We start from the raw sequence: 131,011 nt of genomic DNA, 5'->3' as shown, positions 1-131,011 counted from the left end.
CAGATTTATTCCTTTCTGCGCTGCTGCAGAGTGGCAGTGGCTGCTGTCCTGGCTGGGAGGGAGAAGCTCCCTTTGTGCCTCCCAGAGACACAAGGCTGGCTGGTTTTGGCCCTGGCAGGTGAGCAGCAGGTCAGGGCACAGGCTGCAGCCCTTGCCAGGGAGGGATCAATACCCAGCCAGCCGTGCTCCCGCTCGGAACGGGCACAAACACGGGCAGGCACGTGCCGGGGGAGGCAAGAGGCATCCTCTGCCTCTCCTCAGGCTCCTTCCCTCTCCCAGCTGAAATTGGAAAGAAATGGATCGATCTTTGACTCTTTTCGGGGTGAGGGGAAATTGCAGAATGAAGATGACTTGAAAGAATGAGATGGATGGGAATAACTGGAGCTCATCCTCCCCGGGAGAGGAAAATGCAGCACAAATGATGATGTTAGCCATCCATCCCTCGGCCAGGGCCTTTACTCTGAGGTCCATCTGGGGCCTCTGTGCTGTGCCCTGCTGGGCTCCCAGGCTCCTGGGCAGGAGAGGATGTCCATATCAGGCTGTGGGGAGAGGCTGGGAGCCACCTGGGCCAGGGGAAGGTGGCCGTGGCTTAAGGCGCTGCATAGGCTTTCAGACCCCTTCCAAATCAAACCATCCTGGGATTCTCTGGTTTCCCGTGCCTGGGAATCCTCCTCCACACCAGAGGAAAAGCCCCAGGGCGTCACCAGGCCCAGAGGTGAGGCAAAAGCTGCCTCCTTTTGCCCATCAGAGACAGGTCTGTATTCCCAGCAGAAGCATTGCCAGCCGTGCCACAGACAGTGTCCCCATCGCCGTGTCACTCTGCAGACCCTGAGCCCCTCGAGGGTGCTGGGGGATCCCTGGGGGAGCAAACCCCCGTTCCTGGCCCAGGCCAGCTCCCCCAGCTCCCGCCCGAGGGAGGGATGAGCTCTCCTGGCACAGCAGTTATAAATTCCCAGCATAGCAGCTTCCAGGCTGATTGCCTTTCCTGACGGAGTCTCTCTGTAAATGAGGCTTTTCACAGATGACAGATAGAGCTGCTCCCGCGGAGCATAAATCCTGGCAGCCCGGAGTGCCGCCGCAGCCTGTTTAACAGCCTGCTTCCCCCGGCCCCGGGTGCAGCTCCTGGGGATGACACAGCGCTCCGCCGGCGATTCCTCATCAATCAGCCCTGCCGGCACCGCTGGGCCGCTCGGCCGGGCCGGGCACTGACCCTGCTCCGAGGATGGCCTCCCTGCATTGCTGCCGTTCCCTTGTCTGCCGGCTCCTCCGGGACATCCTCCTCCCCTCGTGCTGTCTCTCCCTGCAGGCTCTCCCGTGAGCCGTTTATCCTGTTCCTGACCTCTGGAGCAGATGGCACTGCGGGGTCACCGAGCTGCCCGGGCTGTGCTGCGGGCTGAGCTGGAAATCCCGACAGGGCGCCCATGGCAGGAGCACAGGGATGTCCCAAGGCAGGAACTGGCACAGGGCTGCTCTGCACAGGCACACAGGGATGTCCCAGTGCAGGAACTGGCACAGGGATGCTCATCACAGGCACACAGGGATGTCCCAGTGCAGGAACTGGCACAGGGATGTTCATCACAGGGATGCTCAGGTGCAGGAATTGGCACAGGGATGCTCAGCACAGGGATGTTCAGCACAGGCACACAGGGATGCTCAGGTGCAGGAATTGGGACAGGGATGCTCACACAGGGATGTTCAGCACAGGGATGCCCCAGTGCAGGAATTGGCACAGGGATGCTCACACAGGGATGTTCAGGTGCACGAATTGGCACAGGGATGTCCTTAGTGCAGGAATTGGCACAGGGATGCCCCAGTGCAGGAAGTGGCACAAGGATGCTCACACAGGGATGCTCAGCACAGGGATGTCCTAGTGCAGGAATTGGCACAGGGATGCTCACACAGGGATGCTCACACAGGGATGCTCAGGTGCAGGAATTGGCACAGGGATGTTCAGCACAGGGATGCTCAAGTGCAGGAACTGGCACAGGGATGCTCACACAGGGATGCTCAGCACAGGGCTGCTCAGCACAGGGATGCCCCAGTGCAGGAGTGCTCCATGCAGTGCCCTGTGCCAGACTGGCAGCAGGGAGCACCAGCAGTGCCAGGGAAGGACCCAGGGCCCATCCATGGTGCTCCAAAGGTCTGTCCCTTCCTGAGCTGGACACAGCCGGGCTGCTTTACCCTGGATGAGCTCCCTGCAGCCTCTCTCCTTAACCACAGATCCCAGCCCAGCTGGAGCCCCTGGCACGCCGATGCTGAGGCATCATGTGGAGGAATCAATTTTGCCAGCCACCCAGGGTACTTTTTCCTGGAGAAACTCGAAGTTTGTGAAGGAACACAAACATTTAGGCGATCCTGCCCCTTTCCCAAGGCAGCTGGCTCCTGCTGGAGCCATCGGCATTCCGGCCGAGGCGGGAGCAGCCCGGCTGTGCTCATTACTCTGCTCCCAGATGAACAGTAAGTCTCTGGAACAGTACTTACAGCCTGTAATAATATTACTGCTCGCTCTGCTACATGGTCCCTCAGTCATTTTTTCAATTAAAAAAGGCCCAATGCTCTATTAACCTTTTGCCTGCTCCTCCATCCTTCATCTGCCGGCGGCCAGGATCGCAGCCGTGTGTTAAAGAAGGCATAGATTACTGTAAAGCAGCGCCGAGCCCTCTGTCATGGCCACGATGAAGTGTCATTTGTTCATTTAAAAATATGAGCCAGTTGATCAAATTCCCCACCTCTGAACCGGCGCTGCAATCTCTTTGTTACCCGTGCAGGAGGCAGCGCAGCGAGGCCAGCCGGGCACACTGCCGGGGCTGGCAGGGCTCCTGATGCCCCTTCTGCCCTGGCCAGGTGTGCTGTGCCCCCAGGCCTTCAGCAGCAAGGGCTGGCAGCTCGAGTGGGTGCTGTAAAGCAGCACACCCATTCCCATGGCCTGGCCGCGTGTCCATCCCACCCTGCACCTCTGCTCCTGGGAAACCTCATCCCATTCAGCTGCCTTGGGCCTTTCCTGGCAGGGTGTACACACCCACCCGGGGAAGGTGCACCCGGTGTCCCTCCGTTCATTTTATTCCCATTTATTTCTGATTTGCTGCTTTTATTCCTCTCTCAAGGCACCGGCTACTGGCTCTAGCTACAGGGACTTGTTAGACAAGAGCCCCGGATGCTCCAGTTTGATTTCCAGGATCCACAAATAACAGTGTACAACACATTATTTGCTAGAAATTACCTGAAGCTCAGCCCTCCGGAGCTCAGTGTGCTGTGCAGAAAAGAGACCCTGTTCCAATCAATATCCTTTCCACGGTCTCTGCCTGTCCACTGGCCATTATTTCACTGGCTTTATTTTGCTTACAGTCCCAGCTGCATCAATATAAGAGCTCCAAGTGGTTTAGGAGGTGGGTTTGGAGCGCTAACCCTCTCCCTGGCAAGGTTACATGTCCTGGAAAAAGATGATATCCATAAAAACTGCTTCAGAGAAGTCCGGCAAAAATGTCTGTGTCTGTCCCAGCAGTGCAGAGAGCAAAAGAACAGAGCATTTGCAGCATCACCTCCATTTTAGGCAGTGTCCACATCCATCCCCTTCCCTTCCCAGTGGTGTGTGAAACGGCTGGGATCAGCTGGGAGCCAAACCAGCCAGGCAAAATGGGGCTAACTCCATATGAATGTTGCTGTTGAGCTTTATCCTACAGTGCCACACTGAATGCATAGACTGCTCATTTACCAAGGGCCTGGAATTTCACTGCCTAATCCTCCTTGCGCCCAAGAGCCGTGCCTGTGTCAGTGGGGAAGGGCTTGCACAGCTTCCCCCAGCTCCAACCTGGGGGCTCTTTCCTTGTGGAGCAGCCTCAGGTTAAAGGTGCCTTGTTATCCCATCATTTTTCCTGCACAAGTTCCCATATCCTGCTATCAGGGCATTTTCCCCTCTTTCCTTGATGAGCTGAACACGTCAGGCTCTTTCAGCTGGTTGCCGTGCAGTGTCCCTCTGGCTGCAGGTAATTTTTATGGCTATTTTCTGTTCTCTCCCCGGTTTGCAGCATCCTCTCGAGCGCTGAGTACCACAACAGGCTGTAGCACTGCAATATCTGGCTACAAGTGCCCCATGCTGGGAGGCAGGAGCAGCTCCCTCCGCCTCACCCGCATTTACCCAGGCCTTCCATTAGCCCATTTTCCCTCGGCAGCTTTTTGGGTATCATGCTCCATTATTTATTTGAGGACAAACACCTAAAAGCTGGGTGTTTTTCAGAGCATGGCAGGCGACCCTGGATCTCCGGCTGCAGCTTTTCCTGGTGCCCCCCAGCTCCTCCAGGCTGCCCTGCTCCTCTCTCTGCCTGCTGCTCCCTGCAATTGTTGGGGATGGGGCTTGGAGCAACCTGCCCCAGTGGAAGGTGTCCCTGCCCAGGATTGTCTGTAAATCCCTCCCAACCCAAACCAGCCCTCCCAGCCCTGGCTCCTCTCCTGGCTTGGTCCCATCGCGCTGGTAATCTCTGTCTCTCCGAGAGTTTATGTGGATTAGCAGGTCCCGTTGTGTTATCCGTAAACCTCGCTGATCCGCCAGGGACGGCTCTAATGGGATTGTGCCACCTTTTCCAGGCTGGATGTGCCTCCTGCCCTGCTCCCTGTGCCCGCGGGCTCTCCCTCTCCCAGCCGTGCCGAGCTCCCTCCGTTCCCTTCTTGGCCCCCAGATTTATTATTCCACAGTGATTGTGTTGAATCGCATTTGAAATCAATTAGCACAGGTACTCAGAGATGAATGTTCATGCTCTGAAAAAAGGTGATGAAAACATACCATTTAAATAGAAATCAATTTCCCTTTCATGTATATCTTCCTAGCTGCTGCCCGAAATTAATAGTTTTTAGATATTTGTGTGCGAGAGGAGAGGCTCCCCTCGTAAAGCGCTTCCCTCTCCTCCTCCTCCTCCTCGGCGGCCGCGGGGCTCTCCCACGCCGCTTCCCCCTCCGGCGGAGGGGCTGCTGTGTGTGCCGAGCGGGAGCTGCATTGCCTCCTCCCCGCTCATCCTCCCGGGCCGTCATTAGCCGCTGCTCCATGGGAAACTCTTGAACTGCGGCGCGGATAAGCAGCGGGGCCGCAGCGCAGGGAGCGCAGGCAGCGCCGGGCCTTCATGTCAGCCCGAGCGCCAATTACCGTCCCGGGGAGAGCGGGGCGGGATGGGCCCTGCGGAGAGCGGGGCCGGGATCACGGAGGGATGCCCAGAACTGCGGCACAGGGAGCCCCAGCAGCCCCCGGCACCCCCGAACGGGCCGGGGTGCGTCAGCTCCGGTGCCGCTCGGGCTCCAGGCCGGGGAAAATGCCCAGAAACAACAGCACCTCTTTGTTCAGGGCAGCTCTGAGTGTGGAGCCGGCCGAGCTGAGGGTGCCCCTGCCACTGCAGCCTGGCCTTGGTGGCTGTGCTCATCCTTGCCCTCCCAGCCGCCCCAGTAAGAATTCCACCCTGGAACTCTGTCCCGCTGAAATGCCATGATTTTCCCAAAGCCCGAATAAGTGCATCAGCCAGCTAAAAAGAAAAAAAGAAACAGCATTTTTTGGCTAAACTTTCCTGGAAAATTGTGACCACAGGATCCTTGTCCCGTGCTCCATAGATGCCCTGAAGGAGGAATTTCCCGTGGGCTAAGGCAGCTCTCAGCAGTCAGGAGATGACCTTTGGTAGGGTGCCCTAAAACGGACCCGTCCCCTCATCCCTGGCTCTTAATGCCAAGGGTCTTCCCAGCCTGCTTGTCCGCAGGGACCAGCCCTTTAATGCCATAATCATTTCATTTATTATCTTCTTTAGGCTACAAAATCTAATCCCCAAATTTAGGCAAGCATCTGTCCCCCTCATTTCCCACAAGGCACCAAATTATCGCTCAGCCCCTCTGCCTCGCCCTGATCCCTTCGATCCGGTTTTCTATCAGTGCTATTATTAATCTCCTCCTCCAATCATTTTCCTCACCATCTGTTTTCCAGCAGGCCTGCCGTGCTCAGGGGAGGACCCTGAGCCCTGGGACTCAGGGCAGTGAGGCCATGGCCATCCCAAGCAAGCTGCTCCCGTGACCTCCTTGTGTCCGGGGTGGAAGTGGGCCAGCAGGAGAGCCGAGGTGCTGCGCTGCTGCTGGGCTCTCACGGGGAAACGCAGTGCTAGGGCCAATTAGGTCAATGTTTTTAGGAAATGGGGGCAGTTCTCCCAGCGGGGAGGCGGTGAAGTGTCCTGGAGAGGCTGTGGATCCCGGGCTGGAGCTCTGGGCCTGCTGTAGGGTGGGAGTGGGGCTGGTACAGGTGCTCAGGAGGAGCCCCGCGCTGGGATTATTGTCTGTGGGAGGATGCATGTCCAGCTCTGAGCTCCTCCCTGCTCACTCTGTTCTCACTATGGATGAGCTGCAGAATGGATGTTTGCCATCCGCCCTGGATGCCCAGGACCCCTTCCCTCACCCTCAGGGCAGCAGGCAGTCACTGTCTGGGGACAGAGGCACATCCCTGGCCCCTGAGCTGGGCTGTGACACCCCAGGGCCCCCATCCAGCCCCTGGCAGCAGCTCGGGAGTGCTAAAGGCACAGGGACACCTTGCAGTCAATGCCCTCGTTTACATGGTTCATTTTTAGTCCTTTCTGAACTATGCCTGTGAATTGTCTAAGAGAAATCAGGTTTCCAGCTCAGCCCCTGGCAGCACAGGTCAGGAATAAAACCTGTTCACATCCTCAGTGTTTCTGGTCTCCGGGTATTGATCGCCGTCTCCATTTTCCCCACTCTCGGCTTGATTCCTGCCACTGCCTATTTTTGGTTGATGCTTCCTGCCAGCAGATCCTTCTGGAGCTTTTCTCAGGCTCCTGCCTTGCCTCCCACCGGCCCTGCAGCATCTCCAGCCCCCCAGGCCCTCCCAGCTGGCTCCCAGCCCTGCTGCTGCCCTGTGCCCATGCAGGGCCTTTGGGAGCCTGGCCTGGGCTTTGTAGTTACAGCACATGTTCGTATTGTAATGCAGAGATTTCATTCACCTCCCAGCCAACCCCTCTGCGTTGCTAGGATTTGTATCTCCCTCTTATTTTTAGATCTAGATATTTGCTAAAAGTATAGATTTTCACCCTTCTCTCGGGCTGGCAATCACTCTGTGTGGGTAGGACTGCAAATCTGAGTTATTAAATCTTTACATACCCAGGACACCACGCTAAAGGCTTATTTGGGGTTCTGTTTGCTTGCAGGGTGTAAATGGAGTCTGAGCTATCCAAATCCCTGTCCTGCCCCCATCCATTTGTTTTGCCGTGACTGTGATCTCTTTGATTTCCCAATTTTTCCCTCCCTGTGTTATTTGTTACCCGCTCAGACGAATGCAGGCTGGCAGGCTCAGAAATCAATTCAGCAGCGGAGTTTCAGTCTCAGAAGAGCTGTGTGGGGATGGCTGCCACCTTCCCGGGATGGTTGGTGACAGAAGATAAATCGCCGTGGATTTTTTGCCAACGTGCCATATTTCAAACTCATAATCAGTCCAGCATCACCCTGGGCTTCCTTCAGCAGCTCCTTCCAGCGCAGGTGATTTATGGCCCCGGGTAGCGACACCAATTGTACATTTCTAATCCTCTCTTGTATAATTTCTCTGTGCTGCATTTCCTTAATTACCCTCTTTCTGACCTTCCTTTTCCTTCCTTACCCCTGCTTCCAGCTTGCTCCTGGCCTTCCTTGCCCTGGCTTGACTCCTTCATTTCATTCACGGTGTGAACGCGGTTGATGAGCCCCCTCAGCCCTGGTGACCTTGGGGTTTTGGGGTGGCGTGTTCCTGAGGTTCCTGAGGTGGGAGCAGCCCCTTGCCAGGCTGGGTTTGCCACCACATCCCCAAAGCTGTAAATCAGGGACGGGGATGCCACTTGGGCAGTGCTGGCTGGGCTGGGCCTGAGGGCACAGGGAAAGCACCACAGTTAACTTTAAGCAATCGCTGGAACATCTTCTTCATAATTAATAAATGGGAGATGTTACTGCAGCTAATCAATAAAGTTGTTAGAGGGAATTGATCGCAGGGGGAACTCTTTTTGTGGGTACAATTTTTCACCTCTGCGGAACAAAGGGCTCCCCGGGGTGCTCTCACTGCGATGGGCACGGGGAGCCTGACCCAAACAGCCAACGAGGGAGACACGATTAATTGATTGATTAATTAATTAATTAATTAACACCCTGAGAGCCGGCGGAAGGGCAGCGACTGTTGGCTGTGGACATGCCACTCCTGGGGTGACCTGGGGCACCCTCAGGCTGTGCCACTCGTGCCAGCGCTGAGCAGGCAGTGCCCGTGCAATGCTCGTGGCAGGATGTTTGCCCAGGTCCCTCTTGGCTGCCTCAGCTTTTCCATGACAAACCCCAGTGCCAGGCAGGAAACATGCCTCTAGCAGGGGCTTTACAGGGTGATAATGAGCACAAAAACCTGGGACTGACGCTTGAAGTTAAAGGTTTTGCCTTTGCCCTGTGTCCCTGTGTGCACCCTGCATGCCCTGGGTCCCTGTCCTGCCTCCCGTTCCTCCTGGCCTGGAGCACTTCCAGGGTCCCTTTCCTGTTCCTCCTGGCTTCCAGCACTTCCAGGGTCCCTTTCCTGCTCCTCCTGGCCTGGAGCACTTCCAGGGTCCCTTTCCTGCTCCTCCTGGCCTGGAGCACTTCCAGGGTCCCTTTCCTGTTCCTCCTGGCCTCCAGCACTTCCAGGGTCCCTTTCCTGCTCCTCCTGGCCTGGAGCACTTCCAGGACAGGCCATTGCTCAAACCAAGTGAATATCCTTGGCTTTACTGCCCCAGGTAGTTGTCCCAAGCAGGCACTGTCCAGGCAGCCAGCACAGCCAGTTATTGCCTGTAATTAACTCCAGCCAGCAAATCTCCTCTAAATCAATCACAGCCTGACTAATAAATAAATCTTGGCTCAATCACTACCTGTAGAACGTGCAGACAAGGGTGAGTGTCTCTGGTTTCCCGCTTGCTTGTGCTGGGCTGGGGAATCACGGGCTGATGGCAGGAGGGACACGGGGATCCGAGCGCGATGCATTATTTAAAACTTCAGAGATAATAAAATTCTGGAGGAGACTAGCCCATTAGCTCAGCGTCCCCACTGACATTTCTCCCACTGTATTAGGCGCTGTGTTAATGATTTTATATTCCCTTCTGACTCCCCACTCATTTTTCTTTGTCATTTTGGGGGGCACCGGGACAGGTCCCGCAGTGAGCCCCCCGGCCCCTCAGAGCAGAGCCCTCACCGCTGGTTTGGCTGAGCTCCCGCTGTCCCAGCTCAGCACCACGCGTGCCTTTGCTAATTCCAGGGCCGTGTACCTTAATCTAATGGCTAATTCCAGGAATCTGTCACTCCGTAATGGGCTGTGCCCCCCGGGATGCGCCAGGATCTGCGGCTGAGACGCTGAGCAGGGAGCATCCCGTGGGGTCTCGCATGAGAGGGAAGCTGGCTAGAATCCCCTCATTAGCTCATTAACTCACTAATTGTGGGGTATTTGTAAAACCCAGAAAACGTCCTGGAAATGGAGACTGGGTGGGAGGTGGCGCTGGACCCAGAGCCGAGGATGTGCTGTCAGTGCCGGGAGGCGTTTCCTGGGGACAGGAGCTGTGTGAACCGGCCCGTGGTGGCAAACCCGCTGCGTTCTGCCAGCCAGGGAATAATGCCACGGCTCGGGCAGGAGCCGCTGGAAGGCACCGGTACCCCTCACACAATGCAGCCTGGACTCGTATATTTTTCATCGCAGCCGAGGGTACAGTGTCAGCCGATGACCTTTGTCACACCCCAGTGCTTTCTGCGATGTAAATTAGGGCCTTTTTTCCCCCCATCTGGACAGATAAGACGGACTCTGACTCGCCCGTCTCGGAAGCCGATATTTATTGTGAGCCCACCGCTCCTCTCAGCAGGTGGACAAAGATAATACTGTCATTATGTGCTCAGAGAATGCTTTGTAAAATTTGGTAAAGTCCGCGAGATAACATCTGCCTCGAGGAGCGCTCCGCTGTAAACAGGGCTTGGAAAAATAGCACCCACTGCTTCTCCCCGGGAATATCGATTTTTGGTGTTGGAAAGGGTCAAATTCAAATCGGCGGCACAAAGAGCGGCTGCAGCTCCCGCTTTTCACAAAGAACAAAGTGCTGCGGCGGCGGCGGGAGCGGCGCGGGCCGGCGCGGCGCCTTTCCCACGGGAGCGGGCAGCTGCTGCCCGCGGGGACCGGCCTGTCCTGCGGGGAGCCGGGGGCTCACAGGGGGCTCACAGGGGGCTCAGGGGGCTCACAGGGGCCGACAACCGAGCCGGCCGGCCCCGCCTGCTCCGCAGCGCCGCCCGGGAGCGAGGAGCGCTGCTGCGCAGCCCTGGGGACAGCGACTTCCGCTGCCTGGCCTGCCGCTCCTGCACCCCCCTGGGACAGTGACATTCCGGGCTGCCCTGCCGCTCCTGCACCCCCTGGGGACAGCGACATTCCGGGCTGCCCTGGCCGCTCCTGCACCCCCCTGGGGACAGTGACATTCCGCCGAGGGCTGTCCCTGTCCTCCCGGGGCTTCAGAGCCGTGTGGTGTGCCCCCCATCCCCTTGCACCTTGCTGGGCACCTCTGCTGTGTCCCAGCAGGGAACAACCCCCAGGCACGCTCCCCCATTTCCCAAACCCCTGCTTGCTGCTGTAAATCCAGCCCGCAGCAGAGGGTCCTGGAGCGCTGACAGCTCCGTGCCAGCCCTGGAAATTCAGCAGCCGAGCTCTCGTCCCTCAGGAGTGCCTTGGACACAGCTCCTGCTCTAACGGGAAGCAAAAGCCTCGGCAGCAGAAAAGAAAATGCAGGAGTGGCACAGGCTGTTGGAAAGGGAAGGGTTTTACCCCAGCAGCACGTGGCAGCTCCAAATCCCCTCCATCCCCAGGGCATCATTTATTCATATTGCCGTGTACAGACCGGGGGCTGGGGCAGACACAATCGATGGAGAGCACAAAAAGGGAACCTGGGATGGGAGGGGATCTTGCACAGCAGGCCCTGAAAGCAGGATGGGCTGTCCAGGGAGGGGCAGGGCAGGGCAGGGCATCCCCCATGGCACGGCTGGGGTGTGGGACAGCAGGGGACAGGCAGGACAGCGGCACCATGGCACTCCCATGGCACGGCTGGGGTGTGGGACAGCAGGGGACATGCAGGACATGGCACCAGGGCCCTCGAGGCTGCAGGTGTGCTGTGGGCCTCCGTGGGAATGGCTGGCTCTGCCTGCAGACAGGGCAATAGCTGGGTTCACACCAGGGAGCTGCAGAAGGGAAAAATGTGCTCCACTCAATGAATGGACTGGAGGCTTGGAAACGCAGGGGACATCCATTGGGGTTGGGATGGCTTGACTCCAGCAGCTCCCAGGGCAGGTGTGGGCAGCAGGGAGGGGCAGGGCAGGGCAGGGCATCCCCCATGGCACTGGGGTGTGGGACAGCAGGGGACATGCAGGACAGTGGCACCATGGCACTCCCATGGCACGGCTGGGGTGTGGGACAGCAGGGGACAGGCAGGACATGGCACTCCCAGGGGCCCTCGGAGGCTGCCAGGGATGTGCCCTGTTTGGGCCTCCCCTCCTGGTGGGAAGTGGGCTGGGCTCTGCCTGCAGGACGGGGAGGTGATGCTCTGTGGTTACACACACGAGGGAGCTGGCATCTTGTAAGGGAAAAATAAACGTGCTTCCCACTCAATGAAATGGAACTGGAGGCTTTGGAAACGCCAGTGGGCTCCATTTGTGGGTTGGGATGGCCTTGAGAGCCAGATTGTGCTGGGAGCCCATTTCATCCCTCGCTCCCTGGATGGATGTGGGAACAGCAGCTCCCAGAGATGCTCCATCTTTCACCTCCAAATCCCCAGCACTGCTGCCACAGAGCTTTAAGCTGCTTCAAAATCCATCTCCCAGCTCATTATTATGCCGGGCAATTTTTCATTCATCGGGAATCTACGGCAGCATTTTAATGTGAGAAGCTCCCTGCTCTGTTTCTCTTCCCCCGAAGAAAAATAGCTTAATTTCTGCAGTTTGATAGATTTTCCTGAGCCTTCAAAAGGTAGAGAAAGACTCTTGAAAATCGGTCGTTGAACTATCCACAGGCATTTTATAATGGCCGTAAATAGGCCTGGACTGAATAGCTCTCCAGGCATCAGCTTGAATGGTGTCCTTGACACTGTTATTATTATCCCCACGGAGAAAAAAGGGAAAAAAGAAAGGGAAAGAAAGTCTGGGAGCCTCTCCACACTGCAGTTGGTGTGTCTCTAGGCTGGAAGAGCTAAATCCCCCCTGCTGGATCTACACTCTCAGAGATGGGCTGCTTTTCACCTCCCAGAATTGTCATCATTTTCATGGAATTTCCTGCATCAAAAAAATAACCAATGAACTTGAGAAATTTTGCAAACTCTGGAGCAAATGAAGTACAAGAAGTTTAGGGGAATTTATTTTTTGCCTTTTTGCCCACCTAAATCTGTGGTTGCTTTCCATCAGGGAATTACTTCTGTAACTTCCAGGCTGTTGTGTCGCACTGCTCTGTGCTGAGGAGCAGCCTCTGAGCCCCAGTTTTGGGGGGTTACTTTTCGGGGTGACCACTTTCAGCACCCCAACACATCCCCATGGAGCAGCTCGAGAGGTTTCCAAACCCCATTTGGGCCCTTTTACCCGCTGCACATGCCAGCAGCTCCACCACACCTGTCCTCCTCACCTCAGAGCCTGTGGGATTGTGTCACCAGAGACACTGTGCAAAAGCTCGAGGTTAATCAGCAACAACAATTTTCTCAGCTGAAATAGGGTGCTTTCATTTCTTGAAAGCCACTCTGATGTTTCCAGCCCCCTCACGAGGCAAAAATAGCGTGTCCTAGAAATGTCACGGGCGTATGGATCCCTCCATATGGAAAAGGAGCTCGGTGATGGGCCGTGTCCCTCCTGGAGCAGCCTCCCCTGTGGGCTGTGCTGCCAGTCACAGAATGCCGGGCTGGGAAGGAGCTCAGAGCCCATGCAGTGCCAGCTCTGCCATGGCAGGGACACCTCCCGCTGCCCAGCCTGGCCTGGGGCACTGCCACAGCTGCTCTGGGCACCGGTGCCAGGGCCTGCCCGCCCTCCCAGCCAGCAATGTGCTCCTGATTCCGTCCCCTTCCTCCGGGGGCTAAACCAGAATAAACACATCTGCGTTTTACCCCTTGGCCCGTGCTCAGACAGGGCAAACAGCTCAGCCTGGGGCTGGACTCGGTCTCTGCTGCGGGAACAGGGGAGAGCACGGTCCTGCTGCTCTGCCGGTGCTGCTTCATCCATGGCTGCTTCCTCGGGGTGCCCTGGGTCCCTGCGTGTGCCCTGGGTCCCTGTGTGTGTGCCCTGTGTCCCTGTGTGTGCCCTGGGTCCCTGTGTGTGTGCCCTGGGTCCCTCGGAGTGCCCTGGGTCCCTGTGTGTGCCCTGTGTCCCTGTGAGTGCCCTGTGTCCCTGTGTGTGCCCTATGTCCCTGTGAGTGCCCTGCATGCCCTGGGTCCCTCTGCATGCCCTGGGTCCCTGTGTGTGCCCTGGGTTCCTCTGAGTGCTCTGTGTCCCTGTGAGTGCCCTGCGTGCCCTGGGTCCCTGTGTGTGCCCTGGGTCCCTGTGTGTGTGCCCTGGGTCCCTCGGAGTGCTCTGTGTCCCTGTGAGTGCCCGGCATGCCCTGTGGGTGCCCTGGGTCCCTGTGTGTGCCCTGTGTGTGCCCTGTGTGTGCCCTGTGTCCCTGTGAGTGCCCTGCATGCCCTGGGTCCCTCTGCATGCCCTGGGTCTCTCTGCGTGCCCCGTGTCCCTGTGTGCACCCTGCATGCCCTGGGTCTCTCTGCGTGCCCCGTGTCCCTGTGTGCGCCCCGCGTGCCCTGGGGTCCCGGCGTGTCCCCGGCGTGTCCCCGGGGCTGGCAGTGCGTCCCCGCCCGGCACGGCAGGGCTGGCAGCGCCGCCGCCCTTCCCGGCAGAGCCGCGCTAATGGCTCGGCTCCGTTCGGCAGCCACAGCCGCGCTCCCTGCGCGCCGCTTCCCCGGGGGCTCCTCCGCCGCCTTTCCTGGAAGTGTTTCCCCCTCGGGCCCCGCAGTTCCGCCTCCATCCATTACTGATGCCAGCGAGGGAGCTGGGTTCGGTACCGCATCCTGCGGGATCCCACCCACGAGCGGGCCGCGGGACACGGGTGGGGCCGGTGTGGATGGATGGAAACCTGCCCTCCGTGAGCTCGATGTCGGGGATGAGCTTCGGGCGAGCTGTGTGAGTGCTGCCCCCAGCGCTGGAGCCTCGCTGCCTTCCCGAATCCGCCGCTGTCCCAGGGAGGCGGCTCGGGACGGATTTTCAGCCCTGCCAATGTCCTGGCCTGCCGACCCTGACCCAAACTCAGTATTTAATGCCCCAGCCCACCCAGTGGTTACACAATTCCCAGCTCCGGGCTCGGGGCAGCAACGAGCACCCGGAGTTTGTAATTGTCTCCCTCCTCCCCGGCAGTGCAGGAGAACAGACAGAGCAGGCACGAAACGAATCCCACAAAACCACAGCTGACAGGTTTAAAAATCTATTTTCCTGCAAGGATCTACGGCAAGGACGGGTGATTAATGAAGACTATGAAGAAAAGGTTTTATCCAGCAGATTAATTCCAACGGGTGTTTAAATCCTTTAGCAGAGTTGGACAAGATGCTCCGAGGAGCAGCTGGGGGGGGGCTCCCTGGGCACCTTCCCAGCAGGGCACGGCATTCCAGCCATTCCAGCCTGCCAGGGCTCCCTGGGCACCTTCCCAGCAGGGCACGGCATTCCAGCCATTCCAGCCATTCCAGCCTGCCAGGGCTCCCTGTGCCCACAGCAGCGGCTCCCTGGGTGCCACTGGTGTAGATGGAGGGTGACCATTTCCAGCTCCCATGTTCAGGAGCAGTTAACTATCCAAACCTCCAGTTTGGGAGAAAAAAGTGTTTTATCTCTTTATGGTTTTATTCCTCTGAGCTGGAACCCACATGCCACAGGACAGGCCCCAGGCACAGAGGATTCCCTGTATCCCAGAAGTGCAGTGTGTGGTTCTGAGTCCATGAGTCCCATTTATCCTCCTTCCCAGTGTGCCCAGCGTGTGTCTGACAGAATTCCTTTAGGGAGCTGCTGTCCTGAGCTGTGGCCCTGCCGTGGCAGGGCTGGAGCTGGCTGAGCTTTCAGGGCCCTTCCAGCCCAAACCACTCCAGGACTCCAGCGTTCTGTACCCCCCTCCCACAGCACAGCCAGGAGCAGGTGATGGCTCTGGACAACTGAAGCCACAGAAAATTGACTCTGAAAGGAGCAATCACAGCAGAGGCGGCTGCAGCTCTTCCCATTTCCCCCGGCAGCGCTTCCCCCGGGACCGTGTGCGCCTGACCCTAACCCTTCCCCATTTTCCAAGCCAGTGCACTTGATGGGAGCTCATCTCTGCTGTCCCCACGGCTGCCTGGCAGCGGGGCTGGGACACGGCGCTTTCGGCTCGGCTGCATCCCTGGCTGCAGGCACACACTGCACGGGGGCTCTGCCTCCGTTTCAGCCGGCATCCTCACCGGCTTCCAAGCTGGAAGCATCGGTCTCCTTTCACTGTGTTGTAAGCTGTGAGTAGCTCTGCAGGAGTGAGTAAATGCCTGTTTAAGGTTATTTACATCAATAAATAAATATTTACCCCTTTTTAGGCATCTCCAGTCCTCGCAAACAGGTTTCCAATTTACAAAAATCAATTAAAATCTGATATTAGAATGCGCCAGCCCACGGTGATGTTCCCGGAGATGTCACTCAGCCTCCATTCCAAGCCCCACATCAGCATTCCAAAAGCTCTGCTGCTGAAAGAGCAGAAAGTTTCACCTTTTAATTTTTCATAGCGGATTAATTTTTAATTTTCAGACATCAGAGAGAGGGGGAAGTTCCCCAGGAGCCTCTCCCGCTTCAAAGCGCGCTCCAGGCAACCGCTGGACCGAGTGTCAATTTATCACACCGGAGGCTCCCCTCCAGATTTTTTGTTGTTGTTCTTCAGACAAAAGTATTAATGCTGGTGAAGTTTCCTACAGCATTTCTTAATATCCTCCCAACCCAAACCATTGCAGAGCAGGATCCTGCTCTCACTCCCTCCAAAGGAAATGGGGGAAATTGAGATTCCTGATGCACCATCAGCAGGAGATCACTGACAGCCAGGCAAGCCAACACGTTTCAATCGGGTTTTATTCCACGAGCATATTTCCACCGGGAATGTCAACGCACGGAGGGCAGGGAGGGTGGAGAAGCAGACACTGGGGCCGCCCCAGGGCTCTCCATCCCCCCATGCAGGGACAGCTGCACGCACACAGGGACCAAGCAGCGCCAAGGACACGCGAAGCTGGCAGCGGGGACGGGCACAGCCCTGGCACAGCAGCTGGGCTTAGCCCTGCTCCGCTCCGAGCACACAGATATGGAGCTGCAAATCCCACACCGACCACCCGAGGCGGAATAAAACGCATTCGCTTCCTCTTTGGGAGCCATGTGACAAATGAATTCCTGCATTTTTTGGAACAAGTACCATGTTTAGCTTAGCAGGTAGTGCCAGCCTCAGGTGCGAGCTCTGCAGCCAAGGAAAAGCTGCACAAACAGAGATACTGAAATAAAAGGATTACAGAGATATCTTCTCTTTCCCATGAGCAGTAAACAGAAAATTTCACACAAAATATTCCACAGAATCAGATATGTAAGAAGGAAACACAGTCACAGCGAGTGTCACACAGGAATATTCCTACTGAAGGAAATATTTCAGTACATCCAGTCAATAATTCATTTTTTCCATAATTTTGATAATTTTTCCATTCAAAATGGCCCCCTTTGTCCTTTATTTAAATAAATACCTGCACTGGTGGCAAAAACCACCTTTCTATATAAATACTGCTTTTTTTCCAAGCCTGCCATTGAACAGGATTTTACAATTATTTATTTACACGTGGACTACCATTTTTCCTCCGGCCTGGGCACAGCAGCACTTGCAATCCCCTGAGGAAGGAGCCTTGGGATCAGCACATCGCAGCCCCGTTGCCGGCAGGTGCCTGGCTCTGGGGCAGCACGTCCATGTAAACACGAGCCTTTGCGGTAAACACTGACATTCTGCGCGGCTCCGCGGGGAAACGGGGTCGGGTGACATCCAGCGCCGCGGGGCCGGGCCCAGCCGCCTTCGGGAGGAGCTGCTCCTCATCCCGATCCCGATCCCGATCCGCCCCCGCGCCCTCCTCCTGCTGGGGGCACCGAAAGGCTGTCAGTGCCACCGGCCGGCCGGCACGGGTGGGCTCAGCCCCTCAGATCTGGGCAGGGATCCCTCAGACCAGGGCAGGGATCCCTCAGGTCTGGGGCAGGCCTCCCTCAGGTCTGGGCAAGGATCCCTCAGGTCTGGGCAGGGATCCCTCAGATCCTGGGCAAGATTGCCTCAGATCCTGGCTGAGCCCCTCAGATCCTGGGCAGGCCTCCCTCATATCTGGGCAGGCCTCCCTCAGATCTGGGCAGGGATCCCTCAGATCTGGGGAGGAATCCCTCAGATATGGGCAGGGATCCCTCAGATCTGGGCAGGGATCCCTCAGATCTGGGCAGGGATCCCTCAGATCTGGGCAGGGATCCCTCAGATCTGGGCAGGGATCCCTCAGATCCGGGCAGGGATCCCTCAGATCTGGGCAGGGATCCCTCAGATCTGGGCAGGCCTCCCTCAGATCCTGGGCAGGATTCCCTCAGATCCCGGCTGAGCCCCTCAGATCTGGGCAGGGATCCCTCAGATGTGGCAGGCCTCCCTCAGATCTGGGGCAGGATTGCCTCAGATCGTGGGCAGGATTGCCTCAGATCTGGGCAGGGATCCCTCAGATCTGGGCAGGATTCCCTCAGATCTGGGCAGGAATCCCTCAGATCTGGGCAGGGCTCCCTCAGATCCCGGCTTATCCCCTCATATCCCGGCTGAGCCCCTCACTCACTCCCCGGCTGATCCCCTCAGACCCTGGCAAGCCCTTCCCAGGTGCCGGTGCTCCCTGGCACAGCTCTGGCACGGCTCCCGGTGCCCAGGCAGGCTGACTCAGAGCGTTCAGCCGTGCCCTGTGCCCACGCTCACCTAGACCATGAAGCGGTGCTCCCTGCCGTCGTGGGCCATGAGGATGATGTTGCGGTTGGAGGTCCAGATGAGGCGGGCCAGGCGCAGCGCGGTGTGCGAGCCGGGCGAGGCCGGCTGCACCGGCGGCACCTGGTACGTCTTGACGCAGCGCAGCTGGGGCGCCGAGTTCAGCATGCCGATGCTGCCCAGCAGGGACGTGTTCATCTGGGGACACAGCCCGGCTCAGCTCCCCTCTGAGGGCAGCGATGCCCACGGCACAGAGGGCACCAGCGCCGGGCTGTGGCACTGGGCCTCAGGGGCTGCCTTGGAGGGAAGGCACCTCAGAGCCCACCCTGCCATCCCCACTCGGCTCTCCAAGCCCTGCCTAACCTTGGACACCTCCAGGGATCTGCTGGGTTTGCACTGCTGGTGCCAGCTCCAAACTCTCCGTGCCCCCACAAGCATGGCAGCATTTCTGTGCCCCGCAAAGCCCGGGGTGTTTCACTGCCCTGAACCCCCAGCAGTGCCCTGTCCCAGCCACCCGTGTCAGGGTGTAAATCACGGCATCCCGGCCGGCAGCGGGCGAGCCCCGCGTGTGACACTTTCACAATTTAAATCATCCTGAGTAATAACCCTTTTAGGATGACTAATGTGCCTGATTTTCCTGCATTAATAATCGTGCCAAACAGGACACGGAAGGGAAAAATCACCGGCGCACGAGGTCACACTTGAGAACGGCACAGAGGCTGTTTAACCCCTTGTGTGTGGGCTGGGAGGGATTTCAAGGACCAGCTCATCCTTCCAGCAGCCCAGGCTGCTCCAAGCCCAGCCCCGCCGTGCCCTCCCTCCCTCCCCGGGCATGTTTGCCCTGCTGGGAACGCCCGCACAGCAGGGACAGCCCCAGGTGTGCTCACCTGCCAGAAGCAGAGGTGGCTGTCCGAGTTGGAGTAGGTGGCCAGGTAGCGGCCGTCGGGGGCGAAGGCCACAGCAGTGATGGGTCCCTTGTGGCCGTGGATGGTCTGGGAACAGGGCACAGCGTGGCAATGAGGGGCAGCCACGAGCTGGCAACAACAGCCCCCCACGGAAATGCTCCCCAGAGCTCCTCTCCCACAGCAGTAACCCCAAACAGCATCCAACAGCCCAAGTGTGCATCAAATCCAAGGTGATATCCACATGATATTCTCCTGGAACACCCCCTTCCCTCCTGGATCAGCACTAGCAAACCCCATTAGCAGGGCTCCTGTGCCCAGGCCCGGGTTATTAAAAGCCCTGCTCGGGGTGTGCACCTGGAATGAGCCTGATAAATTAACAATCCATTAAGATATTCATTTATTCCTGGTGGAAAAGGGGAGTGAACCCCAGATCTCTCTCTTTAATGGGATCCCCACAGTTAATTAGTTGAGCCCCATCCCACTCTTTAGCACTTAACAAGCACGGAGCACTTGTCAATAAAATATGTTTTGGTGAGACAAAGGTAGAAATCAATAGGAGCAGCACACTTGTTGCTCTTTTTACTCCTGGAACTCGTTCCAAGAAGTACAAATCCTCCAGGGAATGCAGCTGCTTTGTTATTTAAAGGAAGTGCTTCTCTAATTGATGCTAATCCTTCCCAGGCAGGATTTTTGTGCTCTCGGCTCGTGTTTTCCACCAGGAAGTGAAGCAGCTGCTTCCAGCTTCCCTCTGCAGGGTGTGAATGGGAAGGGAACGCTCCTGGGAGCCTCCTGCACCCCCTGCAGCCATCCCAGAAACCCAGCTCCAAATCCAGAGCTCGGGACAGTCTCCACTGAACCGCTCTGTGCCACTGAAGTGATGTAAAAACCCACGCTGATCCATTTACAGTCATACATGCAAAATGGCCCCACCAAGCCTTGCAAAAGAAATCCCTGTTTTTGAACCGGTGTAAGGGAAATCTCTATGAACCCACACCGGTTTCAGCACCTTTATTAATTTGATTTCATAAATAAATCAATGAAAGTCCCTTCCTCTGTTGTTTCTATGTTTAGAAAAGGCCTTTATCCAATTGAGGTTACACTCAGGAATTCCCTTTTCTCTGAAATTTCAGGAGGTGCTTTCCATGACCTGGTTTGCCTGGAGATGCAGCACAAACACCTTTAAAGCACTGTTTTCAAGAACAGCATCTTTTACCCTGTAATTAATTAAGCCAAGCCACAATTCATTCCAAATGGAATATTAAATCCTTTTCTGCCTTCCACATAAATCAAACTTTGCCAAGGCATCCAGGACTGAAATAAAATCAGCCCTGCACAATCCAATTAATGCTCGGATTGCTGGGGTTTTAATTCTGGAAGGACCCAGGACCAAACAGTATTGATTCCAGCCCAGGCTTAAAAGTAGTTTTTGCTTTGAAATAAACCCAAAATAACTTATGTTTCTCTTTAATCTTCCGGTGCAAATGACCCAGGTTTTAGGTACAAAAATTACATGTATTTCTGAAATGCAGCTCTAAATATTTATGATGAATCCCAAGATTTAATCGATAAAAATGGAATATTTCAGAGGTCTCTCCTTATAGACCCAAATACGGTCGTAAAGGAAAAGAAGATAATTAAAGAACTTGTACTGAGGAATTAATTGGGGGATTTTGGGCCAGACTCTGGTACTCAGCAAGAATTTGTCTGGGAAAATATGAATATTTTCCCATCATCCCAAAAGCAACTATCAGGTTTCCTAAAATTCAGTTACCTGCAATCTCTCTCTCCAGCCTCATTTTAGTGTTTAATTTGATATAAAATAGTACTTATGGCATCAGTATTTCCTGTGTTACTGCACCTTTAAGTGCAGGATTTTTGGCTGTGCGTTAATAATTAGGAATCTTATACAAAATATTAATAATTTGGTTGGAATTTAGTATTTTTTTAGTGTTTAAGTGGGCAAACAGAGCTTGTACTCAACGATACCTTAATCCTGCTGCCTAATCCTTTTAGTACTGTTGTAGATGCATTATAGCTGTAATTATTAATCCAAGGGGTTTATTTTGGGATAGAATTTGCCATTGGTGTTTAATCCCGTGTGCTGTGGCCGTGGGGTTCCGAGCTGGGCAAACAAAGGGCACATTTCCAGGTGGAGCTGCTGCTCTCGGCACTGCTTTCCAATTCCCTGTGCAGCATCAATTATCTTTATCAAATCCCAGATCTCATCTCAGCCTGACCTCCCCTCTGTGCAGGCATTTCAGGAGCTCAAAGAACCTGCCACAAACCCACTGCTGCTCTCGCTGGGAAAGCATGGAGTCCACAGCAAATACTGCTGCTGCTTACTCCCAAAATTAACATGGAGTTCGTCTGGGGGGAATCTGGAGCTTCAGAACGGGATCCCTGAAATCTCTGTGGGGGAATGTGGGAGGAGGAACATGGAGGAGGAATGACTGAGGGGGAATATGGAGCGGGATTGTGTGAGGGGGAATATGGAGCAGGAATATGTGAGGGGAATATGGAGTGGGATTGTGTGAGGGGGAATATGGAGGGGGGATATGTGAGGGGGAATATGGAGGGGGAATGTGTGAGGGGGAATATGAAGGGGGAATATGTGAGGGGCAATATGGAGGGGAATATGTGAGGGGGGAATATGTGAGGGGGATTGTGTGAGGGGGAATATGGAGTGGGATTGTGTGAGGGGGAATATGTGAGGGGGAATGTGTGAGGGGGAATATGGAGGGGGAATATGTGAGGGGGAATATGTGAGGGGGAATGTGTGAGGGGGGAATATGAAGGGGGAATATGTGAGGGGGAATATGGAGGGGGAATATGGAGCAGGAATATGTGAGGGGGAATGTGTGAGGGGGAATGTGTGAGGGGGAATATGGAGCAGGAACATGGAGGAGGAATGAGTGAGGGGGAATATGGAGGGGGAATATGTGAGGGGGAATGTGTGAGGGGGAATATTGAGCAGGAATGTGTGAGGGGGAATATGGAGGGGGAATGTGTGAGGGGGAATATGGAGCAGGAATGTGTGAGGGGGAATGTGTGAGGGGGAATATGAAGGGGAATGTGTGAGGGGGAATATGAAGGGGAATATGTGAGGGGGAATGTGTGAGGGGGAATATGGAGGAGGAATGTGTGAGGGGGAAAATGGAGGAGGAATATGTGAGGGGGAAGACGGAGGGGGAATGTGTGAGGGGAAATATGAGGGGGAATATGAGGAGGAATATAGAGGGGGAATATGTGAGGCTGCTGCTGCTGCTGTGTGGGACAGCACCTGAGTGCAGGGCATGGATCCTCCATGATACCCTGGCTGAGGACAGGCTGGCTCCCAGAGGGAAATGCCCTGCTGAGGACAGGCTGGCTCCCAGAGGGAAATGCCCTGGCTGAGGCTCCCAGAGGGAAATGCCCTGCTGAGGATGGGCTGGCTCCCAGAGGGAGAAGCTGGCTGAGGCTCCCAGGAGCTCCCAGGCAGTTTATCAGGAGCCCCACGGAGATGGGTGAGAGAGCAGAGCCATCGCAGCGAGCGGCTCTGGGTCAATACCCTGCGAGCTGCTGTGGGAATGAATAATCAACAGCCAGCCCTGGGAGCTCTGGGAGCTGCCAGCAGCTGAAGGGCAGATCAATGGCCATGGGAAGGGCACTGCCAGCCCCAAACACCCCCAGCCAGCAGCAGCACCCTGGGAGGGGTCACAAACTCATTTCACTGGGGGAGGAGGAGAAAGAACCTGCTTGGATATGGAGTTATGGAAAAATAGACTCAGTGTTTGCATTTGGAACAGTCATAATACAGTCTACTAACACAGTAAATTTTACTGAGGGGAAACCCCATCCTAGATAAATACTGGTTTATTTTTTGTTAATAAGGGGGGTTTTTGGTATCCATCATCCTATTGATCATTCCAAGTAATTTCTCAGTCAGTTCCTACAACCACCTTTCTCAAAAAATTAAAATTACCTGGAGGGGGAAAAAAAACCAAACCCAAAATGCTTTTCAGGATCCCAAAAACCCTCACAGGAATGGAAATTAAACCCCTGAGCTTTTCTCCACTGGCACAGCTGTTTCAAGTTTTTCCATGTTTTTGAGCAGCCAGAAAAGTGTGCAGTTGTGAGAAACTATGTATAAAATCAGATTTGGGAAGCAGGAATGTGTATCCAGCAGATGGTGCTACCCCACAGTAATCCATCTGGCCATATTTTGTACCTCATGAACAGTAACTAACCCTGAAAAGGACCCGTCCTGGTTACCCCAGCCGCTCTCACCTGGCACTTGCCCGTGCGGATGTCGTAGAGCGCCACGGAGCCGTGACGGGCGCCCACGGCGATGCGGTGGCTGCGCTCGTAGTAACTCACCATGTAGAACCTGGGGGGACAATGGCACAGGGAGCTGGGGCTGGCACACTCATCTGGTGCCACTGGGCTGGGGCTGGCACCTCACACTCATCTGGTGCCACTGGGGTGGGCTGGCACCTCACACTCATCTGGTGCCACTGCGCTGGGGCTGGCACGTCACACTCATCTGGTGCCACTGGGCTGGGGCTGGCACACCACACTCATTGGGTGCCACTGGGCTGGGGCTGGCACCTCACACTCATCTGGTGCCACTGCGCTGGGGCTGGCACCTCACACTCATCTGGTGCCACTGGGCTGGGGCTGGCATGTCACACTCATCTGGTGCCACTGCGCTGGGGCTGGCACCTCACACTCATCTGGTGCCACTGGGGTGGGACTGGCATGTCACACTCATCTGGGACTCACTAATGGCTGGAACTGAGAGATTATTTAAAGATCCACTCGCTGCCAGTGGAACACCTGGCATTGCACAAAACCAGCTGATGTTACCATGGAACCTGACCAGATTTATCCATCAGATTGATTTGTTTATTTGGGAATAATCTATGGGATAACCACCAGCTCCCTGATGGCCATGGGTGTACCCACACAGTGTAACCCTGTGTGACTGAGGGCATTTCCCATCAAAGTCACACAGAAAGGAAGGCAAGTGGAAGTGGAAATAAGCAAACTCATCCGTTTCTGATGGGCATAAAGGAAAAGGACTCCAGTGACACCCTTGGGGTAAAGGCTGCAATAGTCCTGAACACCCAGTGTGACCACGGGGCATTTATTGGAATTCCAGCAGCTGCAAAATCCAAGGAATTTCACCACTTGGAAACCCAAGAGACACTAAATCCTAATTGCAAATCCAAATCCTTGGGGATATCACTGTGCCTTATCACAGGAGAGCAGACCTGTGGAAGTGCCAGCTGCATCCCGAATTATGCTGCAATTTTGCAGCTAAATTTCCCTCTACCAAAATGCACCAGAAATACCTGAAATCAGTCTCAAAAATGGTATTAAGCATATTTAGGGCTTCCAACAAGCCACCTTTCAGACCCCTCTGCTGGTTCCTGGGGATTCCCAGTGCCATAGCAACTGCTATGTGTGAGAGGATGGCAGCTGGCAAGGAAGGCAGGATGAAACACGGGGGAAATCAAGAAAGAACAGAAGAGAAGGCAGAGAATCCCTGGTTTTTGTGCAGGGAAAACTGTGCTTCCCTGGAATCTCTGCAGAGATCCCCCCACCTGCTGTGGCCTGCAGCAATTTCCCTCCATCGCTGGGTGCTGCATCATTTTTACACTGGCTATAACCAGGAAATATTAGCAGAGAATTTAAAATACTGGGTGGCTATAAATATGCACAGCAATAGGGAGATTGGGCACTCGTTCCCATTTATCCTTCCCTTCATGTTTTAAGGAAAGCCACTTAAAGCATCAGGAAGGAGGAAGATCATTCCATCAGGATCCAGCCTGGCAATGGGATAATTGTTCTTTCTGTGAAAGTATTCCATATTTTAATAGGTTATTAAATTAAAATGTAACGGATGACAGGTGATTATTAGAATTTATGGGCTGGACCAGTTTAAGAGGATGACTGGGATATTTATTCATCTTTAAAGATACTGGAAATGCTCCCATTTTATAAATCACCTTTTACTCTTTGTTGTGTCACCTAAAAGACCGTTCCACTCTTAATTAGAAATATATCCAGCTGGTGATCCTATAATTTATTTCATAGTATTCCCGTAGGAAGGGCTCACCTGCAGATGGCTGGGAAACATTCCTGTAGACCCTTCTTCTTAACCAAAGACCCCTCCAGGCAGTACATGATGATGTCCATCACCTTGCAAACAAAAATTACCATCAGCTGAGATCTCAGGGTCATCCCCCCCAAGCTGTGTCCGGCCTGGCTTTGAGCTGCTTTAGCTTGGGATATTTTCCCCAGCAATGTAAAATTTGTGAAACACAGACCAGATCCTTTCTAGTCCCGAAGCGCACAGCCGGGGCCTCACCTCCACCAGCAGGTCCACCACGTCGGAGGGCATCTTGTCGATGAGGATCTCGATGACGCGCAGGATCTCGCCCTTGGCGCGGGCCAGCGTGCTGGTGTGGATGTTCTGCTGCGACTGCGTGTTGGCCGCCAGCGCCGTGTGCCGGTGCACCTGGGCACCAGGGACACCGCTGGCACCGGGCACCGGCTCCGTGTGCCCCCCAAACCCTGTGTGCGTCCCTGACCGCAGCCTGGTGCCAGGTGCACATTGAGCTGCCAGCCCTGTCCTGCCCACGGTGCCCATCCTGGGAGAGCCCCAGCCCCGTCCTGCCCACGGTGCCCATCCCAGCAGAGCCCCCAGCCCCATCCCACGGTGCCCACCCCAGCCCCAGCCCCGCTCACCTCCTTGGCGATGGTGGTGATGAAGGCGGGCGGGCGGGCGGTGGCGATCAGCGACAGCGCGTGGCGAGCCGAGCGCGCCGAGTCGGCCGCGGGGCTCAGGGGCAGCCCCATTGTGATGCTAAGCGGCAGCAGCCGCACAAAGGCAGGCACAAAGGGAAGAAATATAGAGTGGAAAGATTAGAACCAGCTTATAATGTCAGTTCAAGGTCACCGGGAGCACTCCGGCAGTTCCAGTATAATGGACTCCCAACAAAGAGCGGTGATTAGGAGTCAGGGTGTTCCAGCATCAACCCCAAATCGAATAATTAACCATGAAGATTGAAAACAGTAAGTGCATCTGTCCAAAGTGGGCAAAAGGCCTTGTTAACAAATTATCTGTATGTGCTGAATACATATCACCCCACGGAGGCCCACGGCGTCTTCCCGAGGATTTATGGTTTGGTCTTTTACAGTATTTTAAACACAGCCTGAAAAATCCCCTGGCCAGAGTAATTCTCCTTAATTCAAGGCTTTTACTGGCTGTGACAAGATAAAAGCAAAAAGCAATAAGGTGCTAAGTACCCAGTAACTGCCAAAATAAAATTTCTATGCGCCCTGCACATTATCCAAAAATTCCCCAAAATGTAGGGACATGGAATCACAGCCAGTTTGGGTTGGAAAGGGGTTTTAAGGATCACCTATTCCACTACCCCAGGGTGCTCCAAGCCATGTCCATCCCAGCCTTGAACACTTCCAGGCATGGGGCAGCCACTTATTTTCCTGGATAACCTGTGGAAGGGGCTCCTCCTTCTTCCCTGTGCTCTCTGGCTGGTTTTTTTGGGGGAGAGAATAGCAGGAATTTATAATCCCAACCAGTTTATTCTCATTTCCTAATGTGCAGATTAGAATTCCCAAATGTGAAACTAAAAGGTGATGTCCCCATTGGCCTTTCCTTGGGAAACCACAAGTGAATGTAACTTCCAAACGGCTGTCCATGAGGTGTCCCATGACAGAGGGATAAGCCAGGGAAGGATTATCCCAGTTAACTTGTGGAGGGGCTGCCAAAGGCAAAGCCAGCAAACCTTTGGCTTTGGCAAGCCAGCAAATCTGGCTGCTCCCACCAGAGAACAGCCCAGGGAACCTGCAATGGTCCCGGGCCAGGCTGGCTGGGACTGGAGCAACCTGGACAAGCGGGATGTGTGTGAAACACAGCTTAACCCAGAAAGCACAAACAAATGGCTCCTGTCATCATCCCAGAGGCCCAGAACGCTGGGAGAACACTCTCTATCCCCAGAGCTGAGCAGTTTCCCTGGCACAGCGTCACCTCCGCGAGCCAGGGCGAGCTGGGCAGGGCGAGGGAGTTCCGAGCACCTGAGTTTTGCCTAACAGCTCGGATACTCCCTCGATTCAGCAGGGAAAAAAGAACCCCACTCGTTTCGCTGGTCAATAAATGTGATTCCTTCTTTTCTATCTAAAAGCAGAAGCTTGACATGAAAGCTCTTTAATAAAACCTCCGGGAGAGGCGGCGGCAGCTGCGCGCCGTTATTGTGTCCGCGGCAAATCCGGCACAAAGCGGGAGCTCAGCGGGGCTCCGCCAGGGTGAGCTCCACACTTAACCCCGGCACACATTGTTGCTCCATTTCTTTCCATCTCCCTCCATCCTGGGTCTGTCAGCAACGGAACAGGCCATTTTCAATCTAAATCTTGTTATGGATTAATAAGCAAACGCTTTCGCGCTTATTATGCAATTTATCATGAGGAAAATTGCGGCGGGCTCCTCAAGGCTCCACGCTGATCCCTTCATTTATTCCCTGCTCTTTGGAGGGAGAGCCAGACTAATCTTCCTGACAGCTAAGGGTGGAATCACAGCAGCACAAGGACTCGCTCCAGAGCTGAGGGCACTGGGATCCTGGAGCTGGGATTTACATGAAATGGGGCTTTGGGAAGGGACAAGGTGCTGGTGCCTCCTGTCACACGACACGGCATCGCTGGAATTCACACAAAAAACAACGGTAATCCAATTTGTCCATATTCCTCCTGCCAACACAGGACAAGGATCTGTTCATTGTATGCTGAGGAAATCCAAACTTACATAAAACGGGCTTAGAACAGTGTCAGAACCCTCAAGACTGAGGGATGTGGAAACACATTTCTGGGATTGGTACAGCCTTGCAGGTGCCATTTCAATTCTGTGTTTGTCAACAAACATTTCACAGAACCTGGGGCATGATCTGGGTTGAAAGGAACCTTAGGGATGCAACCTGGCTTTGGACACTTCAGGGACATCCATGGCTCCTCCCCACCAACCCCTCTCCAACGTGCCCCCGGGGTTGGCACGGTACCCACTTGGCCAGCTGCTTCTCGGCGTCGGCGCAGAGCTCGAGCAGCCCCATGAGCACGGCCGACACGTCCATGTAGGGCTCCCAGACGGTGAAGCCGCGGCCGATGAGGTCGATGGCGGTGCGGCGGATGGTGCTGTGCGCCGGGAGCCGCGCGCTGGCCGGCTGCAGCAGCAGGAACGTCAGCGCCTTGCCTGCGGGCGATGCATGCCAGGGGCTGTGGGGGGCTGTGGAGGGCTGTGGGGGGCTGGACCCGCCGTGGGCACGGTGCCCGCACCCTGCCCCAACCCACCCATGGGCAGCCGTGCCACCCTCAAACACTGCATGCAAATGCACTTGGAGCACTGTCACTACCTAAGAAATAACAGGAAATGCATTTTGAGGGGAAAACCAGAAATGGAATCCTGAATCTTGATCCGGGTCCTGCACACTTTGGAAATATTCATACTTCATTTAACATCCCCGCTTTTACTTACACATAAATGGAGGAGGGCAGTGCTGGCTGATAATTTAGCATTATCTCTCCATCATTATTTATTACCCTTCAATAGTGCTTCTTGTGGTAAAGATAATTGCTGATTTTATCAGGCTTTGCTTGGACTGTCCTCAACAAGTTGCTTGGTTTGTTTATTAAACAAGCCTCCTGGTTTTAGGACCGGGAAACACCAACAGAGCTTCTGTGGTTAACTCACACCAACCAACCCTGATCCATGTGAAACAGCCTCAAAATTCCTTCTTTTCATACCACCAGGTTGCTTTCCTGCCTCCAAACCAGAACCTTATTCAAAAGGTGCCTCCTGCACCAAACCCTGCCCTGTCCCCTCAGCACCCAGCAGCAGCCCTGAGCCAAAGGTGGTGCCAGGCAGGACATCTTTGTTTAAAGCTCTGCCCAGCCTGAGCCAAGGAATGAATATTGACAAAAGCATCCCGGCGCTAATGAGTTGTTCGTTAGGGCAATAAACGTGTCACATTAGAGTCGGGCGGACGAGGTAATTAGCCCTGGAACAGCTCAGCACCCGTGGTGTGCATCCCCAGTGCCCACTCACCAAAGCACAGCTGGGCACAATTGCCAGGGCATGCCATTCCCACTCACAGCGCTGCCAAAACACAGTTTATTCCAGGTGCTTCATCTGCACCGGCACATTCGCTCCTCACGTCACTTTATTAACCCACATGTGCCCAAATGCTCCAATTTATCACCTTGTGCCAGTGCACAGCAGCCCCAAAATGTCCTTCCTTGCCCTGGAATCTCCGTGAGCACACGGCTGCAGGCAGCCTTGTTATCCCCAGTTTGCCAATGGATTTTAAAAAATGAAATTATTTGCTGGGGAAAATCAATAGCCCAGGCAGGAATGAGCCACTGAGAACTCTGATCAAGATCCAACTAAACCCAAATGATGGACTCCAAGAATAGGATTTAACTTGATTGTGACCCTTTCTAGATGATTCTTTTCCCCTGATCATTCACAGAGAGACAGAAATTTGGAGAGCTGGGTTAAGATTCCATATCCCTTCCTCCCTTTCTGCTCAGTGGAGTTTTAGTCTTTTATTTTTACTCCACATCTTGTCTCGGGTATCAAATCAAGATAAACTGAAAATCACTTGGGTTTTTTTTGTATCATGATGATCAGATATTTGGTTTTTTCCCAGTTGCAATCACTCCCATCTGGAATTGCTCCAGGACACCCTGGGCTGGTGGGAGCTGTCCTTGCCCATGGGATGGATGGGGCAGCCACAGCTGTGCCAGGGCCTCTGGAAAGGGCTGTGATGAACCCAGGGGTTAATGCAGGTGCCAGGCAAGGGCACAGCTGGAATTCCTAGAGAATTCCACCCTCTCCAAAAGGCACACAATCCCAAACACCCTGCAGCTGATGGATTTAACCTTGCCCAGAGGAGCTGTGGATTCCCCACCCCTGGGCTGGGAGCATCCTGGGCCACTGAAAGGTGACAAATAACCAAGAACAAACCAGATAAATGCAGTCATTCTGCACTCCCTAATCCCACCCTTCTCCAGGCAAACTGACCGATCCCATCCCCATGGGATGCTGTGGGCATTCCCAGCCCGTTCCCACTCCCCAATCCCGCCCTTCTCCAGGCAAACTGAACGATCCCATCCCCATAGGATGCTGTGGGCATTCCCAGCCCGTTCCCACTCCATAATCTCACACTTTTCCAGGCAAACTGAACAAACCCATCCCCAGGACATGCTGTGGGCATTCCCAGCCCATTCCCACTCCCCAGTCCCACCCTTCTCCAGGCAAACTGAACAAATCCATCCCCATAGGATGCTGTGGGCATTCCCAGCCCGTTCCCACTCCCCAGTCCTGCAGCTCTCCAGGCAAACTGACCGATCCCATCCCCAGGGGATGCTGTGGGCACTCCCAGCCCATTCCCACTCCCCAATCCCACCCTTCTCCAGGCAAACAGAACAAATCCATCCCCATGGGATGCTGTGGGCACTCCCAGCCCGTTCCCACTCCCCAATCCCACCCTTCTCCAGGCAAACTGAACGATCCCATCCCCATGGGATGCTGTGGGCATTCCCAGCCCATTCCCACTCCCCAATCCCACCCTTCTCCAGGCAAACTGAACAAACCCATCCCCATGGGATGCTGTGGGCGCTCCCAGCCCGTTCCCACTCCCCAATCCCACCCTTCTCCAGGCAAACTGACCAACCCCATCCCCATAGGATGCCGGGGGCACTCACAGGTGTGCCTGGCCAGGGAGTAGTTGGCGCCGGCGCTGGTGAGGCCGAAGCCCTCGGGGATCTGGCTGGAGCTGCGGGGCCGCGTCAGCAGCTTGGGCGGCTCGATCTCGGCGCCGAACTCGGCGCCGATGACGCCCAGCAGCACGATGGCCGTGGCCTGCTTGCGCCGCTCCTCGTACGACGAGGACACCTTCTTGGGCTGGGGCAGCCCGGCCAGGCAGCCTGCAGGGACACACAGGGCTGGGCAGTCGGTGCTAAAAACACAAATTAAATATCCAATTTATTTGGTGGCAGCGGCACCGCGGCATCGACGCGTCCCTGCCAACGCCGGCAGTTTCGTACCTCCATTCACCTCCGTTCACCTCGAGAAAACTCCAAAAAATCAAAATATCCCTTCAAAAGCAGCCAAGAACTCACGGGGAAACAAAGCCACCAGCAATTTCCAGCTTGGTTTGCTCAGTGATAGAAGAATTCTATGTTCACCTAGTGATTTCTGCTTCTTGCTCACTTTGAATTGACAGGTTGCAACTTTAATTGGTTGATTTTTCATGATAAGTTCTTGTATGGTATATATATATATATAAAAGCATCTTTTTGATATAGGATCCATCACCACATCCAGCTTCCTATTAAGTGTCAGGATATTTCAATTTTAGGATAACAGCACACACCATTAAACCAAAGGGATATTTTCATACAGCAAAACGGCACCTATGGAATTACAAAACCACAATCGTGAACGGGACATAAAAGTGCAATATTTGTTATTAGTTTAACACAGTCCAGGGATTCTGAATGCCAAAAGCAGAGGAGGTTTTTTTATTTGGAGTAAAATCCCCAAAATCTGGGAAGAAATTATTGCAATGAACCTGCAGTCACTTATTCTGACAAATCAAGCCCACTCTCACCTAGATGTTCATTTCCAGCATCCTGGGCAATTCCCTACCATTTGTAGGGAATAAATGGGAATTCCCTACCATTTGTAGGGAATAAATATAGGAAGTTTTAATCCTTCCCAAGAGCTGTTTGCTGAGGAGTTGGGAGGCAGCACCTGGATTAATGAGGCACAGGGAATGTCTCTGTTAATGACATCCACGGGGCTCCGGAGGAAAACAAGGAATTCACCGAAATTTAGGAGCTGTGCTCAAGCCAAAAGGGAGAGAAAACCAAGGGAAACCTTAACAATGGGAAGGGAGGGGAAAAAAAGGGAAAAAATCGATAGCAACTGCCTTTGGAGGAAGAAGGATGCAAGGGGCTGGAACAAAGCAGGGCAGGAACAGCTGGAGGTGCCCAGGAGCCGTTTGTGCCGGTCCCACACCCCGTTAACCCTTTCTGCACACCACGGAATGCTTTGGGGTGAGGGATTTGGGGATCACCCCATCCCTCCGTGAGCCCAGAGTCCTCCAGGCACTATCCAGCCTGGCTTTGGACGCTTCAGGGATGGGCAATTCTGGGCCACAGAATCTGTATCAACCTGGAATGGTCAAAATAAAAATCCCACTGGGAATCCAGGAGCTCCCCTGTGCCAAGATATCCCTCCTTGTTCACCCCACAGGAAATTCCACCCAGGACAGGCTGGGAAAGATCCACATTAGCAATCTGGAATGTGACAGCTTGATCCTCTGCCTCAAACCCCTAAAATCCCCCAAATCCAAGAAATTCCAGCCTGGCCAAGCCAAGCCTCAGGCCCAGCAGCATCCCCTCTGGGAGCACACCTGGGAGGGGGGATTTCATCTGGCTGTGCCCGTTTGGTGTTGTGTCCCCACGCTGCGTGCCCCGTTAATCACAGCCCGGGCTGACACGCAGATCCATTTTCCTGACAGGGCCCTTGATCACCTATCACAGGCACAAAATTAATAACCTCCATGGCCCCGCCAGGAAAACACGAGGACAAAAACCACTGGGAGTGCAGCTGGAAAAATCCCAGTTCAGCCTGATGGAACCACAGGATATATCCCCATCTCAATATCCCAGCGCAAGCCCCAGAGCCCAGGGTGATGGAAGCAGGGGGGAAGTGCCCAAACCCCCCTGGTTTGCTGCAGTTAACACCCAGCAGCACGTGGCTCCCCAGCTCCCCTTAATTGGCTTTGCACACTTCTTGGGGAAATTAATTCCAGCCCAGCTTACAATAACAGGATTAAAGGCCCAGGAGATTCTCTCCGGGGTGAGCTGCACAGGGATCCCCGGGTGTGGGTGAAGGAGAGGGGCACTGCAGAGCCAGGAACCCACCCCAAAACCCAGCCTGGGCCCACAGCCCTGCCCTGAGCAGCCCTGAACCCCCGGGGCAGCCCCTACTCCGGGGTGTAGCTACACCAGGCTCAGCACTCACACACAGAAACACTGGGAACAGACATTTCACACGGATAATCATTGGCTCAGCACACACACAGAGCTGTGAGGGCTCTCTCCCAATAACCAGGAGTGAAAACATTGTTCAGGAATGCCGGTGACAAGGGAAATGCAGGAACAGGAGGAGATTTTACAAACCCTGGGCCATTCCTGGGTGCGCAGCTCCCTCTGCTGGTGCCGCAGAGAACGGCAGCCGGGCAGGGAGAATTTGGGAATTTCTCCCTCCCAGCCCATCTCTGTTATCTCTGCCATCATAACTCACTGCCCATTCCTCATCTCTAATACAACAACCAGTGCTCTGGAATATCTGAAATTCGAAATTGGGAATCATTGAATGGCAGAGCTCTTGAGGCGCTGGGAGTTGTCATGCATTAGAAATTACAGCTCAATTCCTTTAATTGCAGGTAGAAGGTGTGCTTTTCCACCCTTTATAAATGAGTATTTGTGCAGCCATTGCAGTTCAGTGGGATGGAATGGAGACATTCCTTTTCTGAGGGAACGTTTCCCTGTGCAGCTGCTGCAGCATCTGGGCACACGAAATGAAAGCACCGGGCCCATCCATCAGAACCTCCCTCATTTAAGGGATGTTATAATATGTCCAATTATATACAATATAATTATACCCAATATATATTATATATATTAACATATATAATATATAATTGGCATATATTACATATAATATAAGCCAATTCACCAAATTCTCAAATTCTGGTCACTGGAGCCAGGAGAATTTATGCTCAACTGGGAAAAAATGCTGCTGGCCATGTGTGAATTATTTAAACAAACATTTGGTCTGTTTTTAGTTACCCAAAAAAGCCTTTCAGGCATTAAAAGGAGATTTGAGGAGAGCCCAGAGTTTCTAAGTAAAACCCACTGGAGTGTATTAAGGATTTTCAGCTAAAATGTTTCACTCTCCCTAAGTTCTGAGGTGCAAATCCTTTTAAGAAATGACCTTGATAAGTGGAAGCTTTTGGGGAATCCCAAGTTGGAAAAGATCCTGTTGAGGGAAAAATAAGAATTTTTTCTGCAGTCCCAATACAAAGCTCAGTGTATCCCCTGAACCCAAAACGCAGCCCCCTTGGATCAGATCCCCCCTGGAACAGATGATTTGGGGAGCAGTTATTTCTGAAGGGCTGCCGCTGGCTGTGGGCAGTGCATTAACGAAGCGCATTAATTATCCCGGTGACATTAATGATGTGAGGGCTCACCTGCAGCGATGTCATCGTCGGCCAGGTCGTGCTCCTCCTCCTGGGCCTTGGCCTCAGCCCCTGTGGGCTCTGCGGCGGCGGCTGCGCCCTGCAGGGCCTCTGTGGGCACGCCAGCTGTAGGGATGGGGACACGGGGACACCGATGGAAGGGCATTTCCAGGGAAACAGCTCCTGGAAATGCTCTGGGTGCAGGGGGAATCTCAGCCCAGGATGGATGGCTGGGAATGTGGGGTCCCCTCGTGGATAATTGGGAATGTAACGTTCCTAGGATGGATAACTGGGAATGTGGGGTTCCCTCATGGATAACTGGGAATGTGGGGTTCCTGCATGGATAACTGGGAATGTGGGGTTCCTAGGATGGATAACTGGGAATGTGGGGTTCCCTCATGGATAACTGGGAATGTGGGGTTCCCTCATGGATAACTGGGAATGTGGGGTTCCCATGTCCCTGTCCCTGGATGGATGGCTGTCCCTAAGGGGTCCCCATGTCCCTGGATGGATGGCTGTCCCTAAGGGTGCCCATGTCCCTGGATGGATGGCTGTCCCTAAGGGTCCCCATGTCCCTGGATGGATGGCTGTCCCTAAGGGGTCCCCATGTCCCTGGATGGATGGCTGTCCCTAAGGGTCCCCATGTCCCTCAATGGATGGCTGTCCCTAAGGGTCCCCATGTCCCTCAATGGATGGCTGTCCCTAAGGGTCCCCATGTCCCTCAATGGATGGCTGTCCCTAAGGGGTTCCATGTCCCTGTCCTTCAATGGATGGCTGTCCCTAAGGGTGCCCATGTCCCTGGATGGATGGCTGTCCCTAAGGGTGCCCATGTCCCTCAATGGATAACTGTCCCTAAGGGTGCCCATGTCCCTGGATGGATGGCTGTCCCTAAGGGTGCCCATGTCCCCGTTGCCCAGGCGAGGCAGTGCCAGGGCTCTCACGGGAGATGACGCTGTCCATGTACTGGGGCAGGTACGGCGCCCAGGTGTCGATGGTCTCCTTGCGGCCCGCCTGCTCGATCCTGCGCAGCTCGGCCAGCAGCAGCGCCTGCGCCGCCTCCCGCACCTGAGGGGACACAACAGCACAAACACAGGGTCACCAACCACACTGACACTGAGCCTTAGTGCCATTCCTGGGAGTTAAACTGGGATTAACTGGGAACTGTCCCAGCAGCAGCGCCTGCGCCGCCTCCCGCACCTGCGGGGACACAATAAACACAAACACAGCTCCAGAGGGGCTGGCACCGAGCTCTAGTGCCATTCCTGAGAGTTAAACTGGGATTAACTGGGAACTGTCCCAGCAGCAGCGCCTGCGCCGCCTCCCGCACCTGCGGGGACACAACAAACACAAACACAGGGGCACCAACCACACTGACACTGAGCCTTAGTGCCATTCCCGAGAGTTAAACCGGGATTAACTGGGAACTGTCCCAGCAGCAGCGCCTGCAGCACAAGCACAGTTCTGATGCCTTCAGAACCACGTTCTGCACTGCATTGGTGTGTAACTCTGAATTTCATAGAAAGTGCTGGCAAGTTCTCCTCACACTTTAGTCACACTAAACAATCCTTTTCCAGAACCAGCACTGACAGTGTTGCAGCTTCAGTACCATAAAGCACAAACAACAGAGAATTGAGGAGAGCAATCTAGGAGAATGGGACCTCATCACCTGGAGATGGAACTGGACAATGAACCCCAGCATGGAAATGGAGCAAAACTTATAAAAGTGTGAAAATGGGTGACAGCCCTTGCACTGCCCAAGGCGCATCCTTTAAAGGCCTTTTATTTAGGGACAAGGACGTTGGAAAACATTTCACTTTAAACTTGTGCAGCACGATATTTAAAAGACAAAAAAGACTAAAAAGGACTCTCATATTAACAAGTACCTATGCTTTGTTGGACTCAAACCCTCCTTCTTTCTTGCAGCAGGAATAGTGATGAGCAACAGTAAATAATAGCAATAATGATATAATGATAATAGCGATAATGATAAGAAGCAGAGGGCTGGCCTCACCTCCAGGCAGCGATCCTGCCACCTCCGCGCCAGCATCTCCAGCAGGGGCGGCCGGAACTTCTCGAGCCCCAGCAGGTCGGGCAGCATCACGCAGTGCATGGCAGCCAGCTGGCTCCAGCCTGGGGAGCACACACATGAAATGAACCCCCAAAATCACCCAGAACGGGCCCTGAGCATCATCCGGCCCAGCCGCGTCCACCTCGGCTCACAATGCACAAACCCATCCTCGGTTAAACTTGTGCAAGCGGATCCGAGCACAGCTCATCCTCATCAGCACACTGCTGTCCTGATTTTCCACCTGAATTCTTTATTTCAGCACACTTAATCCAGGTGCATTCCTGCTACAGATCCGTGCAGGTAAAACCAGGAGAGAAATCCAGAGCTCAAATCAAAATGTCCCATATTCTATTCAATATATGTCCGATATTCAATTCAAATCTCCATCAGCACCAAAACTCAGATTTAAGGCTTCCCCAACAGGGAAACCTACCCCGGGTACCCTTGGGAGAATTCCCTCAGAAATCAAATAAATGATTTTAGAAATCAAAGAACAATGAGGAGGGGTTTTGGCTGAAGTAAAGGCCAAGGAGAAAAGTGAGGAAGGAAATACCTTCGTTGACTAAGAAACAGGAATGGAAAGCAGAGGTGTCAGAGTGCCCAGATTCCGTGCTGGAAGCAGCAGCAGGAGCAACTTGCAGAGGAAAGAAGAAGAAATAAAAAGAGAGAGAGAGAAAAAAAAAAAGAGGGAAGTGAGGAGAGCAGCAGCAGAAAAACGGGTTAGTATCACTGCAGAATGGAAAACAAGGGGATGGTCTTCAACTGAAACATTCAACTTAAAAATAAAACTCGGCTTCAAAATAACATCCAACTCAAAATAATATTGAACTAAATGAGAATTCCAGGTTTTCCAAGAAGGAAGAGGCAGACAAGCAGCTGCAGAGGAACATGGAGACAGTGACAGAAACTGGGATGTTTTGAAAAGACCCAAATACATCTAAATCAAGTGATTTTAAATATGTTTTTGGGCAGGTGGCTTTGGTTTGGCTTCCTGCTTGACTGTAAGTTAGAAACCCAGGAATTTTGCTGCTTCTTCTTGTGCTTTTCCCACACTTGCCCAGATTTGGAAGCTGTGCACCAAAGGGCAGAAAATAAACCTCAATCAGCCCGAGCTGCCCCATCCGTCACTCCAGGGTGTCCAGGATGAATTCCCAAGGGCTGCCTGGAATTTAACTTCATTCTAAATGGGCCTCTAGGCAAAAATGCAACTACAGAAATGCCAAAAAGCCTGAAGGAGAAGGACACAAAACCCTTTTCTCCAGGCCTTCCACCCCAGAGTGGCTGCAGTACCTCCCTTCCCAGCCCACTTGCATCAAATGTAGGGAAAGCAGAAATGACAGCTGCACAAAGGCACCCAGGCTGAAACTAAAGAGGTTTCTGCCTGGTTCTGCTCACTCTGCTCCAACGTGAGGAGCTCCAGCCAGCCAAGCACCGAGCTGGGATCACTGCCACAGGAACACTTTGGGATGGGCCTGCAGAGCCTGCAGCTCCAGGCTTCAGAGCCTCCTCAGAACGTGTGGGAGCACTTGAAACAGGAATGATGATGTCAAGGAGAATCAGCAGCTTGTACTGGCTCCTAAACCAGTGCTAATCCCCAGTAATTTCACGGAGGTTAACACTGCATTACTGTGTCTCCCATGCAGTAATTTCTTGGTAACAAGGTGTTAAACTCAGCTGCAATAACAGCATCAAGGGCAGCAAAAACAGCGGTTTTACCTTGTTTGATTTGCCCCTGCGCCGCATGGCTGGCCACGGGAGGGGGCGCCTTCACCTTGCCCATCTCGGGGGTGCCCGGCCGCGGTGGCCTAGATGGACAGAGACACACACCAATGGAGCCACCCATGCACCAACCAAAGCACAGCCAACCCTGCACCCCAGAGGGCCCTGCCAGGCCCCGGCAGCGCCGCCCCACCTGCTGGGCCCTTTCTTCATGTGCTCGCCGATGAAGGTGGCGTTGGTCATGCTCATGAGCGTGTTGGCCAGCGAGATGACGGAGAGCAGGTGCTGCGTGGTGACGGCCCGCGACACGCCGTAGGTGCCCTTGCCCAGGCCCTCTGTCACCGACACCCTCCTGCCCAGCTCCTGCGGCGCCGCCCTGCCCACGGGCTGGTTGTAGCCGGGCAGCATCAGGGACATGTGGCCGCCCCGCGACAGCAGGCCGAAGGACACGGAGCAGTGCGGCTTCAGCATGCCCAGGCGCTCCAGGCACAGCTCGTCCAGCACCGAGTTGAGCCCCCAGGCGTGCAGGCACGACATGAAGAGCTTGGCCGTGTCCATGGTCAGGTTGTACTCCAGCAGAGTCAGCGGCTTGGACTTGCTGGAGCGATACTCCGGGTCGCCGTCCTCCCTCCTCTGCCTCGCCGCCTCCTCGTCCTCGTCCTCGTCGTCCAGCAGGTGCTCCTTGATGTTCTCCTTGATGGTCTCCTTGACCTGCTGGAAGAGCACGGCGGCGCGCTTGCCGGCCAGGAAGGAGCCGCCCTTGTCGGCGGCGCCGGGCGCTCCGCGCGCGCTCTCCGGGGACGCGGCGCCCGCGCTGGGCCGCGCCGCCTCCTCCGTCAGCAGCTGGATGATCAGCGCCTCCACGTCGAAGAACAGCACGTGCACGTCGGGGTCCGTCACGTTGGTCTTGATGGCCTGCACCATCAGCGAGTTGTGCGAGTACTTGGGCAAGTTCCCCTGCAAGGGCAGGGCAAAGGGAATTCACCGCACAGGCAGGTCTGAAACACGGCCACTGCCCACAGACACCCCACTGCCAGCTACAAACAGCGCTCCCCAGGTGAGGCACGAGCTCACACCTCCTTCTCCTGAACCCCGGGACAGTGCAGTTATGCTCCAAGCAACAGCAAGATTGTTATGAAGCTTAAAACACATTCAATATTTGGAGGGTGAACTGTGGAATCAGTACATGGCACTGGGAAAGCAGCTGCTCAGCGTCACCCAGACCTGCAATTGCTGCACCCCTTGGGCACTCCCCTTCAGCCCGCCTTCTCCCTCCCAAGGGGAAAGAAGGCAGGAGGCAGGGAATGAAGGGAAAAAGCTGAAGGATGTCAGGAAGGAGACTGGAAACCAGAACGTGAACATCAGCTTTGAAGCATTATTGTCCCTAATCCCTTCATTCCCAACTGCATGAGGAGCCCACACACAAAACCCTGCAGGAACCAATGCAACATTCCCAGTTGTGCCTGGATCCAGCAGGAGCAGACATTTTTTAATGGAAACATGCTGGTGGTGCTCTAAGGAATGCTCCCACCACATCACTCGCAGATTTCTCTCCCAACAGAAGGCACAGAAAGGGATGTGTGGAGAAGCTGGGAACACCATGTTTGTGTTGCTCTGGCTGAGAACCTTTTGGTTAAAACGACAGAAATTTCCCGAATTTCAGCTCCTTTTATGAACGCAGCCCACGCACCTTGTCGGAGGCCTCGGAGGCCAGCAGGTTGGTGGCCAGGGTCTGCAGCTTCTGGTGGGCCACGTTCTTGAGGGCGGCCAGGCTGCGGCGGGTCATGGCCTGCTTCAGGTTGACGGCGGGGTGGCTGAGCGCGTCCACGGCCGCCGGCACGGCCTCGTCGCACGCGCTCAGGATCTCCACGGCCGTGATCCCCATCACACAGCGGTCCAGCGCCCCTGCGGGGGACAGGGACAGCTCAGCGCCCACCTGGCACACCTGGGGGGGGATAGGGAACCTCTGTGCTTCAGCTGGGCTCTGAAAGGATGGAATTCCCTGCTCCCATCAGGGTCACAAACCCCCAGGGGGAAGCTCCTCATGGAAATGTGCCCAAGGGTTTGAATTCTCCCTCTGTTGGGGAAGGTGGAACAGGAAAGCCTTACAGACAGGATTGGCTGGCAAAAGGTTGTGAGAATATGGGAACTATAAGGGAGATTGAGATGAAAGCCAGGTTTGAGATCCTTCAGTTACTGAACAACTGGAAAACAATGGCCTGGCCAGCTAAAGGTAATCCTCTTTTGATGGAACAACACCCTCTGCTTGCAGACAGGCCCAAGGGTCAGAGCAGACCCCACAGCTTGGCAGAAGGGCCCAAAGGGGAGTTTTTAGGGTTTAAAATGTAACACAGCGTGGTAATGGAATGATTCTTATAGGCTGTATGCACATGCTGTAGGATTTGTGTATTGTACTAGATTGGTTAGTGAGAATGAGAATATTCAACACAGAGGAAGATTTATGGTATTGTAAGGGGAACCTTGCTCTCTCATCCTCTTTACCCCTCTCTTTACTTCTGTTTGCTGCTCTGAGCTGTGCTGGCACACACAAAATAAAGGATATTATTTTTTTTTTTTACAATAAACCCCAATTTCCACAGCCTGGCTGCAGAGATGTCTCATCTCCATCCTACCCCCATCTCTCCTACATCCCTCAGTTAGCTCTAAGAGCAGATCTGTATTTCTGCATTTCAGATCCATGAGAAAGGGACCAGGCAGTCTGAGCTCACCGGTGTCCATCTGCCAGACGTACACGGAGCCGTCGGAGCAGCCCACCACCAGGTAGTCATCAGCTGGCCTCCACTTGATCACCTGGATGGGGAACAGGTGCCGGGACGCCAGCATGATGCACTTCTTCTCCCTGAGGCTCAGCAGCCCCACCGAGTGATCGCTGGCCACGGAGCACACGCAGTGCTGCACTCGGGCCTGGGGGGAAACACAAACAGATTAATCATCGTGCAGGGCTGCTGTTGAAACCTTTCCCCCGCTGGGCAAAGCAGGGTGACCAAACTCAGGCACCCACACCAGTGCTCAAACTCACTGGGAACAGAATTCCCTGACCAGAGATTCCCATCATGAAGAGAAAATGGGTACTGAACCCCATTTTGCTAAGCAAACTCCAGAGTTTTCAGCCAATGTCACTTTGTTCATTAAATTCTATTTATTAAGTTTCAAGAGGAAATATTGTCTCTAAACCCTATTTTAGGAGGTTTAATAAAGCCCCTATTTTCAACCCTTTACAGAATTAAAACATGGTGGAAGAAACCATAAATAACAGAATAACCAAGCTGCTCTTTGTGACTCTCTTGCAGAGCTGGGTCAGTGATGCACCCCCAGCATTCCACGTTGCATTCCCACCCTCCAGGAGCACTGAGGGTTATCTGGAGCACTGAGGGTTATCTGGAGCACTCACGCTGCAGTTTTCTGGTGGGACCAGCAGCTGGGTGATCTCCCCGCCGTGCACACAGAAGATATGCTTCATCTCTCCCGAGAAGATGTCCCAGATGATGACGGAGAAGTCCACCCCTCCCGAGATGAGGTACCTCTGGTCGTAGCGGGAGGACACCTGGTGAGGGTACAGCAGGCACGTCACCTTGTTCCGGTGGCCTCGCAGCGTCCTGTGAGGGGGCCAGCCTGCCAGGGCACAAGGGCACAGCAAAGAGAGGGAAATAGAGGTTCAACAGACACCTGCATCTCTATTTCAAGTGTTTGTTCTGCGCTCACACCCCAAACTATGGAGGTAATGTCACACGGAACCCACACACCCAAGCACAGCACAGGGATCCCACCAGGAACCCTGGCAGGTTTGCCCTCTGAGATTCCTACTGGAACATCAGCACCCTGGAACAACCCTGGACAGCACAAGATTGTGCTGCAGGAGGTTTTGAGATGCAGCAGCAGAGATGCTCTCTCACCTTATCTCTGCTCCTGCACCTCAAAAAACACCCAAACTGACCCCTCCTGGCTGGGCAGCTGCAGGGACTGCCAGCACAGAGGGCACAGCAGGTTTGGGGGTTCATGCTGCTCCCCCTGCAGCAGCTGCACGATGGCAGCAGGTTTGTGGGGCTGGTGCATTCCCACCCCTGCATGGCCGTACCTCGGCGCAGCATGTGCTCGCCCTGCAGCAGCTGCACGATGGCAGCAGGTTTGTGGGTGCATTCGCAGCCGTGCATGGCCGTACCTCGGCGCAGCATGTGCTCGCCCTGCAGCAGCTGCACGATGGCAGCAGGTTTGTGGGGCTGGTGCATTCCCAGCCCTGCATGGCCGTACCTCGGCGCAGCATGTGCTCGCCCTGCAGCAGCTGCACGATGGCAGCAGGTTTGTGGGGCTGGTGCATTCCCAGCCGTGCATGGCCGTACCTCGGCGCAGCATGTGCTCGCCCTGCAGCAGCTGCACGATGGCGGTCTGCGTGGCGGGCACGATGACGATGCTGCCGTCCTCGCGGCCGCACACCAGGCGCCCGTGGGCCGGCATGTAGACGCTGGCGGTGACGCGCAGGGGCTCGCTGGCGTTGGCCACCATGCTCAGCTGGTCGATGATGCCGGCGGGCCGCGGGCTCAGCTGGTCAAAGGCCTCCTGCAGGGACCTGGACGTGGCTGCCGGCAGGCCTGGGACAGGAGGGGAATACAGGGATGGAGCTGGGAGATGCAATGGGATGGTGAAGGTCTCCCCTGCCCACTGGGGGATTCTCTGCTGGGAATGGAGTCACTACAGCAATGCTCATTAAGATCTGGAGCATATCTGGTAAGGTGAAGTTACAACTCCTGCAAGGAGGTAACAATGAAACCCCAACTTTGTGCACAGCACAGCTTTACCCAGCACAAACACACAGAAAGCACAAGGACCTGGCTATGGCTGAGGCACCTTTTGCACCTCATCCAGCACAAACACACAGAAAGCACCAAGCTCTGGCTATGGCTGAGGCACCTTTTGCACCTCATCCAGCACACACAGAAAGCACCAAGCTCTGGCTATGGCTGAGGCACCTTTTGCCCCCTCATCCAGCACACACAGAAAGCACAAGGACCTGGCTATGACTGAGGCACCTTTTGCACCCTCCTGCTGCTCCAGGCTGTCGGGCACGCTCCAAATGCACAGCCTCCCCGAGGAGTCCCCTTGGATCAGGAGCCTGCAGGAGAACTCCCGCTGGCCACAGAAGAAGCGAGTCACTGGAGGGCAGATCAGGAGCTGTTGGAAAGATAAGGAACCAGCTCAGAGCAGGCACGAAGCACGTGCCCAGCTCCAGGCTTCCCTCCCTTCAAAGCAGGGCAAAGCCAACACAGCCCCTAAAGGGATGTACCTGTTTCTCTGCTCTGTCCAACACGCTGTACAGCAGCGGTGGGATCAGGTTCTCCACTGCCTTCCCCACATCCCTGCGGAACGAATCGCTGGCTGGGAGGCAGCTGGGAACACAGAAAGGACATAACACATTTATATTAATAACACTCCTTGCATTTAAAGAGTGATTGCCACAGCTGGACATCATGGGTGATGCTCCCATCCTCGTGCTCTGATCACACGAGGGCAAGGAAGGAGCTCCCACATGGTTCATGTGGGATATTCAAGATAAAACACTATCACTACCAGAACACATGAAGATATCAGAAAGAAAGTATTTGATTTTATTCCTGTAATTTTTAATTGCTTTGATGCCAAATTTTGAATTAATTTTATAGCTTTATATTGACATGGCCGATATTTCAGCAGTTCTTCAAATCAATCACAGATTAAATAAAGGGGGGTATTCTTCTGTTGAGTACCTGGCTGGGAGTTTATAGATGAAACTCTGTCCATCCTCTGTCCATACAATCACTTTATCAGCTGCCACAAAGTCCCCACCAGTCCAGGTCTGCTCGTTTTCACTGGGCACTGAACATAAGAGGGAATAATCTCCAGCATCAAAGACCTGAGAGGAAACAAAGTCTGCGGTTATGAACCCATGAATTAAATATTAAAACGCCCAGGCAGCAGCTGGTTTTGGGTTCAGTATCACAGAATCATGGAATGGTTTGGGTTGTTAAAGCCATTTAGGGCCATCTTGTTCCACACCTCGCCACGGGCAGAGATTTGGGTTCAACATCTAGGAATACATTAAACAGATGCATATTTACACTGAATATTTGTGTATTTCAGTGAAGGGGCACACTGAAGAGACCTGGATTAAGCCATGGATGCCCCATGAGGTTTATGGGGGTTCCTGAGGGAGGGGGCCGTGCCTTACCCGCCAGTACTTGGAGCACACGACGAGCAGCGAGCGCTGCGTGAAGGCGCAGAAGGAGATGCTCTGGCAGTTCTCGCAGTAGATGGGCTTGGACTCCTCCTCAAACACGGGCGTGGTGTCCTGGGGCACACACACACACACACACACACACACACAGAGCCAGCCCTCAGCGCTCCTGCAGTGCCAGGGGACACCCAAACCCTGCGCAGGTTTTACCCCACAGCCCCTCCTAAGCAGATCTGCAGAGCACGTGGTGTCCCCCTGCCTTAATCCCCAGGTTCCCCAGATTAGTGCTGCTGACCTTGCAGCCGGGGAAGCACATCCCACTCCCTGTCACTGGGATTCTCCCTCAGCTGATCAATGTATTCTCCATGAAAAAAACTTTGATTTGCCCCTGAGATCTGGGGCAAATCTCCTTTAAGACTTTTATTCATTAGTACCCAGGAAATGGCAAATAACAGGGAGCTGGAGATAATGCCATAGAATGAATATTCCTAAAAATTGTATGGTCTGCTCAGCAAAATATTAACCCAAATTACTACATGGTACAAATAAAAAACAGAGCTGGGAAAATTGGACATAATCCTACACTTCATTTGGAAATCGGTTCTCTGAGAAGTATTAGGAATACTGGAAACCAGTAAGGGCAAATTCAGTCAGTAATTTTCCACGGGAATAGGAAAAAGGCCATCAGCAGCAGAATAGGAGGGACAGAAGCCTCCATGCCACCAGAAGTGCCTGTGCCTACCTGCATGCGACTGACCTCCGAGGTGATGATCCAGACCTTGAGGATGCCAGTCACGGACACGGCCACCACAGTGTCCTCTGGGAAACACACAGTGAGCCTGGGGCACAGACAGCTCCCCCCTGGCTTCCCAGGGAACCTGGGGCTGCCCCTGCACCCCTGGCAGCGTCACCTTGTGTCCTGTTGGAGCGGATGATGCTCATGGAGCTGATCCAGTCAGGAGAGATCTTGGATATCAGCGAGTAGAGAACCTCCAGGCTGGTTGCATCCACCACCAGGATTTCAGGATAGTGTCCATGGCACAGGAGCCTGCCTTCCCGCTGCGTGCCGACTGTGAACTGATAGAACTGCAGAGATGGCAGCAAACAGGGGTTAGAATCCATGCAGGGCAGGATTAACCCATCCTGGCCTGAGGGGTGCCCCCAGACCCACCGTGCTGCCTGCAGAGCTCACCTGGATGCCCGTGTGCGCACAGGCCAGCTTGGTGAACTCGATGCACCTCCCGTCGTTCACATCCCACAGGCACATCTCCCTGGAACACAGGGAAAACACCACGTGGAAAACGAGCACTTCGAACCCTTCGCGCTGCGGGGACTTCACTGGAACCATTTATCAGGGATTAGGTCAGTTGTATTTAGAGAAACTCAAAATCAACTGGATTTTCCAGTCCTCCTAAATCCACACAACCTCCTGCTCCCTGTGAGGATAAATTACAGAACCTGAGCAGCTACCTGCTTCTACCATTCAACTGCTGCTCTCTGATTAATACATACAACCAATCAAAAAGTAAATGTATTTGCTGAGGAATTTGATCTCAAGGATAAAATTCAAACACAGCATTGAATATATGGATAAACTGGGCACAAGTTCCCATTATTGCACATAATAAACACTGAGAAACTCACCCACTCTCTGATGCACTCACTATATATTGCTTTTCACTGGAAGCTGAGGCCTTGGATAAACAAGTAACTGAGGCTGTATGACCAAAGAGCAGAGCTCTGGGATTGATCTGGGAGCAGGGAAAGAAAACAGGCAGTCAAAATCACACAAATGGCCACAACATCCATACCCCAGCTTCCTACTTCATGTCTTATATATGCATTCATATGTGCACACACGTTTAATTAACACATCATCGAATGGATCATCTTGGAAAACTTTTGGCTCCACACAGGAATAAGAATTTGGGGGGAAAAAGCATTTTGCAAACTCCTCTCACTATTTACAAATCAAGAGCTGAATTTGGCTCAATTCAATTTAAATTGAGTTTGGCCAAATATAAAAGACTGTGCTGCACATTAAGAGTTTTCCCCATAAATCCATAAGTAAGGGGAGACCTCAGAGCCCCTTGCAGTGCCAAAAGGGGCTCCAAGAGAGCTAGAGAGGGGCTTGGGACAGGGAATAGAGCGCCAGGAAAAGGAGGAATGGGATATCGAGAAGGGACTCCTTTCCACAACACCATATTGAACAGCCCAATTAGAAGGCAACTGGTTTAGAGCAGCTCCAAGAAATTGGAATGAGTTAAACAAGGTGCTGCTCCTGTAGGAAGCCCAAGAGGCAAAGCCCCTCTTTGTAACCCGTGAAAGCGCTGCGGGCAGGGCAGAGCGGCTGCCGGAGCATGGGGACAGGGAGCACAGGCCGAGGGAAGGGCAGCGCAGAGCGGCTGCCCGAGCACGGGGACAGGGAGCACAGGCAGAGGGAAGGGCAGCGCAGAGCGGCTGCCGGAGCATGGGGACAGGGAGCACAGACCGAGGGAAGGGCAGGGCAGAGCGGCTGCCCGAGCACGGGGACAGTGAGCACAGGCAGAGGGAAGGGCGCTCCGTCACCTGCAGGTCAGGAGCCAGGTCCCAGAGGCAGATCTGCCCGTCGTGGCAGCCGGTGACGATGACGGAGCCATCGACGAGCAGCAGCGAGGACACGCAGTGCGTGGGGGCGCGCCGGCCCCACAGCACGATGGGCAGCACCAGGCTGTTCCCGGCCATGGCCACGGCGCGCCTGCAACCCAACAGCGCCACAGCATCAGCAAGGGCTGCTCCCTGCCCTCAGGGGTCTGCCAGCTTTTCAGCTCACGTTTTTCTGTCTTTACCCCTCATGTTTGTGCCATCTTTTCCCCTCATGTTTCTACTATCCTGTCCCTTCCTGTCTCTGCTGTTCTGTCCCCTCATAGTTCGGGCCCTTTTCCCCTCACGTTCCCTGCTCTTTTTCCCCTCATGTTTCCTGCTCTTTTCCCCTCATGTTTCCTGCTCTTTTCCCCTCATGTTTTTGCCATCTTTTCCCCTCATGTTTCCTGCTCTTTTTCCTTCATGTTCCCTGCTCTTTCCCTCTCATGTTTTTGCCATCTTTCCCCCTCATGTTTCCTGATCTTTTCACCTCACATTCCCTGCTCTCTTTCCCTCATGTTTTTGCCATCTTTCCCCCTCACGTTCCCTGCTCTTTTTCCCTCATGTTTTTGCTATCTTTTCCCCTCACATTTCCTACTCTTTTTCCCTCATGTTCCCTGCTCTTTTTCCCTCATGTTTTTGCCATCTTTCCCCCTCACATTTCCTACTCTTTTTCCCTCATGTTCCCTGCTCTTTTTCCCTCATGTTTTTGCCATCTTTCCCCCTCAGGTTTCCTGCTCTTTTTCCCTCATGTTTTTGCCATCTTTCCCCCTCAGGTTTCCTCTTATTTTCCCCTCGTGTTTTTGCCATCTTTTTCTCTCATGTTTCCTGCTCTTTTCTCCTCACATTCCGTGCTCTTTTCCCCTCATGTTTCTATTCTTTTTTACTTCATGTTGTCCCTTTCATGTTTCATCTTGTCCCCTCCTGTTTCTGCCATTCTGTCCCCTCATATTTCCCACCCTTTCCCCTTCATGTTTCCTGCTCTTTTTCCCTCATGTTTTTGGCATCTTTTCCCCTCACGTTTTCTGCTCTTTTCCCCTCATGTTTTTGCCATCTTTTCCCCTCATGTTTCTGCCGTCTTGTCCCCTCCCATCTCTGCCATTCTGTCCCCTCATGTTTGCCACCATTTTCCCCTCACATTTGGGAGGCCCCAGGATGCAGCAGATGGGGAGCAGCAGAAGGACAGACAGACATGACCCCCCAGGTAGGAGGCAATTTTGCTGTTTATTTACTTTATGAGGGTGTGTGTGTGTGTGGGGGGGAAGGCTGCAGTCTGGCCAAAATCCAAAATATTATCCTTTAAACCAACAGGGAAAGGAGTAAAAATTGGGGGCCAAACAGCACATCCCTGTGCACACAAGGACTTTTGCCCAAATCCCTCTTTCTAGAGTAATTTTGAAGTCACAAATGTTTTAAACCCTGAGGCTGAAGCAGTTTTTGTACCCCTGATGTTGTTATGTCCCTGCTACACAGACATTCATGTTGGAATATGGAATATCCTGCCTTAGGTGAAATCAACCTTGTATAATCCACTGGATGCTGGCCATTCTCCAGCAGGAAATGGGTCCAGCACTATCTTTACAGCAACATTTCAGATATTCTGAACATATTGACACAAAAAACACAGTGGAATTTCAGTTGTCCCTGGGCCAAAACGATCTCAATGACTGGGAATAGCAACTCGAGTTGTGGCAATAAAACCCACTTGAGTTTGCACAAGATTTAAACCCCACAACAACCCTCTGTTTGTGGTAGCAACATTCCCAGCCTGCCCATGCTGTTAGAACGGAGGTTTTCTTATCGGTGAAAAGGTCCTGTTAAATTAATAACCAAACACTCTTTGTGGATTATCTTGTGGAGGTTTATGCTCTGAGCTCACCCCGGCTCAAAGCAGAGCTCTGATTTAGAGGAGGATGAAATATGTGGGTTTTTGTGGGGTTTTTATAGCTATATATACGTGGAGTTTTCACGGGTCTGTAAACCTGTTTCACAGCACTTCAGAGGGGATCAATCTGAGTTATGACAGCAAAACTGGGCTCACTCTGAGCTGCACAAGCTGATCCATTCCAGCAGGAATGCCTGTCATTTCTCACGCGTGTAAAAGCACAGGAGCTGTGACTCGGTGTGATGGGCGCTGCCACCCTGCGCAGGCAGGGAGCTGGAATGTGACTGTGTCCGTGGAAAAAAGGGGGAAGGGAGCGAGCCAGGGCAGGGCAATGAATGGCTAAGGATTACACGTGGCTCCCGGGAGGCTCCTGGCAAGGCAGGGATCAACTCTGGCGTTTCCACAAAATCACCAAATCACTGAGATCACATCAAATCACCCTTCCCAGGCAGGCAGCTCATTTCGGGCAGCCCACTGGCCCCTCTTCGTCAAAAGCTATTAAATTAAAGCTCGGTTGTAATGGTCAGGATCAATAAAGAGCAAAAATCCAGGCTTTCTGCACACTGCAAACCACACCTGGCCCTGCAGAGTTAATTGTTATGCAATGCTGGATCAATTGCTCTGTCTGGACCATCACAACACAGCAAGAGAAATTAATGCAGCATTTTAAACAACATTTTAAACTAACCAAGAGCTACAATTAAAGCAGGCTCATTTGCAGGGAAATCATCATAAAAACGGCATAAAAGCAGGAATAAAGTGTCCAGATGCAACAGACCAAAATGCAAATATCAACAACAAGAACAAAACCGCCCACACAAACATGAATACCCACTCAATTTTTGTGAGGAAACAAACCAGAAACGACTAAAGCAGAGCTGAAAAACACAAAAATCCCTTCCCACCGCTCCCAGTTCAGGGAACAAGTCCCAGTGTTCCTGTGTCACAGGGCTGTCCAAAACAGCTGCATTTTTCAATAAATACAGAAAGACCCCTGCTAGGGGCCAGCATTGCTGCTTGAGATCATGTATTTAACAATTCTGCATTTAGAACCACTTCTGAGCACTTCCTACCCACCCCACTCTGAATAAAGGGAATTTTCAGAAGGAACATACAGGAGGGTATCACAACACACAAGAGCACTAGCACACAACAAACCCTAATGGATTTGGGATGTTCCATGCAGAAACCACATTATCAACCCCCTGACAGTCCCATTTCAAGCCCAGGTCTCAGAGGATTTCACAGCAAGGCTCTGGGAGAGAGAGGGAAAAACAAAAACTACCTCTTTCCTTCTAGTTTGGGACCGTGGCAGCGCAAGGCCTTCATAAAAAACTTCCTTTTCAGGAAAAGCCACATCCTGATTGCCCAGGAATTTGGGTTCCAGAGCTCAGCCCCAGCACACACCAAGCGCAGCCCCTGGCAGCACCAAAATGCCTTTTTGTCGGAAAACAATCAATAATTCCATTTTTTGACATCAGTGATGACAAAGTGCAGGAGCAAATCAGCACTGTCCCAAAAGCAAAAAAAAAAAAAGGGAACTTGGAAACACAAAATGGAGATGCCACGAGTACAATTCCTCCTGTGTCTCCATGGGGTAAATTGGTGTCTATCCATAAGCACCAAAATCCTGGTTTTCCTCCCAGAACACAATGGAGCAGATTATTGTTATTCCACGTACACAGGGATATACCCACATCATCCTTGTATTTATTTCCTCCCCCTGAAATTTTCTCACATAAAACCTTGCATGTAATAATAAATAAATAATATAGAAATAATTGTACTCTTAGACATACAGCAAACGCAGGGATGTGGGAAAGACATAACAATATTGTACAATTAACAGAACAAATGCAGGGTACAAAACCCTCCCAAAAATAGGATTTTTAAATTATTTTAACAGAAAGCAATTATTTAAATGAGGAAATGAACAAAAAAGAATGTTAACTAATGTGTGACTCTTTGAACTGCTCTGCTTGAAGGTGGGACTTAGGCCCATTTAATCCCGGATCAGTTCCTATTTCAGTAAAGCCACTAAACTGATTTTTCAAGTACAAGGAGTGAAACACTGAATCCAAGACTCCAACCCTTTCCAAGCTGTCTACCCAGAAATCCACACTGTGGATTTTTACAGAAAAGCCCCCAAACAAAACAAACCCATGGGAGGAAGAGGTAAAGCAAAAGTAACCCTGCCTCTGTTACACCAGAGCAGCTCTTCCCAAACATTGGCATTTCCACCGAGGAAAGAATTAATCACAGGATTTGTGTGCAATAATCTGCCCCCAAAACACGAATAAATAGCACTGAACAGTGTTAAATAGTATAACATAGCTATGAATGGGCTATTTAGGCATTTTGGGAAAATCTAATGATTTTAAATCTAATGACGGGTTAGACTTTCTAATTGTTACTTAGGGATGGAGAGGGAGAATACAATGAGAACACCTTCCCTGGGTATGCAGGAGCTTCCAAACCCAGAGAGAGAACAAAACACTAATTTGGGGCACGAGAGTGGAGTTAATTAACACCTTGGGAAGCCACTTGCAGGTTTTCCCGGTGCTTAATTTGATGGCACACTGAAGCCACTGTAATTTTTCCTGTTTCGAACTGTCACCAAGGACAGTTATCCAAAGCAGCTGGAGCACCCCAAATCCCATCCCTGGGTGCCAAGAGCACCGCGTCTGGCACGGGAAAGGGAAATAAACCCGGGCAAGGCTGCGAGGTAGCAAAAAATGGGCATTAAAAGGCATTTAACCCTCCCAGAGAATCCATTCCTGCCAGGAGCCTCTCCGTTAGCAGCGATGGAAACCTCCATCCATCCATTAATAACCCGGTGCTCGCTTTGAGGTGAGCCCTGACGGAATCCCAAAGCCCATCGTGCTCCGTTACCGCTGTCCCGGGATCCCTGGCTCCCTGGGCTCCGGCCCAGCCGGGTGTCGGTCCCGGACCGCCCGGCTCCCCGCGCCTGCCGCTGCCGCAGCCTGCTCAGCGCTCCCGGCGCAGGGGATGCTGCGGGGCCTGCGCTCGCCCCGCGCTCCCGCCGGCAGCGAGCCGCTCTCCCGCCCCGGTCCCTGCCGCACCTGCTCGGTGCCGGTGCCGGTGCCGGTGGCGGGCGCTGTCCCGGCCCGCGGGTGTCCCGGGCGCCGCGGCCCCGCCGCGCTCGGTGCGGCAGCGGCCGGACGACAGCGCGTCACGTGACACTGGCGCAAAGCCCCGGCCGGCGCGCTTGACGGCAAAGCGCCGCCGCCGTGGAAACCGCCGGGTGACGCTGAGGGAGCGCGGGGAAGCCGCCGGTGATTACTTGCTTTAAAAATTAATTCGTTGGTTAGCGATTGCTGCGAGGCTTTTGAATTACAGCAGGCGAGGGTAGAGTGCTGGGGATATTCCTGGTGTTTAGCAGGAAAAACGGAATTATGAGAGATCTTGAAGTGACATTATGAAGTGGCCCTCAGGGATGTTCTGAGGGGCGGGGAGCCTGCGGGATGTTCTGAGGGGCGGGTGTGCTGCTCATGGTTCTAAAGTATGTTGGGAACTTGTCAGAAATGACGCTGCGAATTGGGTCGGAGAAAGTCCTGGATTGAATTTTGGTTTTATTTTGTGGTTATTACAAGCACTTATATCTTATTTCCCCTCTGTTGGCTTCGGTGTTTATTTCACAATTCTTTTCCGTATCGCGACGGCGCGACTTTATTAAAAAGCATAATTTCAGTAAGGTGACAAAAATTTACATCAGTCATCCCCATAACGTCACCAAAAAACGAGTTGATGACGAAACTAGTACTGAAGTTTTATTTTGATATTTAAAATCGCGTCTCTCCCCTCACAAAATTCCCGCGCTTGCGCTTTCCCAAAATGGCCGCCAGGGGGCGCCCTCACGGCCTGCCCGTTCTCAAAATGGCGGCCGGCGACCTCGCTGCCCGTTCCCAAAATGGCGGCCGGTGACGTCACCGCATCCGCACTGCCCTACCCCAAGATGGCGGCCGGGCGGGAGCGGAGCGGGGCGGCCGCGCCTGCGCCCGTGCCAGCGGTGCATGCCGGGCGTCCTGCCCGCCGTGACGCTGCACATCGCACCCGGCACCGCCACCGGGGCCCGCGGCCATGGCGGGCGTGAAGGTGATCGCCAACGACACCGAGTTCCAGCCCGAGCTGAGCGCAGCCGGCTCCCGCTTGGCCGTGGTGAAGTTCACCATGAGGGGGTGAGTGAGGGCGGGGGGCGGCTCCTGCGCGCCCGTTCCGCCTCAGGCTCCGGGAAAGGCTCCGCTGTTGCCGTGTTTTTATTCGGGCTTCCCCGGCGCGGGTTGCAGCGTGAGGGGCGCTCCGGAACGCGTCAGTGCAGTCGCAGCATCAGCGCCTTTCTAAGTTCCGTGATTTTTAACACAATGTTCCGAGATCCTGGGATAAATTCCCGTTTTTCCCGCCGAACCCACTGCGCGCGGACCCGCCATCCCTCAGGCGCTCTGAGGGAGCAGGGGCTGCGCTGCTTTAAAGCCCCGTTAAAGGGCAGCAAAGTGATGGGAACAAGGCACGGACAGCACTAAAAACAACTTAAAACTTGCAAAAACATCATTTGCCCCATAAAACTTGCCTTGATCCGCACCCCATTTGCCCGGGACAAGTAGATTATCCCTTTTCCCCTCCTCAGCAGGGAGGTGCGACTGTGATGAAATCGAGATGAATTTGTCACCAAATAAACCTGGATATCTGAATTATCCCCGTTCATTTGTGAAATTAGGGAGAATAGTGATAATCTCGGGTCTTTGGGGGTTCATAGGGCACCTCATTATTTTGTGGCTGCTGCCTCTTAGTTATGGGTGGTTTTTTGCCAATTTTCTGCGTCGGGGTTTTTTCATTCCACTTTTCGTTTCTCTTTCTCAGTGAGAAACTCCCTTTACAGGAATTGCTGCAGCTGAGCACTTCCTACACTTTTGGTGACGCAGAATAAATAAAAAATACACATTTTCATCCAAGGCAATGCAATTAAATCAAAAGAAACCAACTCTGTCCTCCCAGGGCCAAATAAATATGGGAATAACTGGTTAGAGCTGTAAATGAGATTTGTTGTGGGAACAATTTGATACGTGTTGACCATTAAATATTTAAGTTGTGTGTAAATATAATTTTTTCCCTGGATGGGCTAAAGACATGAGTTTTTTGTTAGTAGTATTTTCCCTTTGTAACACTTTCTTGAGCAGGACTGTGGTAAAAATGCTGCGAATAAAGACAATAAATTGCAGGTTCCCAAATGTCACAGTTCATTGTATCGGCAGCGGGCAGCCAGGTAGAGAGGCTGCTTTTCCAGCAGGATATCAGGGAGAGCAGGAACATTCTGATTCCATGTGGGGCAGGCAATGACAAAGAATCCAGGCACGGGATTCATGGAAGTGTCGCTTTTCCCGCAGGTGCGGCCCTTGCCTGCGGATCGCGCCCGCCTTCAACGCCCTGAGCAACAAATACCCGCAGGCGACATTCCTGGAGGTGGACGTGCACCAGTGCCAGGTGTGTGCTCCAGAACCTTCCTGCTGCCCGGCCATGGGCACAGCGAGGGCACAGCAGCCCTGGCAGTGACTGCTCCCAACCTGGAGATCAAATCCCTGCCAGGGAGAAATATCCCTGCTGTGCTGCCCTGCCTTGGAGCAGTGGGAAAGCACAGAAATTCACTGATCCTCACCCCACAGCACTAGGGTGAATTAAATAAATATTAAAAATTGAACTAAATGGGTTTATTGGTGGCACTGGGTAGCTCCCAGAGACTGCCTGAAGCACTAATGGGGACTCCCATCTGCTCCCAGGGCACGGCTGCCACCAACAACATCTCAGCAACGCCCACGTTCCTGTTCTTCCGGAACAAGGTGCGCATCGACCAGTACCAGGGAGCAGATGCCGTGGGCCTGGAGGACAAAATCAAACAGCACCTGGAGAACGATCCTGGCAACAGCGAGGACACTGACATCCCCAAAGGATATGTGAGTAGCTGCCCACAGCTTTGTTGTGTAGCTCAAGTGTTAAAACAAATGTGCTTGAAGGCAAATAGCTGGGTTTTAGGCAGAGCTGCCTGAGAAAATGTAAATATTGACATATACGCATTTCCTAAGAATAAAGGATGTCCCTAGTCATTAAAATGCAGTTTGTGTGCCGTGCTGTGGCTGTCCCAGCTGTGAGCAGCTGTGCTCTCTGTCCCCAGATGGATCTGCTGCCCTTCATCAACAAGGCTGGCTGCGAGTGCCTCAACGAGAGCGACGAGCACGGCTTCGAGAACTGCCTGCGCAAGGACTCCTCCTACCTGGAGTCCGACTGCGACGAGCAGGTGTGTGCTGCACGTGGGCCAGGGCTGCACGTGGGGCAGGGCTGCACATTGGATCCAAGGGGCTGCACGTGGGGCAGGGCTGCACGTGGGACAGGGGCTGCAGGAAAGGATGTGCTGCCCATGGATCCAGGATGTTCTCCTGCAGCAGCCCTGGGCTCCCAGGGAGTGCTGCCCACAGCTCCAGTGGCTGCTGCACACCTGGAATGTTCTGCAGGCTCCCAAGGTTTCCACCCTGAGAATGCCCAGGCACAGGGCAGTAAAGGCCCAGGATGGGTGGAACAGGGGAAGTGAGCCCAGCATTTTATTCCACAGCTGCCCTATTCCTGTCTCCTGTGCTGGGTTGGTTCCAAGTGCACAAACCAGGGTGTAATTTTGGTTTTTTCCCTCTTGGTTGTTTTCCACTTGGTTCCAAGTGCACAAACCAGTGTGTAATTCTGGTTTTTTCCCTCCACAGCTGCTCATCACTGTAGCTTTTAGTCAGCCTGTCAAGCTTTACTCTATGAAACTGCAGGGGCCAGACAATGGTGAGTGACACACGTGGAATTATTTGTTGTTGATTGATGGGCAAAGATCAGAGTTTGACACACAAATCAGTTTATTATAGATAGATGCACAAAGTGTTTCCTACAGTTTGGTACACAAAGAGAAGTGATGCACAAATCAAAATGTTTATTATAGATTCATACACAAAGTATTTCCTATAGTTTGATACACAAAGAGAAGTATTTCTATTGATACAAGTATTAATTATAGACTGATACACAAATAGAAATATTTATTATAGATTGATACGCACAGAAGTATTTTTATAGATTGATACACATTTGCAAGTATTTATTATATATTGATGTGCACATACAAATGTTTATTATAGATTGATACACAAATTATTTATTGTAGTTTGATACACAAATCAAAGTATTATAGATTGATACACATTTGCAAGTATTTATTACAGATACACAAATAGAAATATTTATTACAGATCGATGCACACATAGAAGTATTTTTTGTAGATTGATACATAAATAAAGTATTTATTATAGGTGGATACACACATAGAAGTATTTCTTGTAGATTGATACACAAATAGCAATATTTGTTATAGATAGATACACAAATTATTAATTGTAGTTTGTTACACAAATAGAAATACTTATTATAGGTGGATGCACACATAGAAGTATTTATTATAAATTGATAAATAAAGTATTTCTTAGAGTTTGATGCATACGTAGATTTATTATTGATTGATACACAAATAGAAATATTTATTACAAATTGATACACAAATAAAGTATTGAAGTTTGATACACAAATAGCAATATTTATTATAGGTGGATGCATACATAGAAGTATTTATTATAAATTGATACACAATTCATTGTAGTTAGATACACCAACTAGAGATATTTGTTATAGGTTGATGCACAAAGTATTATACATTGATACACAACAAGAAATATTTATTATAGATTGTTACACAAATATTTACTATAGTTTGATACAAAAATAGAAATATTTCTTATAGGTTGATACACACATAGAAGTGTTTATTATAGATTAATACACAAATTATTTATTGCAGTTTGATACACACAGAAATATTTATTATAGGTTAATACACAAATACTTACTATAGTTTGATATGCAAATAAAAGTATTTATTATAGATTGATAAACACATCCAAGTATTTACTACAGTTTCATACACAGATAGAAGTGTTTACTGCAGTTTGAGACACAAATAGAAATATTTATTATAGATTGATACACAATTTATTTATTGCAGTTTGATACACAAATAGAAATATTTGTTCTAGGTTGATACACAAATAAAGTATTTGGTGTAGTTTGATACACAAATCAAAGTTTTTATGATAGACCGATACACAAATAGAATTATTTCTTATAGATTGATACACAAATTATTTATTGCAGTTTGATACACAAATAGAAGTATTTCTTATAGATAAAAATAGCTATTATAGCTTGATACACAAAATGAAGTATTTACTATACATTGATACACAAATACCATATTTGCTATAGTTTGATACACAGGTAGAAGTGTTTATAATAGATTGACACACAAAGTATTTACTGTAGATTGATAAACGAATATTTCCTATAGTTTGATACACAAATACAATCTTTATTGTGGTTTGGTACACAAATAGAAGTGTTCATAGTTTGGTAGCCTGGAGAGAGACCTGGATTCAATTCCAGGCCAGAGTGAGATCCATGGAAATGTTCCCAGCATTTTATAATAACCAAGCTCCCACTGTGCAGCGTGTGCAATCTCCTGGCTGGGTCCTGCCATTTCTGGGGCTGTAATTCCCATTGCCAGTGTGTCCATGGCCCAAATCCATCCCAGGGACTGTAATTCCCATTGCCTGTGTGTGTCCATGCCCCAAATCCATCCCAGGGACTGTAATTCCCATTGCCTGTGTGTGTCCATGCCCCAAATCCATCCCAGGGACTGTAATTCCCATTCATTCCCTGTGTGTGTCCATGCCCCAAATCCATCCCAGGGACTGTAATTCCCATTGCCTGTGTGTGTCCATGGCCCAAATCCATCCCTGGGACTGTAATTCCCATTGCCTGTGTGTGTCCATGCCCCAAATCCATCCCAGGGACTGTAATTCCCATTGCCTGTGTGTCCAGGCCCCAAATCCATCCCAGGGACTGTAATTCCCATTGCCTGTGTGTGTCCATGCCCCAAATCCATCCCTGGGACTGTAATTCCCATTGCCTGTGTGTGTCCATGGCCCAAATCCATCCCTGGGACTGTAATTCCCATTCCCTGTGTGTGTCCATGGCCCCAAATCCATCCCAGGGACTGTAATTCCCATTGCCTGTGTGTGTCCATGCCCCAAATCCATCCCAGGGACTGTAATTCCCATTCATTCCCTGTGTGTGTCCATGGCCCAAATCCATCCCTGGGACTGTAATTCCCATTGCCTGTGTGTGTCCATGCCCCAAATCCATCCCAGGGACTGTAATTCCCATTGCCTGTGTGTGTCCATGCCCCAAATCCATCCCAGGACTGTAATTCCCATTGCCTGTGTGTCCAGAGTCCCAAATCCATCCCTGGGACTGTAATTCCCATTCATTCCCTGTGTGTGTCCATGCCCCAAATCCATCCCTGGGACTGTAATTCCCATTGCCTGTGTGTGTCCATGGCCCCAAATCCATCCCTGGGACTGTAATTCCCATTCATTGCCTGTGTGTGTCCATGCCCCAAATCCATCCCAGGGACTGTAATTCCCATTCCCTGTGTGTGTCCATGCCCCAAATCCATCCCAGGGACTGTAATTCCCATTGCCTGTGTGTGTCCATGGCCCAAATCCATCCCAGGGACTGTAATTCCCATTCATTCCCTGTGTGTGTCCATGCCCCAAATCCATCCCAGGGACTGTAATTCCCATTCCCTGTGTGTGTCCATGGCCCCAAATCCATCCCAGGGACTGTAATTCCCATTGCCTGTGTGTCCCAGGGACTGTAATTCCCATTCCCTGTGTGTCCCAGGGCAGGGCCCCAAGTCCATCAAGATTTTCATCAACCTGCCGCGCTCCATGGACTTTGAGGAGGCCGAGCGCAGCGAGCCCACGCAGGCGCTGCAGCTGGGCCCCGAGGACATCCGCGAGGACGGCATCGTGCAGCTGCGCTACGTCAAGTTCCAGAACGTCAACAGTGTCACTGTGAGTGCCACCGGCTGGGCAGTGGCTGTTTGTCACTTTGGGTCACAGCCCGGCCAGCCTGGGGCTGTGGGCAATCCCTGCTGGGGGTACAGGCTGCTCCATGAATCGGTGTTAAATAACAGAGAGAGATGGGGTGTGCACACAAGGGGAGATGTCAGAAGCCAGCACTTCCCTCTGGCCAAGGGCTCAGAGAGCCTTGCACAGAGCCCAGAACACCTCTGGCTTTGAAAGTTACCAACCTCAGGTGAAGGTCTGCAAGTCAGGACACATTAAACAGAATAATAGTGGGGTGGAAAAGTGGATTTTATGGCAAGATGGAGGGAACTGAACTTTCTCCCTCTCCTGCTGTGATGGTGGCACTTCTGCATTGGTCCAGAGCAGAAGCTCCCTGTCTAACACAGGGGATAGGTACTGGTACATAATTGTACATAGTGTACACATCATTAAAAATCACATCATAAAATACACACATCATATTCAAAACATAAGTTTTTAATATAAAGACATAACACAGAGTGCCTGGCACTGTCCTGCTGGACAAGAAAAAAGAAATTTTCTAGATAAGATCCAATAAACAACCTTGAGAGCCCTGACTCCTTCTTCAAGGTGGGAAAAAAGACTTTGGAACTTTTCTCCAAGTCACTCTGACAAATAGAGATCCCCACAGCAAAGCTCTGACTCCATGGTTCTGAAGGCTGATTTATTATTTTATGATAGATACATTATTAAAACTATAGTAAAATAATAAAGGATTTCATCAGATGCTAGCAAGGAATAGAAAAGAATGATAATTAAATCTTGTGATTGTCCATTAATTAAAAACAACCCCATCACACCAATCACAGATACACCCTGTTGCATTGCACAGCAGCAGGTAATTATTCTCAGAAAAAATCCTGGCAAAAGGATTGTTCTGAAATGAAAATGTACAAATGAAAATCTGAAATTTCACAAGTGCTTCTTTTGGCTTTTCCCCGTGGCAGTTGTTTGTGCAGTCCAATCATGGCGACGAAGAGACGACGAGAATCACATATTTCACATTCATTGGCACTCCAGTGCAGGCCACCAACATGAACGACTTCAAACGAGTGAGCCCCTTGCTTTTATTCTTTCTTTTTCAATAAAGCAGTTGATTTTATTTCTTTTTCATTTAAAATAAACTGCTTCAGTATTTATGGTACACATTTCAGCAGGTTCAAAGCACTGACACCAACATGACACCTACATGAACTGCTTAGTTCTCACAGCAAAACCAAAATTTAATTTCTTTTTTAAACTAAAACTTCATTTCTCTGCTGCTAATAATAAAGGAGTTTTACAGCTTTTCCTGCCTTTCACTGCCACTGAAAATCATTCAGAAATCATTCTGCTGCTCTAAAATAAATGCAGATTTTAGACCTCCCTCATTCTCCCAGACTGAAGCACTGGCTGCCAGTGTTTCTTCTTTTCCCTTTTTTTTTTTGCCATTTTCCCATCTTTTCCCTTTTTTCTCCTCTTTTTTTCTACTTTCCCCCTTTTTTTGCCTATTTATTCCCATTTTTCCTCCAAAATCCCCATTTCCCTCCATTTTTTCTCCTTTCTCCTAATTCTTCTGCCTTTTTTCTCCTTTGTTTTTCATTTTCCTCTACATAACCACTTTCCCTCTGTAACACGCTTCATTTTTTCCCCCAAATTACCATTTTTTTCCTTATAAAATTCCTATTTAACCCCAAAATCCCAAAAACATGGGTATTTTGATGGGAAAAATGGGCATTTTGATGGGAAAAATGGGAATTTTGATGGGCGAAAAAGGGAGTTTTGGGGACAAGGAAAGGAAGCTTTGCGGGGCAGGGAAATTGAGCATTCTGGGGGGGAAATGGGGATTTTTGGGGGGGAAAAAAAGGGAATTTTTGGCAAAGAAGGTTGACTGTGCTGTTTCCTCCTGCAGGTAGTGGGCAAGAAGGGAGAGAGCCACTAGGAAGCCAGCCTGGTTTCCTTTGTCCATTCCTAAGTGCTGCCGTAAGCAGGGACTGTCCCTTTGATTTGCTGCCATTCCCAATAAATCATTGCTTTAGCTGGAGCATCTTCCTCGCCTCCTCCTCCTCCTCCTCCTCCTCCTCCTCCTGTTCCTCCTGCTGCTGCTGGAGTTGTAAATAAAAGCGCTGACTTTTGCCCAGGTGCATTTTTGGTTTTGCAGGAAGGGCCTGAGGCTGCTGCAGCTGCTGAGAGTTCCAGGGCACCTGCCAGTGAGCTCAGTGTGTTCTCCCACACAGCCCCTCAAAAAGCAGTGTGGGATTATTGTGGTGATTTATTTATTTATTTGTGACATTTTAGGGTGCATTCCCCCACATTCCTGCACAGCTGGAGCCCCACGGGTTCACCCCCTACAAACCAGGGCACAGGAGATGTAGAATTATTCAATTGATTTATCTCATTCAGGAACTTGATTTGTATGCATTTATCTGTTCTGGCACACAAAGAAGAATTAAGGTAGGTGGATACAAAAGATTTATTCTAGATTGATGCACAAATGGAAATATTGATTCTAGATTGATACACAAATAAAGTTTATTGCAGGTTGATAGACAAATAGAAATATTGATTCTAGATTGATACACAAATAAAGTTTATTGCAGTTTGATAGACAAATAGAAATATTCTAGATTGATACACAAATAAAGTATTTATTATAGATTGATAACCTATACACAAATATATATTAAGTATTTATAATAGATTTATGTACAGGTATAAGTATTACAGATTGACACACAAATTATTGATTATAGATTGATACACAAATAGAAATTTATAGATTGAAACACAAATATTTATTGCAGTTTGATACACACATAGAAATATTTATTCTAGATTGACACACAAATAAAGTATTTATTATAGATTGATAACATACACAAATATATATTAAGTATTTATAACATATTTATGTACAGATATAAGTGTTTATTATAGATTGACACACAAATTATTGATTATAGATTGATACACAAATAGAAATATTTATTATAGATTGACACACAAATTATTGGTTATAGATTGATACACAAATAGAAATATTTATTCTAGATTGACACACAAATATTTATTGCAGTTTGATACACACATAGAAATATTTATCATAGGTTGATACACAAATAAAGTATTTATTACAGAGCACAGGAAACAGATTGTAGAATTATTCAGATTATTTATTTTATTCATGACCTTGATTTGTATGCATTTATCTGTTCTGGCACACAAAGAAGAATTAAGGTAGGTGGACACAAAATATTTATTATAGATTGATGCACAAATAGAAATATTGATTCTAGATTGATACACAAATAAAGTTTATTGCAGGTTGATAGACAAATGGAAATATTCTAGATTGACACACAAATAAAGTATTTATTGTAGATTGATAACCTATACACAAATATATATTAAGTATTTATAACAGATTTATGTACAGATATGTGTTTATGATAGATTGACACACAAATTATTGATTATAGATTGATACACAAATAGAAATATTTATTATAGATTGAAACACAAATATTATAGATTGATACACAAATAGAAATATTATGGATTGACACACAAATACTTATTGCAGTTTGATACACACATAGAAATATTTACATAGGTTGATACACAAATAAAGTATTTATTATAGAGCACAGGAAACAGATTGTAGAATTATTCAGATTATTTGTTTTATTCACGACCTTTATTTGTATGCATTTATTTGTTCTGGCACACAAAGAAGAATTAAGGTAGGTGGATACAAAAGATTTATTCTAGATTGATACACAAATAGAAATATTGATTCTAGATTGATACACAAATAAAGTTTATTGCAGTTTGATAGACAAATAGAAATATTCTAGATTGATGCACAAATAAAGTATTTATTATAGATTGATAACATACACAAATATATATTATGTATTTATAACATATTTATGTACAGATTTGTGTTTATGATAGATTGACACACAAATTATTGATTATAGATTGATACACAAATAGAAGCATTTATTATAGATTGAAACACAAATATTATAGATTAATACACAAATAGAAATATTTGTTATAGGTGGATACACAAATAAAGCTTTTATTATACGTTGATAGACAAATAGAAATATTCTAGATTAACACACAAAGTATTTATTATAGATTGATAACATACACAAATATATATTAAGTATTTATAACATATTTATGTACAGATATAAGTGTTTATTATAGATTGACACACAAATTATTGATTATAGATTGATACACAAATAGAAGCATTTATTATAGATTGAAACACAAATATTATAGATTGATACACAAATAGAAATATTATGGATTGACACACAAATACTTATTGCAGTTTGATACACACATAGAAATATTTATCATAGGTTGATACACAAATAAAGTATTTATTATAGAGCACAGGAAACAGATTGTAGAATTATTCAGATTATTTATTTGTATGCATTTATTTGTTCTGGCACACAAAGAAGAATTAAGGTAGGTGGACACAAAATATTTATTATAGATTGATGCACAAATAGAAATATTTATTGTAGATTGATACACAATAAGTTTATTGCAGTTTGATAGACAAATAGAAATATTGATTCTAGATTGATACACAAATAAAGTTTATTGCAGTTAGATAGACAAATAGAAATATTGATTCTAGATTGATACACAAATAAAGTTTATTGCAGTTTGATAGACAAATAGAAATATTCTAGATTAACACACAAAGTATTTATTATAGATTGATAACATACACAAATATATATTAAGTATTTATAACAGATTTATGTACAGATATGTGTTTATTATAGATTGACACACAAATTATTGATTATAGATTGATACACAAATAGAAATTTATAGATTGAAACACAAATATTTATTGCAGTTTGGTACACACATAGAAATATTTATCATAGGTTGATACACAAATATTTATCATTGAGCACAGGAAACAGATTGTAGAATTATTCAGATTATTTATTTTATTCATGAACTTTATTTGGATTGTAGAACTTGATTTGGATTTTATGAATTGTATTGTGGAAGTTTATTTTATTCCTGGCAGTTTTAGGGTTCATTTCTCTCTGGTTTTAGGAGGAAATGTTGATTTTCCAGCCAGGTAAGAATTGGTGGGGTCATTTCTCAGGAATTGCCAGGCAATTAAAAATAAACAATTAAAAATAAAATTTCAATCCCCAAATAATAACAAGAATTAAAAAAATAAAATCCAGACCCTAAAACCCAGCCAAAATAAAAATAGCAATACAAAATCAAACACTAAACCTCCCAATAATAATAATAATAATAATAATATTAATAATAAAAATTAATAAAATTAATAAAAAATTAATAAAAGTAATAATAATATTAATAATAATTGAGAAAATTAAAACCAGCCTCCCAAACATTTCAAGATAATTTAAAAATAGATAAAAGCCACAAAAAATTTAAAAACCCCACAAAAATAAAATGAAAAACCAAAATAAAAAAATTAAAAGCAAAACCCCCACAATAATAAAAAATAAAAATAGAAAAACCCACAAAGAAATAGGAAAAAACACTAAAAAGACCCCAATTAAAAATAACAAAAAATAAAAGAAAATAAAAACCAGCCCCACAAAATATTTTAAAATAATTTAAGAAGAAAAATAGATAAAATACACAAAAAATAATAAAAAACAAACCTCTCCCCAAAATAAAATAAAAATAAAAATAAAGAATAAAATAAAACAAAACCCCCAAAATAATAAAAAGTGAAGGAAAATAAAAAACCACATAAAAATAAACACCACCAAATTAATAATAATTCAAAAATAAAATAAAATACAAAAATTCCAAATAAAAATAAAGAAAAATAGGACAACACACAAACCCCTCCCACCAAATAAAATAGCAATAACTTAAATATAAAATAAAAAACCAAAATAAAATACAAAAATAAAATAAAAAACCTCCCCCAGAATTTTAAAATCATTAAAAATAGAAAAAAAAACCACATAAAGAAAAACACATAAAAATAAAAATAAAATTACAACCAACCCCTCCCAATATTAAAAATATTAAAAATAGAAAGAGATCCCACAAATAAAACCAAAATAATAAAAAAATAAAAATGGAAAATTTAAAACCCTATAAAAATAAAAACCCACAAAAATAAAAAAACTTTAAAAAATAATTAAATAGAAAGAAAAATATAAAAAACCCCACAAAGAATAATAAAATACCCTTTAAGAGCTTGAAAAATAATTAAAAAATAAACTTCATATGCCAAAATAAAAGAATGACCAAAAGCCTCCCCAAAAATATTAAAAATAATTTAAAATAACCAAAACAGGAAAAGCTCCCTAGAAATAAATATTAAATATCTTCCAGAACTCCCCCAAAAATTAATAAAAATAGAAAATAAAAATAACCCAAAACAAGATAAAAAATATAAAAATATTTGTAAAAATTTAAAAGGAACAACAAAAACCACAAAAGACTTTTTAAAACCAATTAAAAAATCTCCCACAAATGATGAGTAAAATTAAGAAATAAAATAAAATTATGAAAAAAAAAATCAAAAATTATAAAAAAAAATCATGATAAAATTAGGAATAAAAAAGAAAAAAAAAATCACCCCAACACAAAAGAGAAATATACCGAGAATAAAATGAAATAAAAAGAAAAGAAATTAAAAATATGAATTAAAAAGAATAGTTAAGAAATAAAATGAAAATTAGGAAAAATAAGATATAATAGAAATTAAATAAAATAGTGTAACATAAAATAAAATAAAATTAAATAAAAAATCTTTAAAGGAAATAAAAAATAAATAAAAGTAAAAATGAAATATAATATAAAAATTAAAACAAAATTTTAAAAAAACCCTAAAAAATTAAAAATAAAATTTATAAAATGTATTGACTACATAGTGTGTATAGTGCAGATATGGTTATTAGTGAGCATGCTGGACAGAGAGCACACTGTATGTACTGTACATAGTGTATATAGTGTACATAGTGTACTCACTGTATGTACTGTACATGGGGTATAGACTGTACATAGTGTACACACTGTATGTACTGTACATGGGGTATATAGTGCACATAGTGTACATAGTGTAACACTGTATGTACTGTACATAGGGTATAGACTGTACATAGTGTACATAGTGTACACAGTGTATGTACTGTACATAGTGTGTATAGTGCACATAATGTACATAGTGTACTCACTGTATGTACTGACATAGCGTATATAGTGCACACAATGTACATAGTGTACTCACTATGTACTGTACATAGTGTGTATAGTGCACATAATGTACACAGTGTACACACTGTATGTACTGTACATAGTGTGTATAGTGCACACAATGTACATAGTGTACACACTGTATGTACTGTACATAGTGTATATAGTGCACACAATGTACATAGTGTACTCACTATGTACTGTACATAGTGTGTATAGTGCACACAATGTACATAGTGTACTCACTGTATGTACTGTACATAGTGTGTATAGTGCACATAATGTACATAGTGTGTGTAGTGCACACAATGTACACAGTGTACACTGTATGTACTGTACATAGTGTGTGTAGTGCACATAATGTACATAGTGTACTCACTGTATGTACTGTACATAGTGTGTATAGTGCACATAATGTACATAGTGTAACACTGTATGTACTGTACATAGGGTATAGACTGTACATAGTGTACATAGTGTACACACTGTATGTACTGTACATAGTGTGTATAGTGCACATAATGTACATAGTGTACACACTGTATGTACTGTACATAGTGTGTATAGTGCACATAATGTACATAGTGTACACACTGTATGTACTGTACATAGTGTGTGTAGTGCACACAATGTACATAGTGTACTCACGGTATGTACTGTACATAGGGTATAGACTGTACATAGTGTACACACTGTATGTACTGTACATAGTGTATATAGTGCACATAATGTACACAGTGTACTCACTGTATGTACTGTACATAGTGTGTATAGTGCACACAATGTACATAGTGTACTCACTGTATGTACTGTACAGTGTATATAGTGCACATAATGTACAGTGTACACTGTATGTACTGTACATAGTGTGTATAGTGCACATAGTGTACATACTGTATGTACTGTACATAGGGTATAGACTGTACATAGTGTACTCACTGTATGTAGTGTACATAGCGTATATAGAGCACACAACGTACATAGTGTACATAGTTTACACACTGTATGTACTGTACATAGTGTGTATAGTGCACATAATGTACATAGTGTACACAGTGTACACACTGTATGTACTGTACATAGTGTGTATAGTGCACATAATGTACATAGTGTACTCACTGTATGTAGTGTACAGTGTATATAGTGCACATAATGTACAGTGTACACTGTATGTACTGTACATACTGTGTATAGTGCACACAATGTACATAATGTACATAGTGTACTCACTGTATGTACTGTACATGGGGTATAGACAGTAATAGTGTACATAGTGTACTCACTGTATGTACTGTACATAGTGTGTATAGTGCACATAATGTACATAGTGTACACACTGTATGTACTGTACATAGGGTATAGACTGTACATAGTGTACATAGTGTACACACTGTATGTACTGTACATAGTGTGTATAGTGCACATAATGTACATAGTGTACTCACTATATGTACTGTACATAGTGTATATAGTGAATGTATGGTTATTAGTGAACATGCTGGACAGAGTGCGCACACTGTACACACTGTACATAGCGTATATAGTGCACATAATGTACATAGTGTACACAGTGTACACACTGTATGTACTGTACATAGTGTGTATAGTGCACATAATGTACATAGTGTACACACTGTATGTACTGTACATAGTGTGTATAGTGCACATAATGTACATAGTGTACACACTGTATGTACTGTACATAGTGTATAGACTGTACATAGTGTTCACAGTGTACTCACTGTATGTACTGTACATAGTGTATATAGTGCACACAATGTACATAGTGTACTCACTGTATGTACTGTACATAGTGTATATAGTGCACACAATGTACATAGTGTACACACTGTATGTACTGTACATAGTGTGTATAGTGCACATAATGTACATAGTGTACTCACTGTATGTACTGTACATAGTGTGTATAGTGAATGTATGGTTATTAGTGAGCATGCTGGACAGAGAGCACACACTGTACACACTGTATGTACTGTACATAGGGTATATAGTGCACACAATGTACATAGTGTACACACTGTATGTACTGTACATAGTGTATATAGTGCACATAGTGTACATAGTGTACACACTGTATGTACTGTACATAGTGTGTATAGTGCACATAATGTACACAGTGTACACACTGTATGTACTGTACATAGTGTATATAGTGCACACAATGTACATAGTGTACACACTGTTGTACTGTACATAGTGTGTATAGTGCACATAATGTACATAGTGTACACACTGTATGTACTGTACATACTGTGTATAGTGCACACAATGCACATAGTGTACACAGTGTATGTACTGTACATAGTGTATAGACTGCACATAGTGTGCATAGTGTACTCACTGTATGTACTGTACATAGGGTATATAGTGCACACAATGTACATAGTGTACTCACTGTATGTACTGTACATAGCGTATATAGTGCACACAATGTACATAGTGTACTCACTGTATGTACTGTACATAGGGTATATAGTGCACACAATGTACATAGTGTACTCACTGTATGTACTGTACATAGCGTATATAGTGCACACAATGTACATAGTGTACATAGTGTACACACTGTATGTACTGTACATAGTGTGTATAGTGCACATAATGTACATAGTGTACTCACTGTATGTACTGTACATAGGGTATAGACTGTACATAGTGTACATAGTGTATGTACTGTACATAGTGTGTATAGTGCACATAATGTACATAGTGTACACTGTATGTACTGTACATAGGGTATATAGTGCACACAATGTACATAGTGTACTCACTGTATGTACTGTACATAGCGTATATAGTGCACACAATGTACATAGTGTACATACTGTATGTACTGTACATAGTGTGTATAGTGCACATAATGTACATAGTGTACTCACTGTATGTAGTGTACAGTGTATATAGTGCACATAATGTACATAGTGTACACTGTATGTACTGTACATAGTGTGTATAGTGCACATAATGTACAGTGTACTCACTGTATGTACTGTACATAGGGTATAGACTGTACATAGTGTACAAAGTGTACACACTGTACTGTACATAGGGTATATAGTGCACATAGTGTACATAGTGTACACAGTGTATGTACTGTACATAGTGTGTATAGTGCACACAGTGTACATAGTGTACCACTGTATGTACTGTACATAGGGTATAGACTGTACATAGTGTACTCACTATGTACTGTACATAGTGTGTATAGTGCACATAATGTACACAGTGTACACACTGTACTGTACATAGGGTATATAGTGCACACAATGTACATAGTGTACACAGTGTACTCACTGTATGAACTGTACATGGGGTATAGACTGTACATAGTGTACACACTGTATGTACTGTACATAGTGTATATAGTGCACACAATGTACATAGTGTACACACTGTATGTACTGTACATAGTGTGTATAGTGCACATAATGTACATAGTGTACACACTGTATGTACTGTACATAGGGTATAGACTGTACATAGTGTACTCACGGTATGTACTGTACATAGTGTATATAGTGCACATAATGTACAGTGTACACTGTATGTACTGTACATACTGTGTATAGTGCACACAATGTACATAATGTACATAGTGTACTCACTGTATGTACTGTACATGGGGTATAGACAGTAATAGTGTACATAGTGTACTCACTGTATGTATACTGTAGCATATGTTAGTGTAGTAGTCGACATATGTATGATGTAGTGTACACATTGTTGATGTACTGTACATAGTGTATAGACTGTAACATATGTACACAGTGTACCACTGTATGTACTGTACATAGTGTATATAGTGCACACAATGTACATAGTGTAACTCACTATTGTACTGTACATAGTGTGTATTAGTGCACACAATGTCCCCTAGTGTACACACTTATGTACTGTACATAGGTATATAGTGAAATGTATGGTTACTAGTGACGTATGACTGACAAGTGTGTGCACATCATCTACACACTGTTGTACTGTACATAGTGTATAGTGCACATAATGTACATAGTGTACACATTGTCACACTTGTACTGTACATAGTGTATATAGTGCACAAATGTACATAGTGTACACACTGTTGTACTGTACATAGGTGTATAGGCACATAATGTACATAGTGTACCACATTGTATGTACTGTACATAGTGTGATATAGTGCACAAATGTACATAGTGTACCATTGTATGTACTGTACATGGGTATAGACAGTAATAGTGTACATAGTGTACTCACTGTATGTACTGTACATAGTGTGTATAGTGCACATAATGTACATAGTGTACACTGTATGTACTGTACATAGTGTATATAGCTGTACATATGTACACAGTGTACTACACTGTATGTACTGTACATAGTGTATATAGTGCACACAATGTACATAGTGTACCGTGTATGTACTGTAATTATGTATATAGTGCATAATGTACATAGTGTACACACTGTATGTACTGTACATAGCGTATATAGATGCACATAATGTACATAGTGTACACAGTTACACACTGTATGTACTGTACATAGGGTATAGACTATAATAAGTGTACACGCTGTATGTATGTACATACGTATATATAGTGCACACGTACATAGTTGTACATAGTTTACACATGTAATGTACTGTATCATATGTAGTGTATAGTGCACATAATGTACAGTGTACACACTTTACACACTGTATGTACTTTACAGATGTAATATTAAAGTGGACATGTACTACGTATGTACTGTACATAGTGTGTAATATGTGCACATAATGTACAGTGTACATAGTGTACTACTGTAGTATGTACATGTGTACATATGTACATTGTGTGCACTATATACACTATGTACAGTACATACAGTGTGTACACTATGTACATTATGTGCACTATATACCCTATGTACAGTACATACAGTGTGTACACTATGTACACTATGTACAGTCTATACCCCATGTACAGTTCATACAGTAGTACACTTGTACACTATGTACATGTGCACATATACCCTATGTACAGTACATGTGAACACTATGTACATTGTGTGCACTATACACACTATGTACAGTACATACAGTGTGTACACTGTGTGACATTATGTGCACTATACACACTATGTACAGTACATACAGTATGTACACTATGTACACTATGTCAAATCTATACCTAATTACAGTGATACCTAGTATACACTAGTACATTGTGTGCACTACACACACTATGTACAGTACATACAGTGTGTACATTATGTGCACTATGTACATTGTGTGCTATATATACACTATGTACAGTACATACAGTGAGTACACTATGTACATTATGTGCACTATATACGCTATGTACAGTACATACAGTGAGTACACTATGTACATTATGTACACTGTACATTGTGTGCACTATATACACTATGTACAGTACATACAGTGTGTACACTATGTACAGTCTATACCCCATGTACAGTACACATGGTACAGTATAGTGCACACAATGTACATAGTGTACACACTGTGTACTGTACATAGTGTGTATAGTGCACATAATGTACAGTGTACATAATGTACATAGTGTACACACTGTATGTACTGTACGTAGGGTATATAGTGCACATAATGTACATAGTGTACATACTGTATGTACTGTACATAGTGTATATAGTGCACATAGTGTACATAGTGTACACACTGTATGTACTGTACGTAGGGTATATAGTGCACATAATGTACATAGTGTACATACTGTATGTACTGTACATAGTGTATATAGTGCACATAGTGTATATAGTGAATGTATGGTTATTAGTGAACATGCTGGACAGAGTGCGCACACTGTACGCACTGTATGTACTGTACATAGCGTATATAGTGCACATAATGTACATAGTGTATATAGTGCATATGCTGTTATTGGTGTATGTGCGGTATGTAGTGCGCACACTGTACACACTGGATAGACTGTACACAGTGTATATAGTGCAGATATGGGTATCAGTGTACATGCTGGACAGAGTGCACACTATGTACTGTACACGGGGTCTGTAGTGTACATACTGATATATGGTGTGCATATAGTGTATAGTGTAGACCTCAAACACACTGGACATAACTGTCCATAATTGGACATAACTGTACACACTGGACATAAATGGAAATAACTGGACATAACTGCACAGGACTGGACATAACTGTACACATGTACAGACTGGACATAATAGTACGTAACTGGACACACTGTATGCAGTGAACAGGACTGGACATAACTGGACATAGGTGTACACACTGTACAGGACTGGGACATAACTGTACACATGTACAAGACTGAACATGACTGGACAGAGTGTACAGGACTGGACAGAACGGGAAATAACTGTACACACTGCAGAGGACTGGACATAACTCTACACATTGTACAGACAGGACAAAAACTAACTGGACATAACTGTACAAGCTGTACATAACTGGACAGAGTGTAAAGGACTGGACAGAACTGCGCACATGTACTGGACTGGACAAAACTGGACATAACAGTAAACATGTACAGGACTGGACATAACTGGACATAACTGTATACATTGAACAGACTGGACATAACTGTACAGACCTGGACATAACTGGACACACTGTACAGGACTGGACATAACTGGACATACACTGTGTCCAGTTATGTCCAGTCCTGTACTTTGTGTCCAGTTATGTCCAGTCCTGTACAGTGTGTACACTTATGTCCAGTTATGTCCAGTCCTGTACATGTGTCCAGTTATGTCCAGTCCTGTACATGTGTCCAGTTATGTCCAGTCCTGTACAGTGTGTACACTCATGTCCAGTTATGTCCAGTCCTGTACATGTGTCCAGTTATGTCCAGTCCTGTACATGTGTCCAGTTATGTCCAGTCCTGTACAGTTATGTCCAGTCCGGCACAGTGTGTCCAGTTATGTCCAGTCCTGTACAGTGTCCAGTTATGTCCAGTCCTGTACAGTGTCCAGTTATGTCCAGTGTGTCCAGTTATGTCCAGTCCTGTACATGTGTCCAGTTATGTCCAGTCCTGTACATGTGTACAGTTATGTCCAGTCCTGTACATGTGTCCAGTTATGTCCAGTCCTGTACAGTGTGTCCAGTTATGTCCAGTCCTGTACATGTGTCCAGTTATGTCCAGTCCTGTACAGTGTCCAGTTATGTCCAGTCCTGTACATGTGTCCAGTTATGTCCAGTGTGTCCAGTTATGTCCAGTCCTGTACAGTGTCCAGTTATGTCCAGTCCTGTACATGTGTCCAGTTATGTCCAGTCCTGTACAGTGTCCAGTTATGTCCAGTCCTGTACAGTGTCCAGTTATGTCCAGTCCTGTACAGTGTGTCCAGTTATGTCCAGTCCTGTACAGTGTCCAGTTATGTCCAGTCCGGTACATGTGTCCAATTATGTCCAGTTATGTCCAGTCCTGTACATGTGTCCAGTTATGTCCAGTTGTCCAGTTGTCCAGCTTCAGTGTCCAGTTATGTCCAGTCCTGTACATTGTCCATATGTCAGTTATGTCCAGTTATGTCCATCCTGTACAGTGTCACTATGTTTATGTCCATCCTGTACATGTGTCAGTAGTTATGTCCAGTCCTGTACATGTGTCCAGTTATGTCCAGTCCTGTACATGTGTCCAGTTATGTCCAGTGTGTCCAGTTATGTCCAGTCCTGTACATGTGTCCAGTTATGTCCAGTCCTGTACAGTTATGTCCAGTCCTGTACAGTGTCCAGTTATGTCCAGTCCTGTACAGTGTCCAGTTATGTCCAGTCCTGTACATGTGTCCAGTTATGTCCAGTCCTGTACAGTGTGTCCAGTCCTGTACATGTGTCCAGTTATGTCCAGTCCTGCAGTGTCGTATGTCCAGTCCTACAGTGTGTCCCGTTATGTCCAGTCCTGTACAGTGTCCAGTTATGTCCAGTCCTGTACATGTGTCCATATGTCCAGTCCTGTACATGTGTCAGTTATGTCCAGTCCTGTACATGTCCAGTTTATGTCCAGTTATGTCCAGTCCTGACATGTGTCAGTTAGTTTGTCCAGTCCTGTACAGTGTCAGTTATGTCCAGTCCGTACAGTGTCCAGTTATGTCCAGTCCTGTACAGTGTCCAGTTATGTCCAGTCCTGTACATGTTCTTTGTCCAGTTATGTCCAGTCCTGACATGTGTCAGTTATGTCCATTGTACATGTGTCCAGTTATGTCCAGTCTGTACAGTGTCAGTTATGTCCAGTCCTGTACATGTGTACATTATGTCAGTCCTTACAGTGTCCTTATGTCCAGTCTGTACATGTGTCCATTATGTCCAGTCCTGTACATGTGTCCAGTTATCGTCCAGTGTGTCCAGTTATGTCCAGTCCTGTACATGTGTCCAGTTATGTCCAGTCTGTACATGTGTCCAGTTATGTCCAGTCCTGTACAGTGCAGTTAGTCCAGTCTGTACAGTGTCAGTTATGTCCAGTGTGTCCAGTTTATGTCCAGTCTGTACAGTTATCCATTATGTCCAGTTATGTCCAGTCCTGTACATGTGTCCATTATGTCCAGTCCGTACATGTGTCCAGTTATGTCCAGTCCTGTACAGTGTCCAGTTATGTCCAGTCCTGTTCCAGTTGTCCAGTTATGTCCAGTCCTGTACAGTGTCCAGTTATGTCCAGCTCAGTGTCCAGTTATGTCCAGTCCTGTACATGTGTCCAGTTATGTCCAGTCCTGTACATGTGTCCAGTTATGTCCAGTCGTCATCCGTTATCAGTGTCCAGTTATGTCCAGTCCTGTACAGTGTCCAGTTATGTCCAGTTATGTCCAGTCCTGTACATGTGTCCAGTTATGTCCAGTCCTGTACATGTGTCCAGTTATGTCCAGTGTGTCCAGTTATGTCCAGTCCTGTACAGTGTCCAGTTATGTCCAGTGTGTCCAGTCCTGTACAGTGTCCAGTTATGTCCAGTGTGTCCAGTTATGTCCAGTCCTGTACAGTGTCCAGTTATGTCCAGTCCTGTACAGTGTCAGTTATGTCCAGTCCTGTACATGTGTCCATTATGTCCAGTCCTGTACATGTCAGTTATGTCCATCCTGTACATGTGTCCAGTTATGTCCAGTCCTGTACATGTGTCCATATGTCCGTCTGTACAGTGTCCATTATGTCCAGTCCTGTACATGTGTCAGTTATGTCCAGTCCTGTACAGTGTTGTCAAGTCCAGTCCTGTACAGTGTCCAGTTATGTCCAGTCCTGTACATGTGTCCATTATGTCCAGCCTGTACGTCCAGTTATGTCCAGTCCTGTACATGTGTCCAGTTATGTCCAGTCCTGTACAGTTCCGTATGTCATATGTCCAGTCCTGTACAGTGTCCAGTTATGTCCAGTCCTGTACAGTGTGTCCAGTTATGTCCAGTCCTGTACATGTGTCCAGTTATGTCCAGTGTGTCCAGTTATGTCCAGTCCTGTACATGTGTCCAGTTATGTCCAGTCCTGTACATGTGTCCAGTTATGTCCAGTCCTGTACATGTGTCCAGTTATGTCCAGTCCTGTACATGTGTCCAGTTATGTCCAGTCCTGCACATGTGTCCAGTTATGTCCAGTTATGTCCAGTCCTGCACAGTGTGTACAGTTCTGTCCAGTCCTGTACATGTGTCCATTTATGTCCAGTTATGTCCAGTTATGTCCAGTCCTGTACATGTGTCCAGTTATGTCCAGTGTGTCCAGTTATGTCCAGTCCTGTACAGTGTGTCCAGTTATGTCCAGTCCTGTACATGTGTCCAGTTATGTCCAGTGTGTCCAGTCCTGTACAGTGTCCAGTTATGTCCAGTCCTGTACAGTGTGTCCAGTTATGTCCAGTCCTGTACATGTGTCCAGTTATGTCCAGTGTGTCCAGTTATGTCCAGTCTGTATGTCCAGTTATGTCCAGTCTGTACAGTGTCCAGTTATTCCAGTCGTACAGTTCAGTTATGTCCATCCTGTACATGTGTCCAGTTATGTCCAGTCCTGTACATGTGTCCAATTATGTCCAGTCCTGACATGTGTCCAGTTATGTCCAGCCTGTACAGTGTCCAGTTATGTCCAGTCCTGTACATATGTCCAGTTATGTCCAGTCCTGTACATGTCAGTTATGTCCAGTCCGTACATGTTGTTATGTCCAGTCCTGTACGTGTCCATTATGTCCAGTCCGTTATGTCCAGATCCTGTACATGTGTCAGTTATGTCCAGTCCTGTACATGTGTCCATTATGTCCATTCCGTACATATGTCAGTTGTGTCCAGTTATGTCCAGTCCTGTACTGTTCCAGTTATGTCCATCCTGTACATGTGTCCATTTATGTCCATAGTCCTGCACATGTGTCCAGTTATGTCCAGTCCTGTACAGTGTGTCCAATTATGTCCAGTCCTGTACAGTGTCCAGTTATGTCCAGTCCTGTACATGTGTCCAGTTATGTCCAGTCCTGTACAGTGTGTCCAGTTATGTCCAGTCCTGTACATGTGTACAGTTATGTCCAGTCCTGTACAGTGTCCAGTTATGTCCAGTCCGGTACAGTTATGTCCAGTCCTGTACATGTGTACAGTTTGTCCAGTCCTGTACAGTGTGTCCAATTATGTCCCTCAGTGTCCTGTACATGTGTCAGTTATGTCCAGTCCTGTACAGTGTCCAGTTATGTCCAGTCCTGTACAGTGTTATCCAGTTCTGTCCAAGTCCGTCCTGCACAGTGTGTACAGTTCTGTCCAGTCCTGTACATGTGTCCATTTATGTCCAGTCCTGTACATGTGTGTCCAGTTATGTCCAGTCCTGTACATGTGTACAGTTATGTCCAGTCCTGTACAGTGTGTCCAGTTATGTCCAGTCTGTACATGTGTCCAGTTATGTCCAGTCCTGTCAGTGTTCCAGTTAGTCCATTTGTACAGTTATGTCCAGTCCTGTACATGTGTCAGTTATGGTCCAGTCCGGTACAGTGTATTCCAGTCTGTACATGTGTACATTTATGTCCAGTCCTGTACATGTGTCCAGTTATGTCCAGTCCGGTGCAGTGTGTCCAATTATGTCCAGTTATGTCCAGTCCTCCAAAATGTGTCCAATTATGTCCAGTTATGTCCAGTCCTGCAAAATGTGTCCAATTATGTCCAGTTATGTCCCGCGTGTGAGTACTTACCTGTAAATACCATTAATCATTATTAATTAATAAGTATTTATTAGTAGTCTAATTTATTATTAATTGTCCTTTAATTACATAATTTAATAATAAACAGTAAATAACTAATAATCATCCCACTAATGGTAAATTAATAAATAATTTAAGAAAAAAATGCCATTTACCAATTAATTAATGGAACAATTAATGACCAAGTATTGTAGTCTGGAAATTTGCAATATGTAATTATGTTTAATTAAATAGTTATTACATATATAGCTCTCTAATCACCTACGTAATCAAACACCTACTTAAATAATGAGAAATTTTTAATTATTGACTGATTCATTATTAATTAGGGAAACAGAAATTCCTTTTTAATCTGCTAATAATAACCTACTGAAGGATTAGTTACCTAGCTAATTATTAATTCCCTAATAAATAATTAATTAGGTAATGATAATGGATCAATTATTAGCTAATTACCAATTAATAATTCTAGAATTAAGCGATTGTTATTCATTAGCTAAATAATAATAGAAATCAAATTATTATATAAGCATATATTTATTAATTACCCATAGTTAACAGTAATGATTGTTGCATACGTAATTACTCATTACAACGGCTGCCTGGCTTTGAAGTTTTGTTTTATGCTTTAATTCTTTTCCTTGTTTATTTATTGAGCTCCTTTAATTCTGTTTTATTTGACCTTGTTCTATTAATTGAATTGCATTGAATTGAATGGAAATCCTGCGTTCCGCGCTGTACCTTGGCTCCCGGTGCAGTTCGCGTTTACATCCACCAGGTGGCGCCACAGCCCGCGGAACAGCGCTGGCACTCACCTGCGGCTGGGACACGGGACACCCGTGTGTGTCACCTGCCCTGGGACACCCGTGTGTGTCACCTGCCCTGGGACACACTTGGGGACATGGGACACCCGTGTGTGTCACCTCCCCGGGACACCGTGTGTGTCACCTGCCCTGGGACACGCTTGGGGACACGGGACACCCGTGTGTGTCACCTGCCCGGGACACCCGTGTGTGTCACCTCCCCTGGGACACCTGTGTGTGTCACCTGCCCTGGGACACGCTTGGGGACACGGGACACCCGTGTGTGTCACCTCCCCTGGGACACCTGTGTGTGTCACCTGCCCTGGGACATGCTTGGGGACACGGGACACCCGTGTGTGTCACCTCCCCTGGGACACCCGTGTGTGTCACCTCCCCTGGGACACACTTGGGGACACGGGACACCCGTGTGTGTCACCCCTGGGACACGCTTGGGGACATGGGACACCCGTGTGTGTCACCTGCCCTGGGACACCCATGTTTGTCACCTCCCCTGGGACACGCTTGGGGACATGGGACACCCGTTTGGGTCACCTACCCTGGGGACACGGGACACAGGTTTGTGTCACCTGCCCTGGGACACATTTGGGGACATGGGACACCCATTTGTGTCACCTCCCTGGGACACGGTCAGGGACATGGGACACAGGTTTGTGTCACCCCCAGGGACATATTTGGGGACACGGGACATTCCTTTGTGTCACCTCCCAGGACACTCCTTTGTGTCCCCTCCCTGGGACAAGCTTGGGGACACAAGGCACACGTTTGTGTCACCTCCCTGGGACACTTGTTTGTGTCACCCCCTGGGACACGCTCAGGGACATGGGACACTCCTTTGTGTCCCCTCCCTGTGACACATTTGGGGACACAGGACACTTGTTTGTGTCGCCCCCATGGACACACTCGGGGACAGGGACATACAGTTGTCACCTCCCCAGGACATGGACACACAGTTGTGTCACCCCAGGGACACACTTGGTGACACAGGACACTCATCTGTGTCACCAAATGCCCCAAAGTCTCCATCCCAACCCTTGGTGGGTTTGGTATTTTGGATTTATTATTTTTTGGATTTATTATTTTTATTTTTATTATTTTTGGTTTTTTATTTTTATTCTTTTTGGTTTTATTCATACCAAGATGAGCTCGACGAATAACTCACACAGACAAGGGAAAGGGAAAGAAGGGAAAGAAGGGAAAGGGAAAATGGAAGGGAAAAGGGAAAGGAGGGTTGAGGTGGTTTCTCAGTTTATTTCATTTTAATGCCAGGGGGAAAAAAGGAAGATCAACGAGAATTCAGTGACATTGCCCCATTTCTGACCCCCACAATTCAAAGTTTTTACCTTTCCCGGGGGGAATAAAGGTGCAGGGGATGACTCCATTGCTCATTCGCTCTCCCAGGCTGGTTTTGGCTGTTTGGAGGAATTCATTATTATTTCAGGGGGGCAATCCGGATCAAACCCGCTGGGAAGGGACAGGGACACAATGGCAGGACACGATCCTCGGGGGGGAATCCATCAAACCCGCTGGGAAGGGACAGGGACACAATGGCAGGACACGATCCCCGGGAGGGACACCGGGCCCGGGCTGCGGATCAGCCCCGCCTGGAGCTGCAGATCCCCGGGATGCCCGGCCCGAAAGGATGGAGAGGAGGCCACGCTTAGCAGCAATTCCCATCCTCTGGAAGGAAGGGGGTCTCTCTGCCATCTCCCCGAATCGCACGGAGCCCCGGGAAGGGAAGCCGGAGCCGGCATGTGCCGCACTGCCGAGGCTGGCAGGGCACGGTTACTCTGCAATCCCCACATCTGCCGCAATTGGAAGCAAACACCTTTTCCAGCAGGAATAAAAGCGCGCCCATAAAAGAGGTGTTTTATGGGCGCAGCTGCGGCCAGAGCCGTTCCACCAACATCTGTTAATCAGGCAGCAATTGTGCCGCTCTGGAGCAGGGCCCTGCCCGCTGCTCACGCCCCGATACCGAGGGCAGACCCCCCCGGTGTCGGCAGGGCCGTGCCTCAGTTTCCCCGCGGTGACCCCGCGCCCTGGGCGCACCCCGCGGCGGTGCCAGCTGGGCGCTGGCACGGCTCGGCGCCGCGGGAGATGCTGCCAGCCTGCCCGCGCTGCCATCGCTAGGCAACGGCTGCACGGCGCTCTGCGGGCCCGCGCTTGGCACCTCCCCGCCCGCCTCCCACCGTGTTCCCGCCGCTTCTATCTTTGGCTGCCGGTGCGCGGCGGAGGCACCGGGTGACACGGGGACCCCGCGCCTGGAGCTCCTCGGCCGAGCCAGGGCCAAAAAAGTAAAAAGTTGGGAGGGTTTTTTTTTGGTTTTTTTTTTTTTTTCTTTTTGTCACATCCCAACTGGGAGGCGCTGAAAGAAACAAACACTTTTAATGGAGCATATGCGGGCGCCGGAGAAGGAGAAGCCTCACAATGCATCTGCTGCGGGACCAGAAGGCTCCGCCGAGGTGTGAAGTGGGAGGAGAAAAATTGCGAGTGGATGATGCCAGGGAAGATCGCAGAAATATTAAGCAGAAGGAACGTAAACACGTGGAGCTGGGAGGGCTGGCACAAAGAGCCATCGGGCTGGGGACGGTTCTGGGTGTCCCTGCCACGCACGGGTGGCACAGCGCGGTCCCGCAGCCCCTCACACGCTGAGCGCTGGCTCTCAGCTCCGGCATCCCAACCGAGCTCCATTCCCACAGGGAGCAGCGGCTCTGCCGCACCGCCAACACAACACCCGATAACGGCAGGGCTCCCTATCAGCTCAGTACCATCGCCTCAGCAGCCCTGCTCCGAGCCAGGAGCTGCAGGGCTTCTCTGCGCCAGCTCTGCTCCCCAGAACCCCAACACAGCCCTGCAGGAGCCCCATCGCCACCACCACCTTCCCATGCAGGCTGAGCACTGCGAGCTCAAAGCAGGACCTGGCGCCCTCAATTCTCCTGAATAAAGGAATATTTCCATTCCCAGAGCAATGGGCTCAGAGCTCAAAGCAGGACCTGGAGCCCTCAATTCTCCCAAACCAAGGAGTATTTCCATTCCCAGAGGTGCCTCTGTGCCCCAGCAGCACCCGGCAGGCCCGCGGCATCTGCCGAGGTGGCCGGGGGACACTGTAATGAATTCTCTGACCTTTGCTGCAGCTGCCAGGGGCCCGAGGGGACCCTGCTCTGCCCGGGACCTGCGGCTCCCCAATCCCTGACCAAGCACGGGAAGGAAGCAGCAGCTTCTGGAATGTTCCATGGCCAACACGGGATAGTGCCAGAGCCCCCTGGTAACTGGGATGAACTGGGACACAGCTCTGTAGGTACAGTCCCTGCACGCTCTCACACTGAACTCTGTGCAAAGTGCACATTAAATGGCTCCACCGTATGTATTATGATGGATTGATTAGTAGTGCTGTATGAACATTTAAATCACATGATAAACGTAATTAAAAGGTAACTTTAGTGGGATTATTTTAAGAAAGGAATGAGGCACTTGCAGCAGATAGCAGCCCCTGAACCTTTCACAGAAAAAGAATTTATTGCCCGTTAGCAGAAGAAATGAACTTCTTCCTGTTAGGATTCAGAGGAAGAAGCTGACACTGACCCGACAGAATCCTGTGTTTGAATGGAATTTATGGATCATGCATGAAGTGGATGAATATGCAACAGGTTATTGTTTTTAAGGGTTAATCCTCTGTTAACGTGGGTCCTTTTTTGGGCTCGGGTACCAGAAAAGGTACCCGGACATCTCTATTGTTTCATGTTGTCCTAATTCAAATTATCCAAATTATTATTACTCAAATTACATTCCTATTTTTCTAACCATTTGATTACTAATAAACTTTTATCATTTTAAAACCCAGTGATTGGCGTTTCGCACAGACAGGGTAAGGAAAGATGGCACACCCATGGGCAGGATGCTGTGGAATCTGTTTGCACAGCCATGAATGTGGCTGGCACGGCGCGGGCACACCCCGGTGCCCCGGTTATCCCGGCTGTGGGTGCCAGCACATCCCGGTGCCCGGGCTATCCCGGCTGTGGGTGCGGGCACATCCCGGTGCCCGGGCCATGCCGGCTGAGGGTGCCACCCCCAGCAGCAGCCCCGCAGCACTAACGAGCCCGAGCTGTTTGTCCCGCTAAATGAGGCTCATTAGAGCGCGCTCGCAGGCAGCAGCAGCCAGCGGCGCCCCAATTCCTCTAATGCCCATCGAGGGCGGCTCCGCAGCACCTGCGGCAGCCCCAGCCCGGGCAGGAGGAGCGATGGATGCATCGGGAGCGGGCAATGACGATTCCCATCCCCACATCCCGCTCATTGCGGGCGGAGGTTGGCACTCCCACTGCTCCGGGAGGATGGAGCATCTCTCACATTTCATCCCTAAAGCAATTAGTTTGCCATCCTCTAAATGCCTCCGTTATCCTGAGCACATTATCCTTTGGTGGGAATCGTTATTGGAGCTGGAATGCTGGGGATGGTGGGGAAAGCACAAACCGAGGGGGCACTGCCAGCCCTGGATCCATGGGATCTGCTCGGGGGGCACTGCCAGCCCTGGATCCATGGGATCTGCTCCAAGGGGCACTGCCAGCCCTGGATCCATGGGATCTGCTCAGGGGGCACTGCCAGCCCTGGATCCATGGGATCTGCTCAGTGGGCACTGCCAGCCCTGGATCCATGGGATCTGCTCCAGGGGGCACTGCCAGCCCTGGATCCCAACTTTATATAACTCTATACGTCTATAACATTAGATATAATGCTATATAAATAGATCACTTTATATAATTTCTCTAACTTTATACAATCTATAACATTAGCTGTAATAGAGACACCTTATTACCCCTATATATCCACCGCAACTTTATCAATTCCAAATATTTGTTTGAGCTGCTGCTCTCCCAGAGATCTCCATTTGGAACAACTCCAGGCACCGAGGGCCCTTTGGAAAATCCCACCCTGTCCCACAGCTGACAAATCCATATTTCAAAGGGCCACTGATGATTTTGGGGGCTCAAAGGCTCCCAAACACCTCCTGCACTTTCCAAATCATCTCCTGGTGTTAGAGAAATCCCCTTGGGAAATCTGATTTTAGACGCACATGTACAAATATTTTACCGTTCTACTGTTTCCCTTAGTGACACAAACGGACACCTGGAAGGTGCCAGCCCCAGCCATGAGGTGCAAACAACCCCAGGTTGTTGCAGCACTGTGAGGAGCTGCGAGGCCGCCCCGGCTCAGGACATTCCCGAGCGCTGCCCCCTTTGCGGGGCTCTGTGTGCCCCGGTGCCAGCCGGCCGGGCAGGGACAGCGCTGCGAAGGGGCTGCCGTGTTCCCGCAGCCGGTGCCGCGGCCCCTCGGTGTCCCAGCAGCTGTTTCCCATCTCCGCCCCGCAGGTACGGGCGGCATTAGTGCAGCTTGGCCTGCTCGGCGCACAAGGAGCGGCTGTGTAATTGCATTAGCCGCGCTCCAGCTCGCCGCGGTGCCGCTGCCTCCATCCTCCCTCCATCCTCCCTCCTTCCCTCCCTCCCTCCCGTGGCCCCGATCCCGGTAGGAAGCCGCACACCTGGCAGCACCTTCAGCTCTCTCCGAGGGAGCTGCTGCGTTCCCAGCCCATCTGGGACCGCTTCCAGGACACAGCGCAGCCCTGCGAGACGCTCGCTGCACACCTCGGGGGGCTGTGGTGCCTGAAAACTGTGGAATTTCTGCTGGAATTCCTGGGAATGGGTGAGGCACACCCATTCGGTCACCCCCAAAATGCACAAACTGGCCCCCACATTCCTGACTGATTCTCCGTGATTAAACCAGCTCTGTTTCACAGCTCCATCCCAGCAAACCCGCGCTTCGCCTCCATCAATGAAACAAACAAACAAACAGACAAGCACTGTGTGGGTTTCTCGAGGGATGATGCTCCAAGCACAGCTCTGGTTTGGGGATCCCACAGACTGAGAGACCCTCGCCCACAGCAACGCCACGCTTGCCCATGAGGCCGGGCAGATGCCGGCTCTGGGGCTGGGCAGCCCCCCTGGCTGGCACAGAGCCCCCTTGCCCAGCCTGGCAGCAGCAAAGAGCTGCAGGGCCCCAGGGCAGCTCCCGGCTGAGCCCCAGCCACGGCGGCTTAAGCGAGGCCTTGGATCTCCCTCTGGAGCGGGATTAGAGGCTGTTTGTCCTCCAGATCCGCACCGCGAGGAGCCAACTTTAATCTCCTGCAGGGCCTTGTTATCCTCTTTTCTGAGACTCATCCCATCGGACGTGCAGCCTCTGCAGAGCCCCCTCAGCTGCCCGAGGTGGGGCAGGGAAATGCCCCTGCCTGTGCCTGGTTATGTCCCATATGTATATATAACCAGCAAAAGCTCTCCACAGCCTGGATCTGCTTCCACAGGAGCCGCACCAATTAACAACTCCCCAGCAGCCACATTCCCCGGAGCACTTTCAAAACATCAGCACAGCTGCCTGTGACAAAAAGGTGCTTCCTTCACCCCTCATTAATTTTTCCAGTGATCTGGCACTTGCTATGGCTAATGGACAAGGGGAATGATTAATCCCCATCTTTTTGCTGGAGATCAGGATAGAGTGAGGAAGGAAGGGAAGCTATAATGAGACATTCCCACGTAGTTATGTTTGAAGAACCTCAGAGTACGGTTCTTCCACTCTCTGCAAAGGCATGGAAGATTTCAAAAGGACACATCGCAGTTTTCACCCCTCATTCCAGCATTCCCCAATGAGAAATTCCAATGGCAATAAAGCAGGGAACTCGCTGTGCCAGTGGCAGCCTTTGAACGGATGGCTTGGCGAGGGAGAGGAGGGAAGGAAGCACTCAAAGCTCTCATCAGATGCTCCGAAAATTATTTCAGCTGCTAAAAATGCTAAACAAATTTGGATTTCAAAGGCCATGTTCCAAACCCTTCCCCTTTGATAATTGCTTTTTTCATTTTTTGAAGCCATCTGTCATAGATTTCATTCCAGCCTCAGAGGGCCGACGTTCCCCTCACGGAGCGCCCGGGATGGGGAATGTGGCAGCTCCCCGGTGAGGCCTCAGGACCCCTTCCAGTGTTCCAGGGGCTCCGGGAGAGCTGCACAGGGACTTTGGACTAGGAACAGGATGCCAGGACAAGGGGAGAGGCTTCCCTTTGACACACGGGACATCGGGAGGGAGTTCCCACCCGTGAGGGGACATCGGGAGGCGGCTCCCGCCCGTGAGGGGGCTGAGCCCCGACCCAGCCCGCCCACAGCAGCTGTGGCTGCCCCATCCCTGGAAATGCCTCAGGGGGCTCCAGGAGAGCTTGAAGAGGGACTTTGGACTAGGAACGGGATGCCAGGACAAGGGGAGAGGCTTCCCTTTCACACACGGGACATTGGGAGGCGGCTCCTGCCCGTGAGGGGACATCGGGAGGCGGCTCCCGCCCGTGAGGGGGCTGAGCCCCGACCCAGCCCGCCCACAGCAGCTGCGGCTGCCCCATCCCTGGAATTGTTCCAGGAGGCTCCAGGAGAGCTTGAAGAGGAACTTTGGACAAAGCACAGAGTGCCACGACAAGGGGAGAGGCTTCCCTTTGACAGACGGGCCTAGACGGGACATTGGGAGGCGGCTCCTGCCCGTGAGGGGACATTGGGAGGCCGTTTCTGCCCGTGAGGGGGCTGAGCCCCGGCCCGGCGCGCCCACAGCAGCTGCGGCTGCCCCATCCCTGGAATTGTTCCAGGACAATTTGGAATTACCTGGGCCGTAGCAGGTGCAGGTGTGGCACCGGGTGGTCCCCGAAGCAGCCTCCGTGCCGAGCCGCCGGTGTTTCCGCGCTCGCTCCGCGCTGCCGGGGCCGCTCCGCTCCGTGAGGGGAAACCCGGGGCAGCAGCGCCCCCTGGCGGCGCGAGCGCTGAGGGAGCGCGAGCGCTGAGGGAGCGCGAGCGCTGAGGGAGCGCGAGCGCTGAGGGAGCGCGAGCGCTGAGGGAGCGCGAGCGCTGAGGGAGCGCGAGCGCTGAGGGAGCGCGAGCGCTGAGGGAGCGCGAGCGCTGAGGGAGCGCGAGCGCGAGAAAAGGGCGGGAAAACGGCGGGGACGGCTCCGCTGTGAGGGGACAGCGCTGCCATGGCAGGGACAGCTCCTCAGGGCAGTGCCACCTCCTCAGGGCAGTGCCACCTCCCCCTGGCAGTGCCACCTCCCCATGGCAGTGACAAAGCTGCTGTCCCAGGCTGCTCCCAGCCCTGTCCAGCCCAGCCTTGGGCACTGCCAGGGATCCAGACACAGCCACAGCTGCTCTGTGCCCCCCGTGCCAGCGCCTGCCCACCCTGCCACGGAACAATTCCCTCCCCAAATGCCACCTAAAGTCCCCAGCTGAAGGCCACCAGCCCAGCTGTCCCTCACAGGTTGTTTTATTCCCCAAACAACGTGCTGGGAAGGTTTCACATGTGCAAAACACTTTCCATGGGGGGATGTTTCCATCCAGGAGCCCCATGCCAGGTGCCCACACCCCGCAGCATCCACAGGAGCCATTTTGGTGCTGTGCCTCAGCTCAGCTCTTTTTCTACATGCTGAGCTCCTTGGATTTTATTTATTTTTTTTTTCAGTCCTGCCTGTGAAATCTGAGGGTCCTGAGGGTCTCTTTTGACATTATAGCACCATTTTCGCTGGGTTTGTAAATGCACCAGAGAGAGGCCAAGCCTGGTGTGCTGGTGCAGTGCCCATGGAAGCCCCGGCGTGCCCGGGCACTCTCCGGTGCCAGCCCGGCCCCGGCTGCCGAGCGGGGCGGGCGGAGGAGCGGGGGCAGCCCGGGGGTGGTGGCGGCAGCCGGGAAGGCGCCCAGGGAACGGAACGGAACGGAACGGAACGGAGCGATTGGATTAGGAAAGGCCACAGGGCGAGCAGATGTTGTGGGCAGCAGCTGCGGGGGGGCGGCATCGGGGCCGGGCGGGAGCGCTGGAGGCGGCCGGGGAGGGATGGATGGAGGGATGGATGGATGGATGGATGGATGGAAGCAGTCTCCTGCACTATTGCTGCAGCTACAGGGACAAATGGCAGCTTTCTGACGCTGCTCTCTTCCTGCAGACGCCGCAGGGATGGCAAAGCAGCACAAACCCCGCAGCTGCAGCTGCCAGCCCAGCCCAGCCCCTGTGCAGCTCCTCCTTCCTCCTCCTCCTCTGCCCAAATCCACCGGAGTTCTGCCACTGCCATTGCCATTGCCATTGCCACTGCCATTGCCATTGCCACTCCCACTGCCATTGTCACTGCCATTCCATTCCATTGCCATTGCCATTGTCCCTTGTCACTGCCATTCCATTCCATTGCCATTGCCATTCCCACTGCCATTGTCACTGCCACTGCCATTCCATTCCATTGTCATTGCCATTCCCATTCCATTCCATTCCATTCCATTCCATTCCATTCCATTTCCATTGCCATTTTACATGCCATCCCATCCCATTGCCATTCCATGCCATTTCACTCCCATCCACTGCCATTCATTGCATTGCCATTGCCATCCCCTTCCATTCCATTCCATCCCATTCCATCCATCCATCCATCCATCCATCCCATCCCATCCCATCCCATTCCATTCCATTCCATTCCATTCCATTCCATTCCATTCCATTCCATTCCATTCCATTCCACTCCCAATTAAAGAAATGAATCCGTGCTCAAAAATGCAAATAGGAGGAAATTCCCGTTCCCTTCCCTGGGCTGGGGGGCAGGAACATTATCCATCAATCCTGTAATCCAATCCAGCCCTTCCTACAACATTTCACAGCACGCCGGCATTTTATTTTTAAGGATATTTTCCATTTTCATCCCGTGATCCCGTGTAATACACAGTCTTGGCATTTCTTATCACTCCCAACCATGCCTTTCGCCTTTTTTTTCATGTTTGTTCCAAATTTCAGGGCTGTGCATCCTTTTTGCCTCAGACCAAAAGCCTATCGGCCGCTTTCATCATTTGAATTAAATTAATTAAATTAAATTTGCTCTAAATTCCCATTGAGAATTTTCACCAATTTCCCATTGGGAATTTTCTCCAATTTCCCATTGGGAATTTTCTCCAATTTCCCATTGGGAATTTCCTCCAATTTCCCATTGGGAATTTGCTCTAAATTCCCATTGGGAATTTCCTCCAATTTCCCATTGGGAATTTTCTCCAATTTCCCATTGAGAATTTTCTCCAATTTCCCATTGGGAATTTTCTCCAATTTCCCATTGGGAATTTCCTCCAATTTCCCATTGGCTTTGGGAATTTTCTCCAATTTCCCATTGGCTTTGGGAATTTTCTCCAATTTCCCAATGGCTTTGGGAATTTTCTCCAATTTGGAATTTTCTCCAATTTCCCATTGGCTTTGGGAATTTTCTCCAATTTCCCATTGGCATTGAGAATTTTCTCCAATTTCCCATTGGCTTTGGGAATTTTCTCCAATTTGGAATTTCCTCCAATTTCCCTTTGGCTTTGGGAATTTTCTCCAATTTCCCATTGGCTTTGGGAATTTTCTCCAATTTCCCAATGGCTTTGGGAATTTTCTCCAATTTGGAATTTGCTCCTTCCCAAGTGGATGTGAGTTATTTATTGGGAACGCGTTTTCCCAGGAAATAAATCGGAGGGATTTTGCAATTTGGATGTAATGTTCCCCAAAAGCCATTCAGGCAAAATCTCTTTTTAACTGTGCCTAATTAGGGATCCGCACCAAAAACCGGAATGTTGATTATTTCTCTCGCAAAGGGGGAAAAATCATCAATTCTTTCTAATGGGATCTTTAATAATAAAAAAGAACAATAATCATTACTAGCAGAGACTGATGGCTTCCATGGGGCCGCCTCGCCGGCGCTCGGCTGATTCCAGCGCGCAGCATTAATTACTGGAGACTAATTAGGCCAAATGGCAAAGGAAACCCTAATGAGAGAGGGGCTCTGGAATTCGGGAATTCTGGAGCCCCTTCCTGCCATCCCAAGGTTGGGATTCGGGAATTCTGGAGCCTCTTGTTGGAATTGTACAATTCTTAATCCCCTTCCTGCCATTCCCAAGATTGGAATTGTGGAATTCTGGAGCCCCTTGTTGGAAATGTGGAACCCCTTCCTGCCATGCCAAGGCTGGAATTCTGGAATTGTGCAATTCTGGATCCCCTTCCTGCCATGCCAAGGCTGGAATTCTGGAGCCCCTTCCTGCCATTCCCAAGATTGGAATTGTGGAATTCTGGAGCCCTTCCTGCCATGCCAGGGTTGGAATTCTGGAATTGTGGAATTCTGGATCCCCTTCCTGCCATGCCAAGGCTGGAATTCTGCAATTCTGGAGCCTCTTGTTGGAATTGTGGAATTCTGGAGCCCTTCCTGTCATGCCAGGGTTGGAATTCTGGAGCCCTTCCTGCCATGCCAAGATTGGACTTGTGGAATTCTGGACCCCCTTGTTGGAATTGTGGAACCCCTTCCTGCCATGCCAAGGTTGCAATTCTGGAATTCTGCAATTCTGGAGCCCTCCCTGCCATGCCAAGGTTGGAATTCTGGAGTCCCTTCCTGCCATTCCCAAGATTGGAATTGTGAAATTCTGGAGCCCTTCCTGCCATGCCAGGGTTGGAATTCTGGAGCCCTTCCTGCCATTCCCAAGGCTGGAATTGTGGAATTCTGGAGCCCTTCCTGCCATGCCAAGGTTGGAATTCTGGAGCCCTTCCTGCCATCCCAAGGTTGGGATTCTGGAATTCTGGAGCCCTTCCTGCCATTCCCAAGACTGGAATTGTGCAATTCTGGACCCCCTTGTTGGAAATGTGGAACCCCTTCCTGCCATGCCAAGGTTGGAATTCTGGAATTGTGGAATTGTGGAGCCCCTTCCTGCCATTCCCAAGACTGGAATTGTGGAATTCTGGACCCCCTTGCTGGAATTGTGGAATTCTGGATCCCCTTCCTGCCATGCCAGGGTTGGAATTCTGGAGCCCCTTCCTGCCATTCCAGGGTTGGAATTGTGGAATTCTGGAGCCCTTCCTGCCATCCCAAGGTTGGAATTCTGGATACCCTTCCTGCCATTCCCAAGACTGGAATTGTGGAATTCTGGACCCCCTTGTTGGAATTGTGGAGCCCCTTCCTGCCATGCCAAGGTTGGAATTCTGGAATTCTGGAATTCTGGAGCCCTTCCTGCCATGCCAAGGTTGGAATTCTGGATACCCTTCCTGCCATTCCCAAGATTGGAATTCTGCAATTCTGGAACTCCTTCCTGCCATTCCCAAGACTGGAATTGTGGAATTCTGGACCCCCTTGTTGGAATTGTGGAGCCCCTTCCTGCCATGCCAAGGTTGGAATTCTGGAATTGTGGAATTCTGGATCCCCTTCCTGCCATGCCCAAGGGTTGGAATTCTGGAGCCCCTTCCTGCCATTCCAGGGTTGGAATTCTGCAATTCTGGAGCCCTTCCTGCCATGCCAAAGTTGGAATTCTGGAGCCCCTTCCTGCCATGCCAAGGTTGGAATTGTGGAATTCTGGAACCTCTTCCTGCCATTCCCAAGATTGGAATTCTGCAATTCTGGAGCCCTCCCTGCCATGCCAGGGTTGGAATTGTGGAGCCTTCCTGCCATTCCCAAGACTGGAATTGTGCAATTCTGGACCCCCTTGTTGGAAATGTGGAACCCCTTCCTGCCATGCCAAGGTTGGAATTCTGGAATTGTGGAATTCTGGAATTGTGGAATTCTGGATCCCTTTCCTGCCCTCCCAAGGTTGGAATTCTGGAGCCCTTCCTGCCATTCCCAAGATTGGAATTGTGGAATTCTGAAGCCCCTTGTTGGAATTCTGCAATTCTGGAGCCCTTCCTGCCATTCCCAAGGTTGGAATTGTGAAATTCTGGAGCCCTTCCTGCCATGCCAGGGTTGAAATTGTGGAATTCTGGAGCCCCTTGTTGGAATTGTGGAGCCCCTTCCTGCCATGCCAAGGTGGGAATTCTGGAATTGTGGAATTGTGGATCCCCTTCCTGTCATGCCAAGGTTGGAATTCGGGAATTCTGGAGCCCCTTGTTGGAATTCTGGAGCCCTTCCTGCAATGCCAAGGTTGGAATTCTGGAATTGTGGAATTCTGGATCCCCTTCCTGCCATCCCAAGGTTGGAATTCTGCAATTCTGGAGCCCCTTCCTGCCATGCCAAGGTTGGAATTCTGGAATTGTGGAATTCTGGATCCCCTTCCTGCCATCCCAAGGTTGGAATTCTGCAATTCTGGAGCCCCTTCCTGCCATGCCAAGGCTGGAATTCTGTGCCACGTCGGAGCCCCCTCTTCCCCTCACTCCCTAAGCAGATTAAAGGCTTTGGGCTCTCCTCTCCTCGGTGGGTGTTTAGCGGGTTGTAATTCCCGATTAAGCCTCGCCACAGGGTTTCAATTTTACATTGAAACCCATTGGGTTTCAATTTTACACCACCAAAACTTCCCTGAATGCAGCCAAGGAGAGGCTGAAAATTCCCATTGGGTTTCAATTTTACACCACCAAAACTTCCCTAAATTCAGCCAAGGAGAGGCTGAAAATTCCCATTGGGTTTCAATTTTGCACCACCAAAACTTCCCTAAATTCAGCCAAGGAGAGGCTGAAAATTCCCATTTTTAGATCTGCTCGTTGTGCCTTGAGTGCTGGAGCTGCTGGGGAGGAAATTCCATCCACTTTAATATTGAGAAAATAACTGAAACTGCACCTTAATATTGATAAAATGACTGAAACTGCACCTGAACATTGATAAAATAATTGAAATTGTACCTGAACATTGATAAAATAATTGAAATTGTACCTGAACAAGAGAATTCCTGGAGGAAAAAACGAAGCCTGGAACCATGAAATATTCCCTGAGTGCCCCAGCGTGCCCTGGCATCTCCCATGGCACAAATCCCCTGCGCTGCCCACCAGTGTGCCAAGCCAGCAACTGCTGACTGGAACGTTTCTATTGTGGCGTTTTCTGCTAAATATGCATTATCTTAATTGCATTAGTCAAAATAATTAGCTAATATAGTTTTGCATAATGACGAGGTAAGCAAATATCACCAGAGCTCAGCGCTTCGTGCCTGAGTAAATTTGGGAAATTAATCGACTCCCAATTTCCTAATTATCTGCCTTTTATTCCAAACTCAAACAATGAAATGCTCCTGCCTTTTGTCATTTTGTTTGCACCTTGGAAAATTTAAAGCACCTGCTTTTTCCTTTTTTTTTTTTTTTCCCCTCAATTTAGCAAAGAAATGGGAATGATCCTCTGTTTGAGGCACTCGCAGTCAGGATCACCAAAATCTGAATTTCCTCCTTTCCAGGGACACCTCAAACAATTTCTGAACCATTTGGAGCAAAATCCCTGGGGAGAAAATTCCAAATGGAAAAATGAGAAACAGGCAGGATGGAGGGGGTAAAATCCATGTGGGTGTGACACTTGGGGACATGGGAATTGTTGGGTTTGGGGCTCTGGGGAGGATTTTCCAACCTGAATATTTGAGCAGGAATTTGGGAGTCTTGGGAGGCTTTTCCAACCTGAATATTTGAGAACCAGAGCAGGAATTTAGGGATCTTGGGAAGCTTTTTAAACCTGAATATCTCAGCAGGAATTTGGGGGTCTTGGGAGGATTTTCAACCTGAAAATCAGAGCAGGAATTTAGGGATCTTGGAGGCTTTTCCAAGCTGAAAGGGATGGCAGGGTGGGCATGGCAGGGTGGGCATGGCAGGGTGGGCATGGCGGGTGGCATGGCAGATGGCATGGCAGGGTGGGCATGGCAGGGTGGGCATGGTGGGGTGGCACTGGCTCCTGCTCAGGGGTGGGGGGACAGGAGACATGGGACACGGGACAGGGGACACACAGAGAGTGGTTGCGGGGCAGGGGACACGGGACATGGGACACGGGACACGGGACACGGCAGGGGACAGAGGACACGGGACACGGGACATGGCGCAGCACGGGCGCAGCTGTGGGACATGGGGCAGGGGACAGCCCGGAAGTGGCTGCGGGACAGGGGACACGGACATAGGACAGGGACAACCCAGAGGTGGCTGCGGGACACGGGACACGGGACAGAGGACACGAGACATGGGACAGCCCGAGAGTGGCTGTGGGACAGGGGAACAGGACAGGGGACACGGGACACAGGACAGGGGACAGGGACACGGACAGCCCGAGAGTGGCTGCGGGACACAGGACACGGGCAGGGGACAGCCGGAAGTGGCTGCGGGACAGGGGACAAAGGACACAGGAACAGCACAGGGACACGGGACATGGGACACGGGACACGGGACACGGGACACAGGCCAGCCTGGGCGCGCTGCGGACACGGGACACGGGACACGGGACAGCCCGGAAGTGGCTGCGGGACAGGGGACACGCGACATAGGACACGGGACAGAGGACAGGGGACACGGGACAGCCCGAGAGTGGCTGCAGGACAGGGGACACAGGACACGGGACAGCCCGGAAGTGGCTGCGGGACAGGGGACACGGGACATGGACACGGGACAGCCCGAGAGTGGCTGTGGGACAGGGGACACGGGACAGGGGACACGGGACAGGGGACACGGGACAGCCCGGAAGTGGCTGTGGGACACGGGACACGGGACAGGGGACAGCCCGGAAGTGGCTGAGGGACAGGGACAAGGACACAGGACAAAGGACACAGGACACGGGACACACGGGACAGGGGACAAAGGACACAGGACACGGGACACGGGACACGGCACAGCCTGGGCATGGCTACCGGACATGGGACAAGGGAACAGGACAGGGGACATGGGACACGGGACAGCCTGGGCGTGGCTACCAAACAGGGGAGCGGGACACGGGACAGGGACACGGGGCCCGGCCCATCCCGGCCGTCCCGCTCCGCTCTCGCCGGGCTCCCGTTCATTTCCTGCCAGGGCAGCCGCGGCTCGTGCCCCACTGAGCATGCCCTCCCCGCGCCGCGCCGTGTGCCACGGGCACAGCTGGCACCATCCATCTTTCATGGCCGCTGCGGCCGCGGCCGGGCTGCCACGGGCACGGGGACACGGGACAGGGACACGGCGGGGTCCGGCCCTGCTGCCGAGCTCCACACAAATCCCCTCTGGGGAACGTTGTTCTAAGGCAGAGCCACGTCCTGCCCTGCCAGGGACACCTCCAGGAGGTTCCCTTGACCTTTTCTCCAGGCTGAGCCTTGGCAACTCCCTCAGCCCCATCCCAGCTCTCTCAGCTCCATCCCAGCTCCATTCCCTGCCCTGGACATCCTTAAATTCCCCTAAACTCCTTTTCTTCAGGCTGAGCCTTATCCAGCTCCCTCAGCTCCATCCCAGCTCCCTCAGCTCCATCTCAGCTCCCTCAGCTCCATCCCAGCTCCCTCAGCTCCATCTCAGCTCCCTCAGCCCCATCTCAGCTCTCTCAGCTCCATCCCAGCTCCCTCAGCTCCATCCCAGCTCCATCCGAGCCCCTCAGCTCCCTCAGCTCCATCCCAGCCCCCTCAGCTCCATCCCAGCTCCATCCCAGCTCTCTCAGCTCCATCCAGCTCCATTCCCTGCCCTGGACACCCCCAGGTCCCCCCTGATCCCCTTTTCTCCAGGCTGAGCCCTTTGCAGTTTCCTCAGCTCCATCCCAGCTCCCTCAGCTCCATCCCAGCTCCATCCCAGCTCCAGCTCCATCCCAGCTCCCTCAGCTCCATCCCAGCCCCCTCAGCTCCATCCCAGCTCCATCCCAGCCCCCTCAGCTCCATCCCAGCCCCCTCAGCTCCATCCCAGCTCCCTCAGCTCCATCCCAGCTCCCTCAGCTCCATCCCAGCTCCATCCCAGCTCCCTCAGCTCCATCCCAGCCCCCTCAGCTCCATCCCAGCTCCCTCAGCTCCATCCCAGCTCCATCCCAGCTCCCTCAGCTCCATCCCAGCTCCCTCAGCTCCATCCCAGCTCCCTCAGCTCCATCCCAGCTCCCTCAGCTCCATCCCAGCTCCATCTCAGCTCCCTCAGCTCCATCCCAGCTCCCTCAGCTCCATCCCAGCCCCCTCAGCTCCATCTCAGCTCCATCCCAGCTCCCTCAGCTCCATCCCAGCCCCCTCAGCTCCATCCCAGCTCCCTCAGCTCCATCCCAGCTCCCTCAGCTCCATCCCAGCTCCATCTCAGCTCCGTCAGCTCCATCCCAGCTCCATCCCAGCTCTCTCAGCTCCATCCCAGCTCCATCCCAGCCCCCTCAGCTCCATCCCAGCTCCATCCCAGCTCCATCCCAGCCCCCTCAGCTCCATCCCAGCTCCATCCCAGCTCCCTCAGCTCCATCCCAGCTCCCTCAGCCCCATCCCAGCTCCCTCAGCTCCATCCCAGCTCCATCCCAGCTCCCTCAGCTCCATCCCAGCTCCATCCCAGCTCCATCCCAGCTCCCTCAGCTCCATCCCAGCCCCCTCAGCTCCATCCCAGCTCCCTCAGCTCCATCCCAAAAACACAGCCAGGGCTGCAGATAACAACGCCGGGGCGCTCGCAGCTCCCAAAGTTCGCAGTAATTCCCCACAAGTTCATTTAGGCAGCTTAATTAAAGCAGCAGCCCCTGCCTGGTGCACCAAATAAGGCAAAGAGTTTTCAAATATTCCCCTCAATTATACTTATAAATCTTGGCCAGGTAATGAACACATTGCTTGGAGCCGGACACTTATCTCCCTCGCAAAGATAAAGCAGCACAGCCCTAGAATGCATTGCTGAATCCCCCTTTCTATTAAATAATAATCACCGTAATTAATAGACGGGTTATTTTATCTGCCTAATCTGGTTACAGCCATTTATCACAGCCATGGAAATGAGGGTGGCACAAAGCCCTTCATTATGATTTTCCAAAGGGCTCGTGTCTCTCTCTGGAGCATGGAAAATGTAATTCTCTTGAACTTAATAAGATACTTGACTTCGTGGCATTCCCAGCGAGCAAATCCAGGCAAGGCTTGGCTTTCTTTTTTTTTTTCATTCTGTCACACTCAATTTGTTTGACTCCCAATTCTCCATCACTTATCCCAATTTTTCCCCAGTTTTTTCCTAATTTTTCCCCAATTTTTTCCCAATTTTCCCCAATTTTTTCCCAATTTTCCCCCAATTTTTCCAAATTTTCCCCCAATTTTCTCCCAATTTTTTCCCAATTTTCCCCAATTTTCTCCCAATTTTTTCCTATTTTTTCCCAATTTTTTCCAATTTTTCCCCAATTTTTCCTCAATTTTCTCCTAATATCCCCCCAATTTTTTTCCAATTTTTCCCCCAATTTTTCTCAATTTTTCCCCAATTTTCCCCCAATTTTTTCCTAATTTTCCCCCAATTTTTTCCTCAATTTTCCCCCAATTTTTTCGTCAATTTTTCCCCAATTTTTTCCCTAATTTTCCCCCAATTTTCCCACATGTGGGCCCACCAGGGAGGGAGCAGCTCTGATGGATTCTCCTCAGTCCCACTGAGGTTCGTCCCCATCAGCGAATCCCAAATAACCTGGAATTACCCACCCCACTGGATTTGCTCCTTTTGCCTTGGTTTCTGCCACCAAAAATTCAACACCAAAGGTAAAAACTTTTCCTTCAACAGGAAAAAAAAATCCCAATTTGTTTTGGGGTTTCCCAGTGTGCTGCACTCACCCCTGGCAGATCCCACTCCAGCACATCCCAGCTCCTGCAAAAGAACAAAAACCACCTCCAATTAGCACAGCTTTCCAATAAATATTCAAACATTACAAATTTTGCTTAAATATTGCTTCCATAATTCAGGCAGAGAATCCCATTCATGCCATCCCCCTGAGATTAGAGAAAAAGTTCAACTTTCTGGTGGGGATAAAGAAGAGCCAGAAAAAAAAACCCAGAAAAGCTGAGCAGGGTTTGGGTGCTGGGTTCAGAATTTTGGGGGGCACTCAGAGCTGAGCAGGGTTTGGGTGCTGGGGTTCAGAATTTTGGGGGTTCAATTGGGGCCCAGAGCCCAGGAAAGCTGAGCAGGTTTGGAGTGCAGGTTTGGGTGCTGGGTTCAGAATTTTGGGGGGCACTCAGAGCTGAGCAGGGTTTGGGTGCTGGGGTTCAGAATTTTGGGGGGCACTCAGAGCCCAGAAGCAGCGGTGTGCTGGGCAGATTTTGGGGCACTCAGAGCTGGGGGGGGAAAGCTGAGCGAGGTTTGGGTGCTGGGACAGAGCCTCAGAGCTGAGCAGGTTTGGGCGGTCAGATTGGGGGCACTCAGAGTGAGGAAAGCTGAGCAGGGTTTGGGTGCTGGGTTCAGAATTTTGGGGGGCACTCAGAGCTGAGCAGGGTTTGGGTGCTGGGTTCAGAATTTTGGGGGGCTCAGGCACTCAGAGCTGAGCAGGGTTTGGGTGCTGGGTTCAGAATTTTGGGGGGCACTCAGGAAAAGCTGAGCAGGTTTGGGTGCTGTGAGTGCCCAGGGGCACCCCTGGCACCGCTGCCTTAGGTCAGAGCTGCTATTTTTAGGCCCGTTAATAAAAAGGATTGCTCATCATTAGAGCGGCTTAGCGGGCACAAATCTCGGGCGAAGGGAGGCGATCCACGCCGCTAATCCCTCACAAATTCCCTAAATCCCAGCTCCAGAACTGGGTTGGAGCCTGGGACCTCTGCTCTCCTCTCTGCACTTGGGATGGCACATTCCTAGATTTGTATTTCCATTTATTTCCCAAATCCAGAGGCTGAGCCCTGCAGCACCACCTAAAGCTGAGCTTAACTGAGCCCAACATTCCTCAGGTGCAGTGTGAATAGAATTCAATCAGGATTCCATTTCTCAGCCCCTAAACCAGCCCAGGGAAGGATGAGATGTGGGATTAACACAGTCCTGACAAATCTGCTGCCTGCTCAAAGATTTGAGCGGGTAATGTGGAGATTTTGGGAAATTAGGAGTTTGAAGTGCTGCAGCTAAAGATAAAACCCCTAATCCCTGGGATTCCAAGTGCATGCAAAGGATTCCCTTTATTCCACAGCTGTAAATTTTTATAGGATGCTCAATTTCCCTGGGAGTACTTTGGGTATGGATGGGCATGGATGGGTATGGATGGGTATGGATGGGTATGGATGGGCATGGATGGACATGGATGGGTATGGATGGACATGGATGGACATGGATGGACATGGATGGACATGGATGGGTATGGATGGGTATGGATGGACATGGATGGACATGGATGGGTATGGATGGACATGGATGGGTATGGATGGACATGGATGGGTATGGATGGGTATGGATGGACATGGATGGACATGGATGGACATGGATGGGTATGGATGGGTATGGATGGGTATGGATGGACATGGATGGGTATGGATGGACATGGATGGACATGGATGGGTATGGATGGACATGGATGGACATGGATGGGCATGGATGGGCATGGATGGGTATGGATGGGTATGGATGGGTATGGATGGGTATGGATGGACATGGATGGGTATGGATGGGTATGGATGGACATGGATGGACATGGATGGGCATGGATGGGTATGGATGGACATGGATGGGTATGGATGGATGGATGGACATGGATGGACATGGATGGACATGGATGGGCATGGATGGGTATGGATGGGTATGGATGGACATGGATGGACATGGATGGACATGGATGGACATGGATGGGTATGGATGGACATGGATGGACATGGATGGACATGGATGGGTATGGATGGACATGGATGGACATGGATGGACATGGATGGGTATGGATGGACATGGATGGTCATGGATGGCATGGATGGGCATGGATGGAATGGATGGGTATGGATGGTATGGATGGACATGAGATGGTATGGATGGATGGGCATGGATGGACATGGATGGACATGGATGGGTATGGATGGGCATGGATGGACATGGATGGACATGGATGGGTATGGATGGACATGGATGGACATGGATGGGTATGGATGGACATGGATGGGTATGGATGGACATGGATGGGTATGGATGGACATGGATGGACATGGATGGACATGGATGGACATGGATGGGTATGGATGGACATGGATGGGTATGGATGGATGGATGGTATGGATGGACATGGATGGACATGGATGGGTATGGATGGGTATGGATGGAATGGATGGTATGGATGGGTATGGATGGCATGGATGGACATGGATGGACATGGATGGACGATGGATGGGACATGGATGGGTATGGATGGACATGGATGGACATGGATGGACATGGATGGGTATGGATGGACATGGATGGGTATGGATGGACATGGATGGACATGGATGGGTATGGATGGACATGGATGGACATGGATGGACATGGATGGGTATGGATGGACATGGATGGACATGGATGGGTATGGATGGACATGGATGGACATGGATGGGTATGGATGGGCATGGATGGACATGGATGGACATGGATGGTATGGATGGACATGGATGGGTATGGATGGACATGGATGGACATAGATGGACATGGATGGCATGGATGGACATGGATGGTCATGGATGGACATGGAGGTGTATGGATGGTATGGATGGCATGGATGGTATGGATGGACATGGATGACATGGATGGACATGGATGGTATGGATGGCATGGATGGTATGGAATGGACTGGATGGGATGGATGGACATGGATGGGTCATGGATGGCATGATGGCTATGGATGGGTATGATGGTAGATGACATGGATGGTATGGATGGTATGGATGGACATGATGGACATGGGTGGACATGGATGGTATGGATGGTCATGGATGGACATGGATTGGCTATTGGTATGGACATGATGGACATGGATGGCACTGGATGGGCATGGATGGGCATGGATGGGTATGGATGGACATGGATGGACATGGATGGGTATGGATGGACATGGATGGACATGGATGGACATGGATGGACATGGATGGACATGGATGGACATGGATGGACATGGATGGGTATGGATGGACATGGATGGGTATGGATGGACATGGATGGGTATGGATGGGTATGGATGGACATGGATGGGTATGGATGGACATGGATGGACATGGATGGGTATGGATGGACATGGATGGACATGGATGGACATGGATGGGCATGGATGGGTATGGATGGACATGGATGGACATGGATGGACATGGATGGGTATGGATGGACATGGATGGGTATGGATGGACATGGATGGACATGGATGGACATGGATGGACATGGATGGGTATGGATGGACATGGATGGACATGGATGGACATGGATGGGTATGGATGGGTATGGATGGGTATGGATGGACATGGATGGACATGGATGGACATGGATGGGTATGGATGGACATGGATGGACATGATGGCATGATGGGTATGGATGGTATGGATGGACATGGATGGGTATGGATGGTATGGATGGACAGGATGGGTATGGATGGACATGGATGGACATGGATGGGTATGGATGGCATGGATGGACATGGATGGGTATGGATGGGCATGGATGGACATGATGGACATGGATGGTATGGATGGACATGGATGGGCATGGATGGACTGGATGGGATGCATGGATGACATGGATGGATGATGGGTATGGATGGAATGGATGGACATGGATGTACTGGATGGGTATGGATGGGTATGGATGGTATGATGGACATGGATGGACATGGATGGGTATGGATGGACATGGATGGACATGGGTGGACATGGATGGACATGGATGGACATGGATGGGTATGGATGTTTTTCCTTGGAGGTTCCCTTACAAGAGTTAATTTCTATTTCTGATGATGAGCGAATTGTTTTTCCTGTTTAACAGGAATTAATCAGCTGTCAATGGTGGGAATTGGAATTCTCCATTCAGCAATGTTTATTCTGCCCTTCTGGAACAATGCACTGAGGGGAAGGGAACCCAGCCCTCCCATTTCATCCCTGCAACTCCTGCCCGGCCCCTGGAGCTCAAGGGCTTCGAGGCAGTAATTGGCTCTTGAGAGGAGCTGAACAATGTCCTGGCTGCCTCTCCAGCTCCCTCCCGCAGCTGCCTCTGCCTTCCTGCTTTGTGTCCCCAAATGCAATGGTGGCACCTACAGCACTCGGTCACTGAGATATTCTGCCTTTACGCTGGCTTCAAATTCATTTCCCAGCTGAGGGGCAGCAGAGGATCCCAGGGTGGGAGGGGATCCACTCTCAGGACCCTCACTAATCCCGGCTGGATCCCTCACTAGGATCCCTCACTAAACCCGGCTGGATCCCTCACTAAACCCGGCTGGATCCCTCACTAGGATCCCTCACTAATCCCGGCTGGATCCCTCATTAATCCCGGCTGGATCCCTGGCTAATCCCGGCTGGATCCCTCACTAATCCCGGCCCAGGGCAGTGCCAGGCCCAGCCCCTGGCAAATCCCGGCTCAGGGCTCGGTGCCAGCCGGGTCCAGGCAGGTCCAGCCGGGCCAAGCGAGGGCTCAGCGCTCGCTGGAGCTGATGGAGCTGAATCCACTCCCTTTTTCCTTCCCTCAGCAACTCGTGGCTTTTATTTTCCCTGCCATGTTTTCGCTCTCAGCCCTCCCGTGACAGCGAGGGGCCCCGGGCTTTGGGGCTTTGTCTTTTGTTCAGCTCTCCAAACAGGAAGGCGGCCTAATCCCCAAAGGATGTTCCCCCTCCTCCGTGCCTGCAGCGCTAATGGCTCCCAAATGTGCCCGGGCCCAGCCCTCCCTACCTGGGCATCAAAGGGAGCACATCTGGAGCAGCTGGAGCCGTGCACAATAAACAGCCACCAAGCCAGAAATGCCTTTTGCTGTTCCTGACAAGAGAGGTCTAAATGCGAGCTCCCTCTGCTCCAGTGCACCCAGAATATCCCTCCATTCCTGCCGAGCGATCTGACGGCATGTGAAAGCCGTTCTTATTTTTACCCTCCTTCTGCAGACGAGCGAGGAAAGCCAGGCCATTTGCTGCAAGCCCCTCAGCATCTGCTGCTTTGTCACTTTGAGTTAGCCCAGAAGCGTGCACGGGGGCTGCACTGGGGCTGCTCTCCATCCATCGCTGCTGCTCCTCCACCGGCACGGATGGAGCAGGGCTGGGCTCCCTTTCCATGGGGACACAATCCAGGTGTCTCCTGGATTCACTTTTATCCCCTTTATCCCACCCTTCAGTCCGTGCCTTGTGCAGTTTGCCCTCCTCTAGCTGCAGTTTTAGTTTTGGGGATAACGGAGCTGCAGGATGGCCTGGAATGGCTCAGCTCCAGCTGCTGGACCTGAGCAGGGCTTGGAGAGCCTTCCTTGGACTGTTCTCCAGATCCATGGCCTTGGAGAGCCTTCCTTGGACTGTTCTCCAGATCCATGGCTTGAAGAACCTTCCTTGGACTGTTCTCCAGATCCATGGCTTGAAGAACCTTCCTTGGACTGTTCTCCAGAACCATGGCCTTGGAGAGCCTTCCTTGGACAGGGTTCCTGCAGAACCATGGCCTTGGAGAGCCTTCCCTGGGTTCCTGCAGATCCATGGCCTTGGAGAGCCTTCCTTGGTCAGCTCTCCAGATCCAGGGCTTGAAGAACCTTCCTTGGACAGTTCTCCAGATCCATGGCCTTGGAGAACCTTCCTTGGACTGTTCTCCAGAACCATGGCTTGGAGAGCTTTCCCTGGGTTCCTGCAGAACCATGGCTTGAAGAACCTTCCTTGGGTTCCTGCAGATCCATGGGCTTGGAGAGCGTTCCTTGGATTGTTCTCCAGAACCATGGCTTGGAGAACCTTCTGTTCTCCAGATCCATGGCTTGAAGAACCTTCCTTGGACAGCTCTCCAGAACCATGGCTTGGAGAACCTTCCTTGGTCAGTTCTCCAGAACCAGGGCTTGAAGAACCTTCCTTGGACAGTTCTCCAGATCCATGGCCTTGGAGAACCTTCCTTGGACAGGGTTCCTGCACATCCATGGCTTGAAGAACCTTCCTTGGTCAGCTCTCCAGATCCATGGCTTGAAGAACCTTCCTTGGACAGTTCTCCAGAACCATGGCTTGAAGAACCTTCTGTTCTCCAGATCCATGGCTTGGAGAGCCTTCCTTGGTCAGCTCTCCAGATCCATGGCTTGAAGAACCTTCCTTGGTCAGCTCTCCAGAACCATGGCTTGGAGAGCCTTCCTTGGTCAGCTCTCCTCCAGAACCCCACTGAGCTCTCAAGTTTAAAGAAGAAATCAAAGGGATCTAAAGCACGCCGGGAATCTTCTTTCCCTTTCCATCCGTGCTTTTTTAAAGGCACAAGGAAAGGGAGCTGGCCTTTAAGCCTTCAATTAATTGAACAAAGATCTCCAAATTGTTCAATTGGTTTCATTAGGAAGTGTATAATAGAATAATAAAGTAAAACAAATGATATAAAGCAGACCCACTAATTAGCTCTACATGATTGATACAGCTTTGGACGAGGCATTTGATCTCCAACAAAATGCAGTTCCTTGTTAAGAGGATTTTTAATTGATGTGCAGAGAGGTATTAGATGATGTTGGAAAATAATTACTCCAAAGCTACTCATGCATTTGGCTGAACATAACAAATGAAGTTTGGGCTCGGGATCTGGCGGAGTGGACGCGTGCTAATTAATAACGAGACGAACGAGCATCTTTTTGCCGGGGCTTTAACCCAGTGTTTACCACGCAATTATTGCCCCATCATGAGCCCGTCACGCCGCGGCAGCGCCGGCCCCGAGGGGCGGGACAGGCGGGGAGGGGACAAAAATTCCGGCTCCCAGAGCACGGAATTCCCAGTGGGAATAACAGAAACAAACCCTGAGAGTCCCAGCTTGGCTGGATGGGTCACACTGGGACACTGAAAGGTGGCCCTGCCCTGTTTTGGGTCCCTTGCCAGCCATGGTCCCCAAATCACAGAATTCCCAGTGGGAATAACAAAAACAAACCCTGGAAACCAAAGGAACTCTTCAAACTTTGCTGTTTGAATTCCCAAATTCCATTTTCATTCAGAATGGAATGAACAGCACCTGACTTAACCCCTTGTGGTCTGGATGCTGCATTCCCTGTATGGAGGTGCCACCTGGCCAGAGGTGTTTGGAGCTCTTGGAAACCAAAGGAACTCTTCAGACTTTGATATCGAAATTCCAAATTTCCATTTTGATTCAGAATGGAGGGACCAAGCCCAGACTTAACCCCTTGGGGTCTGGATGCTGCATTCCCTGTATGGAGGTGCCACCTGGCCAGAGGTGTTTGGAGCTCTTGGAAACCAAAGGAACTCTTCAGACTTTGATATCGAAATTCCAAATTTCCATTTTGATTCAGAATGGAGGGACCAAGCCCAGACTTAACCCCTTGTGGTCTGGATGCTGCATTCCCTGTATGGAGGTGCCACCCTGGCCAGAGGTGTTTGGAGCTCTTGGAAACCAAAGGAACTCCTCAAACTTTGCTGTTTGAATTCCAAAATTCCATTTTGATTTGGAATGGAATGAACAGCACCTGACTTAACCCCTTGTGGTCTGGATGCTCCATTCCCCGTATGGAGGTGCCACCCTGGGCAGAGCTCTTGGAAGCCAAAGGAACTCCTCAAACTTTGCTGTTTTAATCCCAAAATTCCATTTTGATTCAGAATGGAGGGACCAACCCCAGACTTAACCCCTTGTGGTCTGGATGCTGCATTCCCTGTATGGAGGTGCCACCCTGGGCAAAGCTCTTGGAAACCAAAGGAACTCCTCAAACTTTGCTGTTTGAATTCCCAAATTCCATTTTCATTCAGAATGGAGGGACCAAGCCCAGACTTAACCCCTTGTGGTCTGGATGCTGCATTCCCTGTATGGAGGTGCCACCCTGGGCAAAGCTCTTGGAAACCAAAGGAACTCCTCAAACTTTGCTGTTTGAATTCCAAATTTCCATTTTGATTTAGAATGGAGGGAGCAACCCCAGACTTAACCCCTTGTGGTCTGGATGCTGCATTCCCTGCCTGGAGGTGTTTGGAGCTCCCCAAACTCCCTGAGCTCCCCAATTTCATTTGTCTGGAGCCCGTGCCCCGCTCCCAGACACTCCCAGGGTGACAGCCCGTCGCATTTTGTGCCGGTTTGGTGCCAGGAGTCTCAGTTTTATTTTCCTCCCTGCCAGCAGTGCCTGTGACACTTCCCCGCCGTGCCTTTCTATTTGTGCTCCCATGTGTGTTGGGTGGGTGAGAGCGCGGCGCGGTTCGAACGCTTGTCGCCGGTTTTATTTTTGGAACAACGCCGAGAGGATTTGGGGGAGCTTAATTAAGAGTTTGTCAAGTTTCCTGGAGAAACCAGAAAAGCCCAAAAACCTGCTCCAAAGCGCTTTTCTTCCTCGTTTGCCACCTCCTCCTCCTCCTCTGGTTGATCAATCTGTTAATTAATGGTGTTTATTCTCCCGCCTGAGCCGTGCCTCGGCGATTATATGATTAGGCAGCGATGATGATAACGCATGTGGGAAAAGGTATTTATTGTGTGTGTGTGGGCTCCCCATCTCTATGGAGACAGGCAAATATTTGTCACCGTGGCAGGGGTGTTCAATCAAGCCCCAATTATTGCTTTGTGGAGCCCCTGAAGTTCTGGACAATTTGGGAACAGACTCATGGAGGTGGTGGCCAGGCCTAAAGTTTGAGGAATATTTTGTAAATAATCCATAAACTCATGGAGTGTCCTGAGCTGGTGGAGCTTCTCCATCCATTCCCTGTTGGAGGAGCCCCATTGGTGCCTGGCAATTTGTCACCATAATTATTGCTTTGTGGAGCCCCTGAAGTTTTGGACAATTTGGGAACAGACTCATGGAGGTGGTGGCTGGGCTGAGCTCTCGACCAGACTCAAGGTTTAAGGAATATTTTGTAAATAATCCATTGCAAGGATTGTAAATAATCCATTGCAAGGATTGTGAATAATCCATTGCCAGGATTGTAAATAATCCATTGCAAGGCAGGTTCCCCCCGTGCCGCCACCTTTACCTGCAAACGTGCTGATCCCGTTTTCTCCTCTCAGCTGCCTTGCTCCGGGAGTTTATTCCATTCTTCCTGAGGAAAAAATAAAAAATAAAAAGCATTTATTATAAAGTAGCAGAGATTCAAATGAGCAGGAAAGCAAGGATGCACCTCACACAAAATGAAAGAAAAACATCCCGTGAGCAGAAAAGGAACTTTTATTGTCTCGCTGTCCTGCTTTAGCCACACTTAACAGACAGGAAAATGTTGTTAAATACCATTAATTTAACACTTCATTATCGACAGGAGCCAGGGAAATCACGGGCATTTCTCCTGCTCAAAGCAGGTGCTTCAAACAGGTCCCCACCTCATTTCCCACGTTCCAGGGATGCTTGGGAATTCCTGGGATCTGCTGTTGGATTTGTCCCACAAACCAGCCCTAATGAGGGCCGATTGATCCCACAAAGGCAGCCCTAATGAGGGCCTAATTAAAGCCAGTGTGTCCCACAAAAAGCGCTGTAAACACACCTTGGCTCCGCCCCCGCTGCTGCCGCTGCCTCTTTCAACATTTATGAGCCCTCATGAATATGCAAATGAGAGCTAATGGCTGCCGAGCGGGGCTGAGTTAATATTTCATACTGGGATGGGGTGATGGGATAATGGGATAATGGGATGGGATACTGGGATGGGATAATGGGATGGGATAATGGGATGGGATGGGATGGGATGGGATGGGATGGGATGGCATGGGATGGGATGGGATGGGATGGAATGGGATGGGATGGGATGGGATGGGATGGGATAATGGGATGGGATACTGGGATGGGATAATGGGATGGGATGGGATGGCATGGCATGGGATAATGGGATGGGATGGGATGGGATGGCATGGGATAATGGCATGGCATGGGATAATGGGATGGGATAATGGGATGGCATGGCATGGCATAGGATAATGGGATGGGATGGCATGGGATAATGGCATGGCATGGCATGGGATAATGGGATGGCATGGCATGGCATGGCATGGCATGGCATGGGATAATGGGATGGCATGGCATGGGATAATGGGATGGCATGGCATGGCATAGGATAATGGGATGGCATGGCATGGCATGGCATGGCATGGCATGGCATGGGATAATGGGATGGCATGGCATAGGATAATGGGATGGCATGGGATAATGGCATGGCATGGGATAATGGGATGGCATGGCATAGGATAATGGGATGGCATGGGATAATGGGATGGCATGGCATGGCATAGGATAATGGGATGGCATGGCATAGGATAATGGGATGGCATGGCATGGGATAATGGGATGGATGGGAGCAGCCCCGTGCCCGTCAGCCTGGGCCAATTAGGGCCCTCCATTAACGAATCCCCCATTACAATAAGGCCCAGTTTGGGTTGGGTGTTTGGGATGAGGAGCGTGGGCGGTGGGATCAGAGCTCCGGACGGACACACTGCCACATTCCCAAGGATCCCTGTGTGGGGAACACCCAGGGTTCTGCTGGAACCTTCTGGAATCCTGAGGAACCCAGAGCATTTCCCTGCAGATCCCGAGGATCCCAGCCCTTCCCAGGCTGGAGATGATTTTTGTGCATTTTGAGGAAATAAAAAAAGGGATCATTTCCTCTTTTCCCACCTGAATGGAAAGATAAAGCAGCGCCATCATCGCTGCCTTTGCTGCCACAATCTCGGGCTTGAGCCATGTTGATAATCTCCTTTTGATGCTAATTAATTACAAGTCATCATAAAAAACAAATGAAAAGCACTAGAGTTGCAGCAGGGATTTTTTTTTTTTATGCTTATGAAATAATGCATCTTTATGCATTTGTTTATTTGCCACGGCAAAAAAAATGTCATTTATATTCATAAGCAAACAGCTCCAAGCTCCAGCTGCTTTTCCCTTTTTTTCCCTTTTTTTGGCAAATCCCAAATAAAACTCTCGGAGGGATTGGGATTGCTTTGGGAATGGGGGTTCATGTCCATCCAGAATGGCTGAAAACAATGGCAAATCCCAAATAAAGCCCTCCAAGGGATTGGGATTGGTTTGGGAATGGGAATGGGGATTGAAAACATCCATCCAGAACCACTCCAGCCAATCCCAGGAGGAATTCTGAAGGAAATGAGGGAATGGGAATCCTGTTGGCCATGGGATCGTCCCTTAAGGCCTCGCTTCCCGTTTGGGGATGGCTCATCTGCATATTTTATGCTAATGAGCAGGGCGGAGATAAGGATCTGCAGTGCCACAGCAGAGGTTTTTGTTAATCAAGCGCTGCAGAATTAACAGGGAATTAGCAGGGCTGCAGTAATTGCCTTGTTAGATGGAAATGAAGCCCTGCTCACACAAGGCATGTGCAGCTGACTCACTGCTCCTGGCACACCGAGGTGGCTGTCAGAATTTTATTTTATTTTATTTTATTTTATTTTATTTTATTTTATTTTATTTTATTTTATATTGGGATATTTATGGCCCCATTCAGCCCTACAGAGGAGGGGATTTGCACGTGCTAAGGGCTCCTACAAATCTCCCCATACCCTTTTCCTGCAAAAGGGCAGCACAACAATAATGGGGAAATTTATGTCCCAAAGCGTCTGCACTGCAGAGCTCGGCAAACTCCTCACACTTCTGCCACCACTGGAGATCCCTGAGATCCCAGCAGGATATTCCTGAAATCCCAGCAGGATCCTGGGCTGGAGATCCCTGAAATCCCAGCAGGATATTCCTGAAATCCCAGCAGGATATTCCTGAAATCCCAGCAGGATTCTGGGCTGGAGATCCCTGAAATCCCAGCAGGATATTCCTGAAATCCCAGCAGGATTCTGGGATGGAAATCCCTGAAATCCCAGCAGGATATTCCTGAAATCCCAGCAGGATTCTGGGCTGGAGATCCCTGAAATCCCAGCAGGATTCTGGGCTGGAGATCCCTGAAATCCCAGCAGGATCCTGGGCTGGAGATCCCTGAAATCCCAGCAGGATTCTGGGATGGAAATCCCTGAAATCCCAGCAGGATTCTGGGCTGGAGATCCCTGAAATCCCAGCAGGATTCTGGGCTGGAGATCCCTGAAATCCCAGCAGGATATTCCTGAAATCCCAGCAGGATATTCCTGAAATCCCAGCAGGATCCTGGGCTGGAGATCCCTGAAATCCCAGCAGGATATTCCTGAAATCCCAGCAGGATTCTGGGCTGGAGATCCCTGAAATCCCAGCAGGATTCTGGGCTGGAGATCCCTGAAATCCCAGCAGGATATTCCTGAAATCCCAGCAGGATTCTGGGCTGGAGATCCCTGAAATCCCAGCAGGATATTCCTGAAATCCCAGCAGGATTCTGGGCTGGAGATGCTGAGAATCCCAGCAGGATTCTGGGCTGGAGATCCCTGAAATCCCAGCAGGATATTCCTGAAATCCCAGCAGGATATTCCTGAAATCCCAGCAGGATATTCCTGAAATCCCAGCAGGATTCTGGGCTGGAGATCCCTGAAATCCCAGCAGGATATTCCTGAAATCCCAGCAGGATTCTGGGCTGGAGATCCCTGAAATCCCAGCAGGATATTCCTGAAATCCCAGCAGGATCCTGGGCTGGAGATCCCTGAAATCCCAGCAGGATTCTGGGCTGGAGATGCTGAGAATCCCAGCAGGATATTCCTGAAATCCCAGCAGGATCCTGGGCTGGAGATCCCTGAAATCCCAGCAGGATATTCCTGAAATCCCAGCAGGATTCTGGGCTGGAAATCCCTGAAATCCCAGCAGGATTCTGGGCTGGAGATCCCTGAAATCCCAGCAGGATCCTGGGCTGGAGATGCTGAGAATCCCAGCAGGATTCTGGGCTGGAGATCCTGAAATCCCAGCAGGATTCTGGGCTGGAGATGCTGAGAATCCCAGCAGGATTCTGGGATGGAAATCCCTGAAATCCCAGCAGGATATTCCTGAAATCCCAGCAGGATTCTGGGCTGGAGATCCCTGAAATCCCAGCAGGATATTCCTGAAATCCCAGCAGGATCCTGGGCTGGAGATCCCTGAAATCCCAGCAGGATATTCCTGAAATCCCACAGGATCCTGGGATGGAGATCCCCTGAAATCCCAGCAGGATCCTGGGCTGGAGATCCCTGAAATCCCAGCAGGATCCTGGGCTGGAGATCCTGAGAATCCCAGCAGGATATTCCTGAAATCCCAGCAGGATCCTGGGATGGAAATCCCTGAAATCCCAGCAGGATCCTGGGCTGGAGATCCCTGAAATCCCAGCAGGATTCTGGGCTGGAGATCCCTGAAATCCCAGCAGGATATTCCTGAAATCCCAGCAGGATTCTGGGCTGGAGATCCCTGAAATCCCAGCAGGATTCTGGGCTGGAGATCCCTGAAATCCCAGCAGGATCCTGGGCTGGAGATCCCTGAAATCCCAGCAGGATATTCCTGAAATCCCAGCAGGATTCTGGGCTGGAGATGCTGAGAATCCCAGCAGGATCCTGGGCTGGAGATCCCTGAAATCCCAGCAGGATATTCCTGAAATCCCAGCAGGATCCTGGGCTGGAGATCCCTGAAATCCCAGCAGGATCCTGGGCTGGAGATCCCTGAAATCCCAGCAGGATATTCCTGAAATCCCAGCAGGATTCTGGGCTGGAGATCCCTGAAATCCCAGCAGGATATTCCTGAAATCCCAGCAGGATCCTGGGCTGGTGGGTTAAACCCTGCGGATTTCCCTGCAATAAACCCTGAAAGAGTTGAGAGAGGTGGTCCAAGAGTTTCTCCCCAAGAGTTTCTCCCCCATCCCATGGCAAGGGATGAGCAGCTCCTTAGGTTTGCCCTAAAAACTCCAATTTTTGGGATCTGTGGCCACCAAGGGCACAGAATCCCGGAGCCAGGGCCGTGTTTCACCCCGAGCTGGGAGCTGGAGGCTGAGGATGAGTGGTTGTGGCATTTTTGATGTTTCCATGGGGATTGCTATAGAAACAACTCTGCTACCCCTTCATTTATTAATTTACTTTGTTAAGGAACCAAAGGTAAACCACAGCTCCAAAGAAACAATGCCTTGAAAGGGATTTTTTTTTTTTTTTTCCCAGAGAAAGGCCTTGAGTTTGTGTTTGAAGCACAACATTTGCAGCTCATTTCATCCACCCCATTTATCTGCTGCAGGGCCCCAAAGGGCGCTCAGAGAATTTCATTTTCAGCCCTCCGTGGGTTTTTTAAGGATTTTAAAATTTTAAGGATTTTAAGGATTGCTCCAAGCCCCAGTGTCCACCCTGTGCCACCCTCCCAGCTGGGGTTTAATTGCCAATATCCCATCTAAACTCTCCTTTTTCACTGCAGGAAGTCCCATCTGCCATCCCTGCCCTCCCTTTGTCCCAAACTCCTGAACACAACTCCTTCTGCTCGGATGTTTTTGGCAATGCACTGAACAAACCCTGTCCCAATTGAAGATTTCTGGAAAGCTGTCACTTCCCAACCCCCCTGATGTCATTTATGGATTTTATGGTTGGAGAGGCTGGGGAAAGGAGGGATTTCAAATTCCCTGTTTTCATGGTGATGGTGTAGTGCCTGTGAAGGGGGAACCCATGGGAGCAGGGCAGGAGCAGGACAGGAGCAGCAGGAGCAGGGCAGGAGCAGGGAAGGAGCAGGGCAGGAGCAGGGAAGGTGCAGGAGCAGGGAAGGAACATGAGGAGCTGTCCCACATGGGGACAGTCCCAGTCAGGGGGCACAGGCAGACCAGTCCCTGCTGTCCCTGCTGTCCCGGGTGTCCCCCTGTCCCTCCCCTGTCCCCCTGTCCCTGTGTCCCCCTGTCCCTCCCCTGTCCCCCTGTCCCTGTGTCTCTGCTGTCCCTGCTGTCCCTGTGTCCCCCTGTCCCTGTGTCCCCCTGTCCCTGCTGTCCCTGTGTCCCCCTGTCCCTGTGTCCCTGCTGTCCCTGTGTCCCCCTGTCCCTGTGTCCCCCTGTCCCTCCCTGTCCCCCTGTCCCTGCCCTGTCCCTGCTGTCCCTGCTGTCCTTGGTGTCCCAGCTGTCCCAGTTGTCCCTGTGTCCCTGTCTCCCCCTGTCCCTGCTGTCCCCCTGTCCCTGTGTCCCCCTGTCCCTGTGTCCCCCTGTCCCTGCCCTGTCCCCTGCCTTGTCCCTCTGTCCCTGGTGTCTCTGCCCTGTCCCCCTGTCCCTGCCCTGTCCCCCTGTCCCTGTGTCCCCCTGTCCCTGTGTCCCCTGTCCTGCCCTGTCCCCCTGTCCCTGTGTCCCTGGTGTCCCCTGTCCCTGTGTCCCTGCTGTCCCTGTGTCCCCTGCTGTCCCCCTGTCCCTCCCCTGTCCCCTGTCCCCCTGTCCTTGTGTCCCTGTGTTCCTGCTGTCCTGTGTCCTGGTGTCCCCCTGTCCTGTGTCCCCTGTCCCCTGCCCTGTCCCCTGTCCCTGCTGTCCCTGGTCCCTGTGTCCCTGGTGTCCCCCTGTCCCTCTCCTGTCCCCCTGTCCCTGTGTCCCTGGTGTCCCTGTGTCCCTGGTGTCCCTGTGTCCCCCTGTCCCTGCCCTGTCCCTGTGTCCCCCTGTCCCTGTGTCCCCCTGTCCCCCTGTGTCCCCCTGTCCCTGCCCGGCCCGCACAGGCCGCGGTGTCACCCACCCACCCACGAGTGACTGTGGGCAGCCCCGGTGGCAGCTGCGCTCCCTGCACTGCCAGCCCGGCTCCAGCACCGAGCTCTCCTCGTTTGTCAATAATTGGAGCTCTCCTCGTTTGTCAATAATTGGAGCTCTCCTCGTTTGTCAATAATTGGAGCTCTCCTCGTTTGTCAATAATTGGAGCTCTCCTCGTTTGTCAATAATTGGAGCGCTCCTCGTTAGTCAGTAATTGGGCTGTGATTTCCTTTGGCAGCGCTGCAGCAGCTTCCTGTCCAACAGATGTGCCAATGGCGCTGCTGTGGGCACCAGGCCCTTGGGCTGAGCCTCTGGGAACCGGCCCAGCTCTGATTCCTGGTGGCTTCATCCACGAGTGATTATCAGCAATAATGCATGGCAATGGCAATGGGAATGGGGCTGTTATTGATGGCTCTGAGAGGGGGGAGCTGGGATCCACACTGGGAATGGAATGGGGATGGGATGGGATGGGATGGGATGGGATGGGATGGGATGGGATGGGATGGGATGGGATGGGATGGGATGGGATGGGATGGGAATGGGAATGGGATGGGATGGGATGGGATGGGATGGGATGGGATGGGATGGGATGGGATGGGAATGGGATGGGATGGGATGGGATGGGATGGGATGGGAATGGGAATGGGATGGGATGGGATGGGAATGGCAATGGCAATGGCAATGGGAATGGGAATGGGATGGGATGGGATGGGATGGGATGGGATGGGATGGGATGGGATGGGATGGGATGGGATGGGATGGGATGGGATGGGAATGGGATGGGATGGGATGGATGGGATGATGGGATGGGAATGGGATGGGATGGGAATGGAATGGCCATGGGATGGGATGGGAATGGGATGGGATGGGAATGGGATAGGATGGGAATGGGATGGGATGGAACAAAAGTGGCACCAAAAATGGCATTTTTAGTCATTTGCAGTCTATGGATCAGAGAGATTTTTGGGGAGGAGTTCATACAAAATTTGCATTTTTGGTCCCTTGCAGTCCATGGATCAGGGGGATTTTGGGGAACAGAAGTGGCACCAAAAATGGCATTTTTGGTCACTTGCATTTAATGGATCAGGAGATTTTGGGGAAAAAAAGTGGCACCAAAAATGGCATTTTTAGTCATTTGCAGTCTATGGATCAGGGGGATTTTAGGGAACAGAAGTGGCACCAAAATCTCAGTTTTGGTCATTTGCAGTCTATGGATCAGAGAGATTTTTGGGGAGGAGTTCATACAAAATTTGCATTTTTGGTCCCTTGCAGCCCATGGATCAGGGGGATTTTGGGGAAAAGCTCTCTTCCCCAACAAGCCCCCCAAAGGCCCAAATCCCATCCCCCTTGGCCATTCCCAGCCTTTGCTGGGCGGTTTCCATGGCGATGCCTCGCCTCAATAGGCTCCTTGTGAACTTGTTTACCATCCCAATTAGAACATTTCCCCAACGCCGGCTCCTTTCTGACAGCTCCGTGTCTCCCATCTGTGCCTGAGCCCGCAGACAATGGCTGCGGCCGCCAGGGGCCCCGATTCCAAACCGGGAATGTGAGCTGGGTAACACCGAAATCCCCCCTCAGGAAAATCTGATTTGTCACAAAAACACATGGAAAAGGTAAAAGAAACCAGAGGATTTCACACACCTTGGGGTGGATCCCTCGATCTTGGCAGCCCAAAGCATTTCAGGCTTTTCGCTGTTGCCAAAGGAAGAAGTTCTGGAAGTTTCTCTGGCAGGGCTGGGTGCAGATGATGAAGGGGAAGCTGATAAAGGTCCCTTGTCTGCGGAGCTGGAAAAGAAAGGAGGAAAAAAGGGAAATGTGCGCGGGGCTGGCGGCTGCCAAGGCTGACTCAACCCCAAACAACTCCAAATAACTGCGGGCTCTCAATGGCTCCTTTATGAGCTGTCAAAGAGCTTTGTGGGCACCTCACCGACAGACAGACAGATTGGCTGTCTGTCCTTGCCCAGCACTGCCACTGGGGCTGCAAAATCCCAAATTCCCAGGGAATGCTTGTCCCCAGGAATGCAGCGTGGGTTTATCCTCCCAGCACCATTCCTCTCTCTTTTTTCCCCTCATTTCCATCCCATTCCTCTCTCTCTCTAATTCCAATTTGCAATCCTGGAACAGCAGCTGAGGGAATTTTTGTTTGTGAGTGGCAGTCCCTGTGGGACACAGATCCTGGAGCCCAAATCCCTGTGGGACACAGATCCAGGAGCTCAAATCCCTGTGGGACACAGATCCAGGAGCCCCAAATCCCTGTGGGACACAGATCCAGGAGCTCAAATCCCTGTGGGACACAGATCCAGGAGCTCCAAATCCCTGTGGGACACAGATCCAGGAGCTCCAAATCCCTGTGGGACACAGATCCTGGAGCCCCAAATCCCTGTGGGACACAGATCCAGGAGCCCCAAATCCCTGTGGGACACAGATCCTGGAGCTCACACCCCAAATCCCTGTGGGACACAGATCCAGGAGCTCCAAATCCCTGTGGGACACAGATCCTGGAGTTCCAAATCCCTGTGGGACACAGATCCAGGAGCTCCAAATCCCTGTGGGACACAGATCCTGGAGCTCCAAATCCCTGTGGGACACAGATCCAGGAGCTCCAAATCCCTGTGGGACACAGATCCAGGAGCTCAAACCCCAAATCCCTGTGGGACACAGATCCAGGAGCTCACACCCCAAATCCCTGTGGGACACAGATCCTGGAGCTCCAAATCCCTGTGGGACACAGATCCAGGAGCTCAAACCCCAAATCCCTGTGGGACACAGATCCAGGAGCCCCAAATCCCTGTGGGACACAGATCCAGGAGCTCAAATCCCTGTGGGACACAGATCCAGGAGCTCACACCCCAAATCCCTGTGGGACACAGATCCTGGAGCCCCAAATCCCTGTGGGACACAGATCCAGGAGCCCCAAATCCCTGTGGGACACAGATCCAGGAGCTCACACCCCAAATCCCTGTGGGACACAGATCCAGGAGCTCAAACCCCAAATCCCTGTGGGACACAGATCCAGGAGCTCAAATCCCTGTGGGACACAGATCCAGGAGCTCACACCCCAAATCCCTGTGGGACACAGATCCAGGAGCTCAAACCCCAAACCCTGTGGGACACAGATCCAGGAGCTCAAATCCCTGTGGGACACAGATCCTGGAGCTCCAAATCCCTGTGGGACACAGATCCAGGAGCTCCAAATCCCTGTGGGACACAGATCCAGGAGCTCAAATCCCTGTGGGACACAGATCCTGGAGCTCACACCCCAAATCCCTGTGGGACACAGATCCTGGAGCTCCAAATCCCTGTGGGACACAGATCCAGGAGCTCCAAATCCCTGTGGGACACAGATCCAGGAGCTCAAACCCCTGTGGGACACAGATCCAGGAGCTCAAACCCCAAATCCCTGTGGGACACAAATCAGATCCAGGAGCTCCAAATCCCTGTGGGACACAGATCCTGGAGTTCCAAATCCTGTGGGACACAGATCCAGGAGCTCAAACCCAAATCCCTGTGGGACACAGATCCTGGAGCTCAAACCCCAAATCCCTGTGGACACAGATCCAGGAGCCCCAAATCCCTGTGGGACACAGATCCAGGAGCTCCAAATCCCTGTGGGACACAGATCCAGGAGCTCCAAATCCCTGTGGGACACAAATCAGATCCAGGAGCAAACATCTTCCAAACGTCTTCCAGTGGAGCTTCTCCTGCCAGTGGAACATCTCCCTCCAGAGGAGCTTCTCCTTCCAATGGAGCTTCTCCTTCCAGTGGAACATCTTCCAATGGAACATTTTCCAGTGGAGCATCTTCCAGTGGAGCATCTTCCAGTGGAACATCTCCTTCCAGTGGAACATCTTCCAGTGGAGCTTCTCCTTCCATTGGAGCTTCTCCTTCCAGTGGAGCATCTTCCAATGGAACATTTTCCAGTGTTCCATCTTCCAATGGAAAATCCTGGGAGTTGTGTGTGTTTGGTGCTTGGCTTTTGGCAAATATTCAATAAATATTCTATGTGTTGTGTTAGAAACCGATGCTGGATTCGTTTCTCTTCAATCTGGTTTTAGGTTAATAAAAAATGTTCAAATAGAAATGATGGTATGTAGATAGCAGCCACAGAAATCTCTCACAGAAAAAGAATTTATTGCCCATTATCAGAAGAAACAAACTCCTTCCTGTCAGCATTGAGAGGAAGAAGCTGACGATGACCAGACGGAATATTGAATTTAAATAGAATTTACCCATCATGGTGCTGTTCAGGGTTAATCCTTTGTTTCTTATTTCCTTTTCCTTGTTGAACCTTCCTATTTCACCATGTCCACAGATTTCATGCTAGCCAGAATTCCAATATAAACCCAGGCATGAAAACTCCCGAGGAATTCCCAGGGATATTCCCATCCAAGCCCAAGTGCTGAAATCCCAAAGTTATTCAAAATTCAATTTAAACCTGCCATGGAATCTGTCCCACACCTGGATATCCCAGGAGGTTCCAGCTCAAATGTCTCAAGTTTGAGATTCCAGGAATCCCATAAATCCTAGACCCCGTGGAAATCCCAGTGGAAATCCCAGTGGAAATCCCAATGGAAATCCCAATGGAAATCCCAATGGAAATCCCAATGGAAATCGCAGTGGAAATCTCAGTGGAAATCCCAATGGAAATCCCAGTGGAAATCCCAATGGAAATCCCAGTGGAAATCCCAATGGAAATCCCAATGGAAATCCCAGTGGAAATCCCAATGGAAATCCCAATGGAAATCCCAATGGAAATCTCAGTGGAAATCCCAGTGGAAATCCCAGTGGAAATCCCAGTGGAAATCCCAGTGGAAATCCCAATGGAAATCCCAGTGGAAATCCCAGTGGAAATCCCAATGGAAATCCCAATGGAAATCCCAGTGGAAATCCCAGTGGAAATCCCAGTGGAAATCCCAGTGGAAATCCCAGTGGAAATCTCAGTGGAAATCCCAATGGAAATCCCAATGGAAATCCCAATGGAAATCCCAGTGGAAATCCCAGTGGAAATCCCAGTGGAAATCCCAGTGGAAATCCCAATGGAAATCCCAATGGAAATCCCAGTGGAAATCCCAGTGGAAATCCCGATGGAAATCCCAGTGGAAATCCCAGTGGAAATCCCAATGGAAATCCCAATGGAAATCTCAGTGGAAATCCCAGTGGAAATCCCAATGGAAATCCCAGTGGAAATCCCAGTGGAAATCCCAGTGGAAATCCCAGTGGAAATCCCAGTGGAAATCCCAGTGGAAATCTCAGTGGAAATCCCAATGGAAATCCCAATGGAAATCTCAGCACTTCCTGCAAGAGCTGCTGATGGAATTCCTCATGGAAATGGGGTTCAAATTAAATCCCTTTTCCCATTTATTCCAATCCCTGGTGGGGTTTGGGATGATCTCGGTTGGGATGGGATAATGGGATAATGGGATAATGGGATGGGATGGGATAATGGGATGGGATGGGATGGGATGGGATAATGGGATGGGATGGGATGGGATGGGATGGGAATGGGATGAGGATGGGGTAGGAATGGGAATGGGAGTGGGATGGGGTAATGGGATGGGATAGGAATGGGATTGGGATGGGAATGGGAATGGGATGGGATGGGATCAATGGGATAGGATGGAATGGGACAGGATGGAATGGGATGGGATGGAAAATGGGCTGGAAATGGGATTGGGAATGGGAACAGGAGTCACAGGGTCCTGGAGCCATGGAATCCTGCACTGGGATGGGATGGGATAATGGGATGGGATGGGGAATGGGATTGAGAATGGGATGAGGATGAGAATGGGGTGGGAATGGCAATGGGGATAGAATGGGAATGGGGATGGGATCAATGGGATAGGATGGATGGGATGGGATTGGGATAGAAAATGGGATTGGGAATGGGAACAGGAGTCCCAGAGCCCTGGATCCATGGAATCCTGCACTGGGATGGGATGGGATGGGATGGGATGGGATGGGATGGGATGGGATAATGGGATGGGATAGGATGAGAATGGGCTGGGATGGGCTGGAAATGGGATTGGGAATGGGATGGGAATGGGATTGGGAATGGGAACGGGAGTCCCAGAGCCCCGGAGCCCTGGAATCCTGCACTGGGATGGGATGGGATGGGATGGGATGGGATGGGATGGGATGGGATGGGATGGGAATGGGATTGGGATGGGAATGGATTGGGGATGGGATGGGATGGGATGGGATGGAAATGGGATTGGGAATGGGAACAAGAGTCCCAGAGCCCCAGATCCATGGAATCCCAAATCAGGCTGGGACAGGGATTGGTTTCCAGCCAATCAAAACCAATTGGTTTCAGCTCCAATCAAAGCTCCTTGATTGCTTCCAATTAAAGCTTTTTGTGCTGAGGGCCAGCAGACCCCGCTTGGCTTTAATGTAGGGCTGACATTTACCATGGAGGGGCAATTCCGAGTGGACAATTCATTGCGATCCCCGAAATGCCAGAAAAGTGCTTATTTCACATTTGTGGTAATTAAGTGCTTTTAATTTAATATTAAATCCCTTTTGTCTCTATTTCCCCTCATCCCTCACTGCTGGCCTGGCCCAGCCATCGAGCTGCACTAATTCCTCCTTAAACTCCAATCCCCTTTTGCAATTCACAATTTCACTTTTTGCCACAAAACCTTTTCTTTTTTCCTTGGATTCTTTTTCCCCAATCCCAAATATTTCATGCTCCTTGTTCTTTGTGGCAGCATCCAGGAATTTGGGATTTAATTTGATTAAATTCTCCTATTTCCAAGCATGATATCCTGATTTTCTTTTGGAATCACATCCTTATCCCGTGGGGTTTGTTCATCCACAGCCTGTGTGTATTTCCAGCCAGGATACAGAAATATTGGGGTACCAACAATGGGATTTTTCCAGGATTTTAGGGTGCAATCTGGGATATTTATTTGGGGTGCAATCTGGGATATTTTGGGGTGAAATCTGGGATATTTTGGGGTGCAATCTGGGATATTTGGGGTGAAATCTGGGATATTTAGGGGTGAAATCTGGGATATTTTGGGGTGAAATCTGGGATATTTAGGGGTGCAGCTGCAGGGAGTGTGTGCTCTGTGATTCCCAAGCACCAGCAATGCGATTTTTCCAGGATTTTTCCAGGATTTTTCCAGGATTTGGGGTGCAATCTGGGATATTTATTTGGGGTGAAATCTGGGATATTTTGGGGTGCAATCTGGGGTATTTATTTGGGGTGCAATCTGGGATATTTTGGGGTGAAATCTGGGATATTTTGGGGTGAAATCTGGGATATTTGGGGTGAAATCTGGGATATTTAGGGGTGAAATCTGGGGTATTTTGGGGTGCAATCTGGGATATTTGGGGTGAAATCTGGGATATTTTGGGGTGAAATCTGGGATATTTAGGGGTGAAATCTGGGATATTTGGGGTGCAATCTGGGGTATTTATTTGGGGTGCAATCTGGAATATTTGGGGTGAAATCTGGGATATTTAGGGGTGAAATCTGGGATATTTTAGGGTGCAATCTGGGATATTTTGAGGTGCAATCTGGATATTTGAGGTGCAATCTGGGGTATTTAGGGGTGAAATCTGGGATATTTAGGGTGAAATCTGGGATATTTGGGGTGAAATCTGGGATATTTATTTGGGGTGCAATCTGGGATATTTGGGGTGCAATCTGGGGTATTTATTTGGGGTGCAATCTGGGATATTTTGGGTGCAATCTGGGATATTTTGGGGTGCAATCTGGGATATTTAGGGGTGAAATCTGGGATATTTGGGGTGAAATCTGGGGTATTTATTTGGGGTGAAATCTGGGATATTTAGGGGTGAAATCTGGGATATTTGGGGTGCAATCTGGGTATTTATTTGGGTGAAATCTGGGATATTTGGGTGAAATCTGGGTATTTATTAGGGTGAAATCTGGGATATTTAGGGGTGAAATCTGGGATATTTTGGGGTGAAATCTGGGATATTTTGGGGTGCAATCTGGGATATTTGGGGTGCAATCTGGGATATTTTGGGGGTGAAATCTGGGATATTTAGGGGTGCAGCTGCAGGGAGTGTGTGCTCTGTGATTCCCAGGCACCAACAATGGGATTTTTCCAGGATTTTTCCAGGATTTTTCCAGGATTTTTCCAGGATTTGGGGTGCAATCTGGGGTATTTATTTGGGGTGAAATCTGGGATATTTATTTGGGGTGAAATCTGGGATATTTTTGGTGCAATCTGGGATATTTTGGGGTGAAATCTGGGATATTTTGGGGTGCAGCTGCAGGGAGTGTGTGCTCTGTGATTCCCAGGCACCAGCAATGCGATTTTTCCAGGATTTTTCCAGGATTTTTCCAGGATTTGGGCTGTGCCAGGAGCGGCTGGCACCCCCCAGGGAATTCTGGCACCATTCCCTGTTTTTGCACAGGATGGGAATCATTCTTTGCAGATCCCTGCAAGCGCAATGCAGTTCCTCAACGCTGATTTTCCGTGATATTTTCAATTTTACAGCACCCTAAATTCCTGCAAGAAGGGAATTCCTGAGCTGCTGCAGTTTGAGATGGATTTACCTGAACGCCCTGTGCTTTTTTGGGAGCGTGGATTTTTCTGGAATTCTCTGGCAGGGATCAGTTTGGGAGGTTTTGCTCTCCCACAATCCTGCGCTCTGCTGGCACCGGATCAAAAGATGACAAAAACATCCTGCAAGAAAAACAGAGCCTTTATTGTTGCAGCTTGGGGGGGTTTGGGATGAGTGAATCCAGCCTGGATTTATTTGTTGTGCACTCAGAATCCTGCCTGGGTTCGGAAAACAAAAATTTTCCAGGCTGGGATTGATAATTCCAGCCTGAAATTTATTATGGATTGATAATTCTGCCTGGTTTTGGGAATATAAAATGTCCAGGCTGGGATTGATAATTTTATTTTTGGGAATAAAAATTTTCCAGGCTGGGATTGATAATTCCAGCCTGAATTTTATTGTGGATTGATAATTCTGCCTGGTTTTGGGAATATAAAAATATTCCAGGCTGGGATTGATAATTCCAGCCTGAATTTTATTATGGATTGATAATTCTGCCTGGTTTTGGCAATAAAAGGATTGGAAATTATATTCTGTTTATTTTTGGGAATGCCATGGCCAAAACTCCGGAACTGAGTGCAGGAAGACTCCTGGTTTTTGTAGTCTCTAATTCAAATTATCCAAATTATTATGACTCCAATTATATTCCTATTTTATAACCATTTCATTCCTATGAAATTTTCAAACTTTCAAAATAAATTATCAGCATTTTTCATAGATTATTATCAGTTAACCCATCCCTGGCTGATGAGAACTTTAGAACTTTGTCCTAAACAATTCCCAAGCTGTCCCCAAACATTGAATTTTAATAAAGAATATTAGGAATATACCATCCCGTTCATTTTTGGGACTGCCCAAAAAACTGAATTTCCAGGATTGGAATTTCCTGCAGCCTCCTCATTACCCAGGGTTTGATTTCACATCCCCGTGTCTCCGCTTTAATCACCCCCCCAAACGAGTCCCGGCGGAATTAGCCCTAATTAAGGACATTGTGAAATATGGCAGGGGCAAAGGGAATTACACCGGATTACTTTATTAATAATATTCCTTAACGACGCTGGAAATTGCTATTAGGGCCCGCACATTCCTGCCTGGCTATGGCAAGAGGCTTTTGCTATGCTAATCTAGCACAATTTTCTTTTCAATGTAAACAAATTATGCTCTATTAATATGCTGTTCTCCTCGCATAGTTAATTATTGGAACAGTAAGGAATAAAACGCTGCGGCTTTGGCTGTTTGGGATGGGAAAAGGCTCCAGAAATGCTTTAATAGGGAGTTAATTATGCCCAGAATTCCAATGGGGTTGCAGTTGCATTTAGTGCTGGGCTGGTCAAATATTGGGAAGCTGGAATTTCAATATTGAATGGGAATTTTAATATTCAAGATGGGAATTTCAATATTGAATGGAAACTTCAATATGGGAATTTCGATATTGGATGGGAATTTCAATATTCCATATGGGAATTTCAATATTGAATGGGAATTTCAATATAGAATGGGAATTTCAATATTCAATATGGGAATTTCAATATAGAATGGGAATCTCAATATTCCATATGTGAATTTCAATATAGAATGGGAATCTCAATATTCCATATGTGAATTTCAATATAGAATGGGAATTTCAATATTGACTGGGAATTTCAATATTGAATGGGAATTTCAATATTCAATATGGGAATTTCAATATAGAATGGGAATTTCAATATTGAATGGGAATTTCAATATTGACTGGGAATTTCAATATTCCATATGGGAATTTCAATATTGAATGGGAATTTCAATATTGAATGGGAATTTCAATATAGAATGGGAATTTCAATATTCAATATGGAATTTCAATATAGAATGGGAATTTTAATGTTCCATATGGGAATTTCAATATAGAATGGGAATTTCAATATTGACTGGGAATTTCAATATAGAATGGGAATTTCAATATTGAATGGGAATCTCAGTATTCCATATGGGAATTTCAATATTGAATGGGAATTTCAATATTGAATGGGAATCTCAGTATTCCATATGTGAATTTCAATATAGAATGGGAATTTCAATATTCCCTATGGGAATTTCAATACAGAATGGGAATTTCAATATTGCAGAGGGTTCCTTTGCACCCTCAGCCCCCGTCCCAGGGCGATCAGGAACCAGCAGCTCGTGGCCCAAATCCAAGCAGAGAATTCCAAATGGCCAATCTCCATCTCCAGCCTCCCACACTGAGTTTTGTCTCTCTTTAGCACCTTTTCCCTGGCGCTAAGTCTGGCAGCATCCAAAAAACCCGGCACAGGAGACGCTCCAAATTCTGCAGCGATATTGTGTGGAGCAGCTGAAAGCAGGCTGGGAACTGAGCTTGGCAAATGGTGATTTTCTAGGAGGAAATTCTGCATTTTTCTGATGGATCAGGAGCATCTAAACCCAGTGACCTCAGCCAGGTTTCAGGAGGGAAAAAAGAAAAATAAAAAAAGAACAAATGGGAGAAAAAAAAAAGACATGATCCTGCCAAAATCCTGAGTTTTTTAAGGGAAGAGCATTGGAAATATCTTTGCAGAGTGGTGGCTGTTTGTCTGACAGATGTCTGCAATGTTCTGGGAGCTGGAGTCATGCTCCGAATGTAAATAAGATTATGGGCCTGGCAATATTTCCCTTTTCCCTGGATTGGAGGGTTTTTCTTTCCCTCCCTATCCCACACATTTTTTGCCTTGCTCAGGTTTGTCCTTTAATCCAAAGGATCCAGCTGTTGGACCAAAAAGAGCAATTTCTGCCTAAAAATAGAACTTCAAAAAACACAACTGCAACCATCATCTCCTGGAATGAATCAAAGGCTGGGCAATGGAATTTCCTGAGGCCTGGATGTGGGAAAGGGGGCAGCAAATTCCTATTTTTGGGGAGCATGGAGCCATTCCCTGGCAGGAATTGTTCATTTTTTACCTTTTCATTTTAGAGATGAATTCACCCCAATTCCTGAGGAGCAGCTCCAGGGCCCTGTGGCAGGAATTGTTCATTTTTACCTTTTCATTTTAGAGATGAATTCACCCCAATTCCTGAGGAGCAGCTCCAGGGCCCTGTGGCAGAATTGGGCATTTTTACCTTTTCATTTTAGAGATGAATTCACCCCAATTCCTGAGACAAACCCAAGGAGCAGCTCTGGGGCCCTGTGGCAGGAATTGTTCATTTTTACATTTTCATTTTAGGGATGAATTCACCTCAAATTCCTGAGACAAATCCAAGGAGCAGCTCCGGGGCCCTGTGGCAGGAATTGTTCATTTTTACCTTTTCATTTTAGAGATGAATTCACCCCAAATTCCTGAGACAAACCCAAGGAGCAGCTCCAGGGCCCTGTGGCAGGAATTGTTCATTTTTACCTTTTCATTTTAGGGATGAATTCACCCCAATTCCTGAGGAGCAGCTCCAGGGCCCTGTGGCAGGAATTGTTCATTTTTACCTTTTCATTTTAGAGATGAATTCACCCCAAATTCCTGAGACAAACCCAAGGAGCAGCTCTGGGGTCCTATGGCAGGAATTGTTCATTTTTACCTTTTCATTTTAGAGATGAATTCACCCCAATTCCTGAGGAGCAGCTCCAGGGCCCTGTGGCAGGAATTGTTCATTTTTACCTTTTCATTTTAGAGATGAATTCACCCCAATTCCTGAGGAGCAGCTCCAGGGCCCTGTGGCAGGAATTGTTCATTTTTACATTTTCATTTTAAAGATGAATTCACCCCAAATTCCTGAGACAAACCCAAGGAGCAGTTCCAGGGGTCCTATGGCAGGAATTGTTCATTTTTACCTTTTCATTTTAGGGATGAATTCACCCCAAATTCCCGTGACAAAGCCGGGAATTAGAGCTCCGGATTGATGCCGATGTTCAGGCCATCCCTTGGGGCAATTTCTCATGGGATAACGACGCGCTCCCACCCCACATAAATGAGTTTTAATTAAAGCTCGCCCATCAGAGAGGTTTCCCTGCCCGTCCCGTTTTTCCCGGTGTCACCCGGACACTCTCCAGCTGTTCACCAAGCATGTGTCAACATTATTTACCAAGCGAATGTGATGATAATTCCGGAATAAACATGGCCATCCATACTTAATGCCTTTCGCAATCAGCCCGTCGCTGGAGACATGTGCTGCCTGGAAAAAAAAATAAAAAAATAAAAATATTCCGGCTGAAAAATTCATTTCCAAATGGGTTGCAGGGTTGCCAGCAGATGGGAGAGCGCGGAAGTCACGAGCGGCCCCTTCTCTGCCGTTTAACCCTCGCTGGGCTGGGATGGAGAGCGGGATCCTGCCAACACCTGGGTTGGGAGCGCAGATGTGCGGAGCTGCTCGGAATGACAAAAACGTGCCTGGTAAAGGAGGGAGAAAGGGGGTTGGGTCAGGTTTTTATTTCCAGATCAAACCTTTCAAGGTTTTCCTGGCGGGGCCACAGGTGGGTGAAAATTGGGAAAAAAAATTGGGGAAAAATGGGGAAAAATTGGAATAAAATTGGGGAAAAATTGGGGTAAATTTGGAATAAAATGGGGGAAAAAATGAAAATAAAAATGGGAAAAAATTGGGGAAAAATTGGGAAAAAATTGGGAAAAAATTGGGAAAAAATTGGGGAAAAAATGGGGAAAAATTCAAATTATTTTGGGGGAAAAATGGGAAAAAATTCAATTTATAATGGGGGAAAATTGGAGAAAAAGTGGGGAAAAATTTGGAGAAAATGGATGAAAATTTGGGGAAAATTGGGGGAAAAATGGGGAAAAGTTTGAGCAAAGTTAGAGAAAAATTGGAATAAAATTGGGGAAAATTTGGAATAAAATGGGGAAAAATTTGGGGTAAATTGGAATAAAATGGGGAAAAAATGAAAATAAAAATGGGAAAAAATTGGGGAAAAATTGGGAAAAAATTGGGAAAAAAATTGGGGAAAAATGGGGAAAAATTCAAATTATTTTGGGGGAAAAATGGGGAAAAATTCAATTTATAATGGGGGAAAATTGGAGAAAAAGTGGGAAAAAATTTGGAATAAATTGATGAAAATTTGGGGAAAATTGGGGGAAAAAGGGGGAAAAATATGAGAGAAGTTAGAGAAAAATTGGAATAAAATTGGGGAAAATTTGGAAAAAATTGGGGAAAAATTGGGGGAAAATTGGAATAAAATGGGGAAAAAAATGGGGAAAAATTGAAATAAAATTGGGAAAAAATTGGGGAAAAATTGGGAAAAAATTGGGAAAAATTGGAATAAAATGGGGAAAAAAAATCATCAAATGCATGGAGCTGCCTAAAGGATTGCAGGGTAAAAATGGGAAAAAATTCAAATTATAATGGGGAAAAAATTCAAATTATAATGGGGAAAAATTGGGAAAAAATTGGGGAAAAATTGGGAAAAAATGGGGAAAAATTCAAATTATTTTGGGGAAAAATGGGAAAAAATTCAATTTATAATGGGGGAAAATTGGAGAAAAAGTGGGGAAAAGTTTGGAGAAAATGGATGAAAATTTGGGGAAAATTGGGGGAAAAATGGGGACAAGTTTGAGGAAAGTTAGAGAAAAATTGGAATAAAATTGGGGAAAATTTGGAATAAAATGGGGAAAAATTGGGGGAAAATTGGAATAAAATGGGGAAAAAATGGGGAAAAAATGGAAATAAAAAGGGAAAAAAATTGGGGAAAAATTGGGAAAAAATTGGGGAAAAATTGGAATAAAATGGGGGAAAAAATGGGGAAAAAATCAGAATAAAAATGGGAAAAAATTGGGGAAAAAATTGGGGAAAATTGGAATAAAATGGGGAAAAATTGGGGAAAAAAAATCATCAAATGCATGGAGCTGCCTAAAGGATTGCAGGGTAAAAATGGGAAAAATTCAAATTATAATGGGGAAAAATTCAAATTATAATGGGGAAAAAAATTGGGAAAAATTTGGGGAAAAATTGGAATAAAATGGGGAAAAATTGGGGAAAAATTGGAGAAAAAAATGGGGAAAAATTGGGGAAAAAATGGAAATAAAATGAGGAAAAATTGGAATAAAATGGGGAGAAAATTGGGGAAGCAAGCTCCATCTCGTGTTAAATGGGATTTTTCCAGCCCAGGCCTTGGTCAAACCAGCCCCTGCCATCCACATTAGAGGGGATCCAAACGCCAAAATTGGGAATTTTTATCCCAGAGAGATGCAGGGCTCCCATCCATCCACTGGAGGTTTTCCATATGTTAAATTCAATATAGAATGGGAATTTCAATATTCAATATGGGAATTTCAATATTGAATGGGAATCTCCAAATTCCATAGGTGAATTTCAATATTGAATGGGAATTTCAATATAGAATGGGAATCTCAATATTCAAGATGGGAATTTCAATATTGAATGGGAATCTCCAAATTCCATAGGGGAATTTCAATATTGAATGGGAATCTCCAAATTCCATATGGGAATTTCAATATAGAATGGGAATTTCAATATTCAATAGGGGAATTTCAATCTAGAATGGGAATTTCAATCTAGAATGGGAATTTTCATGTTCCATATGTGAATTCCCAATTTTTCCCACCGACGCTCTGCACAATGACCTGACCCTGGTGCCTTTGGGGGTTTCTTTTCCTCCTTTCCCAGGAAGGTTTTATCTCATCCTAAATGGAATTTTTCCGGTCCCATCCCCCTTTTGAGTGGATCCAAACCCCAAAATTGGGAATTATCCCAGAGAGATGCAGGGCTCACATCCATCCCCCGTTTTTCCCAATTTCTCCCTCGGGGTTTTTTTATTTTCCCCCACAAGTGTGAGCTCATTTGAAAACTCCAATTTTTCCAATAATTCGCCGCAGCTGCCGAGATGTTGCCGTGCTTTTGATGCCGGTTATTAACGATGTGCTGGAACATATGCAAGGCTCGCAATCGCAGCTCCTCTTTTTTTCCAAAGATCGGTTTGTACTTCCCCCCCTCTCTTTCTCCCTTCTCCCTCGCCTCTGATGGAGCTCAGATGTTTGAGGAAGTTCATCTATTAGGAAATGTGTGGGCAGCTCAAAAGACACTGGGAGGGAGAAGCTGTTCCCTTTTATTCCCCCAAAGAAAAGCATTTTTGGCTTCGTTTCGGGGAAAAAAATGTTGTGGCTCCTTCTTGATTTCCATGTTTTTGGGGAGATGTTTCCAGCGTTGCAGTTTTGTGTTTCTCCACCACTCCCAGCCCCAAGGGAGAGATCAGAAAATACAAATCCTCCTCCTCCTCCTCCTCCTCTTCCTCCTCCTGCTGCTGCTCTCGGTGCCAAGCAGGTGCTGAAATGTGAAGCCCCACTGAGGGATTTCCTCGAGCAGGGCTGCGCTGTCGCTTTAAGAAAAAATAAACTCGGCTCTGAACTACCCAAAACCCTGCCATTTCCAGCCTGGGCTTGATTAATGATTTTTCTATCTAATAAAAGGTTCACAAACCATCTGTTTTTCTCCCTAATGCCTTGCCCAAAGGTTTTTCGTTCCTATTTCAGGCTTGGGGCCAACTGACATTCCCCTCTTTTTTTTTTTTTTTTCCCAGCCTTGTAAACAAACCCTTCTCTCTTTTTAATCTTCCAGGGCTGTTTCCTACCCATCGTTATGCATATTCATTGCGAGTAAACATTTTTAGTGTCTACACTTAATCTCTTCCACTGGCAATTACTGTTCTACGCTGTTTTGTAATGCAGAAGGGCCAACGCTTTCCCTTCTAATAACAGCTGGGTCGCAGATGGGGCCCGCAGTCATTGTAGAAAATAAAAATTTACAAGATGCCAGTGGAATTTATTTCGGTTTTATGGAGTCACAGGAGGAACCTTTCTGTTCTCCGCCTTCGGTGCAAGCTGCAGGCACGAGGCAGGCTTTTGACATTTCATCAAAGGGGGGCTCAGGTAGGGGCTGGCAGCAGAGCAGGTGGATCCTATTAGGCAGTGCCATGGTTCATTTATTTGGCAGTGATTGGCTGAGATGGGCGGCCGGGTTTGACATCCCGTGGGTATCTCGGGGAGCGTCCTGCGGCTGGGGTGGGCATGGGGGCAGCGTGGCACCGCCTTGGGGACAGCCTGCTTGGGGACACTGTGACACCCTGCTTGGGACACCCTCATTGGGGACACCATGACACCCTGCTTGGGGACAGCCTTCTGTAGGATGGCATCCTTGTCAGGGATGGCACCCTGCTTGGGACACCCTCATTGGGACACCCTCATTGGGACACCCTCCTTGGGGACACCCTCATTGGGGACACCCTCTTTGGGGCACCCTCCTTGGGACACCCTCATTGGGGCACCCTCGTTGGGGACACCCTCCTTGGGACACCCTCATTGGGGACCCCCTCATTGGGGCACCCTCATTGGGGCACCCTCATTGGGGCACCCTCATTGGACACCCTGCTCGGGGCACCCTCATTGGGGCACCCTCATTGGGGGCACCCTCATTGGGGCACCCTCATGGGACACCCTGCTCTGGGCACCCTCATTGGGGCACCCTCTTGGGGGCACCCTCATTGGGACACCCTCATTGGGGCACCCTCATTGGACACCCTGCTCTGGGCACCCTCATTGGGGACCCCCTCATTGGGACACCCTCACTGGGGTGCCCTCATTGGGACACCCTCTTGGGGGCACCTTCATTGGGGACACCCTGCTTGGGACACCTTCCTTGGGACACCCTCATTGGGGCACCCTTGTTGGGGGCACCCTCATTGGGACACCCTCACTGGGGACACCCTCGTTGGGGCACCCTCATTGGGGGCACCCTCATTGGGACACCCTCATTGGGGCACCCTCATTGGGGCACCCTCATTGGACACCCTGCTTGGGGGCACCCTCATTGGGACACCCTCCTTAGAGGCACCCTCATTGGGGACACCCTGCTCTGGGCACCCTCATTGGGACCCCCTCATTGGGACACCCTCATTGGGACACCCTCATTGGGACACCCTCATTGGACACCCTGCTTGGGGACACCCTCCTTGGGGGCACCCTCATTGGGGGCACCCTCATTGGGGCACCCTCATTGGGACACCCTCATTGGGACACCCTCATTGGGGACACCCTCATTGGGGCACCCTCATTGGACACCCTGCTCTGGGCACCCTCATTGGGGCACCCTCACTGGGGCACCCTCATTGGGGCACCCTGCTCTAAGATGGCACCCTTGTCAGGGATGGCACTTTCCTATGGGATGGCACTCTGGATGGCACCCTCATAATGGGCACCCTCCTATGGGATGGCACCCTCCTATGGGACACCCTCCTCTGAATGGCACCCTGCTTGGGGGCACCCTCCTATGGGATGGCATCTTCCTATGGGACACCCTCCTATGGGATGGCATCCTCCTATGGGATGGCACTTTTTCCTATGGGATGGCACTTTCCTGTGGGATGGCACTCTCCTATGGGATGGCACCCTCCTCTGGGGCACCCTCCTATGGGATGGCACCCTCCTATGGGGCACCCTCCTATGGGATGGCACCCTCCTCTGGGGCACCCTCCTATGGGATGGCACCCTCCTAATGGGCACCCTCCTCTGAATGGCACCCTCCTCTGGGGCACCCTCCTCTGGGGCACCCTCCTATGGGATGGCACTTTCCTATGGGATGGCACTTTCCTATGGGATGGCACTCTCCTATGGGATGGCACTTTCCTATGGGATGGCACTTTCCTGTGGATATTCCAGAATTCATTCCATGGTTCCCAGAAGGATCAGCCCTGGATATTCCAGAATTCCCTGGATATCCCATAAATCCCAGAAGGATCAGCCCTGGATATTCCACGATTCCCTGGATATTCCATCATTCCCTGGACATTCCATAATTCCCTGGATATTCCATAATTCCCTGGATATTCCATCATTCCCACAGGCTCAGCTCCCTGTGCCGCTGTTTGCCCCCACACTGGGCACCTTCCCTGGCACAGCAGGATTTAGGGAACACGGAATGTGTTCCCAGCCCTGGATATTCCATCATTCCCTGGATATCCCATAAATCCCAGAAGGATCAGCCCTGGATATTCCATCATTCCCTGGATATCCCATAAATCCCAGAAGGATCAGCCCTGGATATTCCAGGATTCATTCCATGATTCCCAGCAGGATCAGCCCTGGATATTCCATCATTCCCTGGATATCCCATAAATCCCAGAAGGATCAGCCCTGGATATTCCAGAATTCATTCCATGGTTCCCAGAAGGATCAGCCCTGGATATTCCATCATTCCCTGGATATCCCATAAATCCCAGAAGGATCAGCCCTGGATATTCC

At 49.5% G+C, this 131,011-nt stretch overlaps 2 protein-coding genes across 4 annotated transcripts; one reads left to right on the top strand and one right to left on the bottom strand.

Annotated features, from left to right (window-relative positions):
- Nucleotides 1-16,098: 16,098 nt before the first annotated feature.
- Nucleotides 16,099-51,948, bottom strand: WDR7 (WD repeat domain 7). 3 transcript variants are annotated; one of them, XM_064736762.1, is made up of 29 exons: nt 51,824-51,948; nt 46,802-46,970; nt 45,878-45,984; nt 45,426-45,504; nt 45,145-45,319; nt 44,976-45,052; nt 44,228-44,347; nt 43,767-43,912; nt 43,307-43,409; nt 43,053-43,194; nt 42,366-42,614; nt 41,420-41,640; nt 40,737-40,932; nt 39,698-39,912; nt 38,201-38,964; nt 38,005-38,093; nt 36,842-36,922; nt 36,232-36,350; nt 35,162-35,285; nt 34,233-34,346; nt 30,673-30,894; nt 27,973-28,159; nt 25,648-25,765; nt 25,268-25,417; nt 25,016-25,098; nt 23,182-23,281; nt 18,898-19,002; nt 18,005-18,208; nt 16,099-17,150 (listed from the first exon to the last, which is right to left on the bottom strand). In XM_064736762.1, exons 2-28 carry the CDS (start codon nt 46,955-46,957, stop codon nt 18,005-18,007), a joined length of 4,446 nt encoding a protein of 1,481 aa, XP_064592832.1. In that variant the 5' UTR covers nt 46,958-46,970; nt 51,824-51,948; the 3' UTR covers nt 16,099-17,150. The 3 variants fall into 3 exon arrangements, with proteins under 3 accessions (XP_064592832.1, XP_064592833.1, XP_064592834.1); XM_064736763.1 differs by having other exon boundaries at nt 16,099-17,147; XM_064736764.1 differs by lacking the exon at nt 36,842-36,922.
- Nucleotides 51,949-52,771: 823 nt separating this feature from the next.
- TXNL1 (thioredoxin like 1) lies at nt 52,772-60,902 on the top strand. Its single transcript, XM_064736760.1, has 8 exons — nt 52,772-52,939; nt 54,143-54,239; nt 54,533-54,706; nt 54,925-55,047; nt 55,502-55,571; nt 58,579-58,751; nt 59,735-59,839; nt 60,679-60,902. The coding sequence occupies exons 1-8, from the start codon at nt 52,842-52,844 to the stop codon at nt 60,706-60,708; spliced, it is 870 nt and encodes a 289-aa protein (XP_064592830.1). The 5' UTR covers nt 52,772-52,841; the 3' UTR covers nt 60,709-60,902.
- The last annotated feature ends 70,109 nt before the right edge of the window (nt 60,903-131,011 follow it).

The sequence above is a fragment of the Zonotrichia leucophrys genome, chromosome Z (assembly GCF_028769735.1).
Source record: "Zonotrichia leucophrys gambelii isolate GWCS_2022_RI chromosome Z, RI_Zleu_2.0, whole genome shotgun sequence".
NCBI classification, from domain to species: Eukaryota; Metazoa; Chordata; class Aves; order Passeriformes; family Passerellidae; genus Zonotrichia; species Zonotrichia leucophrys.
The sequence above is the reverse complement of the archived record's forward strand: the minus strand, read 5'-3'. Positions and strand labels throughout refer to the sequence as shown.

Bases quoted from the DNA above. Each gene is read 5' to 3' on its own strand.
- WDR7 (XM_064736762.1), bottom strand. From the start codon at position 46,957: ATGGCCGGGAACAGCCTGGTGCTGCCCATCGTGCTGTGGGGCCGGCGC. The intron at 45,505-45,877 runs GTGAGTTTCTCA...CCTGTGTTCCAG, and splicing joins GTGAGTGCATCAGAGAGTGG to GGAGATGTGCCTGTGGGATG. The intron at 40,933-41,419 runs GTGAGTGCTCCA...GTTTCCCCCCAG, and splicing joins TCCCACCAGAAAACTGCAGC to GCCCGAGTGCAGCACTGCGT.
- TXNL1 (XM_064736760.1), top strand. From the start codon at position 52,842: ATGGCGGGCGTGAAGGTGATCGCCAACGACACCGAGTTCCAGCCCGAG. The intron at 54,240-54,532 runs GTGTGTGCTCCA...ATCTGCTCCCAG, and splicing joins TGGACGTGCACCAGTGCCAG to GGCACGGCTGCCACCAACAA. The intron at 58,752-59,734 runs GTGAGTGCCACC...TCCCCGTGGCAG, and splicing joins AGAACGTCAACAGTGTCACT to TTGTTTGTGCAGTCCAATCA.